General features: G+C 43.6%; 2 protein-coding genes across 3 annotated transcripts; one reads left to right on the top strand and one right to left on the bottom strand.

Moving 5' to 3' along the window:
* The first annotated feature begins 25,996 nt into the window (after positions 1-25,996).
* Positions 25,997-93,398, top strand: EMB2083 (AAA-type ATPase family protein). The gene is made up of 11 exons (XM_086525933.1): positions 25,997-27,811; positions 27,919-28,091; positions 28,191-28,292; positions 28,384-28,548; positions 28,714-28,854; positions 28,931-29,089; positions 29,190-29,275; positions 91,613-91,691; positions 91,808-91,939; positions 92,172-92,228; positions 92,703-93,398. Exons 1-11 carry the CDS (start codon positions 26,275-26,277, stop codon positions 92,907-92,909), a joined length of 2,838 nt encoding a protein of 945 aa, XP_086382059.1. The 5' UTR covers positions 25,997-26,274; the 3' UTR covers positions 92,910-93,398.
* A 19,154-nt stretch (positions 93,399-112,552) lies between these two features.
* Positions 112,553-114,052, bottom strand: LOC147446757 (uncharacterized). Of its 2 annotated transcripts, none has more exons than XM_086525931.1 (4): positions 113,839-114,052; positions 113,381-113,624; positions 113,205-113,295; positions 112,553-113,128 (listed from the first exon to the last, which is right to left on the bottom strand). In XM_086525931.1, the coding sequence occupies exons 1-4, from the start codon at positions 113,961-113,963 to the stop codon at positions 112,770-112,772; spliced, it is 819 nt and encodes a 272-aa protein (XP_086382057.1). In that variant the 5' UTR covers positions 113,964-114,052; the 3' UTR covers positions 112,553-112,769. The 2 variants fall into 2 exon arrangements, with proteins under 2 accessions (XP_086382057.1, XP_086382058.1); XM_086525932.1 differs by having other exon boundaries at positions 113,381-113,664; positions 113,839-114,042.
* Between the last annotated feature and the right edge of the window lie 30,127 nt (positions 114,053-144,179).

Genomic DNA, 144,179 nt, shown 5'->3' with positions numbered 1-144,179 from the left:
AAATGATCAAATATGGGTGCCAAAACGTAAATTGTGTTCTTACCTGTCACCTGGCCTATGTGAGTCAAATCCTGTGACGATAAAGCCGATTGAAGATCGTGGGAAAGGAGAGATCACATAACACTATACACCTGATCCGGAGCTAGTTTGGGTACCCAAACAAGAAAGGCTTGTTTTGCTCAACTCAACCATAGAGAAAACAAATGAAGCTTCTTGCTCTTCATGTAGTTCATATACGGATATAGAATCTTGGACATAACCTCCACCTACCATTGTACATATCCACACAAACAAGAAAGAGTTTGCTCCTCCCGTTGTAAGTTCACCACCTACACTAATGTTTGCAAATAAAATCATGGGAGAGTACCTTACCACCCTTGCAGCTAGATAAAATGCCTAGGGTAGTCGAAAACTATTGGTCAAAGTCTTCACCTACAACAACTTGAACTAATTGGTTTCAAAAGGTGGCGACGTCATTCCAAAAGGTATGAACTACCCAAGGAAGGGGGGAGTGTTTGTTGACATCCATCATTCACTTGCTCCCCTCTTAACCTTCCTCCCTGACCTCTCAATTTCTTAATCTTAGGGAATGTACATATATAGCCTTATACTCACAAAAACAAAAACAAAAAAGTAAAAGAGCAAGAGCCACCAAACAAAAAGCTAGAAACCTATAGGTTCTAGTACATGTCCCAAAATCATGAAAATGCATTATGCACAAGGACACGACCTTTGACACAACCCTTATAATATTTGCACTCTAACCATCATCTATATGTGTGTACAAATATGGCTAGTACGCTAGAGTCATCTGCTCCTACCTTGGGTGAGAGGTACCCTCTTTACTTTTCACAAGTGTTTCACATAGTCTACCTGGTGCTTACATGTGAATGGGATTTGGTAGACACGCTAGCGTGTGAGAGAAATTTCAAGGAGTTAGAAAGGATGATACTTCTCTTGACCATGACTGATCCATACTTAGTAGAGAGTGTCTCTCCCATTGCACAAGCCTACCCTTTTGACCAAGATGACTATAGACATCTAGTGACATTCTTAGTGAACATTTGTGCCTCTAATGATGAGGAAGAGTTACACGATTACACGGATGGTACATATGGTCTCACGGATGAAGACTTTGTTTTTCTCGACGATGACGAGGATATGGGTTTAGCCTTAGGGTTACCTCCCCATCTCTACAATATCCTGTTACCTTGACTCTCTGGGGGGGGTGCAAATAACTAGGTTAGGGTTCCTTGTGTTGTTTGATTGTTATCAATAAAGGTTGGTGCCTCTTCCCACTAATGTGCCTCCTAGAGGTATTCCTTGTGTTTTCTAGTGTGTACAAGAACGTGTTGCCATTGTTAGGATTTTGAACTTCATGGAACCTTTCTCTCGTTCACTCTTCAAACACGATCATCAATATGAACAGGTGTTTCTTGAACATTAGCATTGCCCCTTGTCTTTGTTTTTGCATCCATCTTTTTCTGCTTTAAATGTGATTGGTAGCATAATATTCAACACATTTTCTTAGATTAAATAGTAGATCCTATATAATTTTCTGTCATAATCCCTTGTATAGGTTAAAAAATCAAGCAGTCTGACTAAGCTAGTTTCACCAAGTTAGGCGCTAGAGATCTTCTCTTAATACCATGGGGAATGCCTTATTAATAATCAATGGTTACTTTAGGCTCTTGATCCAATTTAGGCAGAATTGTGTGCAATGCACTAGGGATTTCTAGTGGGCTTAGTCCCTATTGACCTTTAGCTTAAGTACTATAAAGGGAGTTTACTAGTGTGATGAGCCTGGGGAGGGTAACAATGTTATATGACCCCGCAAAGTTACAAAATTAAAATGTCAAAAACGAACAAACAAAAAATCAAAAGTGCCACAATGTAAAATCTTAAGTTGAAAGAGAAATCCAAGCTTGATTTGGTACTTCACTCACATGTACCGCCTATGGTACTAGAGCCCTAGAGGTTCCCAGTGTGGGCGCTTTTCCTTCAAAAGCAAAAAACCCGAGGCATACAAAATAAGCACACTCATCAAAATTGAATCAATGTGAAAAGATTTTGGGGGGTCAAAGAAAATGGGAATAAGGCAAGCGGTGATTTCATGAGCAATTCCTTTATCATAGCTTAAATACAAGGTCTTCTAGGTATAGCCCTCGGACATGAAATACTTGGCTCTTGCAATTAAACAGCTTAATTGACCAGAGAAAATTGAGAAGCTTGCCCATGGTATTAATAGTTGATCTTTAGTGTCTTGTGACCGTTAAAATAGCGACCCCATACTTGTTTAGTTTTTTACCTTTACAATTGTTTATGCATTTGATTATATTATAGTTTAATATTTACTGCTAACAAATTGTTTAATATTGTGTTACCAATCAATCTGTGTGCCTATAGCTGCATTTGCTTTTTAATTGTATATGAGAATGCAGTTACTGTGTCAATTTTGATTGATTTTACAATAATTGAAGAAGGCTAAGGATATTCAATCTCGGATGCTCTTCCACCTCGACGAATGGGCTTCATCTCAATAGCTTCCGAGGACGGAATCTACATCAGGACGAACACCCTATCACCTTCGACGGATGCATATTATTTATTTGATTGAGTCATGGACCAGGCTTGTCGATCCAATAGGTGTGTAGGTGATCGCAATGATAGGCGCACCACTTATCTTATTTTTACAGTAGTTTTGTAGCGATCGACCACTGTGGGCGTCCACGTGTGAATGGGTCACTCTTATAAAAGGTCCATTTGACCTAAAAATACTCATTTTTGGAGGTGTAAGCTAAGAAATGCTCTTGCTCCATCTCTGTCTCCTTCTCCTTCGTGTGCTCACAGGTGTGTGTGTGTGTGTGTAAGAGAGAGAGAGAGAGAGAGAGAGAGAGAGTGAGTGATCGTGCATTGACGGCGGCATCGACGACGGCGAGACGGTTGAGCGCGCCATCGGTGGCGGCTCCTTCTTCTTTGTAGCACAGGATCCTTCACGACAAAAGCATTGAGCGATGAGTGACACACCACTGTTCCTTTGAGCTTGGTAGGATCTTCTAGTTGTGTGTTTTGCAGCTTTTCGAGGCTCGCACACAGTGCACATGCAAGTTCCTAGCTTTCGACACGTACAACGATGCGTACAAACATTGGCTTTGCTCGTTAGTTTATCAATGCCACCCCCTGCATTCCATGGGTATCCATCGTAATTTCCAGATAATGCGTACTTTCAATTGCAACTCGACCTCATAGATAATGCATTCCTATTTTCTCGAGTGACTTGTCTCCTCCTTGGGCACATTTTCTTCATGAGAGATCTTCTTGTTTTTCTTATTCCTCTTCTTATATGCCTTGCGATGCATATTTTGTTTCTAAATAGTGCGATCTTCACATACAAAATATTGGTATCCCTCAAATAAATCCAATTGTTATCAATGATAATCTTTCGTTTGGTTTCATCTGGATCGTGCATACAATTGGCTGTTCTTTTGAGCGAGGAGCTCCTTGCTTACCCACTCTATGTGCTCCGTAAACCATAGCTCCTCACATGCCAAAGTGGGTTTCCAAGAAATCTTTGATAACAATCACAAAACAAGGAGGTTTCTCTAACTTCTCTTTAGGAAATCCACAAATAGCAATGTTCTTGGAACGTCTCTCCATTCCTTCAACTCCTCTACATCCACATTCTCAACATTCTTTGTTTGAGCCATAGCTTGCATGATAAAGGAATTAGGAACCACATTGCTACCACATACATCAACCCAAGACTTGCTTGAGCATACACTTTTTACGTCACATACATCCCGTCTCATGGTGTCAAATTTTTCCTCTTTCAATACATGGTCATGCTCTATTTTGCTCATGCGCTTCTTCAAAGCATTCAAGTCCACAAGAGAGCATTTACATTCCTTGACTTCCTCTTCAAGTTGCATCAAATGTGTTGTTTTCATCTCAAGTGTCCTCTTGAGATTCTCATTCTCAACCACCAAGACCCTTAGCATGCCATTATCCATTGCAAGTGCATGTAAGTCTTCACCTTGTTTGTTAACGGTCTCTTGCAACGATACCAAATATGCCATGATCATGGTTTTTGATGTTGTTGGTTGAGTGGTTGTGTCATTATCTCCACAATTAGGATATTTTGGATCATTTTCTACAATGGTTGTGGACCTTCTTCATGAAGAAGATCCCTTGTGATTGTCGGAAGACGTTGTATGTAAAATAAGACATGCGAGTCAACTTCTTTAAACTTGTTCACTTCAAAAATGTTGTTGCACAAAAGCCTTCCACAACTATTTTTTTAAATAAATAAATTAACATCAATATGTAGAGTGCATTGTGGCCTTCAATTGAGGCTATATATTACTCAAATTGGAGTTCGGATGAAGAGCTATGATTGAAAGTGTAGACTATTGTCTACTAGGTCAAAAATGGTTGCACTAAAAGGGGGGGCAGAGAGAGAGAGAGAGAGAGAGAGAGAGAGAGAGAGAGAAGGGGAAGATAAAGAGATACAGATAGAGAGAGAAGAGGGGAGAGATAGAAAGATAGATAGATGGATTTTATTATCATCCTCGAAGGTCAAATATGACCTATGGAACCAAAGTTACATGTGATGTAGTACGTGTGTGGTTGATGAGTCACTCTCGATGCTCCAAAATTGTGGTGATGAGAGTCGCAATGGAGAGCCCACATTATGGTTGGGAGAGGAAAGTGTGTAGGTCAAAGTCATGGCTAAAAATGTGAGGGACGCAAGTTCGATGTGACCAAAAGCTGAGCACTCTAGTAGTGTGTGGTACTCAGACTCTCGAAATTGCAATGAGCATAATGTGCACTGACTCTTCTCCATTGTCCCAACGCCCTATCTCACATCGAAGGGAGTGGGAGCTAAGCCAAATGGCTACAATAGTGTGTATCGCTGACAAAGGGATAGGCTCAAGCATGTAAGTGTGAGTACGGTTTCCCCTTTCAATGAAGAACATGGTTTTGTAGTTGGGGGCAATATGGGTGGTGTAATGTATGAAGCGTGACCCACCGGATTCCTCTCAAGCCGTAATACATCGGTGTTGTAGAAAAGCTTCATTCACTTGCTAGTCAAATGTGGCATAATGTAGCAAATGTAATGCATCCCATCTCTTAAACCACTTCTTTATGTCTTGCATCCATCCCGTACTTAAGATCTTGCTTTTATGCATGTTTTTAAATTTTTTGCTTGCTTCCCATGCAATTGTAGGAAGTCGATGTGAGGGGTTTTGATGCATCTTTATCATGTACTCCACAACCCTTTCCATGCCCATAACCACAATTGGAAGAGATCTTGACTCAAGAAGTAGGAGTATATATCGTGTTTGTATCTTAGCTTGGAGAAAGTTTGTAAGAAAACGCTTTTGGACATTATCAAACTCTTTCAAAGTCTACAAACTCTTTCCAAGTAGACTTTGAGATGCACCCACCCCACACTTCAACTCCATGAAGAGGAACCGATGTCACCAATGTGTCAAAAACCCAACACTTGATGTTTGCCGCATTACACATGTTCTCAAATGCATAGTTTGCTATCTTTTTCGCTTCCAAATGACGCATAGCACATTCATGCCACTTGTCATTGGCCGGAACCTCAAGGCCAAGGTACTTAAAACTCTCAACAACTTCAAGTGTCTTATTGTTGTACAAAATGCATGGCTTCTCCTTATGGCTCCCTCTCTCTCTATCTCTTTCTTCCTTCTCTCTCTTCCCCCTTGTCCCTCTCTGTCTCTTCCCTCTCTATCTATCTCTCTCTCACTCTCCTAGTCCCTCGGAGATCAAATATGACCTATGCGACCAAACTTACATGTGATGTAGTATGTATGGGGCTGATGAGTGATTCTTGATGTTCCAAAATTGTGGTGATGTTGATCCATGGATCAACAGTACTTCATAACTCACTTTTTGTACCAAAGTCTTATTTTTTGAGAGTTATGAAATGATGCGAATTATGGTTAAAAATATCAATTTGTAATACATTGGTATCCTTGACACCAGCAAGGAAAGTGTCCATATCATCTTCCTCATGCATAATCTTCGACTCCAACTCTTTATGCAGCAATGCAATTTTTGCCTCATTGCGGCTTGCATAAAGACCATCTAAAATATCCCAAGCTTGTTTTGTAGATTTCACTGAACAAATGTGAGGAGTAATGGTGCGCTTCACAGACAATGCAATCAACGCATGAGCCTGTGCATCCTTTACATCACAACGAGCTTGTTCTGCTGTAGGCAAAACAACTCTAACATCAGCAATCCTTGTAGCAAGACCTGCAACATCCTTAGCATCGCTTACATTGTCAGAACTATGACGTACATCAATGTCCCGCACAATATTCTAGACACTCTTTGACACAAGAACATGTTTCATCATGTAAGCCCACATAGGGTAATTGTCCCCATCCAATTTGTCCTCAGCAGCAAACATCTCGAACACATTTGTATTGTTGTCGGTCATTGCGAATGCCTACACCCGATGTGAAAATTGCCCGAAAAGAGGAGAAACAAAGCGGGAACAACGCATGCTAAATAGCACAAAGCATAGAAGACTGTAAGGAACCGGTTATGCAGAAAACAACATTGACAAAAAATTTGCACAAAATAACGAAATAGCATGTGCAGCACTGCCTGTAGTGGAAACGAAGGCCGAAAAGAGCCCGAATCAGAAATTTGAGCAAACTGAGCTCTATGAGCCTTCTCAAAATTTTACTCGACTTGCGAAGGCTCGCCAAAGCTCATTGGAATCGGAGAAAGTGAGCAAGCATGTGCTGGAGCTGCTGGCGACTAAGCCCGGGAGGATGCAACCTACTCTGATGCCAATTACTGGAATTAGGGTTGCAGGAAGCACACACAACTTGGAGAAGACGAAGGAAGCTCAAGGCACCAATAGAGAGTGTTTTACTTAGTGTGCAATGGAAAGATAAATAGCCCTAGAGTGATGGGCGTATATACAATGCACGGGGGGGAAAACCTCCTAAAGAGCGAAAAAATGCCCCGGCGGTCCTAAGTGTGTTCACACACATCACTACCACGTGTATATGGTAACACGTCAAATGCGTGTGAGAGAGAGCGTGAGCTTTATCCTGACACTACTTCCTGCTCGCTCATCGCATTGGAGATTCGACTGCACCATTGTGATAGGCTCGAAGAGAGGTACGCAACAATGCCAAACCTTCCAGCAAAACAGAGCACATACGCTAACACGTCTACGAGCTATTTGTGGTTGTAAGTTATCAAATGATGTCTGTTTCTAACATGTCTACAAGCTATTTGTGGTCGTAAGTGTATCAAATGATGTCTGTTTTCAGCGGGCAAGTAGTCGTTAGAATTGTGGCGACATAAGCTACGCATAGGTACTCATAGATTTCAGTTTTGAGCACTTCCAAAATTTTGTTGTCTTCATACGCGTTTTTCACAGATGGGTTTGGAGTAAGGATTTTGAGTGTAGAGGCTTTAGGACAGATGTATCCTAGTGAGGGAATGGTGTTCCTTAAGGTTCGTACAATTTTGGTATGATTTGGTGAGTTTCCTTACATTTGTGTGTATGCGGGTTGGGTGGTGTAGTTGAGAGCAGTGAGATTCCTGATTGTGGTTTAGTTGGTCTTCTAGAGTGTTATATGTGTGGGATGGTCTCAGCCTGACAAGCTATAGAGATTGCCTCTGTGCGCCTGTAGTGACATCTGTGTCCTCAATTGACATTATGTTGATCTAGGTAGTTACACTTTATAGGTGGTGTGATTCGCTCATGCATCAGGGATGAGAGTCACAATGGTGAACCCAAATTGTGACTGGGAGAAGAAATATCGATCTAAATCATTGCTATAAATGTGAGGGAAGCAAGTTCAGATGTGACCACAAGCTTAGCACTCTAGTAGTGTGGCTGGGAGAGGAAAGTGTGTTGGTCTAAGTCACGGGCTAAAAATGTAAGGGAAGCAAGTTTAGATGTGACTAAAATCTGAGCACTCTAGTAGTGTGTGGCACACAGACTCTCAAACTTGCAGTGGACATAATGTGCACAATTGATTTGACTCTTCTCCATTGCCCCTACGCCCTATCTTGCATTGAAGGAAGTGGAAGCTAAGTTGAATGGATGCAAAGATGCGTATGGATGATAAGGGGATAGGCTCAAGCATTTAAGACTGAGTATGGTTTCCTCAACATGGTTTTGTAGTTGGTTGCAATATGGGTCGTATATTGTCTGAAGCGAGATCGACCAATTTCCTCCCAACAAGCCGTAATACATTGGCGTAGTAGAAAAGTTTCATTCCCTTGTTGGGAGTCTATTGACTCATCATGTAGCAAGTATAATTCATCCCATCTCCCAAACCACTTCTTTATGTCTTGCATCCATCCCATGCTAGAAATCTTGATTTTTGGTGTCTTTTAAAAAAAAATTATCTCTCTCCCTTGTCCTTCTCTCTCTCTTTGTCTCACTTTGTCTCCCTCCCTTTCCCTTGGAGGTGGGGAACTGGAGCCCACCTACATGGAGAGAGAGAGAGAGAGAGAGAGAGAGAGAGAGAGAGAGAGAGAGATTAAATGATTTTATTGTTGTCCTCAAAGGTCAAATATGACCTATGGGACCAAAGCTACATGTGATGTAGTATGTGTATGGCTAATGAGTGATTCTTGATGCTCCAAAATTGTGGTGACAAGATTTGTAATGGAGAGCCCACATTGTGGCTAGGAGAGGAAAGTGTGCAGGCCTAAGTAATGGCTAATAATGTGAGGGAAGCAAGTTTGGATGTGACCAAAAGCTGAGCACTCTAGTAGTGTGTGGTACTTAGACTCTTGCACATCTAGTGAGATTTGTGCATCCTCTACTAAAGTGTGTGCTAGAAGCACTACATCATCTGCATTACATCATGATTAACACATTGCAAATAGTGACCTCTTCGATGCCTTCTTCTTACATAAAGTCAAGTACCATTTGTTCCAATTGAACCATGCATAGACCAAAAAGATTTGGTGACAATGAACTTCCTTGTTTAACCCAATAGTGCTTGCAATTTTTTTTGGAAATCCTCTTCCCATGCGCAATTGACACTTCACCTTCTCATAGATTAGAGAAACCGCAAGCATAAGCTCACTTGGCACTTGAAGTTCTTCCATCCTTCTACACAAATTGCTATGTAGAATTGCATCAAAGACTTTCTTAAGGTCCACAAAGCAACAATACAATCATTTGTCTTTAAACCAACTTTCCTCCGTGAGAACACGAAGAGCAACAAGATGATCAATGGCGCTATGGCGTTGACAAGAACCTGCTTGTCCTTTTGCACGCTTGCCATTCTCTTCAGCCCAATCACTCAATTTTACCTCCATTATGCATCCAAATAAATTTTGCCATAAGAGACCCAATCATTATAGTCTGGTAGTTATTTACATTCTTTACATACCCTCCTTTATGCAGAGGCTTAACCATATTAGTACTCCAATCATAAGGCATACCATGTTGAAGTGCAAGGTTGAACATATCACACGGCCACTCATGTGTAAAATCTCCCATCCATTTAATCATTTTTGGCTTGATACCTTGAAGATCTCCCGCTTTGCAAGTAGCCAACTTTTTGAGCCCACAACATACATCCTCAATAGTAAAAAAAATAGGGCATCCATGAGAGTGAACCATAAAATGACATTTTTTCAGCATTTGGTTGCTCATATAGTTTCCTACAATGTGTGTGATCCCATTATTTAGTTTGGCTTTTAGGTATTTATTTTACTTATTTTTCAAAGTCTTGGGTAGGGCAATTTACTAGGATTGCTATATAAGCAATCCCTTGCCTCCATTGTATACACATTCAATTATTCATTGCCAAGGTTGCTTGGTTCTCTCTCTCTCTCTCTCTCTCTCTCTCTCTCTCTCTCTCTCTCTCTCTCTCTCTCTCTCGTGCTCACTCTCCTTGGTCTCTACGCTTCCACATCGTCGACTTTGACAACTACATGGTCATGCTCTACTTTGCTCATGCGCTTCTTTAAAGCATTCAAGTCCACAAGAGAGCTCTTCGAGTTGCATCAAACATGTTGTTTGCATCAAGTGTTCTGTTAATATTCTCATTCTCAGCCACAAGAACCCTTAGCATGCCATCTTCATTGCAAGTGCTCGTAAGTGATTGCATGTTGCCCAGTTTGTTGTTGGTTAGTCAGAGGGGTCTATTGATGAGAATCTTATGCAGACAACGCTTGCTCTTCGTGATGACCATCATGATTACCGCATTACAAATAATGACCTCTTCAATGCCTTCTTCTTGCATAAAGTCAAGTGCCATTTGTTTCAATTGAGCGATGCATAGATCAATGCCTGCCATTCTCTTCAACCCAATCACTCAATTTTATCTCCAATATGCACCCAAAATACTTTGCCATATGAGACCCAATCATTATAGTCCGGTAGTTATTCACATTCTTTGCATACCCTCCTTTATGCAAAGGCTTGACCCAATTAGTACATTAATCATAAGGCATACCATGTTGAAGTGCAAGGTTGAACAGATCACAAATCCACTCATGGGTAAAATGTCCCATCCATTTAATCATTTTCGGCTTGATATCTTGAAGATCTCCCGCTTTGCAAGTAGCCAACTTTTTGAGCCCACCACATACATCCTCAATAGTAAAAAAATGGGGCATCATGAGAGTGAACCCATAAAATGGAACTTTTCTCGCATTTGGTTGCTCGTATAGTTGCCTTCAATGTGTGTACATATCCACAAGACTCAAGTTACCAAAACATGCATGTGCCTTTTCTTGGACTTGAAAATTTTGATGCTTTACTTTCTATCTTCTTCTCTTCTTTTGACTCAATGCCTTGTATACATGCAAATAACTTTGATAGTCGTCTTTGTCTATACCTCCATCAAGCTTTATCAAGGACTTTCAAGTGTCTTGACATTCTTTATCAAACCACCTTTTTCATGGTCTATCTTTGTTGATACCATGGACATGCTTTATGGCAAAGCTTTCCTCAGCACAAGAACAACTAACCTTCTTGAAAGCTTCTCATTTAGTTTCAAATGGTGCGTCATATTGAATCTTTGTCATCCCATAACTTTTGCTCAACCATGTCAATCTACATATGTGCCTGTTTGAAATCCATACATGGTGATAACTTCTCTCCCCTTTGACTTAGATTATCATGCTTAGTTGCTTTTCCATATGCGAGGTCAATACATAATGTCCGATGGTCTGATTCCGGGGCCCATTGGCCAAGCATAAAACTCTTATGCGATACATAATGGCTTCGGAGAGTAGCATATAGTCAATCACACTATCTGCATTATATTTTCTACATGTAAATCCATGGGAAATCCATGGGTTCCACTCCACAAAGACACATCATTGGCAATGAGAATACCCGTACTATTAGACATATGTAAAAGTAACTTTCCATAGTGACCTGGCTCTTTCTCATTCATTGAAGTACAATCATACAAATGAACTTCCTCCAACTCCCTTGAAATGCATGCCATCTCAAATTATTGAGTATCATCTTGCAATGTTTTTGTGCAAGCATTCATATCCCCAAAGAAAATAGCATCACATTTGCCTTTAAAATAAGCAACGTCCTCCTCTAAATCAGAAAATGGATGATCTCTATCCATGGAAGCATAAAAAACAAAATCGTGAAGATGAGTAATGTAGCAACCGGCTACAAACATGGGTGCTCTTTTTTGTGTTATAATTTTAATTCATACATAACATTTGTGCTTATCATCTTTCACAATTGATACAAAATCTTCCAATTCTTTCTTAACCATTCATGCTACCCCTCCTTGCCCTCTTAGTTGCTTGAGATTCTTTGATCACATCAATGATTGTACATTGTAATCTTCCAGCCCTTTCATTTTTTATGTATCATGCTCCCAAGTTTCAACAAGATGTACAACATCGATTTGCTTGTTAGTTCATCAATGCCAGCCCCCGCATTCCATGGATATCCATTGCAATTCCATAAGCATACTTTCTATTGTAACTCGGCCTCATAGGTCACGCATTCCTATTTGCTCGAGGGACTTGTCTCCTCCTTGGGCACATATTTTTCATGAGAGATCTCCTTGTTTTTCTTATTCCTCTCCTCATATGCCTTGTGATGCATATTTTGTTGCTAAATAGTGCAATCTTCACATACAAAATATTTTATATCCCTCAAATAGATCCAACTATTATCAAGGATAATCTTTTGTTTGGTCTCATCCAAAATTGTGTATACAATTGGTCATTCTCCTGAGCGAGGAGCTCCTTCCTTACCCACTGTGTGTGCTTCGTAAACCATAACTCCTGACATGCCAAAGTGGGTTTTAAATCTTTGATAACAATGGCAAGAAAAGGAGGTGTCTCTAACTTCTCTTTAAGAAATCCACGAATAAGAAGAATATTTGATAATAATGGCAAGAAAAGGAGGTGTCTCTAACTTCTTTTTAAGAAATCCACGAATAAGAATGTTCTTGGAACTTCTCCCGTTCCTTCAACTCATCTACATCCACATTCTCAACATTCTTTATTTAAGCCATAGTTTGCATGAGGGAGGAATTAGGAACCACATTGCTACCACATACATCATCCCAAGACTTTCATGTCACATACATCTCGACTCATGATGTCAAATTTTTATCTTTCAATATATGATCATACTCTAATTTTCTTATGCCCTCTTTCAAAGCATTCAAGTCCACAAGAGAGCATTTACATTCCTTGACTTTCTCTTCAAGTTGTATCAAACGTGTTGTTTGCATCTCGATTGTCCTCTTGAGATTCCCATTCTCAACCACAAGAACCCTTAGTGTGCCATTCTCCATTGCAAGTGCCCGCAAGTCTTCACCTTATTTGTTTATTACGGTCTCTTGTAGCAATACCAAGTATGCCATGATCATGGTCTTTGATGTCTTTGGTTGAGTGGTCGTGTCACTATCTCCACAATTATGATATTTTGGATCATTTTGGATGAGAAGAAGAACCCTTGCGAGTACCGAAAGACATTGCATGTAAAATAAGAGATGAAAGCAACTTTCTCCAACTTGTTTACTTCAAAAATGATGCTGCAAAAATCTTTCCATAACTCTGATTTTTTTAATTTTTACATCAATGCGTAGAGGGAATTGTGCTATTTGATTGAGGCTATAGATCACCCAAATCAAAGTTTGGATGAAGTAGTTATGATCAAAGAGTGAATTGTTGTCTACTAGGTCAAAAACAATTGTACTAAAGAGAGAGAGAGGGAGGAAAGGGGGAGAGAGAGAGAGAGAGAGAGAGAGTGATGTAAATTTTTTCTCTCTCTCCCCCACTTTCTCTTTGCTTCTCCCTCTCTCTCTCTCTAGTGCAATAGTTTTTGACATATGGTAGAAACCAGTTTAGTCTTTTGATCATAACTTCCTTATCCAATCTTGAATTCGGGCGATCTATAGCCTCAATTGAAGAGCATAGCGCCCTCTATGCATCAATATAGAAACCAAAAAGTTCTAAGTACGCGATTTTTTTTTTGCAATAGCATTTCTCAAGTGAATAGGTCTGGAAAAAGTTAACTATTATCTCTTTTTTTACATACAATGTCTTTAGGTACTCACAAGGGTCCTTATTCTTCAACAATGTCCTCAACCATTATAAAAAATGATCTGAAATCTCCTAAATATGAAGAAAGCAACACAACAACTCCACCAATGAGATCAAAAACCATGATTATGGAATACTTGGTATCATTGCAAAAGATCGTAAACAAGCAAGGTGAAGAATTACGAGCACTTAAAATGGAGAATGGCATGCTAAGGCTTCTTGTTGTTGAGAATGAGCATCTTAAGAGAAAACTTGAGATACAAAAAAATAAAATAAAAAATCTTGTGGACTTGAATGCTTTGAAGGAGGGCATGAACAAAGTGGAGTATGTTTATGTCGTCTTGAACGAGGAGAAATTTGACACCATGAGTCGTGATATATGCGACATGAAAAATGTATGCATAAACAAGTCTTGGGCTAATGTATGTGATAAAAATGTGGTTCCTAATTCCGTTTTTTTGTAAGCTATGTCCCAAACAAAGAATGGTGAGAATGTGGATGTAGAGTATTTGAAGGAATGGGAGCGATGTTTCAAGAACATTGTTATTCATGAAATTTCATAGAAGTTAGAGGCACCTCCTTCTATTGCCATTGTTATTGAAGATTTCATCAAAACCCACTTTGTCATGTCGAGAGTTATGGTTTACAGAGCACATAGAGTGGGTAAGCATGAAGCTCCTTGCTCACGAGAACGGCCAATTGTATGCGTTGTGCTGGATTAGACCAAATAAAAGGTTATTCTTGAGAATAATTTGATTTATTTGAGGGATACAAAATGTTTTGTATGTGTAGATCGCACTATTAAGCAACAAAATATTGGTTGCAAGGCATGTGAGAATAGGAATAAGAGAAACAAGGAGACCTCTTATGAAAAAAACATGCCCAAGGAGGAGGCAAGTCCCTCAAAAAAATAGGAAAGCGGGATCTATGAGGTCTAAGTTACAATGAAAAGTATGCTTTTGGAATTACAATAGATACCCATGGAATACAAGGGTTTGACATAAATGAGCTAATAAGCAAGGTTAATGTGTACTTCTTATTAAAACTTGGGAGCATGATACACAAGTGGCTAACGAGTTGGAGGATTACAATTTACATTAATTGACGTGGTCAAAGAATCTCAAGAAATGAAAAGGGCAAGGAGGGGTAGCATGTATGATTAAGAATTGACTAGAATATTTTGTATTAATTGTGCAAGATGACAAGCACAAAAGCTATGTATGCCTAAAAATTATGACACCGAAAAGAGTACCCTTTTTTTTAACAGGTTGCTACATTCCTCATCATGATTCCTCCTTTTATATTTTCATGGATAGAGACCAGTCATTTAATGATTTAAGGAAGGACATTGCTTATTTTAAAAGCAAAGATGATTAAATTGTCTTTGGGGATATGAATGCTAGCACAAAAACATTGCAACATGATACTCAACAATTTGATACACCATTGATTTCAAAGGAGTTGAAGGAAGTTCACTTGTATGATCGTACTTTAATGGATGAGAAAGAACTATTGGATTTACATGTAGAAAATACAATGGGGATAGTGTGATCAATATGCTACTCTCCAAAGACATCGTGTATCACATAAAGATTTTTATGCTTGGCTAGTGGAACCTTGAATCAGACCATTGGACCATGTCCTTCACATCCAAGCCACGAGCTGCAACATCTGTTGCTATCATTATAGTGCTATTTCTAGATCTAAATTCAGAAAGAACCCAATCTCGTTCAACTTGACTCTTATCATCATGGATAGATAAAGCTCCATCCATCACTTGATCTAGTAAATCTGCCAATTTTGAGTATTTCTCATTCTCATAAACAACTTTTACAATTTTTAGATTTGAATGATTGGATTCCTGATCTTGTGACCCAATGAAAACTTTGTAAGGATTCAATAGAATTTTTTTGGCTAAACCTTCCACTTCTTTAGGCCAAGTTGCACTTCAATACAAAGTATGCCTGTCAGGCCAAATCTGGGAGAATTTTTATGATTTGAGGTTCAAAACCCATGTCCAACATTCGATCCACCTCATCAAGAACAAGATATGTAGCCTTGTGAAGGTTGGTTTGTCTACCATTTGTGTATGCTCTTCGTCGTTGATGACTTGCTTGGTAGTTCATGTATATCATGGTTGAGCAAGAAGAAAAACCTACTGTGGCCACTTTAAGTTGTGAGGCTGAGTACAGGGAAGTCTTTACAGCTATGATTGAGTGTGTATGACTCAGACGCCTTATGACTGATTGGGTGTTAAATAGGACATTGGCAGTCAGAGCGCATTTGCAGTTGTGAGAAACCTAGTTTTTCATGCTCGCACAAAGCACATTGAGATGCATTACCACTATGTTAGGGAAAGGCTCTCAGCAAGAGAGATCGGCTTGGCTTATGTGTCAACACAGGACAACCTTGCAGATCTTTTCACAAAGGCATTTCTCATGAGAAGTTCGAAGCTTTTTGCAAAGCTTTGGGTTTACTCCCCTTTGTGGATTGATCGTGTCCTCAGGACATGGCACTTCCCTCTACTCATGTGCCATCTCTCGTCCACCGCATCACTCCAAGGGGGATTTGTTACCATATACATGTGGTAGTGATGTGTGTGAACACACTTAGGACCGTCGGGGCATTTTTCCCTCACTAGGAGTTTTTTTCCCCCGTGCATTGTATATACACCTATTCATTCTAGGGCTATCTATCTTTCCATTGCACACTAAGTAAAACACTCTCTATTGTGTGCTTTGAGCTTCCTTCATCTTCTCCAAGATGTATGTGTTTTCATGCAACCCTAATTCCAACTACAGTATGGTATACTCAAATGTTTGATTTGACCCAGATCTGGCCTCTAAGACATCATATGCGTATGATGTCTTTTGCTCATATTTCACTGATATTTCTACCCAAGGTACTCTTGATGCATACAACAAGAATCTATAATCGTAGCTCAGAAACGCTACTTTTTCACCTTTACCTTCTTGTATTTTGCAAAAATCTCCTCAAATTTAAAGTTATGTGTCCAAATGAGATGATATTTTGCAAACAAGCTTAATACATAATTTCCAAACCTCCTATGTGGTCAAAAGTGCAATTGGATTGTCATATCTAGACTTGAGATATCATACGCATATGATGTCCAAGTTTACAGACTTGCAGTTTTTCTGCACATGCCCTCTTATATGCTCAGCACCAATCAATTATAAAAATATGTCAACAGAAACTTGTTTATTGCATCTTTACCCTCAAAATCAACTTTTCAAAGATTGTGAATGCAAACAAGCACTTCAACAACTAAATCATTGACAAATAGCTCTAGATCAAAATCAGATCACTTACCTAAAGCTACTCCTACACATCATATGAGGTTTTGAATTTATGAGTAGAAAAACGCTTCACTGCCACCCACGGACTAGCAAACACTTTTATCACCTCACAAATCACTCGACCACCAACAACTACTCTTATCTACAACCAATACTACAAATTCTAACTAAATCTACCTAGTCATAGACCCTCAGCAAGACACACGCTTCCTGGCTATTTACTTGATCTCGAAATATCCTCTTCCGGATCCACTTAAGAAAATTTCTTTCTTCAGCCCAAACCAAATTAAGCAACCATCACACGAGTGTTATTAGGATCACCTATTCAAGTCCTTGTGTCCCTGACATTGGTGCCAATGTTGTGGGAGCGAATCACACCACCCATGAAGCGCATGCAACACTACCTATATCAACATAATGTTAATCAAGGATACATATGACATGATAAGTGCACGAAGGCAATCTCTTTAGCTTGTCAGGCTGAGACCATCCCACACATACGACACTTTGGAAGGCTAACTGAACCACAATCTGGAATCTCATTGCTCTCAACTACACCACCCAACCCGCAGACACACAAACGAAAGGAAACTCACCAAACCATACCAGTATTTATGAAACTTAAGGAACACAATCCCCTCACTAGGATACACCTGTTCGAAAGCCTCTACACTCAAAACCCTCACTCTACACCCATCTGCAGAAAACGTGTATGAAGACAAAGCCAAATTTCAAAAGTACATGAGATTGAAGTTTATGAGTACCTATGCGTAGCTTAGGTCACCACGATTCTAAAGACTACTTGCATGCAGAAAACAGACATCATTTGATATACTTACGGCCACAAATAACTCATAGATGCGTAAGCGCGTGTGCTCCGTTCCACGAGGAATGCTTGTCATTGTTGCATAGCTCTTGTCAAGCCTATCGGGATGGTGCAGTCGGATCTTCAATGTGATGAACGAGCGGGGAATCGTGTTAGGATGAAGCTCACACTCTCTCTCTTCCTCTCTCACATACAATTGACGATAGCTTAAAACTTTGATTATGATAAAGTTCTCGTACAAAATGGCCTAGGTACCTTATATACTAAGGCTACCATAGGTTAATCTTAAAATAGAGTTTAATGGGTCAAATGGCTTTGTATGTACAACCTGGAAGTGCCATTGTACCCCGGCTTTTGCAACTAAACTAACTACCCATTACAAATGATATTTATAACCATAATCCGTCGCATTTCATAACTCTCAAAAAACGAGGCTTTGTTGAGTTATGTTGTATTGTTGACCCATGGGTCAACTCTCTCTTTCTGTGTGTGTGTGTGTGTCTTGGTGGGCGCCAGATGCTTGCCTCCACCAAGGGGGGAGATATAAAGAGATGGATAGATCTAATTATCGACCACAGAGGTCAAATATGTCCCATTGAACCAAAAAAAAACATTACATCTGTTCTTTTGGGGTGGAGGCATTAGAAACATATCAGTTAGGGACTGAGGGTCCATCATGGGGGAAGGAAAAAGGATAAGAACAAGAACAAAACCTAAGGGGGGTTGGAGGGGGAGATGGCTTGGGAGTTCAAAACTCCTTAATGATGGCTCTACCACCACGTTAGACTACCCATTTACCTTGTTTACAAGCTTTGTGCATCTTCTTGAGCTCGCTTGCTTTACGTTGAGAGTTGGTTTGTAGTCAATTTCTTGGCAATCCAAAGCTTTGTCCCCTTGAGGCGGTAGGAATTCCAGAGCAGCTTGCTCGTTCTTCTTTGTTCTTGAAAGTGAGGATGCATTAACCAGGTGGAACACGCCTATGCATGTCGTTGATCCAAGAGATAGTGTGAGGCTCAATGTTGATTGGTTGAAGAATGTCATTGAGCTTGGTGATGGCTTTTTCAAGGGTGTCCTCCTCATTGCACCATGGTGGGGAGAGTCCTCCAATCCTAATCTTGAGGGCAAGCGATTCTTGTAGTTGACATTCTTGTAAGGCTCCTTGTATTTCACTATCAATCTTCTTATGTGTTGCCTCATTGGCTTCTTTTTGAATCACCTTGACAGACTGAGAGAGAGAGAGAGAGAGAGAGAGAGAGAGAGAGAGAGAGAATTATTTTCCTTTCTCTCCTTGACTTTCTCCCCTTTCTCTCTCTCTCTCTCTCTCTCTCTCCATGTAGATGGGCACTAGTCACTCTCTCTCTCTCTGGGAAGTGTGTGTGTGTGTGTGTGTGTGTGTGTGAGAGAGAGAGAGAGAGAGAGAGAGAGAGAGAGAGAGAGAGAAGGAGAAGGAGAGAGAGAAAGTGTGTGTGTGAGAGAGATTGATAGATTTTATTATCGTCCTTGGAGGTCAAATATGACCTATGGGACCAAAGATACATGTGATTGAGTATGTATGGGACGGATAAGTGATTCTTGATGCCCTAGATTTGTGATTATGAGAGGCACAATGGAGAGCTCATAGTGTGGTTGGGTGAGGTAAGTGTGTAGGTCTAAGTTGTGGCTGAAAATGTGAGGGAGGCAAGGTTGGATGTGAGCAAAAGCTAAGCACTGAAGTGAGTGTGGTACTTAGATTCTCAAACATGCACTGAGCAAAATGTGCATGATTGTTTTCACTCTTCTCCATTGCCCAGTGCCTTGTCTTGCATCAAATAGAGTGGGAGCTAAGCTGAATGGCTATGATAGTGTGTATCATCGATAAGGGGATAGGCTCAAGCATATAAGGGTGAGCACGATTTCCTCTTTCGGTAGAGACTAGGATTTTGTAGTTGGGGATAATATAAGTTGTGTGATGTATGAAGCCATACCCACCAAATTCCTCCCAAGCCATAATACATTGGCATTGTAGAAAAGCTTCATTCACTTGGGAGTCTATTGAGGCATCATGTAGCAAGTTTAATGCTTCCCATCTCACAAACCTCTTCTTTATGTCTTGCATCCATCCCATGCTCAAGATCTTGCTTATGCATCTTCTAAACTCTTTTGCTTGCTTCCCATACAAATTTAGGGAGCCAATGTGAGGTTTTTTTATCCACCTTGATCATGTACTCCACAACACTTTCCATGCCCATAACATCAACTTGAAGAGATTCCAACTAAGGAAGTAGAAGCATACATAATATTTGTTTCTAAAGTTTATAAGCAAACACATTTTGACAGTATCATAAATTTTCCAAGTAGACTTCGAGATACTTTTGTCCCACACATCAACTCCATAAAGAAGAATTAGCGGCACCAATATGTCAAAAAGGTACTTCTTAAGCACCCAACATTGACATTTCTCGTATTACACATGTTCTCAAATGCATAGTATGCTCTCTTCCCAACTTCCAAACGATGCATAACTTGTGATTGGCTGGAACCTCAAGGCCAAAGTTCTTAAAGCTCTAAAAGACTTCAAGTGTCTCATTGTTGTACACATGCATGGATTTTCCTCATGGTTGGTTTTCGCAAGCATAACCTAGAGTTTCCTTATCGCAGCTTTGGAGGATGATTTTATTTAATAATAAAGCATCCAAGAATATATTCGACATTATCTTATTGATGCATAGAGAATGTTTGTACATATTGCAACCTTGGGGGGAAGATGAGGAAAGAGAGCACTGCTAAAAAAAAAAACTTTCTTTCAAAACCTTGGTAAATTAACTAAATTTTGTAGGTTTTCTCACCTTCAAGTTTAATATTTAAAGGTAAATCTCAAAACTTGTCGGTGGGATTACTAAACCTATGTTTTTTCCGAGCATTGGAGGATGCTTCTAATTAGCCGCAATAACACGGGGGTCACATATTAGGCCTAGTTCACACATTAACTTCCATAGCAAGGCCTACCAAGCAAAATTAATTTTAGCAGCCCATCGTGAGTACTCACCTTGTTTTTCTTCCGAGCATGTAATTCTGTTGGAATTAGGGTTGCAGAGAAACACACACAGCTTGGAGAAGACGAAGGAAGCTCAAGGCACACAATAGAGAGTGTTTTACTTAGTGTGCAATGGAAAGATAGATAGCCCTAGAGTGATGGGCGTATATACAATGCACGGGGGAAAAAACCTCCTAAAGAGGGAAAAAATGCCCCGGCGGTCCTAGTGTGTTCACACACATCACTACCACATGTATATGGTAACAAATCCCCCCTAGAGTGATGCGGTGAACGAGAGCTGGCACATGAGTAAAGGGAAGTGCCATGCCCCGAGGATAGGATCAGTCCACAAAGGGGAGTAAGCCCAAAGCTTTGCGGAAAGCTTCAAGCTTCTCATGAGACAATGCCTTTGTGAAAAGATCTGCAAGGTTGTCCTGTGTTGGCACATAAGCCAAGCTGATCTCTCCTGTTGAGAGCCTCTCCCTGACATAGTGGTAATGCACCTCAATGTGCTTTGTGCGAGCATGAAAAACTGGGTTCCTTGCAACTGCCAATGCGCTCTGACTGTCAATGTAGATAGTGTTGGCAGTGTCCTATCCAACACCCAAATCAGCCATAAGGCGTCTGAGCCATACACACTCAACCGTGGCTGTGAAGACTGCCCTGTACTCAGCCTCACAACTCAAAGTGGCCACAGTAGGTTGCTTCTTGCTCAACTATGATATACATGAACTGCCAAGCATGAAACAAAAACCACTTGTGAACACTCGCGTGTCAAAACAACCAGCCCAATCTAAGTCCGAAAAAGCATGTAAGTCTGGCGGCAATGATCCCCCCTTGGGATAAAACAAGCCAAGATGTAAAGTGCCATTAAGGTAGCGGAAAATCCTCTTGACATCCTGCCAATGCTTAGACCTTGGGCTATGCATAAATCTGCTGACCTGTGAGACTGCAAACTGAATATCCGGCCTCGTGTTGCATACATAAATGAGGCAGCCAACAGCAGTTTGGTAAAGAGTGACATCAGCAGGATCACCAGCATCATGTAGACTCAACTTCAAACCTGTTTCCATGGGAGTGGCAATAGGTTTGCAATCCTAAAGTCCAAACTTACATAGCAATGTCTCTATGTAACTTTTCTGACACAAGGCAATACCACCATCACACTGCTTAAACTGTATACCCAAGTAATGATGCAACAGCCCCAAATCTTTCATCTTGAAAGTAGCATTCAAATCAGCCTTAAATTCAGCAATATGTCTCTCATTTGGTCCAGTGATCAGCAAATCATCAACATAAAGAACCACGATGAGAAATACATCACCCTCACGCTTTACATACAATGTGCTTTCTATTGGACTGTTACGAAAGCCTTGTTTGACCAAATGAGTGTCAGCTTTCTCATACCAAGCACGAGGAGATTGCTTCAACCCATACAAAGCCTTGTTACATTTGCACACTTTGTCCTCTTGTCCTTTTATGACAAAACCGCGAGGCTGCGTTACATAAACTTCCTCAAATATGTCACTATTCAAGAAAGCAGTAACAGTGTCTGATTGATGTACATCCCAACCAAAATGAGTTGCCAATGCACATAGAAAATGCACAGTAGTCATACGACAAGTGGGAGCAAAAGTTTCTTCATAATCTATGCCTTTTTGTTGTGCATAACCCTTTGCAACAAGTCGAGCCTTATGGCGATCGATCTCACCATCCGGCTTGCGTTTCAACTTGTATACCCACTTCGTACCAATGGCCTTTTTGCCAGGAGGCAAATCACATAAGGTCCATGTGTCATTTTCTATAAGTGCATCATATTCTGATTGCATGGCAGACATCCAATTTTCTGAATTTTGTGCTTCATCAAAATTCAGAGGCTCCTCAACATCATGTAAGCTAGACACAGCCAAAGCATAACAATCTGATGCATAAGATGCATGGCGAGAGCCTGAACGAGTACGACTAGACAAAGGTGCATCCAATTTACTGTCACGCAAAGTGTGCACCAGCCATTTTGGCATACCTCTAGCCTGCTCATTTTCAGCCCTTTCCTCATCAAGTACATCATGTACATCTGCATCAGTAATAGGCTGATCTAAAACATTTTCAGAAACCCCCATAGGCTGTACATTTGCCTCATTGGAACTTACATTCGTATTTCCACCACTAAAAAGAGGCAACAAAGTGTCATAAATGTCCTGTGAGCTTACATTACTGTCTCTAGTACATGACAGCAAGGGTTGAACAGAATCTTCCACAAACACTACATCCCGAGAAACCAGAATACGTTTTGTTTGCGGATGATACAACCTGTAACCTTTGCTTTCAGCACTATAACCAACAAAAATACATTTGACAGCCTTATCATCCAATTTTTTGCGCTGCACTTGTGGCACCAAAGCATATGCCAAACAGCCAAAAACACGCATGTGCTCAATAGAAGGTTTTCTATCATGCCATGCTTCATATGGAGTAATAGACTACAAAGCTTTCGTAGGACACCTGTTAAGTACATAAGTGGCACACATGATGGCCTCAAGCCAAAAAGAATGCAGCAAAGCTTGACTTTTGACCATACATCGTGCCATTTCCGTCAGTGACCTGTTTTTCCTCTCAGCAACACCATTTTGCTAAGGTGTATAAGGCACTGTACATTGGTGTTTTATCCCACGACTAGCCAGAAATGCATTAAATTCATGAGACATATATTCCCCCCCTCGATCAGAACAGAGGGTGCCCATAGTACATTTCGAGACATTTTCAGCCATAGCCAGAAAATTGTTTGAAGCACATAAAAACTTCGGACTTCGCTTTAAGCGGAAATACCCATGCATGCCTGGAGTAATCATCAATGAAAGTCACGAAGTACAGGTATATTGCCCAAGGACGGAGTTTGCATGGGCCCACAAACATCACTATGCACAAGCTGCAACCTGCATGTGGCCCGAACTGAACCATCCTTTGGAAATTTAGAACGCTGCATCTTACCCAAAATACAGCCTTCACAAACATGTTTGACAGGTGCTTCAAGAGGCGGCGAAGAAGCAACCATATCAGATTTCTGCAAATGCAACAAACTGGCAAAATTCAGATGACCAAAACATGCATGCCAAAGTTTTGCATCTGAAAAAGCCCTTGAATCTGCAACAGCATTTGCAAAATTTTGTCCACACTTGTCATACAAAGTGAGCTTATACAGCCCACGGCACAAAGCCCAGATGCAACAATTTCATCACCAAAACTGAGATCATGAACTGTACATTTGTCATCCACAAATTTGACTACAAGTCCAAGTCTAGCAAGTGCGGATACAGATAAGAGATTCTTCTTGATCCTAGGTACATAAAGTGCATCAACAAGTGTGAAAGAACTTCCATTAGCAGTAGTGAGCACAATCTTTCCAACTCCCTGAACTGGATAAGAGGCGTTGTTGGCACAAGTGACTGAATTCCCATGAGGGACAGACTCAAGAGAGGTAAACAATTCACGATGTAGGGTAATGTGCTTTGTAGCACCACTGTCGAAATACCACACATGTGAATGTATAGCAACAACTGACAAGCATGCATCATGGACAACATGATTGTAAGTGCACTCTGCACTAAAAGCCCATTCTGCATCAACATCAGCAACACAGTCTTCTTTCACAGAAGACTCAACAATGGCTGCATTTATAGTGGAACCAGCATTTGCAGTGGAACCACCCTCTTTCTTCTTAGCCTCTTTGGCCTTCAACTTAGGACACGACTTGATCAAGGGATCATTGGCTTTACAATAATGGCAACGCATCTTCTTTTTGCCCTTATCACCAGAATTGCCAGACGAAGTGTTGCCAGCAGAAACATTAGGAACAGTATTTTTGCCACTCGCAGCAGAACCATAAGAAGTGGCTGTATTGCTGTTACCACCCTTTCTTTGAGAAGCAATAAAAGCCTGTTCAACTGCACGCTATCTAGTTCTGTTTTTTCTGGACAGTGACTCTTGCAACAGCAATGTGCATAATGCATCAAACTTGACAACTTCTGGATTTCCTTGGGTCATAAGTCTCCAAGAACTAGCAAAAGTCTGGTAAGAATCTGGTAAGGCATCAAGAACAGTCTGCACAAGGGAACTGTTTGAAATGACTTCACCTGCAGAAATAAGTTGCTCATTGATATCCTTGCCACTAGCAAGGAAAGTGTCCATATCATCTTCCTCATGCATAATCTTCGACTCCAGCTCTTTACGCAGCAAAGCAATTTTAGCCTCATTGCGGCTTGCATAAAGACCTGCTAGAATATCCAAAGCCTGTTTTGCAGATTTTGCTGAACGGATGTGAGGAACAATGGTGCGCTTCACAGACAACGCAATCAATGCATGAGCCTGCGCATCCTTAACATCCCAACGAGCTTGTTTTGCTGTAGGCAAAACAACTCTAACAGCTGCAATCCTTGCAGCAAGACCTGCAACATTCTCAACATCGCCTACATCCTCAGAACCAGGACGTACATCAATGCCCTGCACAATGTTCCAGACACCCTTTGACACAAGAACATGTTACATCATATAAGCCCACATAGGGTAGTTGTCCCCATCCAACCTGTCCTCAGCAGCAAACATCTTGAACACATCTGTGTTGTTGTTGTCAGCCATGGTAAATGCTGCACCTGATGTGAAAACTACCCGAAAATAGGAGAAATGGAGCGGGAACAACCTGTGCTATATAGCACAAACCGTAGAAGACTATAAGGCACCTGTTATGCAGAAAACGGCACTGACAGAAATTCTGTACAAAATGACGAAATAGCCTGTGCAGTACTGTCTGTAGTGGAAATGGAGGCCGAAATGAGCCCAAATCAGAAATCTGAGCAGATCGAGCTCTTCGAGCTTGCCCAAAATTTTTGTCGACTTGCGAACGCTCGCCAAAGCTCACTGAAATCGGAGAATGTGAACAGGCGTGTGCTGGAGCAGCTGGCGACTAAGCCCGAGAGACGTGACCTGCTCTGATACCAATTGTTGAAATTAGGGTTGCAGAGAAACACACACAACTTGGAGAAGACGAAGGAAACTCAAGACACACAATAGAGAGTGTTTCACTTAGTGTGCAATGGAAGGATAGATAGCCCTAGAGTGATGGGCGTATATACAATGCACGGGGAAAAACCTCCTAAAGAGGGAAAAATGCCCCTGCGGTCCTAGTGTGTTCACACACATCACTACCACATGTATATGGTAACAAATTCATCTTGAGAAAGCACTCACCCACAGAGTTGAGTGGATTCTTTCAATAGATTATATCTCCACACACGTTCATTTGATGGAAACTCAGAGGTAGGCTCCATGGAGCTTGAGGGAACTTTGGAAGGGTAAACCTCCAATGGTGCAACCATTACCACCCTCCACACGTGTTCGTTTGATGGAAACTCAGACGTAAGCTCCATGGAGCTTGAGGGAACTTTGGAAGGGTAAAGTTCCAATGGTGTGACCATTACCACCCTCCATGGAACGCCAAGGTTCTATGTTTCTCAGTGCAGGTGGTACTTCCGCTTCCTTCTTTATAGCGACGCTTTGATACTATGGATTGCTCAGCCCTCAGAGCAGGTGCCACCTTTTCCTTTTGCAAAACTCTATCAAACGGAGTCGGGTTGGGGATCGCGAACAATGCCTGTGCAGGCATGCCTCTGAAGCCTGCACGGTCTGTTTTGCATATATGCAATGCGCTTCAGGAAGAAGAAGGGAAAAAACATGCCCCGGTTCTTAGCACCTCTACGGTTTTCAAAGTTGCTGGGGTCGCTGCTACCATGGCAGCTTTGATATTTACTTTGCCCTTGCCCACATCTACAAGGAAGGCAAAAGAGCAGGGGAGAGTTACAGAAGCAGAGAAGTCGAAGATTTCAGAAACGAGTAAGACGAAGAAAAAGCAGACAGAGAAAAACGTAATGCCTGTGGAAGAAAGGATTAAATGGACACAGGGTCTACCTCTGGTGCAGGAGAAGATTGCATATACCAGCATACTTGGTTTGCATGAGCAAAGGAAAATTAAACACATCATAAAGCATCCTCATCCGGCCCTTCGAAGCCGACCACAGGTAGTCTTGCTTGTGTTGGATGATAATAGAGTGGTGAGGTCTGTGCTTCCTGCATTCAACAGGGACGAACATTTTTGGAATGCATGGAAGACTTCAAAGCTAGAGTCATTTGTCATTAATGCATTCACCCCTCCAGCTCCCAAGCCGGAAGCCCCATGGAAAGATATCAATGTGCCCTTTTGGTCTGGAAGGCCACACAGAAAATCTGCGACCAAGGAGCAATCCAAGCAGCAGAAACTGAAGCAGGGACCCTCTCCAAAGGTTCAGCAATCTTCAAAGGTTAAGACATCCCCTGCAAGTGCACGTCTTGAACAATTAGAAAGAGCTCGCCAGGAGTTAGAACGTGCACGTGCAAGTCAGGAAGCTGAGGTAAGGAACCGGAAATTGCGACAAGCACAAGCTGAGAAGGAAGCAAAAATGCTGGCCTTGCAAAAGAAGCAACTGGAGGAAAGACAGAAGAAACTTGTACAAGCCAAGCAGGCTCAATCAGAAAAGCTTGTACAACAGCAGCAAGCTGTTGAGTCATGGGATAAGTTCTGGGATACAGCCTCTCGCAGTGAAGGGTTCCGTTTCATGCTGGGTATCTTGTTTTTCTGGCTTTTCTACCAGACTGTGGTGCTTGGTGTGAAAAAAAAGCGGAAGGACTATGAAGATCGCTTGAAGATTGAGAAGGCTGAAGAGGAAGAGCGGAAGAAGATGGAGGAGTGGGAGGATGAGGCTGATGCGGCAGAAGCCGTCTCAACAATTCAAGGCTGGGGTTCAGACAAGAAAAGCGAGGAAGAGAAGCAGCAGCAGGAGGAAGATGAGCAAAATCCTCAGCTCCAGATGGGTTTGCGTTTCATGCGGTCTGGTGCAAGGGTGCGTCGAGCGAAGGGTAAGAGGCCCCCAAAATATCTCGACCTCGATGCGGATGTGAGGTTTGAAGATGTGGCTGGGTTGGGTGAAATTCGACGAGAACTGGAGGAGATAGTTGATTTTTTCAAATATAAAGAGAAATACTTGAGAAGGGGTAGCAAAATTCCATGTAAGTTGTTGATGTTTCTACTCCCAAGAGAGAGAAGCATTGTGTTTTTAGGTATTAACATATCTCAAGTTCATTTTTGTGGTTAAGCTGGATGTTTAAATTGTCAGCTGGCATATTACTTTGTGGAGAGCCCGGGACGGGGAAGACCTTGTTGGCAAAGGCAGTTGCTGGAGAGGCAGGGGTTAACTTTTTCTCGATTTCAGCGTCCCAATTTGTGGAGATTTATGTAGGTGTTGGTGCTTCTCGAGTCCGTGCATTGTATCAAGAAGCCAAGGAGAATGTAAGGGCATATATCAGGAGTAACTGTAGTTAAAGGAGATTCATGTTCATTGTTTCAGATTTCATCAGCTGCTGCTTTAGTTTTTTGACTTTGTGTCAGGCACCAGCAGTAGTCTTCATTGATGAGCTTGATGCAGTTGGCCGACAAAGGGGTTTGATTGGTGGATCTGGTGGGCAGGAGAGAGATGCTACACTGAATCAGGTTTGTGTAGGGGATAGGCAAGCCAACAAGGTTGCTAGTTTGGCCATAACAGTTATTGTTTTTGAGTGCGCTGATTTTGTATTTTTTGCAGCTTCTAACTTGCCTAGATGGGTTTGAAGGAAAGGGCGACGTGATCACCGTGGCAGCAACAAACAGGGTTGATATCCTTGACTCTGCCCTTGTCAGGCCCGGAAGGTTTGACCGGAAAATTTTCATCCCGAAGCCCAGTATTAGAGGTCGTATCGAGATTTTAAAGGCAAGTCTGTCTGTTCCTGTTCTGTTTTCGGTTTTTTATTGTCGTGTTTCTTCCTCTCCCTCTTAGTATCGTGGTTGATGAATCTCATCTTTGTTTCATGTTTAGATCCCAGAATGTGTCATTATAACATTTTTATCTGGAAATTTATGCTGTGTACATGTTCAGGTCCATGCAAGAAATAAACCCATGGCTGATGATATTGATTATGATGCGATTGGAAGTGCAACAGATGGTATGGTTGGGGCACAACTGGCCAATCTACTGGATGTTGCTGCATTGAACGTTCTTAGGGAAGGTCGAACTGAGGTTTGTTTTTCCATTCATCAGCAGGCAGAGCACCTAGCAATTACTGGATTTTGCTGATAATCTGCCCTTTATACAGATAACAACAGATGATTTGTTAGATGCTGCTTCATTGGAGGAAGGTGGACATGCAGATGCTAGAACACGTAGTCAAGAGTTATGGCATAAGATGGCTTTGAATGAAGCTGCATTGGCGGTTGCAGCAGCCAATTTTCCAGACTTCAATGACGTTCAGATGGTATGTTTGTTCTAAGTCTTGTTTTAAGTCAAAACATTGGTTTGGTGCAGAATTAAAATATTGTCGGCAATGGTGGTTCATATGTCTTATTTATGACCAGATAACCATCATACCACGATCGGGAGAAGATAAAGGTTCAGTACGTTCCAAGTTGGACTCTATGAAGTTCGAAATATCAACTATCAGGTACTCCACTCTTCACACTGTTAACTCAGTGAGAAGCATTGCCATTTTTCAGTATGTGAGTGAGCTAGATGGGGCAGCTGCATGTAGCAATGGAAAGGGCAACTCTTTAGGTGGCTAAAGCTGGAAGAGCACTAAGGAGGTAGTGTCTCAGAACAAGGAACTTAGTTCAACTGGCTTCTACCCTGACATTAGGTGTAAAGACAATGCACTAAAAATGAACATTGATTAATTGAGATTCAATCGAGTTGTTCTATTGAAGATGAAAGAATATGATCATTGAGTGTGTAACACTTAATAATAACACAATAACTGAAATAATTGCTGTGTACTAAGAGAGTGATAAGAAGGCAGTGCATCTGCACAAGAGAGGAAATTCTTGCAGGTATGTCATCACTAGACGGTGGCATTCTTGGTTGCGTGTCACGGTTGTAGGCCAGATTGGACCTTGCATGTAAGGTGCAGCGGAAGTGAATGTTGAACTTTGCTCAAGATGAGTGCTCCGAACTTTGCTCAAGGTTCCTTTTACTTACGGAAGGGAGTGCCTTCCGTTCCTTTAGTGAGAGAGTGCAATGGACACAAACAAAGTGGATAAACATTGTGAATGAAGGTGCTGAGACTGAGAGAGAGAGAGAGAAGAGAATACGACACCAGGAAGTTGTCAAACCCTCCTCCAAGGGCCCCTCTCTCGCCATCGAGAGAGGTCTATGCTATTGATTGCACAATCTGATATAAGGGGCTGATGCAATGAGTCTAAATGCTGCTATGCTGAGGTCGACGATGACGAAGCTAAGGCTGAAAACTGAATGCTGTGAGTCGGTTCGTGCCGCGCCAAGTTGGGGTTGTTCCGTGAACTTGGGGCCTTGCTGAAACGCTGTCTTGCTATCTACAAAACCGCTAGCTCTGCTGGTCCAAAAACGCTGGACATGCTGGTTCCAAAAACGCTGGTTTTGCTATCCTAAAAACACTGAATCTGCTGCATTGAAAATGTTGCCTGCTGAAATGAAAACTTTGAAAAGGCTGAGTCTTCAAAGCTGAAAAACGCTGTTGTTCATGGCTGAATTTCGCTGGGTTCCCATGCCAAAAACGCTAGGGCTTCTGCGTTGGAAACGCCAGGGTTCTTGGGGTAGTCTTGCTTGAGAAGGTGCTTGTTGAGCAATGCTCCTGCTGTCTCTTCTGCCAGAACTGCTAGCACTAGGTTTTCTTATATACTAGACTTGCTAATTTGCCTTACCCAGTTTCCCACAAAAGTCACTTAATAAATAAGTGAAAAATGTCAAAAATAGGGAAAATAGGTTTAATGCACTGGAAAATGATCGTGATGGAATCTGATGGTAATGCTGGTGATCATGCTGTGTGCAACCAGAGGATATGCATCTAATCTAAGTGTCTGGACATGCATGGTCTGCGAACAGACTCACAAAAGTGCAAGATCACTTCCTATTCTAGACTGACTTGACTGAATTGAACCCTTGTCATGCTGTAGCTTGTCCACGTACACATAGGGTTGGATGTGTCACGTGACATTGCATTTCATTTTAGTCCATTCCCATTTCCAGTATATTTTTTTTGTCCAGGATTTTTTTATTGGTCAGTTGACCCTTCATGCCCCAATTTCAGATCAAGTGGGATATTTATTAGCTGGGTGCCCTTCTTGGCCCTAGAATTTGGTTCCAGTTTAGGGCACTCCTCTAGGTCACCTTTACCAATATAAAGGTCACCTGTGTCTCACTCTCATTCATCCAGTTGTATGAGTATTCTTACCAACTTACAGAGCCTAGCCGAGAGGCCTAAATTAAAGAACTTGAAGCTCAAAGTTGTACCAACTTATGGTACCCCGACCGAGGGGTCTAAAACTCTAAAGACCATAAGCTTGCACTCTAAAAGAGGGTTCTGTAAATCGCACTGACATGCAGATGTGGCAGATCGTACGGATGCTGATGTGGTAGGCTGTACAGAAATTCTGTGTTTTGTGCTGGCTATGGCACGTGGCAGGCTATATGGATTCATGCTGACAGCTTTTGGGTTTGCAGTGCTTTTGATACAATGCTTTCCCTTGTAAGAATAAAAGAGTTCATGGGGCCTCACTCCAGAGAGTATCTGAACAGAGAGTCCAAGAGCATAGGTCCCTCGGGAGTTGTACTTTGCAACGATTAATGATAAAGAAATACCGAAAGGGGTGCCAGTCTTTGGGGCCAATTCTTCTAAGCGCGGAACTCCGTCGTGCCGTGTCGACTCTCTCTCTCTCTCTCTCTCTCTCTATATATATATATATATATATATATATATATATATATATATATATATAGAGAGAGAGAGAGAGAGAGAGAGAGAGAGAGAGAGAGAGAGAGAGAGAGAGAGATCAAATTTCAGTGATTTTGAAGTTTCTGTTTGTGTGTTGCTATTGATTTCTCGCTTGGAGTGGTGTCCAAGCTTGCTACACTCCAAGTATCGACAAATCGGGTGTTGTCATGGAAGACTTGGGAGTGGAAGCCCCCTTTGAAGGTAAAACCTCGTCAAAGACAAGTACAACATCCTTTTTTTTTTAATTATAAAGTTGATAGCCTTCGGAAAGAGAGTCGTAGCCGATAAAAATCATTCTCAGCAACTTGGGGTCAAACTTCCCCTTTGCTCCTTCGGAACATGGACATAGACATCGCTCCTAAAAATCCGAAAGTGGGAGACGTGGGGCTTCTTAGCAAAATAGGCTTCAAATGGGGTTTTCTTAGGAATTGAAGAGGTTGGAGATTGGTTTATGGTATGAATTGCCGTCACAACTGCATGTAAGGTGCAGCGGAAGTGAATGTTGATCTTGCTCAAGATGAGTGCTCCGAACTGTGCTCAAGGGTTCCTTTTTACTTACGGAAGGGAGAGCCTTCCGTTCCTTTAGTGAGAGAGTGCAATGATCACAAACAAAGTGAATGCTAGAATGAAGGTGCCGAGAGAGATAGATAGATAGATAGATTGAATTATCGTCCACGGAGGTTATATATGACCTATGGGACCGAAAAACAGCGCATACAAAGATTCCTTCTAAATGAAGGGCAGATACATATCAGTTAAGGACTGAGGGTCCAGTGATGGGTGAACAAAAGAGAAAATGGGATGGGATGAACAAAACTTAAAATCTAAGGGGGGATAGGTGAGAGGGGAGCCATTTTAGGAGTTCGAAACTCCTGAATAATGGCTTTACCTCCTCGATAGACTGCCCATTTCCCTGCCGTACGCGCTGCTCGCACCTTTTGTAGTTTTGTCTTCTTCTGCTTGAGTTGGCCGGGGGTAAGATCTTCTGCGAACCAGATTTTAGTGCCCTTGAGAAGCCTTGATTGTTCAAGGAGTTTAATTCGGTCCTCTTTGGTCTTGAAAGTGAGGATCGCATGATTGGTGCGATGCTCGTGTGTGATGGAGTCGATTGTTGGTGTATTCCACTCTATCATGTGGGTTGTTGTCTGGATGCGGGCAATCGCTTCATGGAACTTGAGCTCTCCCTCCCCTTTCCAGTCACTTGGCAGCCCACCAATGCGAACATTGAGGGCGATCTCCTCTTGCCGTTGTCGCTCGCGTAGCGTGGACGCCACACGGTCGTCCACCTTATGAATGATGGCTTCTTGCACTTGATTTTTGACTGCTTGTGTAAGGGTAGTCTCCACTTCTTCTTTTGTTTTGGTGAACTTGGTTTGCATCTGTTCCGATTCCTCCATCTGGTGGTTCTCCACTGGAGTTAGCCGGGTCTCGATGGCGATGAGCTTTTGTTTCGGCTCGTCGTTCTCCTTGCGGAGTCTTTCAACTTCGCTTTGAAGATGACTGACGTTGTCCGTTTTGGGGGGTGTCGCCACAACCCCAGCAAAGGTGAGTTTGTTTCGGGTTGAGGCGCGTGTGGCCATGGTTTTACTCGAGGGGTAAAAAACTTGAGTTTACTGTGATTTAAATCGGCAGAGCTTAGAGTGGGCTTGAGGTTACTGTGATTAAGTAGGCAGAGCTTCGGCTTGAGGTTACTATGAAACAGAGCGAGTTGGCTTGATGTCAGAGCTTGAGGTCGACAGCAGAATCGGCTTGAGGTCGATAGGCTGAAACAGAGTCGGCTTGAGGTCGCAGTAGGCCGACACAGCTTGAGGCCGAAACAGAGATCGGCTTGAGCCCGAAATGGATGTCGACTTGAGGTCGGCTGGTACAGAGTCGTGGGCTTTGAGGTCGGTTGGTGCAGAGTCGTCAGAGCTGAGTTGACAGAGAGCTTCGAGCGGTGCTGGTTGAAAAGGGGAGGGGCGGGGCTATGGCTAACGCCCCCCCAAGGGCAGCCCCTCGCCCACGGGGGAGCTTGGGGGGCTAGGGAGGGCAACGGCTTCGAAGAGATGCTAGGGTTTGAGAGAGAGAGAGAGAGAGAGAGAGAGAGAGAGAGAGAAAGAAAGATTTTTAACGTCTATGTCAGGCCGAAATCGGCCTATGAGACAAATCAAATGTACATGGTGTGTATGTCATCCGTCTATCGGAAAGACAAATGAAACAAAACTGATACAAAATTGAACTGAATTTAGGTAGTGGAGTATCTGAGGAGGGATGGAGCTCTATCTCTAGGGGTATATGTATGTCTATATGCTCAATGTAGTACAATCATGAGAATGCATCAAGCTATCTAGCTCCATCCTGTACTAATGGGGGGATGTAATATGTGGTACATGGGCGGGTCTGGTGCCAAGGCTACCCGGATGAAAGCTGTCGGGTCGGCCCTCATCTGAGCCACTCGCTCCTCAGTGGCACGGCGCTCCCGGGCTCGGATCTCCTCGATCTGTCGGTGGTGGGAGCTCGCGCCCCTGTAGCCTGTGACTCGTGGTCGTCGTCTAGCTCGGTTCACCTCCGCCTGTGGGAGTGTCACTCCCCTCTGAGTGTCTGGTGAGGGAGGGGGGGAAATCCTCTGAAAGAAGTCTGTGAGCTGCGACTGTCTCCCCTCTGTCTGTGTAGCTGTGTGTGGCTGTAGTAGTGTCCCGATGGCTCTGTATCTCTAGTAAGAAACGTCCGAGCTGTCTCTGATCTCGAGATTCCATGATCTCTCGGAGAGTGGGTTGTCCTCTGAATAAGGCCTCATACCTGCCTCTGATCTCAGTGTATGCTCTGCATCTACATACAAAGTGCTCCTCACTCTCCACCTCTTCTGTGCAGGCTCTGCAGATTCGCTCCTCCCTGGGAACACCAGTATGTCTCCCGATCTCAATCTCTAACCTGTGTGAAGCCACTCTCAGCTGACCAATCGCCACCCGTGAGCTATGTGGCATATATGTGTCCATGTAGCGTGGTCTCTGTATGAACCCCCCAGACAATATGGTGAGAAACTGGTCTCTGTAATCTGACATCCTCGTCCCCAAGCCAGGTGCCTCCCAGACTCTCCTAGTGTATAGCTGCCACAGATCCTGTCTCAATACCAAGTTCCTCTCACTGCGAGAGAGGTGAACATATGGTGAGTGGGGGTCGTACTGGAATGGTGGTAGGCTCTCCATGTCAAGATCGTGTCCCTCAAACCATGCTCTGACCTGTGAGTACCATGCTCTCTCATGCCCATTCTCGGATAGCTGTATAGCTGCCTCAAATGCTCTACGGGTAAGTCTGTCAGGAGGTAGCTCTCTCATCCTCTGGATGAAGCAAACTGTCTGGAATAGTGCCTCTACAACCATAGGTGGTGTGGCGAGCTCGGCTCTAATAATGTCATGTGGCACTGTCTTCTTGCTGCGGAGCAAGCGTGAGATCATACATACCTGTGGTCTCTCCAGCTGTGTCCACTGGTCAGCTGTCAATCCTGGTGCCCATACTGCCGCCGAGTACATCAAGGCCGGGGTGACTAAGGTGTCGAAAAGCCACCCCTTCGTGCGGGGCTCCTGAAAGTGTGCCTGGTGGCATCTCCGCTCTAGCATGGCCAGAGCTGCATATCCTCGGGTGAGCCTGCCAACAGCAGCCTGCCTCATAGTGAAGGGTCGTGGTAGGCTGGTGAATGTGATGCCAAGGTAGACATAGGAGGTGACTACATCAACCTGTCCTCCTGCTGCTGTGAAGGTGGCGGCGCTCCTCACTGCACTGGATGTGTGAAAGATCATAACCTTGGTTTTGCCAAGGTTCACAGTCAACCCCCTGTGTGTGCTGAATTCGTCCAAGGCCTCAAGATGGCGTTGCAAGCCCTCGGGTGACTCTGAAATCAACACAATATCATCAGCATATAACATGATGTGGACCGGAGTACTTGCCAAGTCGCTCCCCTCTCCCCCTGTTCGCAGTATGTAGTCGGAGATCTCGTCGATGTAGAGCCCAAAGAGTGTCGGGGAGAGTGGGCATCCTTGCTTAACACCAATGGTGCTAGCAATGGTCTCTGAAAAACCGTCTGTGCAACGAACCCGACCCGTCACCCTCTCATATAGAGCATATATGGCCCAAATCATCTTTGTTGGTACCCCAATGCTGTGAAGGCGTTGGAAGAGTCTCTCGCGTGGGACTGTGTCAAAGGCCTTGCGGAAGTCCACAAAGCAGCAGTAAAGCCTCTTCTTCCGCGCCTTTGCCCCATCAATGAGGCAGCGCAGAACGAAGATGTGGTCAGTGGTGGAGAAAGCTCGTCTGAAACCTGCCTGGCCTGGAGCTCGTAAATCCTCGATCTCTGCGTAGCAGCTGAGCTGTGCCTCAAGTACTGCTCCATATAGCTTGGCCATCATGTGGCCAATCATGATAGTCCTGTAGTTACCTGGGTCCAGGGTGTCGCCAGATTTGTGGATAGGCACTATGGTGTGCTGTGTCCACTCCTCTGGGAAGCCCTCCCCTATAGCCCGGTTGAAGACATGTGCAATCAACGGGGCTATAGTGGAGGCCGCATAAATGATGTGCTCACTCTGCAATCCAGTATGGTCCGCTGATCGTCTGTGCTGCATGCGGCGTATGGCCCTCTCTACCATCGCTGCTGTAAAGAAGGAGGAGCACGTGGGGTGTGGCTCGTGTGGCTGTGGGATAGGAGGCTGCCCTGGCACCTCATAAAGTCGCTCTGCATAATCATGCCATATCTGTGGATCCTCAATAGCTGTAGTCGGACGTGGCTCGCGCAGGGTGCGCCATGCCGTCGCGCTATCCATGCTCATGAATAGGCGGTATAGCTCAAGCTCCTGTGCCTCTTCGAATGCTCGCCGCTTTTGGCGTGTCAGCGTCTTCATATGCCGTCTGGCCTCTCTCTCTGTGATCTCTCCTAAGGCTCGCCGTGCACGGAGGCGTCGGTATAGCTCTCTGCACTCATCATCATACAAGCGGTTCTGAGGCATAGTCCCGGGGGGGGAGTGCGTCCTGTGTGAGTGGTGTGTGGAAAAGAGCTAATAGCTGAAGTGTGGAGAACGGAAGAGATATGTGATGTGAGAACTGAGAGTGGTGTGGATGGGTTGAGGAGGCATAGGCCATGTTCGACCTTGGCCGAGTAAAGAGAGGCTAGCTCATGTGTGAAATAGATGGTGGTGTGTGGAGTGTGTGCTGTGGAGCTGTGTGGGATGGTATCTCCGGTGATGGAGAAAGAGAGGTATGTGTGGTCGGCTCCGATGGGTATGGGTGGAATGGTGAAGGATGTGATAAGGTGTGTAGCCTCCCTGGGTCCCAGAATATAGTCGACTGTACTCCCCCCTCCTTCTGCAACTCCATGTGGCATACAAGTCAGGCCCCCTGAGGTGGGCCACTGGACCATCCCGTTATAGATAACGAGACGGTGCTGGGAGCCAAGTCGAAGTAGATGTCGTCCGTAGGCTGTGACTGGAGCTCTGTCTGTTGTATCTCTCATAGTAGCCTCCTCATCTAGAGTGTGTAGTGCCTTTGGGTCCTCATGGTCATATGCCTCACACTGCTCACTGCGCGTACGAGCATTGAAGTCTCCCATAAGGAAGACTTCACCCAGTGTGGAGTACTCCATAATCTCCTCCGTGAGGCATGCGTACGGTGACTCCTGCTCAATAGGGGACAAATCAATGTACATCTAGTGGTAGTCCGGGTGTCCGGAAAAGAAAATACTGAAAATAAAATGCTGAAATGAAAGCTTATCTAGAACCGGGATGTGCAGTGTGGTGGTATGATGGTAATGTGTGGTGGTATGGGTATATATGGCTCTGGCACCGCAGATATTGACCATATGAATATATGGTTGTGGATGTAGCTCTGTCACAGCAGAAAATGACTACCTCGTGCTGAGTGAAAGTAAAAGTGTGAGGGCATATCCGTATCAGAGCTGGCTAGTAGTGTGTAATGGGTGATGGGTATAAAAAGTGGTACATGGGGGGGAGGGGCTGAAAAACCCGATGTAAGTGGGTGCTCCAATGTGTGGTGGAGCGGGCCCTCTCTAGCTGCTGCTCATGAAGTGTACGGATCCTCAGTGTATCCTGTTGGTATAGACGGGGCCGTCGGTATCCTGACTCTCGGGGTCGGCGTCGTGCTCGCTGTGCCTCTGCCTGCTTGAGTGTCAGCCCAGTCGTCGTCGGCGGTGTGGGATCTCCTGAAGTCATTCTCTGGAAAGACTGAGTAATTGTCTGCTGAACACCTCCAGTGTCATGTGGTCGTGGTCGTGTAGACTCCTCACGTATGTGGAGTGCTCCTGTGATGAAATGGCCCACATGAGTCTGGTCTCTCCTCCTCATGCATGTCTGGAGAGTGCCCTCAATCCCAAATCTTTGTCTAAGCTCTGAGTAAGCTGGGCATCGTAGCATGAAGTGCTCCTCCGTCTCCACCTCTGTCTGACACACTGAGCAAGTCCGGTTCTCTTGTGGTATGCCTCTGGCTCTGCCTCGCTCAATCTCAAGCTGGTGTGATGAGACTCGGAGCTAGCCGATGGCTACCCGTAGGTGATGTGGCATGTACTGCTGCATATACTGAGGGGTGTCTATGAAGCCCTGATCTGATATCTGGAGAAAATGCTCATGGTGGTGGAGCATTTTCGTCGGTAGTGGCTGCCTGGGGCTGATCCATGTCCTCTCAATGTAAATATGCGAAATCTCCTGCCTGATGATCCTATTCCTCTCCTGATGAGTGAGAATATAAGTAGGCACAGAGAGAACAAAACGACAAGGATGATGAAAGGCCTGAGAGTTCGAGAGCAGTTGAGGACCGTGGAAGAAAAGGCAAGATGAAAACAGGATTGGTTCCAGATTGTGTGGGTACCGATCCCAGCACGATGGACGAGAGTACAAATTTTTGCAGCTTGGGGCAAAGGGAAACACCAAGAAGCCATGATCTTCTTTGATGGAGGAGCCAAGGCCAACTTCATTACACCAAAATTGGCGGCGCGGCTCGAGATCACACCCGACAAGGGAAAGCCTAAGGAGAACAAGTCGTCTCAAAGTACCTCTCAGACTTCTCAGAACCCGCAAAACGGTAAGAATGGTAACTCTTCTAGCCAATCTTCCTCTAATCCTTCAGAAAAGAACTCTCAAACTGAATCTAAGGGTAAAGCTAAAGCACCTACAAAACTTAAGCTAACCTCGGATAAAAAGCCACACAAGGAATTATAGGAGGATACATAATGACTAAAGAACAAGTGATTTATGCTAAGGAAGGTAGATGTTATCAATGTCACGTCAAGGGTCACATTAAGAAGGCTTGTCCTAATACAACCCCACCTTAAGAACCCAAAGAACCCACAACTACCACAAGCATTTTAATGAATCAATCTGCGTCATCACATATTTCAGACACACATTGATGAGTCTCTCATGAAGTGTATGGTCATGTGAAGGGTCAACGTTTTGTCACATTGTTTAATCCAGGTAGTAAGCAAGATGTGATTAGTGTCTCTCTTGTACAGAGAGCCTGCCTAGAGGTTAGTCAAACATCTCCTCTCGAGATGTCTGGCTTCGCTCTTGGTATGGGCTCTCTCATCACGCAAGAGTGCCTTGATGTGTTGTTTCCAGTTCAACAAGTTGCCTTCCGTAGGAAATTTGTGGTGTCTCCTGTAGTATGCAAGATGTGATTAGTGCCTCTCTTGTAGAGAGCCCGCCTAGAGATTAGTCAGACATCTCCTCTCGAGGTGTCTAGCTTCGCTTGTCACGAGGACGTGGCAGCTGTTAACTATGTCACGAGGATGTGGCAACTGCCGACTTTAGTTGTTGGTTTCTTTCCAATGGGTTTTGTTTTATTTTTGAGACCCTCTTTTTGAAATAGCAAACGGTCGGACATTGTATGGCCAATGTGAATAGTAGTTTCACCCGCAGACGGGAAGTGGTCGGCACTGGAATTCGTATAGTAAGAGGATGTCTAGGCTCAGAGCAAGATCATATAGGTCCCCCCATCGCACTTAGCAAGTTGGTGGATACTAGGAAGTGAACTCAATAAAGGCCTAAAGTCAAGGTGTGACTACCAATAGAAAGTATCCTAGAGTTGGGCCACATTGCACTTTTGGATGCGGTCCCAATGAGGATAGATGGTCAGATGACTAGTGGGAGCCCAACGGAATCATTTCTTAAAATTCAGGGAACTACTATTTTGGGCCGTGAAATGTGTTCGTGTCATTACCTCCCGTATGACTAGGGGAACACTTTACAACTCTGCCGCGAAGTCAAATGGGCAACCAGTTGGGAGATATTTAGGCGGCAACCCCGTAACGGGCAAAAGCTTGTAAATGCGCCAAGTGTCACTTTTTTTATGCACTTGCCTCATTCAGGAAAAGTGGCCCTGAAATTTAAGTTGGGAAGAGGCCTCATTTGCTTTCTGTCTCACAGGTTAAGAGCTATGGAGTGCTTTCTTTCCCTCCCATGTACAGTGTGGTGCTAGGAGTGATGCCCTGCACACTACACTGCTCTCCCCCCTACGTGCAGTTATGTGATGCCCCACAAGAGGGCTCTTCATTTGACTGATGTACAACTGTGTGGGTTCATGCTTTTGTGCTGAGGCAAGAGCCTCCTTGAGCAGGAACAGGGGTAGCTAGCTGCTACTCCAAAGCAGGCACCGGTGAGGGTCATAACCTCACCGTACAAGTGCAAATTCAGCGCTGTGTATGCGCTGTAAATTGATTGTTTTTCAGCCATACGGACGCCAGAACTCTTGGGAATCATGCCCCACTGGTAGAGGACAACTAGGGGACTGTTTGGGGCTGAAAACAGGGCAAAAACCAGTAAATACAGCGAGCTGAATTTGCTGTTTTTGCGCAGGAATCAGAGGGTTTACACCAGTGCAAGTAAGATCCAGCAGGGGAATTGATTTCGCGCAAGTTTTGGGGCTGTTATGTTGCCGAAATTTGGCCAAATCAGGTAGTATCTAGTGTGATACAGGTAAAGGATTCCCAGGACTTTACTTTGTAATTTACCCTCTCAAAGAATAAAGAAATACCGAAAGGGGCGCCAATCTGGGGCCTACAGGTTGTCGGCAATCTGCTCGGAGCATTCTAGCTTCCGAGCCGTGTGTGTACTTAAGTGTTAATCCCCGTTGTAGGATACCTTTGCAAAGTGCTATGTGTGTGTCTAAAGTAAAGAATTTCGGGTGAAAGCCAAGGCCTACCGTCCCACAGGCTGGTTTCATGGTTCCATTGCCGGGATATCAATCACTTTTTCCTCAAGAAGTGAGTCTCGGTTGTTTTGGGTAAAGACAGAGAGTACAATAATGCGGGATTACACTATGGCCGACAAAGGGAAGGGCATTATGGAAGAGGGTTCCTCTTTCAAAGGACAGACAAGAAATCCCTATGGTTTTCGAGATTGGCGAGAGCTCACGGCCACGTCAGTCTGTACCTCTTGTCAATGTGAATGTCCCTCCAGTAGTACAGGGCTTTATGACTGGGCAACTTGAGGATGATGCGTTCAGGACTCAGTTAGTTACCGCAGTGAATGTCTTTTCGCAGAATCCAAGGTTTATGGAGTTCTTGCAAGTGCCACCAGTGCAACAATAAAATAGGCAACCTACGCCGCGTACGGAGCTTTTTGAGGCTCAAGCCCAGGTACTTCATGCGGCTCAGGAGGATAGGGAACACTCGCATGTTGCGGAGTCGGGGGCTCCAAAACAGGTTCCTCCCGTGCTTGAACAGGTGGGTAGAACGCCTATTCCACAGGTTATGCCAATTCATCCCGCCACCTTTCAGAGCCAGCATGCTGTCTTGAATGGACAGGGAACAAGATACCAGGTTATGCACCCAGTTTTTCCACCACCCACGGTACATCTTGGGTATTTCGGGGGTGGATCAGTGTTCCAAAGTATGGCTGGTTATGCGCCTGGAAGTCAACCGTACATGCCAGGAACGGTGTTTGGGGGTATGCAAGACATGATGCCAAACCCCATGTATGGTAGTATTGGCATGCAATAGGGTTTTCAGAGCAACCACAGCCAGTTTGGGGTGCCACAGGGTCATTTTGGCATGGCTGGTTTTTCTGGACAGCAGCCAGATATCGCACCTCTGACGCAAAATGTGAATGGCCAAGATGTGCCGATCATGCCTCCTATAGTGCCCATGTTGCAGACCATTCCTTATGACAACTTGGGGGCACTGGAGAAGCCAAAAGCTTACAAAGAAGGTGGTGCAGTTGTAAAGTTCAGTACCTTCAGTGGCTTCGAGGATAAGACAAAGGCTCTCACTTTCCTCCAGCAGTTTGATACAGCTTATGCAGGAGGGAATTTCACAGAGGCCTCTAAGGTCAGGAAAGCTGCCACTCTCTTAAAGGACAATGCGCTTACATGGTGGACGACATTGTTAATGCAAGGGCAGGCACCCGCCACTTGGGTTTACTTCAAGCAAATGTTTGCATCTGCTTGGCTGTCAAAAGAATTTGAAGCCAACGTCATGACAGATTGGCACCAGCTAACTTCAGCTTCATGCAAGAGCTTGTTGGAGTACAATAAGAGGGTTTGTAAAGCGTTACTCTCAGTGACCTCCTACAGATTTGTGCCATTGATAGAGCAGATAGAGAAGTACTGATGTGGGCTGCCTAAAGGGCTTCGCAATTACTGTACCAAGAACAGAGTGGCTACTCTCACTCAGCTTACGGTCTTGCCTTGTTGAAGGGAGAGGACAGTGGGTTTCCGAGCAATGACAAAGGAGGGCATCAAAAGAAAAATTCAGCGAAGAAGCCCTTTGTGAAAACGGCTCCTGATGCGTCACAGGGGTCAGAAAAGGCCACCAAGGACAAGGATTCAGCCGGGACTTCTGGAGCGCAGGCAAAGAAACAGAAAAGGAAGCCTTTTGTGCGCAAGTCGCTCGATGAAAAGAAGGTCCTAATGGTTGAAACAAATGCTTTATATGCGAGCAGCCTGGTCACTTTGCTACTAATTGTCCACAAAGGAAAAGACCAGCTGACTCAGAGGATAAAGAAGCATAGTTACCCGGAACGCGGAACGGGAACGGCGACGGGATCCCCCGCGGAACGGGGGAACGGTGAGGGGTCTGGAACGGGAACGGCGCGGAACGGGAGGCATAAAAACACCCAAATAATGCAATTTTAAGCTCTGTGTGATTGAATAATAGTGGTGTCAGAGTCCTTTGACTCTAATACTCACAAAAAACTCGATTTGAAGACCATTCAACCTTACTATGGCCAACGTGTGTAGTATAGACTTGAGAGCTTGAGGGGGGAGGGACGCGGAGAGAGAGAGAGAGAGAGAGAGCTTAAAAGTGGGAGACTCCACTCTTGAGAGAGCTTGAGAGAGAGGGGGAGAGGGAGAGAGCCTTGTCGACTCTAGCGTCTAGAGTCTAGACTAACGAGGCTAGAGCTTGAGAGTCAAGACTCGAGACTCGAGAGGGTAGAGTTTGCGCTTTGACCCTTGAAAGCTTGTGTGCACAGTGAAGGTAAGGGGTGGGGGGAAGGGCATTTAAGAAGGGGGAGCCTCACAAGATAAAGCTCAAAAATCTGAAAATCTGCCATTCCCCGCCGTTCCGAGTCGTTCTGAGCCGTTCCGAGCCGTTCCGGTACCAAATCCCCCTGCGGAACGTCTGGCCGTTCCGAGCCGTGAAAACCCTCCGGAAAGCCGTTCCAACGTTCCCAGCCCACAGTGGGGCATTCCCTGGTAACTCTGTAAAGAAGACCAGAAAGGCAAGAAGCCTAAACCCACGGCAGGTTTGGTGCCTGACATGGTGGGTGTCACGCCCAACACAGATGCCAGTGAGTTATGCAGGACATGGGGTAAAGTTAGGGATCAGACGGCACTCATCTTCTTTGATCCAGGTGCCAAAGCCAACTTTAACTCACTAGAGTTAGCTATAAAGCTGGGCATCAGAGCTGAAGAGATGGGGTACACAGCAGAGGCAGGGTTGGCATGTCCTAGCCACTCAAAGTGTGTTACTCCCATCATTGGAAAGCTGCGTCCGCATATTCAGTCGTATGTGGACACAGAAGAGTTCTACATCATGCCGTTGGAAGGTTGTGACGCCTTGTTGGGGATCCTGTGGATGTTCTGAGTGCATGGAGTCTTGGATGCCTACAACAAAAAGATCACTGTACAACATAGGGGCAAAACTCACATCTTGGATGTGAAGCTTAAAGGAGAGTCAGTCCCTATTGTATCTGCTTCTGCTATCACTTCTGTAATAAAGAATCATCTTTCTGTGTACTTAATTTTTGCAAGTGACGTCTCAGATAGTGATCATTCAAATTTATCTGTGTTAGATAAAGAAAGATCAACATTTTTGCAAAAGTTTAGTGACTGTTTTTCTGATTCTTTACCGTTGCAATTGCCGTTAGAGAGACCTGAGGACCATCGGATAGATTTGGTGCCAAGGTGTAGCCCACCAAATAGACCTCCCTACAGGGTTACCGCGGCGCAATAGAAAGAGATTATGGGCCAAGTTGAGAAGTTATTAGGGAAGGGGCTGATTCAGCGTAGTTCTTCACCCTTTTGCTCCCCAATGCTCCTAGTGCAGAAGAAGGATGGCTCATGGCGCATGTGTATTGATTATCGTGCGTTGAATAAGAATACCATCAAGAATAGGTTTCCTATTCCTAGAATTGATGATATTCTCAATCGTTTAGAGGGTCCTGCAATTTTCAGCAGGATAGACCTTAAGAGTGGGTACCATCAGATTCGTATAAGGCCAGAGGATGTGCACAAGACTGCGTTTAGAACGACATTTGGTCTTTATGAGTTTCTAATGATGCCGTTTGGGCTAACAAATGCTCCTGCCACGTTCAATAGAATGATGGACCGGATTTTCTGCTCGCATCAACAGTTTGTTGGGACGTTCTTCGATGACATGATAGTGTATTCGAAGAATGAAGAGAAGCATAGGCGTCACTTGACCATGTGTTCGAAGAGCTACGCTGTCACAGGTTACTTGTCAATCCTAAGAAAAGTGAATTCTTCCTCGAAGAGATCCACTTTCTTGGCCACATAGTCTCAAAGGAAGGTGTTAGAATGGATCCCACAAAGGTCGAAGCTATCAGGACATGACTAGACTTGAAGAGTGTGCAGGATTGTCAGAAGCTTCTTGGGATTGTGTTCCTACTATAGAAGGTTTATCAGAAATTTTGCAGAGATAGCATCGCCTCTTCACGCTTTGCAAAAGAAAGAGGTCACTTTCAGATGGACCCAAAAAGAGACTTCAAGTTTTAGTCTCTTAAAGGAAAAGTTGACTTCAGATCCAATTATTGTTTTGCCAGATCTCAGGAAGTCATTTGTGGTCCAGTGTGACGCGTGTGGCAGTAGCATTGGAGCGGTGCTAATGCAAGATGGACGGGTAGTAGCTTATGAAAGCCGAATTTTGCAAGGACCAGAGAGGACTATGCAAGTCTATGAGAAAGAGCTCTTGACCGTGATTCATGCGCTTTCTAGCTGGAAGCACTAGCTCTTAGGTGTTGATTTTGTTGTCCAAACAGATCATTAGACCTTGCGATACTTCTTGACACAGTCAAAGTTATCCGAAAAGCATATGCGATGGGCAAACATTCTTTCCATGTTCCACTTTCAGATTATGCATGTGGAAGGCAAGAAGAATGTTGTGGCTGATGCGTTATCAAGGAAGCCACAAATTTCAGTTGTGTCAATTCCTTATCATCATGAGTTAGATGACATGAAGGAACAATATACTGCTGATGAAGATTTTGCAAGGATCTTTGAACAGTTACAAGAGGGGCAACATCACGAGCACTACCTCCTTAGAGATGGTTGTATGATGATGCATGGCAGACTTTGTGTCACTAGGCCACTGCGACATAAGGTCATGGAAGAGAGTCATGTCCTACCATATGCAGGGCATCGTGGCACTGATGCAACAGTTAAAGCGGTAGAGACATTCTTCTATTGGCCTACCTTGAGGAGAGATGTAGATGCCTTTGTGCGAGCATGCACAGTTTGCCAAAAGGTCAAGTTTGACAGGCAAAAGGCACCAGGGTTGTACAACCACTGCCGATTCCGGATAAGCCATGGGAAAGCATTGCTATGGACTTTATCTTTGATCTTCCAAGAACGCCAACAGGGAATGATGGTATATGGTCCATTATCCCTGTCAGGAAGAAGATAAAATCTGATCAGATGGCACGCTTGTTCATGTACAATGTGTTTAAGTACCATGGTATGCCACAATCGATTATCAGTGATCGTGATCCTGGCATGACCAGTTTGTTCTGGAGAGGATTGTTTGAGAACATGGGCACTATGCTCAAGTTCTCGTCTTCGTTTCATCCACAAATTGATGGACAGTCAGAAGAGGCTAATTCTATTGTCTTAGATCTGTTGAAATGCTATGTGTTAGATAATAAGGGCAAGTGGGAACAGTATTTGCCTATGCTTGAGTATGCGTACAATAATACGGTGCATTCGTCAACTGGCAAAGCACCTTTCGAGATTGTTGAAGGCGGCAAAAAGGTTCCTCTCATTTTGCATACAAAGGACAAGATCTTTGAAGCAGATCGATATGTTGAGAACATGGATGAAATGTACAAGAAAATTAAAGTTGCGTTGGAGAAGACTCAGGCAAAATAGAAAAAGGATGCTGATCGTCACCGTCGTGAATTGCTGTTATCACCTGGTGATTGGGTCTATTAAGGTTTGAAAAGGCAAGGTTAAAGAAGATGCAGGGAAGGAATGGCTGTTCCTAAGCTCAACATGCGTTACTATGGGCATTTTCAAGTGCTTGACAAGATCAGCGATGTGGTTTACAGGCTGAAATTGCCTGATGCATGGAAGATTCATAACGCGTTTCACGTGAGTCTTCTAAGACCCTTCCTGGGTGATGTGCCAAAAGATATGCCAGATGAGGATCAGCCAGAAGTTGAAGAACATGATGAGATCCTGGTACCTGAGCAAGCTTTGGCACATAAGGACAGAAAACTTAAAAGGACAAGTTGTAAGACGCTATTTGGTGAAGTTCAAGAACTATCCGCCTATGGATGCAAAGTGGATGGAAAAGCATGAACTGTCAAAGTCACCAAATATATTGCAGCTTTACCTTGAAGCCTTTGGGTTACAACCTACGTATGCCCCAACCCAACGTGTGCAAAGGAGGGGTAATGATAGAGCTAGTACATCAAATGTACATATGAATTCAGTGTAATAGATGGAAATGACAAAAGTATGAAGGTCTCATTAAGTCATTTGTATCTATGTGTTACGATCTTTCTTGCGGATAAATGCGATGATAAAAGAGTGTTAATGGCACAAGATCATCAGTGGCGTGTATTTTTATGGTATGCAATCGAGGACGTTTGCGATTTCAAGAGGGGGGTATGTCACGAGGACGTGGCAATTGCTAACTTTAGTTGTTGGTTTCTTTCCAATGGGTTTTTTAATATTTTTGAGACCCTCTTTTTGAAGTAGCAAACGGTCGGACATTGTATGGTCAATGTGAACGGTAGTTTCACCCGCAGACGGGAAGTGGTCGGCACTGGAATTCGTATAGTAAGAGGATGTCTAGGCTCAGAGCAAGATCATATAGGTCCCCCCGTCACACTTAGCAAGTTGGTGGATACTAGGAAGTGAACTCAATAAAGGCCTAAAGTCAAGGTGTGACTACCAACAGAAAGTATCCTACAGTTGGGGCACTTTTGGATGCGGTCCCAATGAGGATAGATGGTCAGATGACTAGTGGGAGCCCAATGGAATCATTTCCTAAAATTTAGGGAACTGCTATTTTGGGCCGTGAAATGTGTTCGCGTCATTACCTCCAGTATGACCAGGGGAACACTTTACAACTTTGCCGCGAAGTCAACTGGGCGACCAGTTGGGAGATTTTTAGGCGGCAACCCCGAAACGGGCAAAAGCGTGTAAATGCGCCAAGTGTCACTTTTTCTATGCACTTGCCTCATTCAGGAAAAGCGGCGCTGAAATTTAAGCTGGGAAGAGGCCTCATTTGCTTTCTGTCACAGGTTAAGAGCTATGGAGTGCTTTCTTTCCCTCCCATGTACAGTGTGGTGCTAGGAGTGATGCCCTGCACACTACACACTGCTCTCTCCCCCCCCTACGTGCAATTATGTGCCCACAAGAGGGCTCTTCATTTGGCTGATGTACAACTGTGTGGGTTCATGCTTTTGTGCTGAGGCAAGAGCCTCCTTGAGTAGGAACATGGGTAGCTAGCTGCTACTCCAAAGCAGGCACCGGTGAGGGTCATAATCTCACTGTACAGGTGCAAATTCAACGTTGTGTATGCGCAGAAAATTGACTGTTTTTCAGCGATGCTAGAACTCTTGGGAATCGTGCCCCACTTGCAGAGGACAGCTAGGGGATTGTTTGGGGCTGAAAACAGGGCAAAAACCAGTAAATAGAGCGAGCTGAATTTACTGTTTTTGGGCAGGAATCAGAGGTTTACGCCAGTGCAAGTGAGATCGAGCAAAGGAATTGATTTCGCGCAAGTTTTGGGGTTGTTATGTTGCCAATATTTGGCCAAATCAGGTAGTATCTAGTGTGATACAGGTAAAGAATCACCTTACTTTGTAATTTACCCTCTCAAAGAATAAAGAAATACCGAAGGGGCGCCAATTTTGGGGCCTACAGGTTGTCGGTATCTGCTCAGAGCATTCTAACTTCCGAGCCGTGTGTGTACTTAAGTGTTAATCCCCGTTGCAGGTTACCTTTGCAAAGTGCTCTATGTGTGTGTCTAAAGTAAAGAATTTCGGGTGAAAGCCAACGCCTACCGCCCCACGGACTGGTTTCATCGCTCCTGGTATGGACTCTCTCATCACGCAAGAGTGCCTTGATGTGTTGTTTACAGTTCAACAAGCTGCTTTCTGTAGGAAATTTGTCGTGTCTCCTCTTTCAGGATGTGATATGCTTTTGGGCATTCGTTGGTTTCGTGAGCATAACTCTCATTGATTGGGAGGACAATACTCTCATATTAATGCCAAAAGTGACTCTCCCATGATCATTCGTGCAAAGGAGGGTCTGCATTCTTTGCCTCTCATTTCTCATGTGCAGGCAAAGCGTGAATTACGACGAGGAGCACAAGCGGCATTCATCTATGCCGCTTCAATTACCCAGAGCATTCAGGCTCTAGACAAGTATTTAGCTTTGCTTACCAAGTTTAAGCTTACTTGGTTGTGGGTGGTACGTCACTGTTGTGGAATTATGCTCGTTTGCAGAGGCTAGAGCCTTTTGCACACGTAAAAAGTTAAGGGACAGGTTGCAAGATGCTATGTGGTGAAGTTCAAGAACTATCCACCTATGGATGGAGTGTGGATGGAAGAGCATGAACTGGCAGAGTCACCAAATGTATTGCAGCTTTACCTTGAGGTCTTTGGGTTACAGCCTACTTATGCCCCAACCCAACGTGTGCAAAGGTGGGGTAATGATAGAGCTAGCACATCAAATGTACTCATGGATTCAGTGTAACAATAGTGTACAATTTGACAAAAGTATGTCTCATTAAGTCCTTTGTACATATGTTTTGACAGTCTTTCTTGCCGATACATGCGATGATAAAAGGGTGCTTACCACACAAGATCATCTAGGGCATGTATTTATGATATGCAATCGAGGACGTTTGCGATTTCAAGAGGGGGGTATGTCACGAGGACGTGGCAACTGCTAACCTTAGTTGTTGGTTTTTTTCCAATGATTTTTGTTTAATTTTTGAGACCCTCTGTTTGAAGTTGCAAATGGTCGGACATTGTATGGCCAATGTGAACAGTAGTTTCACCTGCAGACGGGAAGGTGGTCGGCACTGGAACTCGTAAAGTAAAAGGTTGTCTAGGCTGAGTTCAAGATCATGTAGGTCCCCACGTCGCACTTAGCAAGTTGGTGGATACTAAGAAGTGAACTCAATAAAGGCATAAAGTCAAGGTGGGATCACCAACAGAAAGTATCCGACAGTTGGGCCACATTGCACTTTTGGATGCGTCCCAATGAGGATAGATGGTCAGATGACCAGTGGGAGCCCAACGGATTCATTTCCTAAAATTTAGAGAACTGCTATTTTGGGCTGTGAAATGTGTTCGCGTCATTACCTCCGGTATGACTAGGGGAACATTTTACAACTCTGCTGCGAAGTCAACTGATACACCAGATTTTTAAGCAGAAAGCCCAATGCAGGGAAATTGCATGCATGAGTGCCAAGTGGCGCCTTTTGGTCAATTCACCAAGTCTGGGAGAACAGAACTCGTAACTGGCTTTTTGGAGCAGTTTTGGAGGCTGTTAACTATGATTTTCAGCCATTTCTCTCCATTTTTGAGCTTCCCATGACTTTATCTAGGACCAAGGAGCTCATTTTCAGCATTGGAATGCATTAGATGCGTGTTTACAGGGTTGTTTCGCTGCGTTTTCAGCGATACGCAGGTTTTGGCAGCCATGGTAATCTTCCCCTTTTGCATCTATTTGTTCATAGATGCATTACAGGTCAAGGGCAGAAGAGGGGGCGCTCGATTTATGGTGGGGGGGTGCTTCATTGAGAACTTGTCATAGGTTAAGAGCTATGGAGTGCTTTCTTTCCCTCTCATGTACATTGTGGTGCTAGGAGTGATGCCCTGCACACTACACACTGCTCTCTCTCTCCCCTATGTGCAGTTATGTGATGCCCCACAAGAGGGCTCTTCATTTGATTGATGTACAGCTGTGTGGGTTCATGCTTTTGTGCTGAGGCAAGAGCCTCCTTGAGCAGGAACAGGGGTAGCTAGCTGCTACTCCGAAGCAGGCACCAGTGAGGGTCATAACCTGACCGTACAGGTGCATTTTCAGCGCTGTGTATGCGCTGTAAATTGACTGTTTTTCAGCCATACAGACGCCAGAACCATTGGGAATAGTGCCCCATTGGCAGAGGACAGTTAGGGGACTGTTTGGGGCTGAAAATAGGGCAAAAACCAATCAATACAGCGTGCTAAATTTACTATTTTTGGGCAAGAATCAGAGGGTATGCCAGTGCAAGTGAGAATCAGCAGGGGAATTGATTTCACGCAAGTTTTGGGGATGTTATGTTGCCGAAATCTGGCCAAATCAGGTAGTATCTAGTGTGATACAGGTAAAGGATTCCTAGGACCTTACTTTGTAATTTCCCCCCTCAAAGAATAAAGAAATACCGAAAGGGGCGCCAATTTTGGGACCTACAGGTTGTGTATTCAAATGTTAATTCACGTCGCAGGTTCTCTTTGTAAAGTGCTTTGTGTGTGTGTCTAAAGTAAAGAATTTCGGGTGAAAGCCAACGCCTACCGCCCCACGGGCCGGTTTCACTGGCTCCATTATTACCCCGCTTTTGAACACGTTGAGTTGGGGCATATGTAGGTTGTAACCCAAAGGTAAAACTGCAGTAGGTTTGGTGACTTTAGCAATTCACACTCTTCCATCCACTTTGCTTCCATAGGTGGATAGTTCATGAACTTCACCAGATACCGTCGTGCAATTTTTTCCTTTTTCCTTATGTGCCAAAATCTGCTAAGGTACCAAGATCTCATCAAGTTCCTCAACTTCTAGTTGATCCTCATCTGGCATATCTTCTAGCACATCTCCCACAGAGGGTCTCAAAAGACACATGAAACGCTTTATGAATCTTCTAAGTGTCAGGCAGTTTTAGCCTATAAGCAACATCGTTGGTCTTGTCAAGTACTTGAAAAGGCCCATAATAACGCATGCTGAGCTTGGGAAATAACCTTTTCTCGCCCTTCATCTTCTTTAATCTTGCCTTTTCAAACCGTAAAAGAACCCAATCATTCTATACGCAACAATTTCAAAAGGTGCCTTGCGTGTTGGACGAATGCACCATATTGTTGTATGCATGCTCAAGCATGGGTAAATACTGGTCTCACTTGCCGTTATTATTTGACACAACATTTCAGCAGATCTAAAACAATACAATTAGCCTCTTCTGACTGTCCATCAATTTTGTGGATGCAATGAAGAGGAAAACTTGAGCGTGGTGTCCATGTTTTCAAACAAGCCTCCTCAAAACAGGCTTGTCATAGAGGATCACGATCATTGACAATAGACTGCGGCATACCATGGTACTTAAAGACATTGTACATAAACAAGTGTGCCATCTGATAAGATTTTATCTTCTTCCTGACAGGAATAAAATGGACCTGCTTGTTGAATCAACAAATAATGGTCCATATACCATCATTCAATGTTGGCGTTCTTGGAAGATCAAAGATAAAATCCATTGTAACAAACTTGGACACCCCAAGTCAAGATTCTACTGCGACACAATAGAGATTCACTTCAAAACGGTTCACAAAGATGACACGGCTCGGTGTAGTTCCGTGCCCAGAGACTCGTGTCCCTTTCGGTATTTCTTTTTATATTAATCAGTGTTCAAAGTACAAGAGAGTAGGCGCTTAGGCGCTCACTCTCAGACTCTACGTCCAGATGCTCTGAGAAGTGAGGCCTAGCCCACTTATTTATTGGTACAAGGGATGCCCAAAAGCAAAGCCCCAAAAATCTCTATTTTAAAAGCTTCTCACTCAAAAGCATTAAGCCCCAAAAGCTGCTCATAAATCAGCCAGTGTAAGTTGCGGAAATCCTTACATCGTACGGACTGCCACGTCATCAACGTGATCTGCGGCACAAATTCCGGCGATCCGTACGGCATGCCATGTGTCAGCCTGTCGGTCCATAATCTGTGACTGAGCAGGGGTGTGTGTGTCCTAGGCCTAGCCACGTCACCAGTTTGTGACATACCCCCCTCTTCAAAGAATTGTAATCACCCTCGATTACGCCTGCAAAAACAGACAGTCCATAAATTGTCTTTAGTAGACACTGATTGTTAGTACGGACGCACTAGACACAACACATCTGGCACTTGTACAAATTGACAGTCACATCACTGGACATCACAGGACATCACTTGACATCACATGACAAATCACATTCAAATTCATTTCAAAGCTCAGACCATGATTAATCGGCTACGTATTTAGTAATTGCATCTAGATCCAGCTGGAACCTCACAGACGTCCGATTAACTAATGCATATTGCAATCATGTCTATAGAGATTTATGAGACCGAAATGTTGCAGTCATTTCGTCTTTCAGTTCCTGCACTCAAACAAGTCAAGTACAAATCAATTGATATCATTTTCATTTTCGGGAATTCCAGTTCATAAAGTCATACAGTAGAATACTGTCAGCCCAACAGTATCCCTGAAACCCAAAAGGACATTAGTGACTCTATATCAAAAATCTGGGTAATCTGTTGACAAAGGAGCAGAGCAACTCCCCTCTTGTGCAAGCCCGTTGCACTAGATTCACCCATGTTGAATTCGGGGTTCTATCGTAGTAGAGTATGCTAAACCAAATGCTTCAAGGTAAAGTTCCAAAATCTAAGGAGTATCTGCTAGGTACTCCTCCTCCATCCACTTCGCATCCAATGCAGGATAGTTCTTGAATTTAACCAAGAACCACCTAATCGCTTTACGTTTATCTTTCTATCCTTGTGTACCAAAATATGTTCTGGAACAAGTATCTCCTCCCTTTCCTCCACTTCGGGTTGCTTATCAGGCTCCCCATCGTCGGGCACATCGCCTTTAAAAGGCTTCAATAGACTCACATGAAAAGCATTGTGAATCTTCCAAGTATCGGGCAACTTCAATCTAAAGGAGACATCATTTATCTTTTCTTTTATTTGGAAAGGGCCATAATACCTCATGCCAAGCTTTGGAAAAAGCTGCTCCTTTTCCTTTTTCTTTCTTAGGCATGCCTTCTGTCACAAGACGGCACCACGTGTCAATAGAAAAGAGCAGACTGAACAAACTTTTAGCACTTCAATAACAACTGAACCAAAATAGAGAGAGACGACACGCGACACGGAGTGGTGGAGTTCCATCCCAGAGAGTATTGGCCCAAAACCTTGGCGCCCCTTTCGGTATTTCTTTATATTGCATCAACACAGTATAAGCCAGTACTCCAGAGTCTGCACCTTCTCCAGGAAGCATGCCAGAGAATGAGCCCTAACCTCATATTTAAAGGCCCTTGGCCTGAAAAGCAGTTATAGTGAAAAGCCTTCTAAACTCAAAAGCTTCTGGTCCAAAAGCAAAGCCAAAAAGCTGCCAGTGCAATTTACGAAAATCCGTACAGCCTGCCATGTCATCAGCCAACGCAAAACGCGGAAATCCGTACAGCCTGCCACGCCATCATGTCAGCGCAATTTTCCAAAATCTACCACGTCATCAGTTTTTGCATGTGTGTGGGTCCTGCTTTATTTTAATCTCTTTATGTCACTGGGTCCCCATCGGACGGGGTCTCCATAACTTGTAGGACATTAGGCTTTGACACGTCAGCAATTTGTTACATCTCCCCTTCTTGAAAGAGAGTAATCGTCTGCGATTATAGCATATCTGCAAAACAACTCAAGTAAGCTCAAAAATTTCCGAGGGACATTCCGAGGGACAATCAGTTTGCTCTTAGCTTCTTTCTGCTCTTTTGATCAAGGAGTTAGCTTCTCCTTTCGGCTGTTTTGATCAAGGAGTTAGCTTCTCCTTTCTGCTCTTTTGATGAAGGAGTTAGCTTCTCCTTTCTCCTCTTATGATCGAGGAGTTAGCTTCTCCTTTCGTCCAGATTGGAACCCTTGATATTTCGGCGTGGTAAAATTAGCCATCACACCCAGACCGTACTGATCTTCCACGGGTGTCTTGGTGTACTAAAAATACATACCCAAGCAATCTCATCCAATTCCCAATTTAGTAGTTGGCACATCACAATGCAACACAAATGCTTACATATGCATGCTACAAGACATAGAAACAGAAAGCCGCCGATGAACACTCCCCCCGCAAATAACCATCCAGGTCCGGGCTGAAACCGGCTCGTGGTGGGGCGGTGGGCTTTGGCTTTCACCCGAAATTCTTTACTTTAGACACACACACAGAGCACTTTGCAAAGGTAACCTGTAGCGGGAATTAACACCTAAGTACACACACGGCTCGGAAGCTAGAATGCCCCGAGCAGACACCGACAACCTGTAGGCCCCAAAATTGGCGCCCCTTTCGGTATTTCTTTATTCTTTGAGAGGGTAAATTACAAAGTAGAGTCCAGGGAATCCTTTACCTGTATCCCTTTAGATACTACATGATTTGGCCAAATTTCGGCAGCATAACAACCCCAAAACTTGCGCGAAACCAATTCCCCTACTGGATCTCACTTGCACTGGCATAAACCCTCTGATTCCTGCCCAAAAACAGTAAATTCAGCACGCTGTATTTACTGGTTTTTGCCCTGTTTTCAGCCCCAAACAGTCCCCTAACTATCCTCTGCCAATGGGGCACTATTCCCAACGGTTTTGGCATCCGTATGGCTGAAAAACAGTCAATTTACAGCGCATACACAGCGCTGAAAACGCACCTGTACGGTGAGGTTATGACCCTCACCGGTGCCTGCTTTGGAGTAGCAGCTAGCTACCCCTGTTCCTGCTCAAGGATGCTCTTGCCTCAGCACAAAAGCATGAACCCACACAGCTGTACATCAATCAAATGAAGAGCCCTCTTGTGGGGCATCACATAACTGCACGTAGGGGGGAGAGAGAGCAGTGTGTAGTGTGCAGGTCATCACTCCTAGCACCACACTGTACATGAGAGGGAAAGAAAGCACTCCATAGCTCTTAACCTGCGACAGGTTCTCAATGAAGCATCCCCCAAGCATAAATCGAGCACCCCCTCTGTTGCCCTTGACCTGTAATGCATCTGTGAACAAATAGATGCAAAAAGGGGAAGATTTCCATGGCTGCCAAAACCTGCGTATCGCTGAAAACGCAGCAAAACAGCCCTGTAAACACGCATCTGATGCCTTCCAATGCTGAAAATGAGCTCCTTGAACCTAGGTAAAGTCATGGGAAGCTCAAAAATGGAGAGAAATGGCTGAAAATCCAAGTTAACAGCCTCCAAAACTGCTCCAGAAAGTCAGTTACGGGTTCTGTTCTCCCAGACTTGGTGAATTGACCAAAAAGTGCCACTTGGCACTCATACATGCAATTACCCCGCATTGGGCTTCCTGCTTAAAAATCTCTCAACTGGTGCATGAGTTGACTTTGCAGCAAAGTAATAAAATGTTCCCTTGGTCATACCGAAGGTAATGACGCGAACACATTTCACGGCCCAAAATAGCAGTTCCCTAATTTTTAGGAGATACTTTCGTTGGGCTCCCACTGGTCATCTGACCATCTATCCTCATTGGGACCACATCCAAAAGTGCAATGTGGTCCAACTGTCGGATACTTTCTGTTGGTGATCCCACCTTGACTTTATGCCTTTATTGAGTTCACTTCCTAGTATCCACCAACTTGCTAAGTGCGACGAGGGGACCTACATGATCCTGCTCTGAGCCTAGACATCCTCTTACCATACGAATGCCAGTGCCGACCACTATCCATCTGCGGGTGAAACTACCGTTCACATTGGCCATACAATGTCCGACCATTTGGAACTTAAAAAAGAGAGTCTCAAAAATTAAACAAAAATCATTGGAAAGAAACCAACAACTAAGGTTAGCAGTTGCCACATCCTTGTGACATACCTCCCTCTTGAAATCGCAAACGTCCTCGATTGCATACCATAAATACATGCCATAGATGATCTTGTGTGGTAAGCACCCTTTTATCATCGCATATATCCGCAAGAAAGACTGTCAAAACATATGTACAAATGACTTAATGAGACCTTCATACTTTTGTCAAACTGTACACTGCTGTTGCATTGAATCCATGAGTACATTTGATGTTCTAGCTCTATCATTATCCCTCCTTTGCAGACATTGGGTTGGGGCATAAGTAGGTTGTAACCCAAAGGCCTCAAGGTAAAGCTGCAATACATTTGGTGACTCTTACAGTTCATGCCACTTCCATCCACTTTGCATCCATAGGTGGATAGTTCTTGAACTTCACCACATAGCATCTTGCAACCTGTCCCTTAACTGGATCTGAAGTCATCTTTTCCTTTAAGAGATTAAAAGCTGAAATCTCTTTCTGTGTCCATCTAAAGGTGATTGCCTTCTTTTGAAGAGCATGTAAAGGTGAAGCAATCTCAGCGAAATTTCGGATAAACCTTCTGTAATAGGAGCATAGTCCCAAGAAGCTTCGGACATCATGCACCGTCTTCAAATCCGGCCATGACTTGATCGCTTCAACTTTTGCAGGATCCATTCTGACACCATCCTCTGAGACAATGTGTCCCAGAAAGTGGATCTCTTCCAGAAAAAATTCACTTTTCTTTGCATTGATGAGCAACCTATGACTGCGTAGCTCTTCGAATACAATGGCCAAGTGATGCCTATACTCCTCTTCATTCTTTGAGTAGACTATCATGTCATCAAAGAATGTACCAACAAACTGCTGGCGTGGACGGAAAATTCTGTCCATCATCCTATTGAACGTAGCAGGAGCATTTGTGAGACCAAAGGGCATCACTAAAAATTCGTAAAGGCCAAACGTCGTTCTAAAAGCAGTCTTGTGCACATCCTCTGATCTAATGCGGATCTGATGGTAACCACTCTTTAGATCTATCCTGCTAAACATAGTTGCTCCTTCTAATTTGTCCATAATATCATCAATTCTAGGTATAGGGAACCTATTCTTGATGGTATTCTTGTTCAGTGCACGGTAGTCGATGCACATACGCCATGAGCCATCCTTTTTCTGCACCAACAACACTGGAGAACAGAATGGAGATGAACTGGGCTGAATCAGCCCCTTTTTTAACAGCTCCTGTACTTGGCCCATTATCTCTTTCTGCTGAGCCGCACTAACCCTGTACGGAGGCTTATTTGGTGGGCTACTGCCTGGCACCAAATCTATCGCATGGTCCTCGGGTCTCTCTGGCGGTAATTGAGACGGTAATGAATCGGAAAAACAGTCACTATACTGTTGTAAAAACATTGACCTTTCTTTATCTAACACAGATAAATTTGATTCATCACAATCTAACACTTCACGTGCAAAAACCAAGTACGCAGAAAGATGCTTTTTCATTACAGAAGTAAAAGCAGAAGCTGATTCAGTAGGAATAGACTCCCCTTTAAGCTTTACATCCAAAATGTGAGTCTTTCCCCTGCTCTGTACAGTGATCTTTTTGTTGTAGGCATCCATGATTCCCTGTACACGAAATACCCAAGGAATACCTAACAACACATCACATCCGTCCAATGGCATGATGTAAAATTCTTCAGCATCTACATAGGACTGGATATGTAGACGCAACTTTCCAATGATGGGTGTCACAGCCTCTGTATGGCCAGGACATGCCAAACCTGCCTCTGCTGTATACCCCATCTCTTCAAGTCTGATTCCCAACTTTGAAGCCAATTCTGGGGAAATAAAGTTGGCTTTGGCACCTGGATCAAAGAAGATAAGCATTGTTTGATCCCTGACCTTTCCCCATGCTCTGCAAAGCTCACTTGCATCTGAATTTGGCTTGTCGCCCACCATATCTGGCACTAGACCAGCCATGGGCTTCTTTCCTTTCTTCTCTTCCTTGTCATCAAAATCAGCTGGCCTTTTCTTTGTAGGACAATTGTAAGCAATGTGGCCAGGCTGCTCACATATAAAGCATTTGTTCTCTGTCCTCAGGACCTTCTTTTGCTCTTCTGACTTGCGAGGAAAACGTCTTTTCCATTTCTTTGTTGGTCCTTTTTTTGATTTAGCCGTAGCTTTATCTTTCCCTGCATTGGCTGACTCCTGAGTCCCTTTAGGAGCCTCATTGGGAACGTGCTTCTTGGCTGAATTTTTCTTGCCTGATCCTGCCTTGACGTCAGTGTTAAATTCACAATCTTCTCCCTTGAGCAAACCATTGCCAGTGTTTGCTACCTCGATGAGCTGCGTCAAAGTAGTGACTTTTGTCTTCGTGCAATATTTTCTCAATCCTTTGGGTAGGCCACAACAGTATTTTTCAATCTGTTCTGTCAATGGCACAAACCTATAGGAAGTTACTGGAAGTAGAGCTTTCCAAAACTTCCGATTGTAATCATCCAGATTTCTGCAAGTGGCAGCATTTAGCTGGTGCCATTCTGTCATGACATCTGCTTCGAAATCATCAGATAACCATGCTGCTGCAAAAATCTGCTTCAAGTAAATCCATGTGGACGGAGCTTGCCCTTGAAGCAATAAAGTTGTCCACCATTGTCCCGCATTCCCTGTCAAGAAAGTGGCTGCCTTGCGGACCTTTGAAGCCTTTGTAAAGTTTCCCCCTGCATAGGCCTTGTCAAACTGCTGGAGGAATGAGAGAGCCTTCTTCCTGTCATCAAACCCTGTAAAGGTCGTGAATGACACACCTTTGCCACCTTCTTTGTACGGAGTTGGCCTCTCTAGCGGCGTCAAATTGTCATATGGAAGTGACTGAAACATGGGAACACTGTTAGGGTTCATTTCTGTTCCCTGACCGCAATTAAGTTGACCTGGAAACGCTATATTTGGCTGCTGATTTGTAATTCAAGCCATACCAAAATTTGTTTGTGGCATCCCAAATTGGCCTTGAGTGCTCTGAAACCCTGGTAGCATGCCCATGACACCATACATGGGGTTAGGCATCATTGTTTGAGCACCCCCGAACACTGTTCCTGGCATGTAAAACTGATTTCCAGGTGCATGACCAGCCATGCTCTGGAATACCGATCCACCTCCAAAATAGCCAGGGTGTACTGAAGGTGGTGGGAAGACTTGTTGCATAGCCTGTAGGTTGCTTCCCTGCCCATTAGAACCAGCTATAGGCTGCTGAAAGGTGGCGGGCTGAACTGGTATAGCCTGAAAGACTGGCATCTCAGCCACCTGTTCTTGCACCTTAGGCACAGGTTGTGGAGATTGCATGTTCTCCGTCAAGTGTACAGGTGTTTCCATTGACTGTGCGGTATGAATCACCTGTGCTCGAGCCTTAACAGGCTTTTGAATATGATCCAGTGACCCAACTTGCTGAGACGGAACATGAGGTTGCAGAAAGGCTAAAAACCATGGGTTCTTCATTACTTGTGTGAACATAGCCACAGCAGTAGCGAACTGGGTCCTGAATATATCATCATCCGTCTATGGTGGTCTTGAGGACTCACCCACTTCATGTGTCTGTTGACCCTGTGAAGAGGAAACCTCTTCAGTCACATCATCTGGTCTGTCAGCCATAATTGCAATTCCCTGTGTCTGGTCTATGATCCCTTGTGTCTTCAAGCCCAAAACTGACCAAGGCTCACTTCTATGGGAAAAAGTGATTTAATCCCGTCGATGGAACCATGAAACCGGCCTGTTCAATCCAAAAAGGGCGGTAGACTTTACTTTAAACCTTGATTTAGCTTTCACCCATTGGAGGGGAATAGGATACAGATGCTAGAATGCACCTGTATGAGAAGACCGACACCAGATTGGCCCCTAAGTTAGGCGCCCCTTTCGGTATTTCTTTATTGTTTAAAAGAGGGAATAAATGCTGTGGATCCCTACAAGCTGCCCCGCACAAACTTGGCTGAATTTCAACTGTTCCGGCCTGATTTCGGCAGCATAACTGTACTAGGACCCTTCACAGTCAGTATTCCCACGCATTGACTGACTTTCCCGACGTATACGGGCACTTTGCAAAACCTGGCGAGAATCTGCAGCACGCTGAATTCTCTGTTTTCAGCCCTGAAAATGCGCGAGATCGCCTGTACAGCGGTCCCCTTGCGTCCCCGAACCTCCTGGGGGTATTAGGGTCCGTTTAGGGCCAAAACCCTAAACCTGCAAAAATACACAGCAGGCTGTAATTTACTGTTTCGGGCTCCGTTTCGCGTGCTGGTCGCATCTGTAGCAAGTCCTCGAGCTCCCGCACGTGTAGGGCTACTTGCCTTTTGAATCGGACAAGATTTCTGGCGTGAAACCTCTCCGAATTCACCTGTACCTGCGAGGGATTAGCCGATTGCTAATCCAGTACCTGTGCAAGAGGCTCTTGCCTCGGCAATCGTGCATGAACCCACACAACTGTACATTGGTCAAATGAAAAGCCCACTAGTGGGGCATAACATACTGCCAAAGGGGAGAGAGAGGGCAGTGCGTAGTGCGCAGGGCATCACTCCTAGCACCGCACTGTGCATAAGAGGGAATGCAAGCACTCCATAGCTCTTAACCGGTGACAAATTCTGTAAATCAGCCTCCTCTCTCATTTTAGGCGCCCCCTCTCTGGCCAGGAGTAGCAGAATGCTCACAGAGTGCCACATGGCACATTTTTCGACTTTGGGCATTCCCGGCGAAAAATATCTCAACTGGTGCGTCGGTTGACTTTGCAGCAGAGCAAGAAAATGTTCCCTTTGTCATTCCGGAGGTAATGACGTCAACACATTTTCAGGTCCCAAAATAGCAGTTCCCTAAATTTTAGGAGATGCTGCCATTGTATCTTTGTAGGTCATCCGACCCTCTTTGTACACTGCTGCCACATCCAGAACTGAAATGTAGCCTCTGTAGCAAAGGATTCCACTTTGGCTAGTCAATGACCCCACTTGGCTAACCATATTCCTTGTCCAACCTTAGTGCTCTCTTGCCCTCAGGCCTGGACTCCCTCTGGACAGTTCCACACTAGCTATGCAATGCAGGGCAGTTAGATTTCCCAAGGGGTGTTTCCAAAAAGTGAAAGTAAATAGATAATAGGAAAGAAATCAACAAAAAGGATAGATAGTGCTGGTGATAGGATCTCACTTGCACTGGCATAAACCCTCTGATTCCTGCCCAAAAACAGTAAATTCAGCACGCTGTATTTACTGGTTTTTGCCTTGTTTTCAGCCCCAAACAGTCCCCTAACTGTCCTCTGCCAATGGGGCACTATTCCCAATGGTTCAGGAATCCATATGGCTGAAAAACAGTCAATTTACAGCGCATACACAGCGCTGAAAACGCACCTGTACGGTGAGGTTTTGACCCTCACCGGTGCCTGCTTTGGAGTAGCAGCTAGCTACCCCTGTTCCTGCTCAAGGATGCTCTTGCCTCAGCACAAAAGAATGAACCCACACAGTTGTACATCAATCAAATGAAGAGCCCTCTTGTGGGGCATCACATAACTGCACGTAGGGGGGAGAGAGAGCAGTGTGTAGTGTGCAGGTCATCACTCCTAGCACCACACTGTACATGAGAGGGAAAGAAAGCACTCCATAGCTCTTAACCTGCGACAGGTTCTCAATGAAGCATCCCCCAAGCATAAATCGAGCACCCCCTCTGTTGCCCTTGACCTGTAATGCATCTGTGAACAAATAGATGCAAAAAGGGGAAGATTTCCATGGCTGCCAAAACCTGCGTATCGCTGAAAACGCAGCAAAACAGCCCTGTAAACACGCATCTGATGCCTTCCAATGCTGAAAATGAGCTCCTTGAACCTAGGTAAAGTCATGGGAAGCTCAAAAATGGAGAGAAATGGCTGAAAATCCAAGTTAACAGCCTCCAAAACTGCTCCAGAAAGTCAGTTACGGGTTCTGTTCTCCCAGACTTGGTGAATTGACCAAAAAGTGCCACTTGGCACTCATACATGCAATTACCCCGCATTGGGCTTCCTGCTTAAAAATCTCTCAACTGGTGCATGAGTTGACTTTGCAGCAAAGTAATAAAATGTTCCCTTGGTCATACCGAAGGTAATGACGCGAACACATTTCACGGCCCAAAATAGCAGTTCCCTAATTTTTAGGAGATACTTTCGTTGGGCTCCCACTGGTCATCTGACCATCTATCCTCATTGGGACCACATCCAAAAGTGCAATGTGGTCCAACTGTCGGATACTTTCTGTTGGTGATCCCACCTTGACTTTATGCCTTTATTGAGTTCACTTCCTAGTATCCACCAACTTGCTAAGTGCGACGAGGGGACCTACATGATCCTGCTCTGAGCCTAGACATCCTCTTACCATACGAATGCCAGTGCCGACCACTATCCATCTGCGGGTGAAACTACCGTTCACATTGGCCATACAATGTCCGACCATTTGGAACTTAAAAAAGAGAGTCTCAAAAATTAAACAAAAATCATTGGAAAGAAACCAACAACTAAGGTTAGCAGTTGCCACATCCTCGTGATACGGGCCATGAGCTGTTCAATGACTCCCTCATCACTCCTCTCGCAAATAACCTAAAGAGTTCCGGGCCATGAGATATAGAGGCCTTTTACAACCAAACGCCCCCCAGACCGCAGCCTGCGTATTTTGGAGGTGTTGAGAGTAACCACTACTCAGACTTTATAATAGTCCCCCCGTAAATAACCATGCAGGTCCGGGCCATGAGTAACAACAACAATACTCCCCCTGTAAATAACCACAAGGGTCCGGGCCATGAGTAAAACAATACTTTTCAATCATTCAATACTCCCCCCACAAATAACCACAAGGGTCCGGGCCATGAGTATGAACAAGCATTCTCAAACATCATTTCTCATTACTCCACCCGAGAGTAAAATCACCAATCATTGAAACCAGTATTAAAACCAGAGTCAAACAATTCAAATCGGCACCGAGACAGGTTTAAAAAAGATAGCATCCGTTTCAAACTGTCATGTGACACATGCAACCCTATGTGTCCGTGGACAAGCTAGAGCATGATCAGGATTCATTCAGTCCAGTCAGGTCTAGATTAGAAGTAATTTGGCACTTTTGTGAGTCTATTCGTAGACTGTGCATGCCCAGTCACTTGGTATAGATGCATATCCTCTGGTTGCACACAGCATGATCCATCAGTATTCCCATCAGAATCCATCAGAATCGGGTGAAGGGAAGATCCTTCTCAAACATGGTTTGCAAGCGAAGGAAAACCTCAAGAACCTCAAGATCCTCAAGAACTCAAGAACCTCAAGAACCAAGACCCCCAAGAACCCAAGTTCCTCGTGAACTTAAGAACCCAAGACCACAAGAACCCACGACTTCAGAATGGTCATCACTCGAAGCGGAATGGATACTTCGCTTGAAGGTGATGAGCATGAGAGAGGCGAAGAAGAATTTTCCCCACCAGGAGGTTTTTCTGTCTCTTCCCCATCTGTGACAAAGATTGTACTAACTCCTATGGAGGAGTTGAAGCAGTTGTTTATGGACAGGAAGTTCGACTACGAAGAAAGAATGGCAGCCATAGATCGTGAATACGATGCAAAAATGGAAGCCATGAAGCGTCAGTACGACTTGGAAGAAAAAGAACGTGAAGCCAAATTTGATCAAGAGAACAAAGCAAGACAAGCAGAATTTGATCGCGAGAACAAAGCCCTCCAAGAAAAGAGCGACCAACACATGAAAGAGTTCTTGCGACTTTTTTCTCAAGTGTAGGCACCGATGCAAGAGATTTGGGAAAAGGAGACTCTCTCAGTCTCTTCTTCTCCAAAGCATGACACACAGGATTTGCATGATTGTGAGAAGCATGATGATTTGATTGACCATGATAAGCATGATGATTTGATTGACAATAATTTGCATGATGATTTGGATGCCAATGACAAGCATGATGATTTGCATGATCAAGATGTGATTTCTCACGAGTATGATGATTTGCATGATCAAGTGGTGATTTCTCACAAGCATGATGAGTTGCATGAAGATGATGTGATTGTTCACAAGGATGATGTGTTAGTGGATGCTTTTGCTAGCGAAGCTAACATCGTTACAGATTCGATCAATCACGAAGAATCGATCTTGGCTTTCGAGTCGAGGTCCACAGATCCCCCACAAGAAGATTCGATAGATCCCGAAGAATTGGTCTTGGCTCGCGAGCCTAGGTCCAAAGAACCCTCACAGGAAGTATTATGTGTTCGCATGATTGATACGTACGCATTGTTCGAGTGTTTCATTCGTCATCGTTTCCTGTATTCAGCTTCTTTATGTGATCCCTTTTCCTAGGCATGACATATTGTACGTTGAGCACGTTTCACTCATGAATGAGCATGGATGTATGCGGATTTTTCATGAAAAGCTGAAAAGTATGTATTCAAGGAAGTCACATTCCATGTTTCTCCCTTGGCATGACACATTTCTAAAAAGAGCACATGAAAGAATGAGCACCAAGCATGGGCATTTCTGTTGTGAATTGCCTCAGTTAATTTCTTTAGATCATAAGAGAAAGATTCGATCTCATTGTTTGCGTGTGTGTGGTGAACCGTTTGGCATTCCGTCTATTTGTTCATCTACATTGCATGCACAGTCTTTGAGGAAGACGAGATTTTTTCCATTCACTTTACATGGAATAGGTATGTTCATGGTTTTGTGTTGGAAATGGGTTCATGAATTTTCAGACATGGAGATTCTTGAAGATGGAAGAAGCATGACTCTAGACGAAGTTGAAGCATTGAAGGAGCCACAGAAGACTTTGTGTCGCTTTCGGCGCGGCCCAAAGAAGCAAGCGTTGCAGACCTTTATGAAGTTCAAGTACCACACGACCCACACATCAAAGTGGGCCGGCGAAGAGTCCCTTCCAGGATTCAGGATGCTATTGGCGATCTCCCTCAACGCCATACAGTTCGGTACCAGTACCTCACTTTGAAAAGGAGGGGATGTCACGTGACACATCCAACCCTATGTGTCCGTGGACAAGCTACATCATGATCAAGGTTCAGTCAGTCCAGTTAGGTCGAGATTATAAGTGATTTGGCACTTTTGTGAGTCTATTCATAGACCGTGCATGCCCAGTCACTTGGTATAGATGCATATCCTCTGGTTGCACACAGCATGATCATCAGTATTCCCATCAGAATCCATTAGAATCAGTTAGGGGATTTTTCCAGTGATTTTAGCCTATTTTCCCTATTTTTGACATTTTTCACTTATCATTTTTAAGTGACTTCCCAACAAAAGTAGGTAGGGCAATTTTGCTAAGAAAATATATAAGCAAACCAAAGCTAGCATTCTTTGGCAGATGAGCAAGGAGCACAACAGGCCCTCAGGCAGCAGGTACCCCTTCTCTCTTAGCAAGACCTCTCCAAGTTCCTTGGCGAGCCCAGAACCTCCCATAGCCTAGCGTTTTTGGCATCGCTGTCATCTCCCCCTAACCTTGGCGTTTTCAGCCTTGCCAACATTGCCAACAGTCCCAGCCAGCCAGCGTTTTTGCTAACGCTACACAAGGACATCAGCGTTTTCTATTTTCAGCCAATTCCGCAGCAGATAGTCAGCGTTTTCAGCCTTAAGAACAGCAGCAGATTCAGCCTAAGCACCTGCAGATACCCCCATTTTCAGCCTCCCAAAAACGCAGCAGATCAACGTTTTTCAGCAGTCCGAATCAGCCCCAGAAATCAGCAGATAGAAGACCGCAGATTTCAGCCTTTGAGTCGTCGTCGTCATCCCGGTCGTTGTCACTGACATAGTCCCAGGTTGCATCAGTCCTTTGCATCGTCATTGTACCACTTTGTGCAATCAATAGTAGACCACTCTCGCCGACGAGAGTGGGGCCTTCGGAGGAGGGTTTTACAACGTCTCTGGTGTCGTATCTCTCTTCTCTCTATCTCTCAGTCTCATACACTTGCACGCACAATGTCCATTCACTTTGTTTGCGAGATAACCAAAGTGAAAAAACAACATCCACTAAACCAACACAAGTGGGAATGGCTGCTACAACACCACTTTTAGCCACAGAAGACATGCTCAAAAGGATGAATGACATGATGAATAACATGCAAAAAGCACCTTTGAGGGGACCAGGGCAAGGGATACCTCAACAGGGACAACCAACTAGACAGCAAAAATGGTGTGAAATCGAGGGTAAACGGACCAACCATGAGACCAATGAGTGCTATTACCGACCAAAGTATGATAGGAATGTTCAGTACGTGCCCATGAGGCCACAAGGACAACCCATGTACATATACCAGCCCAACATGGCACCAGATCAAAGACCACCGATGGGTATGGAAAGACCTCAACTCGTGTTGGGTCAACAACCTCCGTATCCAAAACATAATGCAGTGCCAGTAAAGTACATGCATTCAGAAGGAGTCATAGATAAACAGGCACTAGTGCCTGTTTATCTATGACTAAGATAAACAGGAAGGCTCTACCTTCCATTCTTTTGTTCTTATGGAAGGTAGAGCCTTCCTGTTTATCTTAGTCACTAAGAATGGAAGGCTCTCACTAAGAATGGAAGGCTCTACCTTCCATAAGAACAAAAGGAACCTTGAGCACAGTTCGGAGCACGCAAAGCCCAAACATTCATTCCGCTGCACCTAACACAAACAAATTCCAAACAGGATCATCAAACAAGTTGTCAAACTAGATTTGAAACTTATAAAGCGATCTCGACATTTGTCGAACTCGAAAAGTCGATTGACTTTCCATCTTGAAACCTGCACCAAAAATTAGGGTTAGGTTCCTTCCATGAGGTTGTAGCCGAGCATAGCATGGTCCATCAGCTCTTTGACAGACAGTGTTTCTTTGGCGGCGATGGTAGTCCCAAGAGATAGCTATCACACCGAACCTCCAAGGTCATCTGCTCGTGAAGAGACATCTAGTGAGAGATGTCGAGAAATTTCAAGTTATAATTTGCTAGGGTTTCCATGGCAAGCATTTCAGGATATCCTACTCTGCCAGAAGTTGCAGTTCGAAGGAAGATGTCAGAAACCATATAACTTTGGGCAAAATTTTTCTTGAAAGCTTGCCAAGTACTTGGAGTATGCTACTTGGTAGCTATAGACATCAACATCTGCATGGCACTGCTTCTGAGAAAAAAAACAGTGACTTGAAACAAATCTGGATCCTTCTCTTGCAAGTGATCTTAATTGGCTTATGCCTTGTAAGACATGAGCGGTGAAGACGGGAGCGCGCCCGATGCGCGTTGAAGTAAGGGTGGGAGTCGCTAATAAGTCCGGGGTGGAGGACGTAAAAATTCCAATAGCTCTGTGTGCTCTTTTGTAGGAGCGGTATGCTTTCAGAAAAGCACACGCCTGATGCTCTGATACCACTGTCACAAGACGGCACCATGTGCCAATAGAAAAGAGCAGACTAAACAAACTTTTAGCACTTCAATAACAACTGAACCGAAATAGAGAGAGATGACACGCGACACGGAGTGGTGGAGTTCCACCCCAGAGAGTATTGGCCCCAAACCTTGGCGCCCCTTTCGGTATTTCTTTATATTGCATCAACACAGTACAAGCCAGTGCTCCAGACTCTGCACCTTCTCCAGGAAGCATGCCAGAGAATGAGCCCTAACCTCATATTTAAAGGCCCTTGGCCTGAAAAGCAGTTACAGTGAAAAGCCTTCAAAACTCAAAAGCTTCTGGTCCAAAAGCAAAGCCAAAAAGCTGCTAGCGCAATGTACGGAAATCCGTACTGCCTGCTATGTCATCATGTCAGCGTAATTTTCAAAAATTTGCCACGTCATCAATTTTTTTGCGTGTGTGCGGGCCCTGCTTTATTTTAATCCCTTTATGTCACTGGGGCCCCATCAGACGGGGTCTCCATAAGTTGGTACGACTTCTTCTTCTTCTGCTACTCATTCTTCTTAGGGTTTAGGCCCCTCGGCCCACATCTGTAAGTTGGCTCCATTCTTGCAACCAATGGATGCTAAGTGAATGGAAGAAGGTGAACTTGCAGAGTCACCAACTGTGTTATCACTTTACCTGGAAGCCTTCGATTTGCAACCTACCTTGACCCCTTGAGTTTCACAGCTACATGGATTGTCAGTGTGACAATGGCTTCTGAAACAAATGATGTACATGGTATTTAAAGTGAGCTCAAATCAAATACCTGTTACATGAATGTTAGAGCTGTACAGATTGTCAGTTTGGCAATTGCTCTTATGGAATGTCCAAAAATTTGGTTAGTGCTATAGAAGTGAGTATTTCTTGTCAGTTTGTCAAGGATACAGTGATTGCTTCTATTGAAGAGTACATGTGTAACTACATTCTTAAACTGTCGGTTTGGGTATGCTCGAAAGTGTTACGGGATCCAACGTGTACTATAAGACAGTGGCAAAATGTGCAGCTACCATTTTGTCATTAGAAAGTTAGTGACTCAAAGCAATGGCAGAGTGCGAAGCTACCACTATGTCATTGGGACAGGGTTCACACGCAGGCAATACATGAGTCGACGAGGTGTTGAATACACCAGGGTTGACAATGAGCATGTATGTGTCGTATATGTGTCGACAGGTGTTGAATACATCAGTGTTGACAGTAAGCATGTACGACATAGATGCAAACGAGGACGTTTGAGATTTCAAGAGGGGGGTATGTCACCAGCGTGTGACTACTATCTATCCTTTTTGTTGATTTCTTTCTTATTATCTATTTACTTTCACTTTTTGGAAACACCCCTCGGGAAATCTAACTGCCCTGCATTGCATAGCTAGTGTGGAACTGTCCAGAGGGAGTCCGGGCCTAAGGGCAACAGAGCACTAAGGTTGGACAAGGACTATGGTTAGCCAAGTGGGGTCATTGACTAGCCAAAGTGGAATCCTTTGCTACAGAGGCTACATTTCAGTTCTGGATGTGGCCGCAGTGTACAAAGAGGGTCGGATGACCTAGAAAGATACAATGGCAGCATCTCCTAAAATTTAGGGAACTGCTATTTTGGGACCTGAAAATGTGTTGACGTCATTACCTCCGGAATGACAAAGGGAACATTTTCTTTCTCTGCCGTGAAGTCAACTGGGCAGCCGGTTGGGAGATTTTTAGGCGGCAACCCCGAAACGGGAAAATGCTTATAAATGTACCAAGTGGCACCTTCTGGTGCACTTGCCTCATGCAACAAGATGTGGCGCTGAATTTAGGAGGGGGAGAGCCTCATTTTCAGATTTGTCACAGGTTAAGAGCTATGGAGTGCTTGCTTTCCCTCTTATGCACAGTGCGATGCCAGGAGTGATGCCCTGCACGCTACGCACTGCCCTCTCTCTCCCCTTTGGCAGTATGTTATGCCCCTCTAGTGGGCTCTTCATTTGACCAATGTACAGTTGTGTGGGTTCATGCGCGATTGCCGAGGCAAGAGCCTCTTGCACAGGTACTGGATTAGCTAGCGGCTAATCCCCCACAGGTACAGGTGAATTCGGAGAGGTTTCACGCCAGAAATCTCGTCCGATTCAAAGGGCAAGTAGCCCTACAGGTGGGGGAGCTCGAGGACTTGCTACGGATGCGACCGGCACGCGAAACGGAGCCCGAAACAGTAAATTACAGCCTGCTGTGTATTTTTGCAGGTTTAGGGTTTTGGCCCTAAACGGACCCTAATACCCCCAGGAGGTTCGGGGACGCAAGGGGACCGCTGTACAGGCGATCTGGCGCATTTTCAGGGCTGAAAACAGAGAATTCAGCGTGCTGCAGATTTTTGCCAGGTTTTGCAAAGTGCCCGTATGCGTCGGGAAAGTCAGTCAATGCGTGGGAATACTGACTGTGAAGGGTCCTAGTACAGTTATGCTGTCGAAATCAGGCCGGAACAGTTGAAATTCAGCCAAGTTTGTGCGGGGCAGCTTGTAGGGATCCACAGCATTTATTCCCTCTTTTAAAGAATAAAGAAATACCGAAAAGGGCGCCTAAGTTAGGGGCCAATCTGGTGTCGGTCTTCTCATACAGGTGCATTCTAGCATCTGTATCCCATTCCCCTCTCTTGTGTCACTATAGCGCAGGTAAAATATACGAGTAATAATGGGTGAAAGCTAAATCAAGGTTTGAAGTAAAGTCTACCTCCCTTTTTGGATTGAGCAGGCCGGTTTTATGGTTCCATCGACGGGATTAAATCACTTTTTCCCATAGAAGTGAGGCTTGGTCAGTTTTTGGCTTGAAGACACAGGGGATCATAGACCAGACACAGGGAATTGCAATTATGGCTGACAGACCAGATGATGTGACTGAAGAGGTTTCCTCTTCACAGGGTCAACAGACACATGAAGTGGGTGAGTCCTCAAGGCCACCACAGACAGATGACGATATATTCAGAACCTAGTTGGCTACTCTGTGGCTATGTTCACACAAGTAATGCAGAACCCGAGGTTTTTAGCCTTTCTGCAACCTCCTGTTCCGTCTCAGCAAGTTGGGTCACTTGATCATATTCAAAAGCCTGTTAAGGCTCGAGCACAGGTGATTCATACGGCACAGTCAATGGAAACACCTGTACACTTGACGGAGAACATGCAGTCTCCACAACCTATGCCTAAGGTGCAAGAACAGGTGGCTGAGATGCCAGTGTTTCAAGCTGTACCAGTTCAGCCCGCCACCTTTAAGCAGCCTATAGCTGGTTCTAATGGGCAGGGAAGCAACCTACAGGCTATGCAACAGGTCTTCCCACCACCTTCAGTACACCCTGGCTATTTTGGAGGTGGATCGGTATTCCAGAGCATGGCTGGTCATGCACCTGGAAATCAGTTTTACACGCCAGGAACAGTGTTCGGGGGTGCTCAAACGATGATGCCTAACCCCATGTACAGTGTCATGGGTATGCAACCAGGGTCTCAGAGCACTCAGGGCCAATTTGGGATGCCACAGGCAAATTTTGGTATGGCTGGAATTACAAATCAGCAGCCAAATATGGCATTTCTAGGTCAAGTTAATAGCGGCCAAGGAACACAGATGAACCCTAATAGTGTTCCCATGTTTCAGTCACTTCCATATGACAATTTAACGCCGCTGGAGAGGCCAACTCCGTACAAAGAAGGTGGCAAAGGTGTGTCATTCACGACCTTTACAGGGTTTGATGACAGGAAGAAGGCTCTCTCATTCCTCCAGCAGTTTGACAAGGCCTATGCAGGGGGAAACTTTACAAAGGCTTCAAAGGTCCGCAAGGCAGCCACTTTCTTGACAGGGAATGCGGGACAATGGTGGACAACTTTATTGCTTCAAGGGCAAGCTCCGTCCACATGGATTTACTTGAAGCAGATTTTTGCAGCAGCATGGTTATCTGATGATTTCGAAGCAGATGTCATGACAGAATGGCACCAGCTAAATGCTGCCACTTGCAGAAATCTGGATGATTACAATCGGAAGTTTTGGAAAGCTCTACTTCCAGTAACTTCCTATAGGTTTGTGCCATTGACAGAACAGATTGAAAAATACTGTTGTGGCCTACCCAAAGGATTGAGAAAATATTGCACGAAGACAAAAGTCACTACTTTGACGCAGCTCATCGAGGTAGCAAACACTGGCAATGGTTTGCTCAAGGGAGAAGATTGTGAATTTAACACTGACGTCAAGGCAGGATCAGGCAAGAAAAATTCAGCCAAGAAGCACGTTCCCAATGAGGCTCCTAAAGGGACTCAGGAGTCAGCCAATGCAGGGAAAGATAAAGCTACGGCTAAATCAAAAAAAGGACCAACAAAGAAATGGAAAAGACGTTTTCCTCGCAAGTCAGAAGAGCAAAAGAAGGTCCTGAGGACAGAGAACAAATGCTTTATATGTGAGCAGCCTGGCCACATTGCTTACAATTGTCCTACAAAGAAAAGGCCAGCTGATTTTGATGACAAGGAAGAGAAGAAAGGAAAGAAGCCCATGGCTGGTCTAGTGCCAGATATGGTGGGCGACAAGCCAAATTCAGATGCAAGTGAGCTTTGCAGAGCATGGGGAAAGGTCAGGGATCAAACAATGCTTATCTTCTTTGATCCAGGTGCCAAAGCCAACTTTATTTCCCCAGAATTGGCTTCAAAGTTGGGAATCAGACTTGAAGAGATGGGGTATACAGCAGAGGCAGGTTTGGCATGTCCTGGCCATACAGAGGCTGTGACACCCATCATTGGAAAGTTGCGTCTACATATCCAGTCCTATGTAGATGCTGAAGAATTTTACATCATGCCATTGGACGGATGTGATGTGTTGTTAGGTATTCCTTGGGTATTTCGTGTACAGGGAATCATGGATGCCTACAACAAAAAGATCACTGTACAGAGCAGGGGAAAGACTCACATTTTGGATGTAAAGCTTAAAGGGGAGTCTATTCCTACTGAATCAGCTTCTGCTTTTACTTCTGTAATGAAAAAGCATCTTTCTGCGTACTTGGTTTTTGCACGTGAAGTGTTAGATTGTGATGAATCAAATTTATCTGTGTTAGATAAAGAAAGGTCAATGTTTTTACAACAGTATAGTGACTGTTTTTCCGATTCATTACCGTCTCAATTACCGCCAGAGAGACCCGAGGACCATGCGATAGATTTGGTGCCAGGCAGTAGCCCACCAAATAAGCCTCCGTACAGGGTTAGTGCGGCTCAGCAGAAAGAGATAATGGGCCAAGTACAGGAGCTGTTAAAAAAGGGGCTGATTCAGCCCAGTTCATCTCCATTCTGTTCTCCAGTGTTGTTGGTGCAGAAAAAGGATGGCTCATGGCGTATGTGCATCGACTACCGTGCACTGAACAAGAATACCATCAAGAATAGGTTCCCTATACCTAGAATTGATGATATTATGGACAAATTAGAAGGAGCAGCTATGTTTAGCAGGATAGATCTAAAGAGTGGGTACCATCAGATCCGCATTAGATCAGAGGATGTGCACAAGACTGCTTTTAGAACGACGTTTGGCCTTTACGAATTTTTAGTGATGCCCTTTGGTCTCACAAATGCTCCTGCTACGTTCAATAGGATGATGGACAGAATTTTCCGTCCACACCAGCAGTTTGTTGGTATATTCTTTGATGTCATGATAGTCTACTCAAAGAATGAAGAGGAGCATAGGCATCACTTGGCCATTGTGTTCAAAGAGCTACGCAGTCATAGGTTGCTCATCAATGCAAAGAAAAGTGAGTTTTTTCTGGAAGAGATTCACTTTCTGGGACACATTGTCTCAAAGGATGGTGTCAGAATGGATCCTGCAAAAGTTGAAGCGATCAAGTCATGGCCAAATTTGAAGACGGTGCACGATGTCCGAAGTTTCTTGGGACTATGCTCCTATTACAGAAGGTTTATCCGAAATTTCGCTGAGATTGCTTCACCTTTACATGCTCTTCAAAAGAAGGCAGTCACCTTTAGATGGAGACAAAAAGAGATTTCAGCTTTTAATCTCTTAAAGCAAAAGATGACTTCAGATCCAGTCATTGTGTTGCCAGATCTTAGGAAGTCATTTGTGGTCCAGTGCGACGCCTGTGGTAGTAGCATTGGTGCAGTGCTAATGCAAGATGGCAGGGTAGTAGCCTATGAGAGCAGAATTTTGCAAGGGCCAGAGATGACCATGCAGGTCTAAGAGAAAGAGTTACTGGCTGTGATTCATGCGCTCTTAAGTTGGAAACACTACCTGCTAGGTGCAGATTTTGTTGTCCAAACGGATCATCAGACCTTGCGATACTTCTTGACACAAACAAAGTTATCTGAGAAGCATATGCGATGGGCAAATATCTTGTCCATGTTCCATTTTCAGATTGTGCATGTGGAAGGCAAGAAGAATGTTGTGGCTGATGCCTTGTCAAGGAAGCCACAAATTTCAGCTGTGTCGATTCCTTATCAGCATGAACTTGATGATATGAGAGAACAGTATGCAAATGATGAAGATTTTGCAAGGGTCTTCGAGCAGCTAATGGATGGACAACGTCATGAACACTAGCTTCTCAAAGATGGGTTCATGATGATGCATGGCAGATTGTGTGTTACAAAGCCATTGCGACGCAAAGTTATGGAAGAGAGTCATGTCCCACCGTATGCAGGGCATCGTGGTATCGATGCTACAGTTAAAGCGGTTGAGACATTCTTCTATTGGCCTACATTGAGAAGGGATGTGGATGCCTTTGTGCGAGAATGCCTAATATGCCAAAAGGTCAAGTTTGACAGGCAAAAGGCACCAGGGTTATTGCAACCACTACCTATTCCAGATAAACCATGGGAAAGTATTGCTATGGATTTTATCTTTGATCTTCCGAGAACGCAGACAGGAAACGATGGTATTTGGACCATTATTTGCAGATTCAGCAAACAGTCTCATTTTATTCCTGTAAGGAAGAAGATAAAGCCAGATCACATGGCACGCTTGTTTATGAGCAATATTTTCAAGTATCATGGCATGCCACAGTCGATTGTTAGCGACCGTGATCCACGCATGACAAGTTTGTTCTGGAGAGGTTTGTTTGAGAATATGGGTACCACGCTCAAATTCTCTTCGTCATTTCATCCTCAAACAGATGGGCAGTCAGAAGAGGCAAATTCTACTGTCCTAGATCTGCTGAAGTGTTATGTGTCAGAGCATAAAGGAAAGTGGGAGCAGTATTTGCCATTGGTGGAGTATGCATACAATAATACAATGCATTCATCAATTGGCAAGGCACCCTTTGAGATAGTTGAAGGTGGCAAGAAAGTTCCTCCCATACTGCATACAAGGAACAAGCTATTTGAAGCAGATAAGTATGTTCAGGACATGGATGAAATGTACAAGAAGGTCAAAGTGGCCTTAGAAAGGACTCAGGCAAAGCAAAAGAAAGCAACTGATCGTCACCGTCGTGAAGTGGTATATTCACTTGGTGATTGGGTGCTTTTACGCTTTGAAAAGGCAAGGTTAAAGAAGATGAAGGGCAAGGAAAGACTGTTTCCAAAGCTCAACATGCGTTACTATGGGCCTTTTCAAGTGTGCGACATAATCAGTGATGTTGCATATAGGCTGAAATTGCCTGACAGTTGGAAGATTCACAATGCATTTCATGTGAGTCTTCTCAGACCCTATGTGGGTGATGTGCCAGAAGATATGCCAGTTGAAGATGAGCCGGAAGTCGAGGAACTTGACGAGATCTTGGTCCCGAAACAGACTTTGGCACACAAAGAAAGGAAAGTGAAAGGCAAGGTTGGTAGGCGTTACTTGGTAAAGTTCAGAAACTATCCACCAATGGATGCTAAGTGGATGGAAGAAGGTGAACTTGCAGAGTCACCAACTGTGTTATCACTTTACGTGGAAGCCTTCGATTTGCAACCTACCTTGACCCCTTGAGTTTCATAGCTACATGGATTGTCAGTGTGACAATGGCTTCTGAAACAAATGATGTACATGGTATTTAAAGTGAGCTCAAATCAAATACCTGTTACATGAATGTTAGAGCTGTACAGATTGTCAGTTTGGCAATTGCTCTTATGGAATGTCCAAAAATTTGGTTAGTGCTATAGAAGTGAGTATTTCTTGTCAGTTTGTCAAGGATACAGTGATTGCTTCTATTGAAGAGTACATGTGTAACTACATTCTTAAACTGTCGGTTTGGGTATGCTCGAAAGTGTTACGGGATCCAACGTGTACTATAAGACAGTGGCAAAATGTGCAGCTACCATTTTGTCATTAGAAAGTTAGTGACTCAAAGCAATGGCAGAGTGCGAAGCTACCACTATGTCATTGGGACAGGGTTCACACGCAGGCAATACATGAGTCGACGAGGTGTTGAATACACCAGGGTTGACAATGAGCATGTATGTGTCGTATATGTGTCGACAGGTGTTGAATACATCAGGGTTGATAGTAAGCATGTACGACATAGATGCAAACGAGGACGTTTGAGATTTCAAGAGGGGGGTATGTCACCAGCGTGTGACTACTATCTATCCTTTTTGTTGATTTCTTTCTTATTATCTATTTACTTTCACTTTTTGGAAACACCCCTCGGGAAATCTAACTGCCCTGCATTGCATAGCTAGTGTGGAACTGTCCAGAGGGAGTCCGGGCCTGAGGGCAAGAGAGCACTAAGGTTGGACAAGGACTATGGTTAGCCAAGTGGGGTCATTGACTAGCCAAAGTGGAATCCTTTGCTACAGAGGCTACATTTCAGTTCTGGAAATGTGTTGACGTCATTACCTCCGGAATGACAAAGGGAACATTTTCTTACTCTGTCGTGAAGTCAACTGGGCAGCCGGTTGGGAGATTTTTAGGTGGCAACCCCGAAACGGGAAAATGCTTATAAATGTGCCAAGTGGCACCTTCTGGTGCACTTGCCTCATGCAACAAGAAGTGGCGCTGAATTTAGGAGGGGGAGAGCCTCATTTTCAGATTTGTCACAGGTTAAGAGCTATGGAGTGCTTGCTTTCCCTCTTATGCACAGTGCGGTGCCAGGAGTGATGCCCTGCACGCTACGCACTGCCCTCTCTCTCCCCTTTGGCAGTATGTTATGCCCCTCTAGTGGGCTCTTCATTTGACTAATGTACAGTTGTGTGGGTTCATGCGCGATTGCCGAGGCAAGAGCCTCTTGCACAGGTACTGGATTAGCTAGCGGCTAATCCCCCGCAGGTACAGGTGAATTCGGAGAGGTTTCACGCTAGAAATCTCGTCCGATTCAAAGGGCAAGTAGCCCTACAGGTGGGGGAGCTCGAGGACTTGCTACGGATGCGACCGGCATGCGAAACGGAGCCCGAAACAGTAAATTACAGCCTGCTGTGTATTTTTGCAGGTTTAGGGTTTTGGCCCTAAACGGACCCTAATACCCCCAGGAGGTTCGGGGACGCAAGGGGACCGCTGTACAGGCGATCTGGCGCATTTTCAGGGCTGAAAACAGAGAATTCAGCGTGCTGCAGATTTTTGCCAGGTTTTGCAAAGTGCCCGTATGCGTCGGGAAAGTCAGTCAATGCGTGGGAATACTGACTGTGAAGGGTCCTAGTACAGTTATGTTGCCAAAATCAGGCCGGAACAGTTGAAATTCAGCCAAGTTTGTGCGGGGCAGCTTGTAGGGATCCACAGCATTTATTCCCTCTTTTAAAGAATAAAGAAATACCGAAAGGGGCGCCTAAGTTAGGGGCCAATCTGGTGTCAGTCTTCTCATACAGGTGCATTCTAGCATCTGTATCCCATTCCCCTCTCTTGTGTCACTATAGTGCATGTAAAATAGACGAGTAATAATGGGTGAAAGCTAAATCAAGGTTTGAAGTAAAGTCTACTGCCCTTTTTGGATTGAACAGGCCGGTTTTAGAGACTATTGTCTCAGGCATGCCATGTAATCTGAAAATCTGAGAAATGAACAGTCGCGCTAAATAATCCGGCTTGACTGTCTTTTGCACTGGAACATAGTGAGCGGTGAACTTGCTTGCTAAATCTGTCGATGAGAGTCCAAATGCCATCATGCCCACTGTGTGTCTTCGGGAGATAAAAAATGAAATCCATTGCAATACTTTCCCAGGGGCGGGTGGGAATGGGTAAAGGCTATAACAATCCCTGTGCTTTATGCCTGTCAAACTTGACCTTCTGGCATACCAAGCAATTGCGTACAAAGTCGTCCACATCCTTCTTGAGTCTCGGCCAAAAGAATTAACGCTCCACACCTTTCAAGGTGGTGTCAATGCTGCGGTGTTCCGTAAATGGTGGGCAATGGCATTTAGTTAGAACCTTTTCCCTCAACGGCTGTGTAACGCATAACATCGGTTTCTTCATCAAGTAGCCATCCCCTATGGAATATCCCGCTACTACCTTCCCATTCTGTATTCGAGTGAATACATCAAAAAAATCTGGATCTGTGGCGTACGGATCGACCATGTCCTCGAAACTTCTATGATGAATCGCGGAAATAGCCAAGACTAACGGCTTCCGAGACAAAGCATCTGCCACTAAGTTCTTCTATCCCTGTACATGGACAATCAAGAAGTGAATTTGTGACAAGATGTAAGCCCACCGCATGTGCTTGTCCGAAAGCTGCTTCAGAAGTAGCGTAAACTCTGATGATCAGTGAAGACCGTAAAATTGGCTCCGAGTAGGTAATGTCGCCACTGAGTAACAGCATGGATAACCGCCAAAAGCTCTTTCTCATAAATCTGTGCTGTCAAGTCTAACCTTGAAAACAATCGGCTCTCATAGGCAATGACATGGCCTTCTTGCATTAAGACCGCACCCAGACTACGACCACAAGCATCACAATATACTTCGAATGACATTTGCAAATCCGGCAAAGTCAAAACTGGTCTCGTAGTCAATTTCTCTTTCAAAGTCTGAAAGGCAGTCATCTCTGTGGGTCCCCACAAGAAAGGGACTCCTTTCTGTGTCAGAATGTGCAAAGGGGAAGCGACTTTGCAAACTTTCGAATGAACTGCCGGTAGTAAGAACATAAGCCCAAGAAGCTTCTAACTTCATGAACATTCTTCAAATCGGGCCAATCACGTATAGTCTCAATCTTAGTCGGGTCCATCTGTACTCCTGCTACTGAGACAAGGTGTCCCAAAAAGTGTATCTCCGGTAAGAAAAATTCTCTCTTCTTGGCATTGATTACTAACTTGTGATCTTGCAATGCCTGAAAGACTTGTAGCAGATGGTGTCTATGTTCTGCCTCATTCTTGGAGAAGACTATAATGTCATCAAAGAAAGTGCAAACGAAAGATCTGTACTCTCTGAAAATCCTATCCATCATTCGGTTGAAAGTCGCTGGAGCATTGGTAAGGCCAAAAGGCATTACAAAAAATTCATATAAACTGAAGCTCATCTGAAAAGCTGTTTTGTAGACATCTTCCTACGGGATTTAGATATGATATCCGCTTTTCAAATTGATCCTGCTGAAACAAGAGGATCTTTGTAATCGGTCAAGAATATCATCGATCCTCGGAATCGAAAATCTGTTCTTGATGGCGATTTTATTGAGAGCTCTATAATCAATGCAGATTCTCCAAGTTCCGTCTTTCTTTAAAACCAACAGCACCGGAGAGTAGTAGGGTGAATTACTCGGCTGGATAAGACCCTTTTAGTGCTTCTTTTAGTGCTAGGCTCCATTATGGCTGACTCTGCCCTTGATCTCCGGAGTCATGACAGAAACTTAGTACGCTGAACTTTGTGTTGATGTATGCTCATATGTGTGTGCATGTGGTGTGTGTTGTGTTGGGGAGCATATGTTAGTACCTAGTTCTACACCCGCTATTGGGCACCGACGACGTTAGTGGGGATGTCGTCGTATTTAGTCAATACTATGCATGATGTAGCTGATGGTTATATTGTCTTGTGGGTGACTACCATGGGTCTATACCTTGCACTTTCCTTCAAGGGTGAATCTTGGCTTATCTTGGATTCATCTAGGTATATATATAAGACCCTTTTTCAAAAGGTCTTTCACTTGGTTCATAATCTCTTCATTCTAGGCTCGGCTCACACGGTAAGGTATTCGGTTCGGTGGTGTGCTTCCAGGTATCAGATCAATAGTATGATCCTCAGGATGAGATGGTGGCAACTCGCTTGGCAGGCCCTCAAAAAATCAATCGGCATGAGTGTGGAGAAAATCTTGGCGTCCTTTAGCAAGTTCAGACATATTCGTTCTGTGTTCATCATTTAACTCTTTCAAATAGTTCGAGTAAACAAACAGATTAGATTTCATTAATTTGGAAACGGCCGAAGCCGATACAATAGGGACAGACTCGCCCTTCGGTGTTATATCAAGTACAAATTTTGGCCCTTTTTATTTGTCAAAGTCGCTTTCTTTGCCCGATAATCGACCACGGCGTTGTTCTTATGGTACTAAGGGACTCCAAGGAGGACATCACAACCATCCAAGGGCATTAGGTAAAAAGTCCTCGTGCCTCAAATACCCTTGACAATGCAATCGAAGTTTGCCAATGACAGGTGTAATGGCTATGTCCCGTTCGGGTGTCGCTAGAACTGCCTTTGCTGGTGGTCCCATTCGATTGGGTATAATCTCGAGCCGTGCTGCCAACTTGGTGAAATGAAGCTGGCCTTAGCTCCTCCATCAAAGAAAATCAGGGCTTCTTGATCTTTCAGTTTGCCCCAAGCTCGACAAAGTTCTGTACTTTCATCGATCATGCTTGGGTTAGTACCCATCCTATCTAGAACCAGTCCTGCTTTCATCTTGCCTTTTCTGCCACGTTCCTCAGCTGCTCTCGAACTCTCTAGCCTGTCTTCATGTTGTTCTTGCTGCGCCTTTTTGGCGCACTTCGTGGAGACGTGTCCATTTCCCTGCATCCAAAACACTTCCCTTCTTTGATGTAACTGGCCCTCTCTCGAAGAGTGAGCCGGGGTCGTGTATCCTTGTCTTTCTTTTCTTGGGAAGTCTTTCTCTTTCTACTTTCATTGTTAGAAGTCTGTTGGGTTCTCTGAGTCAAGATCTCATTAGTGGGGTAAGTCAAATTTTCCGAATGTATCGCTATCGCAAAACCTCGTTTTGCATGACCCATCAATTCTTGAAGAGAATTAGACTTTTGTTTCAGTCAGTAGTCGCGGATCTTTGTAGGGAGACCGCAGCAAAACCGCTCAATTTGTTCCTTAAACGAGACCTTCTTAAATGAAGAGGTTGGCAGAAAAGAGTTCCAAACTCTCGCAATAAGCATCCAAAGAATCTCCCTTGGTCATCCGAAGATGATTCCAAGCGGTTCGTATATCTCATTCGTACTCCCGAATCAGCCAAGAAGAGATAAAGAGCCTTTGAATTTCAACCATTTAACTGGGGCTTCCTGCCTCAGAAGAAGAGTGGACCACTTGTTTGAGCATTTCCCTTGAAGAAAGATGTAGCTCTCCTAATCTTGGAGTGCTCTGAGTAATGCCCTCCAAAGAAAGCTATGTCAAACTGTTGAATGAAGGCCAAAGCCCTGGACCATCTCAGAACCCAGAAATGAGTCAAACTTAATTGACTGTCCACCTTCTTTGAATTCGTTTACTTTCTTGCTTTTATCTTGGAGGAAATCATATTGGTTGGCTCTATAAAAATGCTTCTTCTTTGCATAAAACATGTGATTGTCGGAGTCCGAACTGTCTTAGGACGACTCCTCTGTAGAACTACCAGAAACTGGGTGAAATCTAGGTTTCTTTGCCCAGCCACAGCGATTTGTGCACAGCAGATCAGCCTAGCCTAGATCTGCATTAGTCACATGCATCCACTTTGTACCAGTTTGTGCAATCAACAGTAGACCACTCTCGCCAACGAGAGTGGGGCCTTCGGAGGAGGGTTTTACAACGTCTCTGGTGTTGTATTCTCTTCTCTCTCTATCTCTCAGTCTCATACACTTTCTCGCATAGTGTCCATTCACTTGTTTGTGTCACAAATGGGAGCGCATAACAATATAAAATATACTCGGATAAATAGAATTTATCACTTAATATTGAAGCCAAAGGATATAGAGAGAAATAGAGAGTGAGAGAGAGAGAGAGTGAGAAGATCGACACAATACTGGGGACCAGAAGATGGGCTGGTCCCCCCCCTTAAAGAGAATCCTTTATTAGGGAGAATCTTTTTACAAGCACAAGAATCGGAGAAAACCCCTCCGTTCTAAATCTTTGACTCGATGGTCGTTCCTTCCCGTAAGGGAAATCCGAGAGACGAGCTCTCAATTCTTTTTCCGTCTGTACTCGGAGTCGAGACTCCACAGACAATTTCCGAATTCCGTTCTTGGAATTCCCAAGCGTAGGCCGAAGCCTTCTTGCTTCTCCTTCGCGATGAAGTACCTGCAAACACACACGCAAACACGCGACAACAATTCGTATGGCGAATCCACAATAGATACCTGTCGCTCTTGCGCGGGAAAAGCGACTTCCGTGCTTCGTAGTCTCGCGCGATCTCTTGTGTTATCTGGCGGCAGAGTCTTCTCTTGCTGGCGTTGGTAACTCCCTTTCAGTGAGGGCATGTGGTCCTTTTATAGCTCCTTGGCCACGGCACGAATAGCTGCTCGCTTAGAGATCGCGGCCTTTAAAAAAAAAAAAATAATAAAATAAATTTTTTAACGTTGCTCTACCCGAAATAGGGAGAGAGAATTCGTTGGCTGGTTTTGTTGCTTTATTTTCTAAGTGACTGCCCACTTATTAAGTGGGCGGCCGGCATATTTGAAAATTGGTCTGAACTTGCCCAAAAACTCAATAAAACCTTATAAGTTCAAGACAATGCTTTTCACAACACTTCCCAGGCGTCCCTGGATGCAACCACTTGCACAAATGCAATGCAGACATAGATTCCTCGCGGGAAAGTGTTTGTTCTTCTCGGAAAACTCCTTAAACTATTCCGCTTTTTAAGAAACGCTTCTCAGAACCCATCTTTATTCTTCTGCTTGCGTCTTTACGCGTATTCCTCTTTCCAGTTCGGATTTCCTCTCGAGTATGGATATCTCCTTTCCAATGCACCCGTCACCCACCTCGTGACGCATGAGGAATACCCATCACCTAGTCCTTTCCTACCGAACTTACGGTACAATCTCCTTCACGATGCTCTATGTCACCCATCCTATGACGCATCACAGATGTCGGTTCGTGGATGGTCGGATACTTCTGCCATATGCTCCCTGTCACCCATCCGATGTGACGCATCAGAAGTACCCGTTTCTGGTGGCCTTACAGATATTCCCGTTCATAGTGCTCCCGTCATTACTTTGAATGACGCACTAGCAATACTCTGTACTTGGATGTCTCTAGTGAGAAAAACCCTCACTTAAAATTCCAATAATTCATTTAGAATTATTTTTCATGTTGTTCCAAGCGAGAAAACCCTCTCAGTTAAAATTCCAATAATTCATTTAGAATTATTTTTCATGTTGTTCCAAGTGAGAAAACCCTCTCACTTATGAATCCAATAATTCATTTAGAATTATTTTTCTATTAGATAAAGCCAATTTAGCAACATCCCTCTCACTTATAAACAGTTGTCCTCAACTGTAGAGGTCCAACTGAACTGCCGGGGAGAAACCGGAAAGATTCCAAATCTTGCTCAATGGTGAGTTGAGCTAGTCCTTTCTCAAAAGAGAACTTAAAAATTAAATTAAACAAAAATTCAATAATTCAATACTTATCTTACCGGTTCATGTCGTTCCTCTAGTACCTCGAGGATATCCTTCACCAATCATAAATTTACGAGCCACGTAAGAACTTATCATTCGTGTCTTTCCAACGAACCGGAAGTTTCCTCATTCGAGAATCTGTTAACTCAATTCCACCTTCTCAATCCCGAAAAGAATAATCCTCCTAGAAATCAATCTAGGTCTTTGCTCTTACGCATAACCTTGCGCTATTAGTCCTGAGGATATTAAACCTCTTGTGTCCTCGCACATAGGGAATGCCCAAGTCATAGAGCATTAAGCTCGATGTCTTTCTTTCACAAACAAAGTTTGCGATCACCTTAAAGAAGGTTCTTGTTTCGGGCCGTCGCTCAATGTAGGCGGACGGTTCTAATCCGAAGATTCCTCGTACACGGTGGCACTTCTTTCCAATCTTTTCCTCTTCCGAGTTATTACCACCAACAGTGTTTTTCCACTACTTGCTTTGACTCGCTCGTGTTCCTTTGGGCAAAATGATCCCAATCTTCTTAGATGCCTTCCTCAAAGCGCAGAGAAAAAAAAAATTTGTCTGAAATTTCAGCCTTGAATGGAATCCAAGTCTTGTTGTAAGTTCCTTGCAGAGATTTGGTATACCACCAATTACTTGCAATCCCCTTGAGGTGTTTCGTCACATGCCTCACCTTCGACGCTTCTCAAAAATTGCCGTTTGCAAAGGCAACTTCATACTGTGGAATGAAACCAGTCGCTTTCAGGACATCTTCCCTTTCGTCAAAAGTATCAAACTTGACTGGAGTGTTCCTAGGTCTAGAGACCTTCTTCATATCCTTCCCGAGATGACGGGATTTCTTGGCTATGGTTCTGGATTGAGGTTCATGGATATCTTCTAGGTTCTAAACGATCTTGAGAATTCCGCTCCTTGGATTCTCTAGGTTCTTGAGCATCAAGCTCTTGTCACCTTCTCAAAGAATCCCAAGTCTTGTGTCGACTTCTTGCAGAGAGAAAAAAAAAGTTCCAACTTTGCGAGCTTTTCCTGCAGGACTTAGATTTCCGCCTGTTCACTTCTCTCTCGGCTTGTCATGGCTTCTTCCCGTATCTTCCCAGAGTCGTCCTCCTTTACAGAGAAAGAGAGGAGACCAGACTCTGATACCACTGTCACAAACGGGAGCGCATAACAATATAAAATATACTCGGATAAATAGAATTTATCACTTAATACTGAAGCCAAAGGATATAGAGAGAAATAGATAGATAGATAGATAGATAGAGAGAGAGAGAGAGAGAGAGAGAGAGAGAGAGAGAGAAGATTGAGACAGTACTGGGGACCAGAAGATGGGCTGCCCCTCCCCCCCCCCCCCCTCCCCTTAAAGAGAATCCTTTATTAGGGAGAATCTTTTTACAAGCACAAGAACCGAAGAAAACCCCTCCATTCTAAATCTCTGACTGGATGGTCGTTCCTTCCCGTAAGGGAAATCCGAGAGACGAGATCTCAATCCTTTTTCCGTCTGTACTCGGAGTCGAGACATCCTTGGATGCAATCACTTGCACAAATGCAATGCAGACATAGATTCCTCGCGGGAAAGCCCAGAAAACTCGTTAAAATATTCCGCTTTTTAAGAAAAGCTTCTCAGAACCCATCTTTATTCTTGTGCTTGCGCTTTTACGTGTATTCCTCTTTCCAGTTCGGATTTCCTCTCGACTATGGATATCCCCTTTCCGATGCACCCGTCACCCACCTTGTGACGCATCAGGAATACCCATCACCTAGTCCTTTCCTACCGAACTTACGATACAATCTCCTTCACGATGCTCTATGTCACCCATCCTATGACGCATCAGAGATGTCGGTTCCTGGATGGTCGGATACTTCTTCCCGATGCTCCCTGTCACCCATCCGATGTGACGCATTAGAAGTATCCGTTCTTGGTGGCCTTACAGATATTCCCTTTCACAGTGCTCCCGTCATTACTTTGAATGACGCACTAGGAATACTCTGTACTCGGATGTCTCCAGTGAGAAAACCCCTCACTTAAAATTCCAATAATTCATTTAGAATTATTTTTCATGTTGTTCCAAGCGAGAAAACCCTCTTAAGTTAAAATTCCAATAATTCATTTAGAATTATTTTTCATGTTATTCCAAGCGAGAAAACCCTCTCACTTATGAATCCAATAATTCATTTAGAATTATTTTTCTATTAGATAAAGCCAATTTAGCAAGAGTTTGTGATCATTGCACTCTCTCATTAAGAATGGAAGGCTCTCCCTTCCATAAGAACAAAAAAGGAACCTTGAGCAAAGTTCGGAGCACTCATCTTGAGCAAAGTTCAAACATTCATTCCGCTGCACCTTACGTTGGTATCAGAGCTTTGGCAGTGTTTTGTATCACTCAAGGAAAGAACCACAAGAACCACATAGTTTTTTTTGCTTGTTGAGGTCGCACGAACCCAAGTTCGCTTGGGCGTGTCGATTCCTAATCGTGTTTTTGAAGAGTGAGAGGAATCCCAGGAAAGAAGGGCTTGTCTAGCCTCCCCGTGTGCCTCTTTTCACTCATTGAGAGCGGACCGTGCACTTAGCGGCCGGCCAATCAACGTGAGGTGGGAAAAAGCAACCTTGGTGTGAGCGCAAGGCCGCGAAGGGGTGCGCCCGCGGAAAGGAGCAGAACTTGGGTGCAGAGAAGATCCTTCTCTAACACAGATTGCAAGCGAAAGAAGAACCCAAGAACCTAAAGAACCTCAAGACCCGCAAGAACCTCAAGACCCCCAAGAACCAAGACCCCCAAGAACCCAAGTTCCTCGTGAACTTAAGAACCCAAGACCACAAGAACCCACAAGAACCCACGACTTCAGTGGATGGTCATCACTCGAAGCGGAATGGATACTTCGCTTAGAGGTGATGAGCATGAGAGAGGCGAAGAATTTTTCCCACCAGGTTTTTCCGACCCTCCTCCTTTCCCATCTACGCCAAGGATTGCACTAACTCCTATGGAGGAGTTGGAACAGATGTTTATGGAAAGACGGTTAGAACGCGAAGAAAGAGAAGCAGAAAGAAAGGCCTACGAAGAACGAAGGGCAGCCATAGATCGTGAATACAAAGAAAGAACGGCAGCCGTAAGGCGTGAAGCACGATTGGAAGCCAAAGAAAGACATGCAGAATTTTATCGCGAGAACAAAGCAAGACAAGAGAAGGGCGACCAACACATGAAAGAGTTGTGGCGATTTTTTTCTATTGTGTAGGCGCAGTTTGCATAAGATCAGGAAAAGGCGACTCTCTTAGTCTCGTCTTCTCCAAAGCATGACACACAGGATTTGCATGATGATAAGCATGATGATTTGAATGACACTGATAAGCATGATGATTTGGACGATAATAATGAGCATGATGATTTGCATGATCTAGATGTGATTTCTCACAAGCACGATGATTTGCATGATCAAGATGTGATTTCTCACAAGCATGACGATTTGCATGAAGATGATGTGATTGTTTACAAGGATGATGTGTTAGTTGCTGCTTTTTCTAGCGAAGCTAACCTCGTTGCAGATTCGATCAATCACGAAGAACCGAGCTTGGCTCTCGAGCCTAGGTCCCTAGAGCCCCCTCAGGAAGAACCGGTCTTGGTTCTCGAGCCTAGGTCCAAAGAACCCTTACAAGAAGTACTATGTGTTCGAATGATTCGTCAGCATGCATTGTTCGAATGGTTCATTCGTGGTCGTTTCCTGTATTTTCGTCAGCGCCTTTATGTGATCCCTTTTCCTAGGCATGACATATTGTACGTTGAGCATGTTTCACTCATGAATGAGCACGAATGTATGCAGATTGTTCATGAAAAGCTGAAAAGTATGCATTCAAGGAAGTCACATTCCATGTCTCTTCCTTGGCACGACATAGTTGTAGAAAGAGCACATGACAGCATGAGCACCAAGCATGCGCATTTCCGTTGTGAATTGCCACAACTGATTGCTTTAGATCATAAGAGAAAGATTCGATCTCATTGTTTGCGTGTGTGGTGAACGGTTTGGCACTCCGTCTCCTTGTTCATCTACATTGCATGCACAGTCTTTTTTTAGGGAGACAAGATTTTTTCCAGTCACTTTACATGGAATAGGTATGTTCATGTTTTTGTGTTGGAAGTGGTTTCAAGAATTTTCAGCCATGGAGATTCTTGAAGAAGAAAGAAGCATGACTCTAGACGAAGTTGAAGCATTGAAGGAGCCACAGAAGACTTTGTGTCGTCTTCGGCGCGGCCCAAAGAAGCAAGCGTTGCAGACCTTTATGAAGTTCAAGTACCGCACGACCCACACATCAGAGTGGGCCGGCGAAGAGTCCCTTCCAGGATTCCGGATGCTATTGGCGATCTCCCTCGACGCCATACAGTTCGGTACCAGTACCTCACTTTGAAAAGGAGGGGATGTCATGTGACACATCCAACCCTATGTGTCCGTGGACAAGCTACAGCATAATCAAGGTTCAGTTCAATCAAGTCAGTCTAGAATAGGAAGTGATCTAGCACTTTTGTGAGTTTGTTTGCAGACCGTGCATGTCCAGACACTTAGATTAGATGCATATCCTCAGGTTGCACACAACATGACCATCAAATTCCAGTCAGATCTCATTAGTAGCATTTTTATGGTGCATAGGCCTATTTTTCCTATTTTTGACATTTTTTACTTATTATTTTTAAGAGACTTTTGTTGGAAACTAGGTAGGGCAATTTTGCTAAGTTTGTATATAAGCAAACCTAGCGTTAGCACTTTCTGACAGAAGAGGAAGCAGGAGCACTCGCTCAACAGACAACTTCTCAGCAAAATCCAAGAGGCCTAGCGTTTTCTGCATAAGTAGGACAACCCTAGCGCTTCTCATCTACAAGACCAGCCACGGCGATTTGTCTACAGCAGATCAGCCGGCGTCAACACAACACAGCAGATCAGCCTAGTGTTTTGCATTTGCAGGACATCCGGCGACAGCAGAAGACAATTGCAGCCCTAGCGTTTTTGGTTTGCATCACAACCTCAGTGTTTTTGCATATCATCGCGACGGAACATCAAGAACCACCAACGTTTTCAGTTTTCAGCCAATTGCGTTTTTGGACAGCAGATAGAAAGCATCAAATTTCAGCCACAACATCGGTCTCGTCATCCCCGTCGTCGACGTCGACCTAGCCTAGGTTTGCATTAGTCACATGCATCCACTTTGTACCAGTTTGTGCAATCAATAGTTGACCACTCTCGCCAACGAGAGTGGGGCCTTCGGAGGAGGGTTTTACAACGTCTCTGGTGTTGTATTCTCTTTTCTCTCTATCTCTCAGTCTCATACACTTTCTCGCACAGTGTCCATTCACTTGTTTGTGATCATTGCACTCTCTCAGTAAGAACGGAAGGCTCTCCCTTCCATAAGAACAAAAAAGGAACCTTGAGCACAGTTCGGAGCACTCATCTTGAGCAAAGTTCAAACATTCATTCCGTTGCACCTTACATTCATTCAGCAGAGAGTTCTTTTTATTGGCCTTTGCGCTTTGTAGTCCGTTTGTTTTGATCTGAAGATCCTTTGTGCGCTACGACACCTCTTTCCGCGTTTTCCTCGTGGGTTGTTACCACCGACAAGATTTTTTTGACGCCCATCGGTATCTGTTCCTTGCTGCTCTTTGATTCAGTCCAAAATTTTCTGGATAGCCAGCATCGTGAGAAGCTGCTGCAATTTTGCGAGTTGAACTCGTATTTGCTGAAGTTCTTCTTCAACGCTTCTTCCTTGTCTCGTCATGGCTCTTTCCGTTCCTTCCCGGAATCATCCATCTTTGCAGAGAAAGAGATGCTACCGAGCTCTGATACCACTGTCACAAATGGGAGCGTACGAATAATCAATAAGCTGAAATTAATCAGAATAGAGACAAGGGAGGAGATCGACACAATATTGGGGACCAAAAGATGGCTAGTCCTCCCCCCTTAAAGAGAATCTTTATTCAAGGAGAATCTTTTGACAAGCACAAGAACTAGAGAAGCCCTACCATTCTAGATCTTAGACTCGATGGTTGTTTCCTTCTCGTTAGGGAAATCCGAGAGACTAGCTCCCAATTCAGATACCTTTCTTGTATGTACTCAGAGCGTGAAGCTCTGCAGACTGTTGTGGATTCCATTTATGGAATCCCCGAGCGTAGGTCGAAGCCTCCTTGCTCCTTCTCCAAGATGGAGTACCTGCAAATACACAAACATGAAAGCAACGAACCGTAGAGTGTATGCACAAACATGACTTGTCGCTCCTAGTAGGGAAAAGCATTTTCTATGCTCCTGCTTCTCGCGATCACTTGGGACTCCTACACGGTAGAGTTTCCTTGTGCTAGTGTTGGCAAGATTGGTAGGAGAGAGGGTGCTAGTGTTGCTTTTATAGGCTCTGGAGGGCGGCAAGAATAGTCGGTGAAACTACTACAACAATAGCAGATGTAGATAGTGCTAGAATAGCTGGCGGCCGGTCACTCAATAAAAAAAAAAAGTGAACTTGTTTAAAAACTCAAACAAAAACTTTGTGAGCTGAAAACTGATGCTACACAATACTCCCCGGACGTCCCTGGATGCAACTTCATGTATAGATGCAATGTAGACATAGATTTCCTCGCACGAAAGCATTTGCTTTCCGGAGAGCACTTAATATTCCCTTTCCGATGCTCCCATCACCTATCCTGTGATGCATCGGGAATATGCATTCCCGGGTCTCTCCCTCCGAACTTACAGAACAACTCCTTCACGTTGTTTAATGTCACCCATCATGTGACACATCAGAGTTGTCCGTTCGTGATGGCTTTTATCAGTTTGAGTAGATCTACAGTTCCTAACTTTAACAGCTTTAGGTGTACACATTTAAATTTCCTAATTTCATTAAATAGAAATTACTCAAAAAATAAGAAAATAGTCCATTTAGCAACACATTCTTAGTAGCATGAGAGATACTTGAAAAGAATTTCGGGGGTATGAGAAAGAGGAGTAAAGAAAGCCTTAAAAAGGAACTATACAAACTAAAAATGGATTTTGGGAAAGGCATAGCAAATCTTGTCAACCACTTCAAGAGCATGATCACACAATTTACACATATAGAGTGTAGTGTGCTTGAAGAGGACAAGATTGCTGTTCTATTAGGTGCTTTACCTACTAGTTTTGACCATATTGTCACTATCATTGAAGAAAGAAACCCAACTCTTGACATTTAAGATATCATTAATTACCTACAATCTGAAGAGGAAGCAAAGGAGATTATCCATCAAGGGGAGGAGCATTAGTAGTTGCATCTAATAATAGTACAAAAGCATGCAGAGTAGGACATTTGGTCAAGGATTGTTTTATGGTAGCAACAATCATGTTTCTGGTAGCTATGAAAGCGACGACATTCTTTTTTGCCTTTACCTATGCAATGGATTCATGAGTGTTGATCTTGTATACATTGTTCGAGGGGAGGTGTTTTCAGTTTGTCTCTTGGATTAGAGACGTGTTGCTAGTTGGATTGGGGATGTTACTTTGTTTTGCTCTTGGGCTGGAGTGTGTTTTCATTGTATCACTGTTCATAGTCCAAACCCCAAGGGGAGGATTTTTAGGTTATGTTTGTTTTGGCCTCTGGTCTTGGTGTGTATCCCAGCTTGTCCCTAGTTGTTAGGGAGTCATGCGACTATCATGTGCTTAGTCCTAGCTATGCATATAAGAGGATAGGTGACTTGTATTTGGAGCAATATACAGCCCCCACACTTTGAGGGTCGACCCATGATTGTAGGGGTTGATTTGGAGGTGAGTTTGGACTGAGTTTGGACTCACATGCTCTATTACTACCTACTTTAACGCTATTTAAAGGTGCAATCATGTACTCACTTTGTTAGTTCATTAATCGAGTTTTCTTTGTGTCTACCTCTTTTTTGGTGCATGCTTTGATCAAGTGTGTGATTAGATGCTTATCTCCATTATGTTTAAGTGAGAATGCCTCTTTGCTCTAACCACCATAGCCTTCATGATTAAGATCCTCTAAGCTTTCCTAGACTTGCGGTGGCTCTGAAATAGCAGTGGCACATGCAACTTCTTGGTAGAACTTCAAGAGAGAAATTGTAATGGGAGAAGGCATATGTGGGCACTTTATACTGTTTCAAAGTCATAAAAAAAACTTCTTAGCCCTTGCATTGCAGGTTTATGTCAGGATGTGCTACATGAGTCGAAGATATTGTTGACTTGATGCGTGGTAGCACTTTAAAAGATAAATTGTAACATGAGGGCTTATTGTGGGCACTGTATACTGTTTCAAAGTCATCAATAAAAAATTCGTAGCCCTTGCATTGCAGTTTTAAGCTAGGATGTGCCACATGAGTCAAAGATATTGTTGACTTGATGTATGCTACACTCTAAAAAGTAATATGCACAGTAAGCATCTGCCATCTGCTATGATAATGAATTTTCAACACCTAGTTGCTTGAAAATTTGATCATGTGGTGTTCATGTTGTGAGACACTTGGAAGGCTTTTATAGTGTTCGACTTTTGAAGTTGCTATGAGTGCCTCTTTGGATTTAATATCTGTTTTCATGGCAGTCGGCAAGGGATGATGGATTATATGACGTTGCAACTGGCAACACGTGCTGCGGATGAGCTAGTTTTTGGTCGTGATCAGGTAAGGGAGTTTTTTTTTTTTTCCAGGTTATTGTATGCTGTTCTTATTTGCTATTTTAAATTTGAAGCGTGCTAGAAGACTGTCTTGAGCAGTGGTGTGCTATTCGCTTTTTGCAGATGTGTACAATATGGTCAGATCATTACAACAATGCTAGGAGGGTGGCCCGTTACTATGTTTTTTGTGGATTATCTGAACGTTCGGAAGTGTATGGCATGTTTCATTGCTGGTCAGAGCTGGAGCGCTATTATGTAAGTTGTTCAAGCGGTGTTTTGAAGCACTTTGCAAGTGCAAGCACCTTGACGAAAGCATTTGCGCGGTTGGTCTGAAATCAAGAGTGCAAGGCAATAATTGTTTTGTTGCTAGTCCCCTTCCACATTATGCAAAGAAAAAGGGGTTGTTCTTAAGGTTGCAAAGGCTTGGTTCTGCAAACCTTTACACATTTTTGCACTGAAATTTGACTATCATCATCTGGGTCTGCAGGAGGTTGACAGAGAGGCCAAAAGAATACTGGAGGCATGTTACAGTCGAGCACAAAAGGTCTCTCTCTCTCTCTCTCTCTCTCTCTCTCTCTCTCTCTCTCTCTCTCTCTCTCTCTATCGTCTGTGTGTGCATACGTGGGTGCCCGTCAGGCCATGTGGATTCCTCTGTGCCTGAGAGAAGAAAAGAAGAAGAGATTATTGGCTATAAGACAAATCTTTATACTAGGCTTCAATGTGTGTGTCCATCTTGGATACAAGGAAAATGCACAAATGACAGGTAATTGCACGTGCGTCTACTATGATATAAACTTGTGTGCGTGTCTCCATCTTGGATACAGGGAAAATGCACAAATGATAGGTAATGTGCATGTGCAGTCTGTACGATATAAACTTGTTGCTTAACGAAAGCCGTGGGCGCATGCATTCATGTTGGGGAAATCAGATACGAATGCATGTTGGAAGTCCATGCACTTGCCAGAGGAGCAGCTTTTTAGACAAGAAACTGATGCTTTTAATATCTATTTTGTAACAGATTGTGGAAAAGAATGAAGTGCTGATAAAGGAGTTGGCGGATCTCTTGATGGATGCCAAAGTTGTGAAGAAAGAGGATTTCTGGATACTGGCGGAGCAACACGGCAACTTTCTAGAGCTTCCCCCTCTACTTGTGGATATTCGCCGAAAGAAGCTAGAAGAGTTTAGAGAGCAAATGATTACGGAGAAAAGGGCAGTTTTGCCGTAACGATAAGACAAAAGAATCTAGGTACACAATTTTTGTAGCAGGAACGTAAACCCCACTTTGGATCGGGCGGAGCAACAGGCAGCTGAGAGTCGGTGTCGATAACTAGCATGTTTTTCTGAAGAGGGCAGTTGGGTGGCCCTTATTTCAGAAGATGGATGCAGACATGAGCAGGGTGCATATGTACTGTAGCCTGCTGATACAAGGGAACTTCTCATGGAAAACAGCTCAAATCATTGCCCCAATTAAGAGGGCTACTAGCTTTGGGGTGCTTGGAAGTGGTAGTTTGGAATAAGTTGTTTAGGTCTACAGAGTTCGTCCATTTATCCCAAACAGGGATGCAGATTGTAAACAAATGATGGTAATAGTCATGATTATGTTCATACAAGGTGTCTTCTAGCTGGCAAAAAGAAATTGAGTTCAGACCTTACATTTTTTGCCAAGAAGTCGCATCATTGTTTGACTAATGTAAACGGGGCGGTCATTTTTCAACTTCTATGGTCAAACCCCTTGCGGCCCCCGTGCGCGTGACACACCCTTGTGTGCTCCTTGTGTGTGTGTGTGTGTGTGTGTGAGAGAGAGAGAGAGAGAGAGAGAGAGAGAGAGAGAGATTTGGCAATATCTCCCTCTACCAGATGCCTAAAGAGCTCTGTACAAAAGCTTGTTTGGCAATATAACATGCTGAAATTTAGCTACACATGTCATGCACGAGTCCTCTCCTTTTTTAAACTACATGCCTTCTTCCCACTATCACCAAAATCTAATTCTCATGTCTTAGGATTATTCTAGCCATTTATATCAGCAATTTGCAATTTAAACATAGCTAAAATGGGACATTGAACACTACCAAATAGATGACTTTGCAAATAATAAACAACATCAAACATGTGACGATTAAGTGCAAGACTGAACATCTAGATTACCATCTCTTGGTTCATCATGTGTGTCCACAAGAAGATTTAGAAAGTTTCTCATGTAGGAAAACGGAGTTTGTTACAATGTTTTTCATACAATGCACAACATCATGAGCTTTTGCTCGAGAGGCACCACATACCTAGCTAGGTATGATTGGGGGCAGGGGACCGCCGGGCCCCCCTTTGGGCTGGGGATCCCTTGCCCCCAATCGTACCTAGCTGGGTATGCAGTGCCTCCCCTCATCGAAGCTCATGATGTTGAGGTAAGTTACAATGTGGGAATTTTTGTGAGAATTTGTCCAAAACTTCTTGTGACATGGAAAACATTCTCATGCACTTGAAATATTTGTTTTTAGCACCCGATTAAGGTTGGGTATGAGGTAAATAAATAATCTCTCATACTCATGTATCTATACTACAAGTGGCTTCCCTTGATGGCACCAAGCCAAAATCTCTCATACTTGTCTATGCTACAACATAGTTACCATGTTGATGCCACCAAGCCAAAAGTAAGATTGTTCACACGACATACATGCATGATACAACAAGGGCTCAAGATTTCCCATGTACTAAACACCCGTTCTTCATTTTGGAACACATTTTGCAAATTCTACGTTAGAAGGAGAGGTATCTACAATGGCCATAGTAGACTCTGCCCTTTCGCAAAACCAATTTTGGATAATCTCAATTACTTGATCATGGTTCTTGCATTATTTATATAAAACCGTTTCTTGTGAATACTTATCTATGTGAACAACACTTCTAAAATTGTGCTTGGCCATAGAAAATAAGGCTTAATTTGCAAAACACACAATGTTTTTGTTATGGAAAGATAAATCTTCTTGAAATAAGCAGATATTATTTTGTAGATACTATTTTGTTTCGCCAACTCTTGAAGATTCCTTTGACAAAACGATAAGTCACCCCCCCCCCCCCCCCCCCCCCCCCCCCCCCCAAAAAAAAAAAATAAAATCTATATGATCTCTTTGTAACTACTTGTGAAGGTAAGCAATTGAAGTCTCTTTTTCGACAATGTACACATTATCAAGGAAATACCATCACCCTTTGATCACCAAATTTGTGGATGATAGTACGCTTAGAAAGTAATGCAATCAAAGCATGGCCGTACCAATCTCTACCACTCCAAAGAATAACGTAGGACGATGTGGTGACGCATGCATTGGTTATTAGTATGCCAAAATTGGCATATTTATATGTAAGAAAAATAACTAGTGTGCATGTATGACCACACAAGAGACACAAATATTTCAAAAAGTAAATGGTTGCTTATTGACTATTTCCTTAGAAGAAGTACTAAAGTCTAGCATTGAACGTACAAAAACCTGTAGTTTCCACATCAATAGATAGGCTACGACATGAAATCAAGCAATGTATTCAAATTCAATCATCACATAATGAATACTAGTTCTACCCAATATCCTCATTAACATGCAAAAGCACATCATTGTTGCTTGTCATGTCTAGTAACTGCATCTTAAGTGAAAATTGCCTCCATTGACACAAAATACTTGTGCTCTAAAGCCCAGCACAAGCAAATTTAGAGGTGAATATCTTGCAAATTTAAGACCTAACATTTTGTCCTAGAAGGACAAACTCCATCTTCAACGCTATGTTTAGTGATATTGTGAGCTCAAGTGAAAAGCCTAATCACACCAAGAGACATAAGCTTTACTAAACACTAAATCTTATACTTAGTGGAGAACAAAAATTGAAGGGTGTTGGCAATCTTGTTTGAGAAGTCATGATGAAATCTGTAACAAAGAAAAGACACAAAAAGCATGCACCACTATCACAACATATTTCAAACTTCTGTAGCTTACAAAATTAGTATGCACTACAATGACGTCATACATACAATATATTGCCAACAAGAATACTTTATAGGGCCCCCCCATAGGCACTCTAAAGGTGCATTTAGAGGGATCTTTAAGTGTAGAAGGATAGATCCATACATTGTTAAAGGTGTAACGAAAAAGGGTGAATTGAGTGATGAATGTCTGAAACCGTGAGAAAACCTCCTCTTCGGAACAGGCAGCCAATAGATCTTGGATCTTTCGCGATAGATCTCGTTGTACTCAAGATTCTGGCGCGTATTGCCCATCAAATGGGCACAGTAACACATCGCAAGCAATGCCACACCGAGAGGGTGTGCACATGGCAAGGGAGGGGAAGTGCTAGCAAGGGAGAGAGAGATCGCAGGTGGAAAAGCCAAAGAGAGAGAGGGATCGTTGGCGGATAGAAAATGCTAGAGAGAGGGTCAAGTTGCATACAAAGAAAATGCTAGAGAGAGAGAGAGAGAGAGAGAGAGAGAGAGAGAGAGAGAGAGAGAGTGAGTGCCCAAATGCTGAAGCTTTGCAATGATTACAACACATGCCAAAAGTACAAGGAGGTGGGTTGCATACATAGGCAATTCCCAAAATTGCCCTACCTACTGCAAAACCCCACGATCCAGATAAATGACTAAAAATGCTATTAAATATGTAACTCACTAAAAGTGACTTGACACACATATTTAGTAGCAGAATTGTAGAGCACTTGATACTCTGGCCCCGGGAAACCCTAGGAACGAGGATCCGACCTCATGCCAATCTACTGGGTGACCAACAACGTGGAGATACTGGAGCTACCGCCGGACACGAATCTGAACTCTAATACCCCCTCTCAGCTCCTGGATAGAAAACAAGTCCAAGGGGCTAGCATGAGAGGATAATTTCGCATGTGGAAGAGGTTTGGTAAAGATGTCAGCAAGGTTATCCGAAGTAGGGATGTACTCTAGTCGAATAGAGCAATCCTTAATCTCCTCACGAATAAAATGGTATTGTATCTCTATATGCTTGGTTCGGGCATGGAACACCGGGTTCCTCGCAATGTCAGAGTACATGATGGTCGTCTCATGGGAAAATCCCATCTCCAAAAGTAGCCTCCAAATCGACACTACCTCACATGTAGCACTACAAAGAGCTCATCACTCTGCCTCTATGGAAGATAAGGCAACAATAGGATGTTTCTTGCTGCTCCATGAAAGTGCTCCTGATCCAAAAGAAAAGGTGTAACCTATAGTCGACTTTCTTGCACCTTGATCTCCACCCCAATCTCAGTTCATGATCTGAGTTTTGGGTTGCATCTGGCCTTTTGTGCCGTGGGCTCTATAAGCTCACTTTGTATGACAAGTTTTGAACAAAATTTTGCAAATGCAGTTGCAGATTCGTGTGCTGTTTCAGATGCAAAACTTTGGCATGCACGTTTTGGGCATCTGAATTTTGCCAGTTTGCTGCATTTGCAAAAATCTGATATGGCTGCTTCTTTGCCGCCTCTTGAAGCACTTGTCAAACATGTTTGTGAAGGCTATATTTTGGGTAAAATGCAGCGTTCTAAGTTTCCAAAGGATGGTTCAGTTAGGGCCACATGTAGGTTGCACCTTGTGCATAGTGATGTTTGTGGGCCCATGCAAACTCCGTCCTTGGGCAATTACCTGTACTTCACTCCGTGACATTCATTGATGATTACTCCAGGCATGCATGGGTATTTCCGCATAAAGCAAAGTCCGAAGTTTTTATGCGCTTCAAAAAATTTCTGGCTATGGCTGAAAATGTCTTGGAATGTACTATGGGCACCCTCCATTCTGATCGAGGGGGGGAGTATATGTCTCACGAATTTAATGCATTTCTGGCTAGTTGTGGGATAGAACACCAATATACAGTGCCTTATACCCCTCAGCAAAATGGTATTGCTGAGAGGAAAAACAGGTTACTTACGAAAATGGCACGATGTATGGTCAAAAGTCAAGCTTTGCCGCATTCTGTTTGGCTTGAGCCATCATGTGTGCCACTTATATACTTAATAGGTGTCCTACAAAAGCTTTGCAGTCTATTACTCCATATGAAGCATGGCATGATAGAAAGCCTTCTGTTGAGCACATGCGTGTTTTTGGCTATTTGGCAAAAGCTTTGGTGCCACAAACACAATGCAGATAATGCTGTCAAATGTATTTTTATTGGTTATAGTGCTGAAAGCAAAGGTTACAGGTTGTATCATCCGCAAAAAAAGCGTATTCTGGTTTCACAGGATGTAGTGTTTGTGGAAAATTTTGTTCAGCCCTTGTTGTCATGTACCAGAGATAGTGGTCTTGATTGCTTTTTGGATATTCTTGGCAAAGATATCCCATGGCTTGGGGCTTATCACATCCACATCCTTATGTAGCGGCCATGCATCTTATGCATCAGATTGTTATGCTTTGGCTGTGTCTAGCTTACATGATGTTGAGGAACCTCTCTCTTTTGATGAAGCACAAAATTCAAAAAAAATTTGGATGACTGCGATGCAATCAGAATATGATGTACTTATAGAAAATGACACATGGACTTTACGTGATTTGCCTTATGACAAAAAGGCCATTGGTATGAAGTGGGTTTACAAGTTGAAACGCAAGCCGGATGTGAGATCGATCGCCATAAGGCTCGACTTGTTGCAAAGGGTTATGCACAACAAAAAGGCATAGATTATGAAGAGACTTTTGCTCCCACTTGTCGTATGACTACCGTGCATTTTCTATGTGCATTGGAAGCTCATTTTGGTTGGGATGTACATCAATTAGACATTGTTACTGCTTTCTTGAATGGTGACATATTTGAGGAAGTTTATGTAACGCAACCTCGCGGTTTTGTCAAGAAAGAACAAGAGGACAAAGTGTGAAGATATAAGAAAGCTTTGTATGGGTTGAAGCAATCTCCTCCATACTTGGTATGAGAAAGCTGACACTCATTTGGTCAAACAAGGCTTTTGTAACAGTCCAACAGAAAGCACATTGTATGTAAAGCGTGAGGGTAATGTACTTTCCATTGTGGTTCTTTATGCAGATGATTTGCTGATCACTGGACCAAATGAGAGACATATTGCTGAATTTAAGGCTGCTGATTTGAATGCTACTTTCAAGATGAAAGATTTGGGGTTGTTGCATCATTACGTGGGTATACAGTTTAAGCAATGTGATGGTTGTGTCAGAAAAGTTACATAGAGACATTACTATGTAAGTTTGGACTTGAGGATTGCAAACCTATTGCCACTCCATGGAAACATGTTTGCAATTAAGTTTTCATGATGCTGGTGATCCTGTAGATGCCACTCTTTACCAAACTGCTATTGGATGCCTCATTTATGTATGCAACAAGAGGCAGGATATTCAGTTTGCAATCTCACAGGTCAACAGATTTATGCATAGCCTAGGGTCTAAGCATTGGTAGGCTGTCAAGAGGATTTTTCACTACCTTAGTGGCACTTTACATCTTGGCTTGTTTTATCTCAAGGGGGGATCATTACCGCTAGAATTACATGCTTTTTTGGACTTAGATTGGGCTGGTTGTTTTGACACGCGAGTGTCCACAAGTGGTTTTTGTTTCATGCTTGGCATTTCATGTATATCATGGTTGAGCAAGAAGCAACCTACTATGGCCACTTCTAGTTATGAGGCTGAGTACAGGGCAGTCTTCACAGCTACGTTCGAGTGTGTATGGCTCAGACGCCTTACGGGCTGATTTGGGTGTTGGACAGGACACTGCCAACACTATCTACACTGACAGTCAGAGCGCATTGGCGGTTACGAGGAACCCAATTTTTCATGCTCGCACAAAGCACATTGAGGTGCATTACCACTATGTCAGGGAGAGGCAATCTTGCAGATCTTTTCACAAAGGCATTGTCTCGTGAAAAGCTCGAAGTTTTCCGCAAAGCTTTGGGCTTACTCCCCTTTGTGGATTGATCATGTCCTCAGCGCATGGCACTTCCCTTTACTGTGTGCTAGATCTCGATCACCGCATCACTCTAGGGGGGATTTGTTACAATATACATATGGTAGTGATGTGTGTGAACACACTAGGACCGCCAGGGCATTTTTCCCCTCTTTAGGAGGTTTTTCCCCTCGTGCATTGTACATACGCCCATCACTCTAGGGCTATCTATCTTTCCATTGCACACTAAGTAATATACTCTCAATTGTGTACCTTGAGCTTCCTTTGTCTTCTCCAAGCTGTGTGCGTTTCTCTGCAACCCTAATTTCCAACACTCCATATACACCCCCTCCTCTAAGTCACCATTGAGAAATGCCGAAACAACATCCATCTAAAAAACTGGCCACTTGAAAAAGGTAGCAAGGACAACAACTATCCGAATGGTCCTCATCCTTGCAGTCGCTGCATAAGTCTCTTCATAGTCCACACCAGGTTTCTGAGAGAAACCCTCGACAACTAGTGTTGTCTTGTGCTTGTACAAAAAACCATTAGATTTGTACTTGGTCTTGTAGACCCATTTGACACCAATCATTATCCGCTTGGTAGGTCGCAAAACCAACTCCCAAGTGTTGTTTCTTGATGGAAACAAGTTCTTTCTGCATGGCCAACTTCTACTTTGATTGTGAAAGCGCTTCCTCAAATGTTAGAGAATCTCTATCCTTGATCACTGTCGACATCAAAGCATAGTTCACCTTTAACAAAGTCCCATATGCCTCAACAAGTCTAAGTGCTGAGATCGTCATGTAGTCGCTAGGCTTCACGACAATCGCATGGAAAATTTGAATTTGCTCACAAAGTCTACTTCGGAAACTTGTCTAGCTTGCTCCCCGGGGAAAGAGCGACTGGTATATTTGGATTCAACTCCGCACTTTCATGAGAACCACTATCATTTGCATCATTTGAAATGGGTGCATTCTTCTCCGAAGCTTGAGGATCAAGGGTAGGAGAAGAGGGTTCATTAAGAGGCAAAACAAAATCTGGGTCTCCAAGTATCGGCAAATCAGGGGTAGTCGTGGAAGACTTGGGAGCGGAAACCCCCTCTGAAGGTAAAAACTCGTCGAAGAAAACATCACGATTGAGTACAACATTCTCCTTCTTGGGATCATAAAGTCGATATCCCTCGGAAAGAGAGTTGTAGCTGACACAAATCATTCTCCTGGACTTGGGTCAAACTTCCCACTTTGCTCCTTCGGTACATGGAGACATGTATTGCTCCCAAATATCCAAAAGTGGGAGACGTTGGGCTTCTTACCAAAGGCAGTTGCAATGACGATTCATACCATAAACCAATCTCCTACCGCTTCAGTTCCTGGGAAGACCCCGTTCGAAGCTGATAAAAATCATTCTCCGAGACTTGGGTCAACCTTCCCCCTTTGCTCCTTCGGAACATGGACATAGGCATCACTCCTAAAAATCCAAAGTGGGAGACGTCGGGCTTCTTACCAAAATAGACTTCAAATGGGGTTTTCTTAGGAACTGAAGAGGTTGGAGATCGCTTTATGGTATGAACTGCCGTCGCAACTGCCTCTGCCCATAAAGACTTTGGCAAGTCTCGATGCTCAAGCATCATCCGTGCCATTTCTACCACTGTTCTATTCTTCCACTGTTCTATTCTTCCACTCCACAACTCCATTCTCTGAAGGTGATCCGGTATTTGCAATCTCTCGCTTGATATTGAATGAATGCATTAGAGGCGAACTCCCCACCTTTGTCCAATTGAATAGTCTTCAACACTTCATTGCTTTCCTTCTTCACAAGAGAAGGCCGATTCTTGAAGAGGCCAAATGCCTCGTACTTGTGCTGTAGAAATTATACCCAGGTAAAGCGGATGAAATCATCCACCAGCAGCATGAAATAAAGAGCCTTGCCGAGGGAAGGGGTTTGCATAGGTCCACAAAGGTTGGTGTGAATCAACTCCAAAACGACAATGGCTCAGCATGTAGCAAGCCTCTGAATAGATTCTTGATGTTACTTCCTATGGATGCAAGTAATGCATTTCCCATGCTTACTCCCAACATCTGGTAAACCAATAAGCATCTGTCAACAGAAAGCAAGCAGAAGAGCATCAATGTTCAAATGACCAAATCTGCAATGCAAAAGATCACCTATAGGTATCTGTGCTGCTGAAGAAAGAGTATAGAGCCTGTAGAGTCCGTTCTCCTATTGAGCCCCCTCTGACCTCCTTGCTGGATTCACGATCCCGAATAGAGACGGCATCCTCTGTAAAAATCACCTCCATGCCAAGCTTGCACACCTCGTGCACAGACATAAGATGAAATCCCAGCTTCGGAGGATAAAGTACCTTAGAGGTATGCATACCCCCTAGGAATTTAACTCCATAGATGTCTCGTTGTGAATAGGAATTTCAGATTTATTCCCAATAAAGATGGTACCACAATGTCATCGCATGCTGGACAAAAGATCCTTCTAAGGTGTCATGTGCCATGAGACACCACTATCCAGAATCCAATCACGATCATCTCGACCCGCAAGAGTCGACGTAACCTCCGATGTCCCTAGAGAGTCCTTTGAGGGGAGAATTTCCAAATGAACAAAGGCTGGTGATTGCACCATTTCCGCTGAAGAAGTTGAAGCATCTCCAACTTGCTTTGGACACTTTTTCCAAAAATGTCCCTTCTCACCACAATTGTTGCAATGCCGTTCCGTCTTCAAGGATTCCCGTTCGACATCACTGTTCTTATCTTTGGTGTTGTTGCCTATCTTATTACCCTTTTGCTTCTTGTTGTTGTTGGAAGAACTAATCAAAGCTTCGGAGCCTGATTTCTTCTCTCTCTTACGGCTCGTCCTAGTCCAATATCGTTGGGACAATCTCGACCCAAGAGATAATATTCAGCCAGCCACTCGTAATCAATAAAGAATAGAAATTGGTGTACCAAGGAGGCAATTGGGCTAAAAGCTGGATGGCCATATCCTCTGAACTGATAAGCGTTCACATATGAAGTATCTCTTGTTGAAGCTCCTGCATCTTGTTGATGTGATCCTCAAGGAGTACGAGAGGAAGTGTGACGCGAGAGAGAGTGCGAGAAGAAGAGCACGACGATATGGTGAACTCGCTCTACTGTAATGTGTAGAGCATAGTGAGTTCTTATTAGGTTTTTACAAAAGAATATCTGTACATACCTAGCGGTCCGCCCACTTACGTGGGCGACCACATTGGGCTTTATACCCCAACAACCTCCCACTTAAAGTTCAATGTGGTACTTTAAGTGTGAGAGAAGCTACTATACAAGCTAATATACAAGAGATGTAGAAAAGTGATGTACTACCCTACACCTAACTGCTTGCGAAAATGCGCAAAGCTCTATGAGGGAAGTCCTTTTGTAAGTAGATCAGCAGGATTTCTGTGGTGTGAACTTTGACAAGCTGAATTTGCTTATCCTCGAGCATTTCCTTGATGAAATGATACTTCACATCCACATGCTTTGTCTTTGAGTGATAAACTGGATTGCGAGCCAGTTGTATAGCACTCTGACTATCACAATATAACACAGGCATCTCTTCTTTGATTCCCAAATATGTTACTAGTCGATTAAGCCAAATTGATTCTTTGCCTGCCTCTGATGCTGCAACATATTCAGCCTCTGTAGTAGACTGAGTAACACAATCTTGTAATCTAGAACGCCATGATACTGCTCCACCAGCCAATGTAAAGACATACCCTGACGTAGACCTTCGGTTGTCTAAGTCACCTTCATAATCTGAGTCTGTAAAACCCTTTACACTTAGCTCCTGACTCCCATAGCATATACGCATACTCTTTGTAGCTTTCACGTATCTCAATATTCCTTTCACTGCCTCCCAATGTTTCTTGCCTGGGTTTGACATGTATCGACTTACTACTCCCACTGCAAATGCAATGTCTGGGCGAGTAGCAATCATTTGCATACATCAAACTACCCACTGCAGAAGCATATGGAATCTTATCTATTTCAGCCTGTTCTTCCTCAGACACAGGACAATCTTGTTTGCTAAGTTTCACATATGGTGGCAATGGAACACTCAATGCCTTTCCCTTCTCCATATTGAAACGTTGCAAAACCTTGTCAATATACTCTGTTTGAGATAACCAAATCAACTTCTTTGATCTATCTCTCTCAATGCGCATACCAAGTATATGACTTGCCTCACCCATGTCTTTCATGTCAAACGATTTTGCCATCTTTGACTTCAAAGCTGAAATTTCTTCCAAGTGCTTGCCAGCAATCAACATGTCATCCACATACAAAATAAGGATCAGCCAACTACCATCCTTAGCCTTCTTTGTATATAGACAGTGATCAAACTCACTACGTTTGTAGCCTTGAGAAAGCATAAACTTGTGGAATTTATGGTACCATGCCCTCGGTGATTGTTTTAAGCCATAAAGACTCTTTAACAACTGGCATACCAAATCTTCCTTGCCTTTCTCAACAAACCCTTCTGGCTGCTGCATGGAAATTTCCACATCTTAATCACCATGCAAGAATGCTGTCTTGACATCCATTTGGTGCAACACCAAATCTAATATGGCAACCAATGCAAGAAAGCATCTCAATGTAGTCATCTTGACCACCAGAGAGAAGACTTCATCAAAGTAAATGCCTTGTTCTTGCTTAAAGCCCTTGGCAACAAGCCTTGCTTTGTACTTTGGCTGACTATCATGAGCAGTGATCTTATACCTGTAAACCCATTTACAAGGTAGATCCTTTTTGCCCTGTGGTAATTTAACTAGCTTCCATGTCTGGTTTTTATGCAGAGCTGTCATCTCTGACTGCATGGCCAATTGCCAATTCCCGGAGTCCTTCATTTACACTACTTCCTTGTAACATGAAGGCTCATTGCAATCAGTCAACATGACATAATTCATAGATGGAACAAACCGATCAGGAGGTCGCGTGATACGTCCAGATCTACGCAAAATAGATGGCTCAGGCTCAGCCACAACATGTGGTTCCAATCTATCCTGTCCTTGCTCCTCTTGAGCCCTGACATTTTGTCTTGCACGTGCAGGTCCATCTTCTTGGAAGACAACTCTTCTAATCTCCTCAACCCTCTCTGGTTTAGAATGATATTTGGATTCATTAAAGTGAACATCATTGCTTCGGATAACCTTTCTGGATTCGGGATCCCAAAGTCTGTACCCCATCTCACTAGATTCACCATAGCCTAGAAAGATGCACTTTCTACTCTTTGGCTCAAGTTTGTTCCTAAATTCCTTTGGAACGTGAGTATATGCCTCACAGCCAAAGACATTGAGATGCTTGTATGAGGGCATTTTGCCTGACCATACCATCTCTGGCACTGAATCCTTTTGCAAATCCTTGCTATGAGATCTATTTATAAGATGAACAGCTGTTGATACAGCTTCAACCCAAAACCCATTTGGCAGCTGTGCATTAGACAATATACTTCTGACCTTCTCTTGTATGGTCCTATTCATCCTCTCAGCAACACCATTTTAAGGAGGATTGTAAGGAGTAGTAAGTTCACGTTTTATACCTTTTGACTCACAAAAGTCCTGAAAGGCCTTTGAAACATACTCTCCACCATTGTCAGTGCGTAAGCATTTAAGCTTCTTGCCACTCTGATTCTCCACAAGTGTCACAAACGTTTTGAAAACACTAAACGCTTCATCCTTGTGCTTGAGAAAGTAAACCCATACTTTCCTTGAGTAATCATCTATAAATGTCATAAAGTAAGAAGCTCCCCCTAGAGATAGGTTAGGCATAGGTTCACACAAATCACTATGAACAAGTGCCAACTGTGTATCTCTTCTACTACTTCTATGCTTATGTGGCTGCTGTGTTTGCTTACCATACAGACAATGTTCACAGAATTCAAAATCATTAAATGAAAAGCCAGGCAAATAACCAGAACGAGACAAGATTTCCATTCTCTTCTTGGACATATGTCCTAACCGGCCATTCCACAAAGAAATGTTCGACTGCTCGGTTACATTGATTACATTTTTAGAGACATTTGATACATAAATCATGTAAAGTCCTCCAGACTTTATTCCATGTGCTACTGTCATCGAACCCTTGGATATCTTCCACATGTTTTGTCCAAAAGTGGTGACGTAGGCAGCATCATCAAGTAAACCTGTGCTGATCAAGCTCTTTGTAATTGCGGGAACATGTCTCACATTATTCAGCGTGAAAGAAGACCCATTCTAAAACTTCAATTGAACATCTCCAACACCTAAGATCTCACATGTCTGCCCATTGCCTAGCTGAACATGATCTTTAGTGGTCTAAACCACTCCTTGTTTGGAGACACATGAAGTGATGCCCCTGAATCTATTATCCAGTCACTCAGTGCATTTCCATCAGATGCTGTAAGAAGAGCTGAGTCCATTGTATTCTTCAAGAAGTAGATGTCTCCTGACACTAGACTGTCATCCTCTGCAACAATGTTTGTCACATTTATTTCTTGAATATTCACTGAGGACTTGTTCTTCTCACCATGGTCTTCAGATTTCTCTTTGCCTTTTTCTGCTTTCCATTCTCTGCAGTCTCTTTTCATGTGACCCTTCTTGCCACAATGGTAGCATTCTATGTCACTCTTGCCTTTAGCACTGCGGGACTTGCTACGAGACTGATTCCTCTTTCCACCTTTGTACTTTTCTTTGGTCCTTCCCCTGATAACTAAGGCTATTCCTTTGCCTTCGTCCGTTATCTTTCTATTGGTTTCTTCAGTAAGCAGACTTCCTTCTACACCTGCTATGTTCAAACCATCTGGAGGTGCAGAATTACTCAAAGCTGTGCAAAAAGTGTCCCAACTTTTCGGCAATGTGATCAACAGGAACATAGCTCTAACAGGTTCATCAAACTTGACACCTTGAGCGGACAATTGACTGTAGATGGTGTTGAATTCATTCAGATGATTGGACATAGGTGTCCCTTCTTTCATCTTCAAGTCAACAAGCTTCTTAAGCCAGTATACGTGTGAAGCTGCACTCTGCTTCTCATAAAGATCACTCAGCTTTGTCCATGCTTCATAAGCCGACATCTCGTCTACTACATTGAAGTAAACGCTTTCTGCCAAAGTCAGCATAATGGTAGAAAGTGCCAATTCATCCATTTCGCTCCATTCATCTTCGTCCATATCTTGTGGTTTTATCCCCTTGAGATTTATAGGTTTTATCTGCTTCTTTTGTACCAACACGTGCCAAATCTGCTTCTTCCACAATGGGAATTGTTTCCATCCAGCTTCTTGATATTGTAAAGAGCAGTGTCCTGTGATCCAGCCATAGCTACACTTCACAGTAGTTTACTTTCCTGGGAAAAATTCGACAGAGTTTCCCCTTTAAAATGACCTCTGAACCAATATCAACCTGTCAAATGAACCAAGAAAGCTTCAGATTCTGCAGAAATTTCGGCAGAGTCTCCTTTGTAAAATGGCTATGGTGTACTCAAAAACAGATCAAAAACAGCTCAAAAAACACTGTCTCTCTGACACTGTAAGCTGCGAGTAAACCTATCCTGCACCTGTATTGTCTCTGACTGTCCTGTCACTGTCCTGTAAGCATAGACTGTGACAATGCCTCAACGGCGGTAAAGCAAAGATGCAATCCCAACTGTCTAACTCACAGTCAATACATCCTAGCTGCCTATCTAAGGGTGCTCGAGGGATCGCTCCAAGACCTGTATCACCGAAAGGATCTCAACATTCGAGAATCCCCCAGCTCAATAAAACCTCACTCGACCCTCAACAAAGGCTGCAGTAAATTTGACAATACATAGACTTTCCACAAAATCATACATCCACAAATTTCCCACTATATGCTGTAACCGCTGCGACGGTTGTTTGCTGCGTGACTCACAACCAACAAACCCTCAACAGACATACATCATCTCTGACAATACATCCCATGTGGAAGTACCTGCAATGTCAGGATGAAATCTGGAATATCAAGTAGCAAACACAAGCTACCTGATGAACTAGTGGATGTCGCCTACAGTCTGTGTGTAGATGCGCCCGTGTCGTATGTGACACGCCTCCAAGAACTGTGAGCCGTACTCGATGTGTAGACAGCCACAAATCAACACTCTGGGAGTGCCGATATCCTCAGCACCTGCAGTCGTAGGCTGTAACCCCAAATTTGCAGAGTCGGATCTGTACCTGCTGAGACCACGTAGTCGAAAATGGCATGCGCAGAACTTTGTTGAAGCCGAACGGTGGCCGAGATGACCTCAGAATAAAATTCTGAGAACTCCAAGTCCTTCGGTCTTGCCCACAAGATTTGGGGCCGTGTCTTCGTCTGTCGAATCTCACTCCAATCTGAGCAGGTGACTCTGGCTACCTGCAAATGCTGCCCCGAGCCTCGATCTGAGCTCTGATACCAGTTGAAGGAGTACGAGCGGAAGTGTGACGCGAGAGAGAGTGCGAGAAGAAGAGCACGACGATATGGTGAACTCGCTCTACTGTAATGTGTAGAGCATAGTGAGTTCTTATTAGGTTTTTACAAAAGAATATGTGTACATACCTGGCGGTCCGCCCACTTACCTGGGCGACCACATTGGGCTTTATACCCCAACAGATCCAACATGGAAGAGAGCTTCGCATCCAGGGTTCTCAACTGCACCTCGAGGGCTATCCGCTTCATTGAAGAAATTCGATCATAAAGTGAAGAAAGTTGATTCCAAATCAACTTTACATCTTTCATGAATCGTATGTGGCTAATAACTGATGGTGTACTATTGAAGATAATGAAAGACCGGATTCAAGCATTGACACACTTCCATAACTTCGCTCCCACAAGGTCCTTTTGGCTTTTGAAAACAAAACCTCCAAGCTCGTAAGAGTCAAAAACCGCCATCATGGTAGCTTTCCAAATGGCATACTTGTCTCTATCAATTGTGCAGATCCGAGGGAAAGGTAGGGAGAGTAGGTATCCTAATTGGTTGATCACCTACGCCAGAGTAGAACTGGGACCAATCTCTCCACTCTTCGTTGATGACCGCCACTAGCATCCCCATGATGTACGTCTTCATCACGGACTGAGTTCATGTCAGAATCATCACTCCTCTCCATGGTGTTGGAGAACTTGGGCATGTGACGAGACTAGGTTGAGACATAAGAGAGAGTATCTACAAATATTTCCACTACAGTCGAAATCAGCCCTAAATGAGTGAAAAACGCAGAAAAAACAACAAACCGTCTCTTTTCGTCACACAAAAATTCAACACCAAAAACTCTCATTGATCATCGATCTGATTCAAGAGCACACCGTGGCTCTGATACCATGTCAAACATGTAACAAAAGGCGGGAATCGGGTGATGAGCTTGTCTGCAATCACGAGCAAACCTCCTCTCCAAAATAGGCAGCCAATAGGATCTATCGTGATGGATCTCCTTGTACTCAAGCTCCTAGCGCATACCACCTACCAAACGGGCACGAGAACTCACCACAAGCAATGCCACACCGAGAGGGTGTGCACATGCAAGGGCGGAAGAGTGCTAGCAAAAAAGAGAGATATCGCAGGTGGGAACAAGAGAGAGAGAGAGAGAGAGAGAGAGAGAGAGAGAGAGAGAGAGAGAGAGAGAGAGAAGCGGCACACACAGAAAACGCTAGCAGTAGAAAACGCTAGAGAGAGAGTGTCCGAACACTGAAGCTCTGCAATGATCACAACACATGCCAAAAGTACAAGGGGGTGGGTTGCCTATATAGGCAATTTCCAGAATTGCCCTACCTATTGCAAAATCCCACGATCCTGATAAATGGCTAAAAATGCTAATAAATATGTAAACTCACTAAAAGTGACCATACACACATATTTAGTTGCAAAACTGTAGAACGCTCGAGATTCTGACCAAGGAAACCCTAGGAACAAGGGTCCCATCTCATGCTAGCCTACTAGGTAAGCAACATCGTGGAGTACCGAGAATAGGTATGTCCACCTTAGATACGATCGGGCACAACCACAAAAGAACCCACTCCCTAATGTACTCCTAGGAGATACTAGAGCTACCACCATACATGAATCTGAACTCTTAACACCACCATCTAGCACTTCATTAGATGCATTGCATGGTCCTATGCACCCTCCAATGTAGGGGGTACTTCATTCACCCTCTACATGCCAAAAAGCCCTCTATTACCTGCTGTTGTAGGTCACTTCCTCTTTTAACCCACTATGAAAGGTTTGCAACATGTCTATATCAATAATTTGAACATTAAGCCCATTTGAATGTTTGTAATACCAAATCTGTGGGGCTACACTTAATTCTCACGAGGCATTTCCTTAGTTTTGTTGAAGGCTCTCCAACATGAAGGGTCTATGGGGCAGTCCTCTTATCCCATAAGGCCACTACTTTTTTACGGTATTGCGATTGTTATTGAAATTGTGAGCCATGCCCATGTGATAGGAGAAGGAGAAGATTGTTGGTCTTATGCAAGGAGTTGGGGGTAGAGAGAGAGAGAGAGAGCCAAGGATGAGCTTAGTAGGGTAGACCAAGAACGACAACTATATACCAATAGAGTAAAATTCACAGGTCATCTCCTAATTGCTAGCCTGCTATAGAGCATAAGTTATATTTAGGTCCTTTCACCAGTCCTCTCCATTGAGTGATGCTATTAACCTCATATTAAGAAAAATTGTATGGAGAAAATTTGTATAAAGACAGGATAGATAATAATTCAAACCATGGATAGACATGTAATGGATTACAAGCCCCTAGAACCAATTCAAATATGCTTAGAGTATGACTACGTAAGCATTACTTGCTACTTGTCTCCAAGTCTTGAGCTTGGAGAGAGCCTAGAGGCATTAAGGGAAGGACATGCCACATGGTAGCTAGGACGCATAGTAGCCACTTCTCTCAACAATTGAAGGAATTTTACAAAATTTAAATACGACCGTAGGAATAGGCTTGACACACTTTGTGTCCTACACAATATATATATATATATATCTCAAACCTCTATATTTTTTTCTCCCAACCACAGCTTGTAGATCTAATCCTGATATTGCTTGTATATGATTGCATGCTACAATCTTCATGTTCAATCCCCATTTTGTGCCTTAAACAACCTTACCTTTACCTAGTAAATGTGCAACACCTACAAAGCAAACTCTCTCTATAATGGCATACTAAAGATCTGCGTATGCACCTCTATCTTTCTAAGCAATACTCGTATATGTACAATGTGCACTTATGTCATCTCCACTATCAAGCAGCTTAAAGGCTTCATACGCTTGGCATAGTAGCTGGCGTTGTGGGCTTAAAGCTTTAGGAACCCTCAAGTTTGTTCTCATTCCTTCTAACACTCGCTGTCTTCTCATGTCAACCTTCACAAAAACTTATCATGTTGTAACCTTGAGAAAACTTTCAGCTTCCCTTTGTAGCTATATCCTTTTCCCTATGCACAAAAGCTACAAACTCTCCAAGATACAGTAGGATAGTATGGTGGAGCACTTTTTGGGCAAGATCCAACATTTGGACTATATATGGACTGAACCCTGGCCTTTGCCTCAGAGAGCATGACACTCAATCAAGAAGTCTGCAGCGAAGCTATTAGTAATTTTGAGCTAGAATCACATAATTAGAGTTAAATATAACTCGAACTCAATACTCAAAATAATAAAATAATGCAGCAAATTTGAAGCTATTTTCATAATCATAAGAGTTTCTTCAAATTTCCTACCAAATCTTGGTCGTGCATTCTTTCTCCAGCACAATTCTATAAACATTTCCAATTCCAATGCTCTTTTGGCTCTCTTCCTCATGCCCCATGTTCTTCATGCCCTTGGCTGTATCATCTCCTTTTCTTGTGTCTCCCGCTACACTAGATGGCCACCTCCAGAAAGCCGCGCACAACCACTTCAAATGTCATACTATTCAATAGCCATATTACATACGATGGGACATCCTACAACTACTATCAGGAACTGTGCAAGTACTTTTACAGAAATGAAAGAGGAAGAATTGGGTACTTTTACCAGTGCAAGACGCGAATAGCATATTGCAGGTTCTATGCGAGGAGTTCAGGCTTATGTTAAGTAGAAAAGAACAGTATAACCCCCCAATTTCTAAGACATTGTAATTAGCACTACAGAGCAACAAAGGATCCAACAACAGAAGCATCCGAAGGAGTGCAACAGTGTAGTCTAGATAATGGTTAATAGCAGATGAAGGCTCAGTGCACACGACGTGCAAGGAATAGACCCTCCAAATGAACTGTGGAGTCGTGCTACACATTGGGTACATGATCTGCCGACAACGGCACAGACAGCATCGCCAGTGAGCCATAGATAGCAAGTAGATGAGACACCCTCGTTCTTTCTTATCCTCAAGCTCCCCCTCTTACACAAAGGAGGACCTACATCTGAAACTACCAATGAGTACTTCATGTAGCATTTAATATATGAAACCCCAGAACCTCTCCCAATGAGATGGGCATCAAAATGAGCCACCGGCGATGCCTCCATGACATGACTGAAAAACTAAGGATGCAAATGGATCAAGCCTGTGTGCACTGCCAACATCCACTTGATACACAACCCTCCGGATGATATACATGCAACCAAATTGACAAATAAATTATAGAGCAATTCCACTTGTGCCCACCCCAGAGGCAACTGAGCTGACAATCTGCCGAGGGATCAAAATGCATCCCTGAATCCGTATTATGTATGCAAAGAGCAAGATTCAGAATCTGCAACCACCAACGGCAAAACCACCTGACAGTGGCTTGCCCTTCCACGTGGGCCACCTCCACACTTTGATCTGACTATCAATAACTTGAGGATCGCAACACCGGTTTTGGGTCCTCACCTCCGCAGTTGCACTCCAGACTACAGCTCAGAGCTAAACACAACAACCAACTAAACCAGTTTCGAGACTAAACTCAAAAGAGCCCCACAATGACTGTACATTTTTGTTTGAGAAAAGCAGAAGTACCATATGACAATGATGCCAGATGGGAAAAAAAGCTGCTGTATACAGGAGATAAGAAAGAATGAGGGTATCTATACAGCACAAATCAACCTCAAAACCCTCCTTGTTGAAAACTCCAAAATGGCCATATGGACAATGAAGCGACCCTATATAATTTTCCGTATAGAATCTGTACAAGTGAACCACCAGCTGCCCACTTTGCAACAAGGTTACACATTTCAACTACATGGCATGTAGGCTCCTTAACTTCCCTTCATATAATTTGAGATAGAGATTGACTTGAATGCTAGGCTTGAACCACCGGCACTAACAGCCTCCATCATTGAATCATTGTACAATGCATGTGGCAAACAGAATGCCTTCTCTGACCTCTTGCCAATAACAAAGAACACTAAGACAGCAACAAGTAAGATACACGACTTTGTTGTCTCATCAAGGTTGTCGACCACACTCCTTTCAATAATATGTGTTCCCAATAAGGACACTACAGCATCTATGGCTTCTACAAGCTTCTCTTTAAGTAGCATGTATACCTTTCTTCCAAAGGAAAAATCACTTGCAGACATCAAATTCCGGCCTTCCAATCTGTCATCAACATCATCTAGGAACATAAACCCCAAAATTAGTATCTACACATGGACATTTTTCTTAAACAATCCAAATAAACAGAAAGAGACCTGAGTGTTCGATCACCATCTCCTGAAATGCCTTATTGCTCATAATGGCATCACAAACATTGGGATCCGAAAGCAAAGACACCAAAGATTCCTATTTGCCACGAAAAGGTGTAAACAAACACATATAGAGAGATAGATCGACGCTGCATACCACAAGCAATGAGAAAACAATTTACCTTGGACATATTGCGGAGCCGCATAATGACCTTGAAAATGTCAAAGCCCTCCAACTGATAGTCATGTGGCTTTGTAAACACAAGCTGCGGCTCTATCCACTCCAAGACCGAATGATGCAGAGCATCAAGTGCAGAAAAACATTCCTTTGCCATCACTCTTGCACTAAGGTTGTGACGGAGGATCGGGGATGATGCGGTAGATGAAGAATTTTCTGGAACTTGTGCTGTGTTTAAATGCAAATTTCTGTCGAAACAATTTCTGTTGTGGTGAGGGTAAATCGAAACTACATGCAAACAACAAATCATTTGCATTCATCTACAGCATATTAGGAACAGCCATCAAGGAACAACTCTTTGAACATCAAGAATTGATCCTATTTTGAGTAAACCTCTCGCACCCACTTTAGGTGACAACATAAAGAGCAGCAAAGTAGATAACCTAAGAAAGAAGCACTTACGACAACGCGGGAGTCGCCGTGCCTCTGCCAAAAAACATGGTATAGCGGTCATCATCTTCAGAGCGAGGAGTACCCGGGAAAAAGTCAGGCGGGCTGTGCACCCATTCCCACTCCTCGTCTGCCATCTATCGGAAGAATGCGTTTTGACTTTGTACAAGAGAGCAGAGATCTATCCACCTCTAAACGAGTCTTGCTTTGCTGGAGAACATCTATAGAACATAATATGGCATAAGCATGTACTAGAAAAGAAGTGTGTATCTATTTGATATATAGATATGATGATCTAGACTCAATATGTACTAGTGAGAAAACATGTAGTAATACTAAACTTAAGGAAGCATTGACAAACTCAAAAATACAAAAGGCACCAACATATTATAAAAATTAAATTACATTATCGATCTGATAATCGTGTACGGGTGTCGTCTAATTGTCCAAGCCAAAGGATAATGTTTGTGTCGAGCTACATAAAACCAATGTGAATAGTTAAACATTTTTTCTTGCAATGAAGGGCCACAGTTTGAAAATGCTAAGTATATAGTGCAGGTCATGCAGAACTGCCATACAAAAATATGGTGGAGACTTGGCACTGTGGTCTCTTCAGAAATAATAAGAAACGAAAGTCGTGTCTTGTCTCGTAGCATTTATGTTGTTATGGAATTGATATCTTATTATTTATTGCAGCTGTGACAGGTGGAAAAGGCTTGATCGAGCTAAGCTATTGTAAAAGGATATCATATTTTATGTACATTTTATTATTCAAGTGCTCTTTATGAGCTTTGGCCATTTATGACCTGCCGGCCAGTTTGTACTCACTTTGACCATTCAAGAATCTATAAATTAAATACGTGCAAGAGGAAAATGGTCACTCCTGCACGGGGGGAGATTGCACCCAGTGCCTGTGTACTTCTTCTCTCCTCTCCCCTCTTCTCTCTCGCCATGCCAGGCGTAGCACTCCGCTCTCGGAGGTGCGCCTGGGCATGTTCTTTCTCTCTCTCCCGCTCTCTATCTCTCTCTGTTCGCATATAGCGTCAATTATGTGCTCGTGGATTCGCCAGGTATGGAGATTTGTCCGTTTTATGGCTTGCAGTATATTGTTTTCGGTATTTTGCATGGCTCTCTACGCTCCCGACTGTAGCAGTGGTATCAGAGCTCTGAGAACGTTCCTTCAGATACAAGTAAAGCTATGGAGAGCTTTGAGTGCAAGAGCTAAGTCAATTTCTGCTTATGCATTAATTTATTTCAAAAAAATAAATAAAAATCGCATGGTGTATTGTTTCTTCAAAGACATACTTAAGAGATTATTATTTATTACCAATATAAATTTGCTTTATTTCTTTTTTCTTTTCCATTACAGAAATATAAAAAGAAATTAATATTGAAAATCGCCTATTTTTCATAACCCACTCGGGCAGTGGAGCATCGAAGGGGTTGCATGTAGAATCTTCTTTACAACCCATTGCAATGACCCACACATTAACATAAGTTGTGATAGCTACATATGTACAGAAATTCTACAAGAGAACCTTGCCCCAAGACGACGAAGGTTTTTTTTGTGCAGTCCTGCTTCCAATGAGATAGCCATAGAAAAGCCGAGAAACTTACATTTGAATATTTTTCAGTTCAGAAGAGAAAGCATTAGGAAACCAATAAGGATAACCATATGTATACAACGAAAGAATCTTGAGGAGAAGTAGAAGCGGTCAAAGCATAATTTTATGGACCTTGAAGCAGTTGAATAATACGAATTCTAGGACACCTTCAGTGTGTGGCTGATATAAGGGAGAGAGAAGCGGGACAACAGAGAAGCAGTTGTGATGATAGGCAGCAATGACACTCACACCACGTTGAGAGCCTCACTCTAGCGTCGTTGCCGAAACCTGCAAGCATTGCATGAGTAGCAACAACTCTCAGCTAAGCTGGCAACAACATCATCGGCGTCAACAACAGCTAGCAAACAACAGTCCCATGCAGCGCTAGCAATTCAACAAAATCACGACAGACCCTCCACCATCCACAGGCCATGCAAAAAGCCGTGATGATCAGTTTTCTATCTCTCTCTCTCTCTCTCTCTCTCTCTCTCCAATTGACATCGCACTCCATTTCTCTCTCTATTGCTGCAGTTCCATCAGGCTGGCCAAGGCCCATCACTGAATTTTCTTTTTCCTCTTTTTATTTTTATTCTTTTTCTCTGTCTGGTCAACTATCGACCACACTCTCTTGGGGTTCTCTTGGGGTGGCCCTGTTCTGACGGTTGCAACCATGCAAATTGCCCACTTCATGGTCCGGCATGCACCTCCCCCACTTCACACTACCTAGACCCAGTTGCCATGCGGCCTATGCCGATTGTCATCGTGAATCTAACTACAGTACCAGCTAAACGTAGCATGTAGTGCTCAACCATAGCTACCGTGCACCCTTCTCTCTCTTTTTCACTGTGCATGAGCGTTTTGCTCTTGCTCTGGTCAACCAACGACCATAGTCCCCATACTCAAATGCAGCCCCTATCTCTCTCTGAGCTTCCACCCGCCACCAACTCATGTTCACTTACCCTCCTCTCTCTCTATCACTTTCCCCACCATGTAATCAGTATCGTTCACTTCAGAGCCGCTTTGAGCCACTCGACTCCTTCAAACAACCACTTGACTGCAGCACCCAGAAGCTTTGCACGGCTATCAACTGTGACCATTCGAACTAACCACCCCACTCGCATGCAGCTACTGGTGTCTCTCTCTTTTGACGACAACCGTCCATAGTTTTGTCGTGAGTTAACCACCCCTGAACCCCTTCTCACTCCCTCACTCACCAACCATGTGGCCAGCTACTGTGTACGACACCTCTTCTATCGCATGCAGCCAGTGCTCTACAATGGTATACATCTGCATTGTTTGCAAAACATCTTTATCGAGCAACCCCATCAATACGGGCAGCTCTCTCTCTTACATCTGCTGTCTCCATGCCGTTTCTGATTGCATACCACCCACCGACCCAACCCCCTCATCTCCGCCTGCTCGACACACCCTAGAATAATTTTAGTCAGTCTTTCTATCAAACCACCTAACTTCACCATTTTCCATCAAATTCTCAAATGCTTGACGATGTTGCTGTGGGAGAGATGCCACCTACACTCATACAGAGCTAGTTGACGATGGTGCTGGCCACTGATTCAAGACTCGGGTCTTCCTCCGCTTCCCAAAGCTGGTACGTGCTCCCCTCTCTGCATATCGTGAAGACCACAGCCTCCCCCAAATTTCTCTCTCTCCCGCTGTGGCTAACCGCCAACAGATTCTCCCTCCTGTCCTTCGCTACGACTACGGACATTGACGAAGCCTTGCATTGACTGCTCATTAACGATGCTGCTGATGAGGTTTTTTTTATAAAAAAATTTCTACTCTACTTCATTTTAATTTGTACACAGACATAGGCTTAGATTCACACGACTCGCATCATTTTGATCTTATAGGTCTCCTAGGATAGTTTCCTACGACGTTAAAATACTTTTCTTCGTGCGAGTACAACTCCCTACAGAAGAGGACATTGCGAAGTTCTTCCATGAAGTTTTATACTCTTCAGACATTGGATTCGTCGATCCACAAGGAGTGTATCAGCCTGGAGCTTGGTTCTCACAACTCTCCTCATAGTAACCAGTTTTATCGACATCATCGATCGCTTTTCCATCGGGTCAACTCGGAACTTCTCTCTCCAAGGCTCCTCACATTTACACCATCATCTATGGCTTTGTCTTTGCCCAACGACACAACTGATGTCCTTGACACCCTCCGCTCCTTGCAGGATGAGCTCACACAACTTCGACGAGACTATGACCGCCTGGAAAACCTCTTCCGAAGGCTTTGTCTTCGCCTTTTGGACGTGCAGGCCTCCGTCCAGGCCTTAAACTCTACTTTAATGGGCCTCACCGAACACCTCCTCGGACGAACCTCCTCCACTGACACCAAGAAACCTCGGCGCGACCCTCCTAGCACTACTTTCCCCGCCCCTACACAATAAACATGTGTTTTTTTGTTTTCTTAATTTTTATTTTGTAATAAGCCTATCCAAGCTCCCCTTGGCTCTCCTAGTTTCATAGATCTCTATGTAGCCTACTTTATTTTTTACGGATATCGCAATAGCTCTGTCGGCTCCCATATGCCGGGATTCATAATAGTCTTTTTGTTTGTTTTAAGTTGTCAACACTTCTCGTAGCACACGTAATCTAGCATGGTTATTTTTTTTAAATTTTGTCATACGAACACCACATTATTTCTCGCATTTTTTGTATGCATTGTACTACATAATTTTGATTAGCACAAGTTAGTATAAAATTTGATCTGCTCATATCTACAAATATCCACCCTAAACCTCTCCGTTGTAACCACTTTCTGCAAAGTGTATCATGATACTACGCCGCCTTTTGTGATTCGTTCATGTTATCACAAGTCATGAACTCATTTGTAGAGATTCAAATTTGATGTACTTGCAGCTTTATGAAAAAAAAAAAACAAAAAATCTTGCTAAATGACTCGCATATTTTTCTACTTCTTAGTAAAAATTGCTCAACATGCCTATCTTTATTACATTCACCACACATTTAGGGAAATATGACTATGTGTCCCGCCAACATGCACCCACATGAGATTATTTTCACTACTTATCTCATGTCCAATCATTCAGATAGAGCCATGCAGACCAGAATGGACACTATTTTCTTTTTTGTTTATTATAATCATATCATTAACTACAAATCGGTGCTTATTCGACTGCATATACTAACCCTTTGATACCAGATAGGGCTACCCCATCTTCTTACATAATCTAAGCAGAATAATCCCTTTGATACCAGATAGGGCTACCCCATCTTCTTACATAATCTAAGCAGAATAATCCCACATTCTCATCAATCAAAGACAAATCATGGTAGGCCTCGGTAAGTAGTCAACATACTTTTATCCTTCATATCAAGTTGTAATGATTCCACCACAATTTTATTCTTACTTCTCTTATTTTGGTCCATTGAAACAAATTAAACTAGTTTGGGTCTTGCATTATTTTTTATGTTTGTTTGTGGCATTAGTGGATCTATGCGAGAACTGCAAAGCATTTCTTCTCCCTAAGTTGTCTCACATTTCAATTTCAGCAAGGTTATGGATAACTTTCTATTTTAATCTTGTTTACTTTCTTTTCAAATTCCGATTATCAAGTCATGGTGCCAGCACTGTACATCTTAAAAAGTATAATCACACACTAATATTAAATTGAATTCTAGATAGACTGGATATTCTTTTCTTCTATTGCAAATTACTAACACAAAATTACCAGTTGCAGTACTCGTACCTCTCCCCATATCCCACTAATGGTATAAATACAGGATACCCTCATGGAAATTTTATAGAGATGCATTGTCAATAAGCTATGTAGCTACTCCGGTGAGCTAAGGTGCTTTGGGATAATGCACAAACAATTTGTAAGTGCTTTGATATACTGCATTGTGATGTCAACAACATAGTAAATATTTTTTCCTTTATGTCTTGCCTAGTCCATTGGTCACGCACACACAGATTCGCCGATCTAGGCAATGTGTAGATACTCATCTTGGTGCAGATCCGTCGATTTAGGCAGCACATTGAACATTACAGATTCATGAATTTTAAACAATACCAAATGCAGATTCGTCGATTTAGGCAGCATTAGTGCAGATCCGCCGATTTAGGCAGCACGTCTTATTGGTGTAGATTCGCCGATTTAGGCAACACCAATCACAGAATCATGCTGCAGTGGCTGGCCACCATTGCAACTGGTATGATTTTGTTACCCGAGTACATAATGACAGTGATTTGGTATCTGGTGATTATTATGGCAGTGTTTATGTGATGAGACTTGAGATTACAAGATTAATGATGAGTGTGACCAATGATATCCTGATTCATCAAGGGTATGACATATACTGCTTATTCTAGTGGTATGGGACACTAGAATAGGTAGTCTGTGGATGACGGCAGGCATAAGCTAATGTTGTTTAGTTTCATAAATTTTTCTTTCATTATGTGATGTTTTTGACACAACATACTAATCACTGTTTTTGACAAGTATTGTTTGCAGATTTTTATCTTCGTAACTGAGGACAGTTGCTTTCCAACGGAGAGGTATGTTATGGAATTGATATCTTATTATTTATTGCAGCTGTGACAGGTGGAAAAGGCTTGACCGAGCTAAGCTATTGCAAAAGGATATCATATTTTATGTACATTTTATTATTCAAGTGCTCTTTATGACCTTTGGCCATTTATGACCGGCCGGCCAGTTTGTACTCACTTTGACCATTCAAGAATCTATAAATTAAATACGTGCAAGAGGGAAATGGTCACTCTTGCACGGGGGGAGATTGCACCCAGTGCCTGTGTACTTCTTCTCTCCTCTCCCCTCTTCTCTCTCGCCATGCCAGGCGTAGCACTCCGCTCTCGGAGGTGCGCCTGGGCATGTTCTTTCTCTCTCTCCCGCTCTCTATCTCTCTCTGTTCGCATATAGCGTCGATTATGTGCTCGTGGATTCGCCAGGTATGGAGATTTGTCCGTTTTATGGCTTGCAGTATATTGTTTTCGATATTTTGCAGGCCTCTCTACGCTCCCGACTGTAGCATATGTATTGCACTTAACAAACATATAAGCATAGGGAATTGGATGTAAATAATGGGTCTTGCAATGTTATCGAGCTGGAGTCGTGCTTGTGCAATCGAAACATCGAAAGCAAGGTCTATAAATGGTGGATGTCTCTCAAGGAGAAGGGGCATCCTACCACAGACTTGGGCAGCCTTTAAAACTGTATTTAGAAAAGAATTTCTGTCCACAAATGAAGCGGACATAAATTGGCCTGCTTGGAATAAGTGTTCTATGTGACAACATAAAACACTATTGGAATATATCTCGCACTATCGAGATGTCATTCTCAAGCTGGAAGAGTTAGATACCTTTCAGCAGGTGCCTGGGTTTATCCACGATCTGACACTAGAGCTTAAGAAGCATGTTAGGAGTTAGGATCCCAAGACGCTTGAGGAGGCAATAGTGCAAGCTCATATTCACAATAATCCTGACGAGAGACCACTGCATAATACTCATGTGTGTGCATCTGTCTCACGTGTCAAAGGAAGAGACTTGTCGTACACTGTGTGCGAGCCACAAATGGCTGCAAGCACACAACGAGATTAATCTAGCAAGCTCAAGAGAGAAAAGGTGTGTCACTTACAGCCCTACGCTCGTCCTCGTGGAGGATTCCTCGCCTCGAAGAAGAGGGAGCTACCGCCGTGCCGCGCTCAACCGCCTCGCCACCATTGTGCCGTCGCAATGCTCGATCACACACACACACACACACACACACACTCTCTCTCTCTCTCTCTCTCTCTCTCATGCATACACACACACACACAATGAGATGAAGAAGAAGATGGAGATGGAGCAAGAGCACTCTTCAATTGCACAAATGAGAGAGTGAGTGATTTTTAGGTTTATGTGACTTTTATATGAGCTCACCCATTCACACTTGGGCGCCCATGCTTAGCCAACTAACCCTTGAACGTTCCAATTAGAGTGCGCCTCTCATCGGCGATCACTCTTACCCTTTTCCTATTGTATCGACAATCCCGGTCCTTGACTCTACCAAATAAATAATACGACATCTGTTGTAGGTGATAGGGTGTCCGTGAGGATTAACATGCCCCCGAGGCTTCCTAATGTAGATTCCGTCCTCGGAAGCTACTGAGTTGAAGTCGTTCATCGAGGTGGAAGAGCATTTGAGATGAATGTCCTTAGTCTTCTTCAGTCACTGTAACGTCATACAAAATTGGCACAATAATTGCATTCTCATATACAATTAAAAAGCATATGCAGTTGTAGGCAAACAAGCTGATTGATAACAAGATTTTAAACAATTTGTCGGCAATAACATTAAATTGTAATATAATCAAATGCATAAACAGTTGTAAAGGTAAAAAACTAAACATGTCTGGGGTCGCTAATTTGACGATCGAAAGGCACTAGAGGTCAACTATTAATACCATGGGCAAGCTCTCAATTTTCTCTGGTCAATCAAGTTGAGGAATTGCTCATGAAATCATCGCTTGACTTATTTTCTTTTCTTTGACCCCCCCAAAGTCTTTTTAGACTGATTCGATTTTGATGTGTGTGCTTATTTGTATGCCTTGGGTTTTTTGCTTTTCAAGGAAAAACGCCCACACTGGGAATCTCTAGGGCTCTAGTACCATAGACGATACATGTGAGTGAAGTACCAAATCAAGCTGAGATTTCTCTTTCAGCGTAAGATTTTACATTGTGGCACTTTGATTTTTTTGTTTGTTCGTTTTCAGCATTTTAATTTTGTAACTTTGGGGGTAATATAACACTGTTACCCTCCTAAGGCTCATCACACTAATAAACTCCCTCTATAATACTTAAGCTAAAGGTCAATAGGGACTAAGCCCACTAGAAAGCCCTAGTACATTGCACACAATGCTGCCTAAATCAGATTAAGAACCGAAAGTAACCATTGATTATTAGGAAGGCATTTCCCATGGTATTAAGAGAAGATCTCTAATGCCTAACTTGGTCAAACTAGCGTAGTCAGACTACTTGATTTTTAAATGTAGACAAGTGATTATGACAAAAAAATACATTGAATTTAATGTTTGATACTAAGCAAATGCGATGAATATTATGCTACCAATCACAATTAAAGTAGACAAACATGGATGCAAAAAAGACAAGAGGCAATGCTAATGAACAAGAAACACCTGTTTGTGTTGATGATCGTGCTTGATTTGAAGAGTGAACGAGAGAAAGATTCCATGAAGTTCCAAATCCTAATAACAACAACACGTTCCTGTACACACTAGGAAACACAAAGAATACCTCTAGGAGGCACATCAATGGGAAGAGGTACCAACCCTTATTGAACACAATTAAACAACATAAGGAACCCTAACCTAATTATTTGCACTCCCCCTAGAGAGTCAAGGGAATAGGATATTGTAGAGATTGGGGGGGAACCCTAAGGCTGAACCTCTATCCTCGTCGTTGAGAAAAACAAATTCATCATGTGTGAGACCATATGTGTCATCCGTGTGATCATGTAAATTGTATTCATCATTAGAGGCACCGATGCTTACTAAGAAAGTCACTAGACACTGTGAAATTACCCTGCAAGGTACCATTCATATGGAGACTCTTGATGGAGTTGAAACCATTGGATTCCTCAATGGGAGTAAATTCAAAAGGTACTATGATCCTCTAAGCTAGGAAGAGTTACAAGCCATCCATCAAAAGAAAGCAGCTAAAGAATAGGCAGAGCTTAAAAAGATCCAAGCAAGAGTTGAGACTTGTCAGAACAATGGCAAGGCTGGACTAGACAAGGGCAAGGCCGGGCTAGGCAGTGTGGAAAGGGAGTCCAATTAGGGCAAAGGGCTAGGAGCCATGCTATATAGTGGGTGGTTGGGAGGTGGACTCCTAGGTTGTAGTTCCCCTTGTCTAACATTGGTATCAAGAGCAAGGTTACTATTTCTGTGAAGGCACAGCCGTGGTGTGGAGAGCCACACAAATTCTTGCATGCTTTTGCATGTCGGGGTCACTGATGCCGTGGAGCTCACCCCCTGTGAGGAGGACGACAGAGAGGACGGCGTGGGCAACACTGCTTGCGAGGGGAAGAGGTCGACAAGCGACTTGCACTAAATCGTGCCCTCTCGGGCTTGACGGCATCGCATGGGCGCATTGAGTGTTTCACGACCCTGTAGCAGGCGCTCTCGACCACCATGGAAGGTGGGGTGAGCAAAAGCTTCCCCCTCGCACTGTCTGCGGGCTGCCATAGCCAGTGAACAGTTTTTTATTTCACACCCGGTGGGCGCCCAACCGATTTGGGGTTAGTGGCCACAAGTTTTTTCACCAACAAAGGGACGGTACCCACAGCGGGGTACCCCCCCCTCCCTCTTGTGAATCTTCGGGCGAAGCTAGGCAAATCGACAGAGCCAAGCACGGGCAAGGCCGGGAAATACAAAGGCAAGGTGCTATTTCTGCTGCGTATCTTGCATATTATTGTTTCGTACCTTCATTCAAGTCATCAGCAAGTTATCCAAAATACACAAACCAAGTGCAGTACGGGTGCTCAAGGAAAACATACCTACACTATTGAATTGTTTTCTTGGAACCCGGAGCAAGATTACATCCTCAGCGGCAATTGGAGCACGAACGAAAATTAGCAAGGCTAATTACCGGTATCAACGGGATTCTTTATCGATATTTACCAGTTGCGGTACATCAGGTATTTTTCTTGCTATTCCTTGCATTGCACTGTGTCGCCATGGATTCAGATATCAATATGACTTTTGATTTCGAGAAAAATACGCCTGATCCTGCCCATGATGGCTCACGGCTGGATGCTCTCATGGAGAGTGCCCGCGATGCTACGGCAGGTGATGGCACCTATGAATTGCTCGACATTCAAGAATTTCGTGCACTTTAGACACGCATATCATTCATGGAAGGAAATTTTAAATCTTTAAATAAAAACGTCACTAAATTATCCACGTTAATGATCCAATTAATGCACAGCAGTCCAAGGGTCCTGCTGACATGCACATGCATGAACACGTTGCTACACAGGGGCAAGGCCCTTCTAATCCGGGACAAAGTCCAACTGCTAATACTTTGCACACTCTCACTGCAAAAGAGGTGGATGAGTTGTTGAAAAACACCAAACCACCGACTTTTAAGGGAGAAGACCACGATCGCAATAAGGAGGTAGTGAATATGTTTCTTAGCAAGTGGGATGGAATTCACGCCTTACGGTGTACTCCGGATGCAGTCAGAGCATTGTAAACGAGCTTAACTCTGGAAGGCAAGGCCTACAAATGGTGGATGTCTCTCAAGGAGAATAATATCATACCACATAGTTGGGAAGCTTTTGAAGCTATGTTTCGCAAAGAATGTTTTCCTACAAATGAGGTAGATCGAAATTGGACGGTTTGGGCCACGTGTTCCATGCGCCAATACCCATCATTACTTGAATATATATCTCAGTATCGGGATGTTATCCTCAAGTTGGAAGACTTAGATAACTTTCAGCAAGTACGGGATTTATACGTGGCCTGACACCAGAGCTTAAGAAGCACGTCGAGACCCAAGACCCTAAAACACTTGAGGAAGCCATAGTGAAATCACATATTCATGATGATCCAGATGAAAAAAAATCACATAATACTCACATGCGTGCTAATACACATGGTAATACACGCACACAGTATGGGCACAATAAAAGGAAATTTATAGTAGCCAATTCAAAAGCATCTGAAAAACCCAAGGGATCGAGAGGTCCTCTCTCTCTCCTGAGGACTTTGATAAGCTAAGAAAGAGAAATTATGTTTTCAACGTTTAGGAAGTCATGGCAGAAAGGATTGTCCCAAGGGGAAATCTGCTGCTCATGGCAGGGAGAAAGCAATGCACACGGTGCAATTGTTGCCTCTTGAGTCTTCCTCACGATTCTCTACCTTGGAAGTAACACACACCAAGGTGGTGCATGAATGCTGTCTCACAAATTCCGTGTGGCAACAAACCTTCGGACCACATGAGTTAGTACGTATGCATGGATCTCTGCAAGGGCACAAGGTGCGCATCTTGGTAGATGACGGTACTACTCACAATTTTATCAATTATGGATTGGTGAAAAAACTCAAATTGCCTCAAACTCCGAGTACCCACCACTACGAGGTAGCAATGATGAATGGACATGATACTAAAATCGAGGATACTCAAGTCCGAGCTGTTCCGTTGGAAGTACAAGGTTACTCCACATCCTTGGATTTTCAGGCTATGAACATGGAGAGGGCAGACGTGGTCCTTGGTAGGGAATGGTTGCATAGCCTAGGACCATCACTGAAGCGTAGCTATGAGCACAACAGCTTGATGTTCGAATCCCATGGCGCACATGTGTTGTTGTTAGGAGAGAAGGATGTACCTTCTTCACCATTGATATGTACAGCTGAGCTTATGCAACTCGTTTCTGACAATGAAATAGATCAAGTTTTCTTGTGTTACTCATTGTCTCATTTTCTCTCTAACATTGAATCCGTTGAACATTCCTCAACGCCGCATGCTTCTCTCATCTCTTCCACCAATGTCTACTTCCAAACAAGCAAACGGTACTAGTGAGTTACAAAAATTATTAAAGGAATTTCAAGATGTTTTTCCTAATGATTTACCACCAGGATTACCACCGACATGATCGGTGCAACATAGCATTGATGTGGTGGCAGGCAGTAAACCTGTCAGTAAACCGCCCTACCGGATGAGTTACTCTGAAGTTGCTGAGGTGGAACGTCAGCTTGCTGACTACCTTAGCACAGGGTTTATCCAACCTAGTTCTTCACCATGGGCTTCTCCTATCCTATTAGTGAAGAAAAAAGATGACAGTATGCGCATGTGCGTAGACTACAGTGGCTTAAATGCGGTTACGGTTAAGAACAAGTACCCATTGCCACGAGTGGATGAGTTGTTCGACAAACTCACTCATGCTCGCTTTTTTATGAAAATAGACTTACGCTCAGGTTATCACCAAGTCTGTATTTGACTTGCAGATATACCCAAAACTGCATTCCGAACAAGGTTTGGACACTACGAGTTTCTGGTAATGCCCTTCGGGTTAACCAATGCGGCCGCAACATTCATGACACTTATGGATAGTGTCTTGAAGCCGTACTTGGGCAAATTTGTCATTGTTTTTATCGATGACATTCTAGTCTACAGTGCTTCTGAAGAAGAACACGTACAACATCTAAGGCAAGTGTTCGAATTGTTACGAACAAATAAATTATATGCCAAGGAATCTAAGTGTGATTTTCTGAAAGAAGAAATTCACTATCCGAGGCATGTTATTTCAGCTAATGGGCTATATATGGATCAATCCAAAGTGGATACAATCCGGTAGTGACCTTCTCCTAAAAATCTGGAAGAGTTACATATTTTTTTAGGATTTGCAGGTTTTTACCGAAGGTTCGTTAAAGACTATGCTAATATTGATGTTCCCATGACGGATCAACTGAAAGGCAAAGGCAAAGCTTTTCAATGGAGACCCACTCAACAGCACAGTTTCGATATACTCAAGGATGCATTAGCTACAGCTCCCATACTAGCTATTGTAGATCCTTTGAAACCATTCGTTTTGGAAACGGATGCCAGTGAACGTGCTATTGGAGCAGTCCTGTTACAAGACGGACGACCAATTGCATTTGAAAGCAAGAAGCTTGATGCAGCTTAGCAGAACTACTCTGATTATGAGCGCGAACTCTATGCAATAGTGTCTGCCTTAAAAACATGGCGGCATTATTTGTATGGTGCTCAGTTTGAGATTGTGTTTTACCATGAAAGCATCAAATGGTTTACACAACAAACGGATTTGAAGGGTCGCAAAGCCAGATGGCCCGAAATTCTTTAGGAATATGATGCCAAGCTCCGGTATCATAAAGGACGATACAATGTGGTGGCTGACGCTCTAAGTCGTATGCCGGAGATCAATTCTCTCTTGTTCACGGAACTTCGTAGTGAATTTTTGGATTCTCTCAAGGAAAATATGAGCATGATGAAGCATATTCCAAAGTGTGGAGCCATGTAAAAATGAGGGATCCTTCTCACTCCAATGATGGTAGTGTAACGTTAACCTCCACACCTAGTTCTCCTCTATTGAGTGATGAACTACAATGATGGAAGAATTTCACCATCGACAATGTGTACCTACTCCATAAGGGAAGAGTTTGTGTACCGACGGACACAGAAATTCGGTGCCAAATTCTTTATGAATGTCATGATAGTCCAAGTGCAGGGCACCCGAGTATTAGAAATACTTATGCTCCCGTACGATGACAGTTTTACTGGCCAGGTTTACATGGCTTTGTTCAAGCTTATGTCTTGCATTGCCAAAAATGTCAAGTTAACAAAGCAAAGTGCCTGAAAGCAGGAGGACTCTTACATCCTTTGGAGATTCCCAATGGAAAATGAGAAAGTATCTCTATGGACTTTATCGTGGGTTTACCAACCACTGTACGAGGTCATGACTTGGTATGGGTGGTCGTAGACCGGTTGAATAAACTATGTAAGTTTATTCCAACCAAAACAACGGTTAAGACTCCAGAACTAGCCAAGTTATTTCTGGACAATCTATACAAGTTGTATGGTTTGCCAAGTAACATTGTCAGTGATCGTGATCCCAAGTTTAATAGTCATTTTTGGAGGGTTGTGTTCAAACGATTGTGTACACAACTAAACCTCACTACAACCGATCATCCAGAAACAGATGGTCACACTGAACGAGTTAAACAAGTGCTAGAGGATATGCTAAGAGCATATGTCAGCAAAAAATAGTCAGACTGGGAAGAATACTTACCTATTCTCGAGTTTTCCTGCAATAGTGCTAAGTATGTCACAACTGGATTTAGTCCTTTCATGCTCATGTATGGGTTTCAACCTAGGTCACCTGTTACGGTGGGGTTGGCAACCGAAAAGCTCCAACAGGTTAAGGATTTTCTCCAAGACCACATGGATATGTTGAAACTCGCTCGTCAGAATGTCCGACAAGCGCAGGATCAGTATAAGAAGTACGCTGATGAGAAACGTTGGCAACTTACCTTCGAGGAAGGGGAGGAAGTATTTTTACGTGTGCCAGAACATTCAAAAAGTCTGAAAACTGGGCCAACACCTAAATTATCTCCCCGATATTGTGGGCCTTTCAAAATACTCAAGCGAGTAGGTGATTGTGCCTACAAATCATTGCTACCTACACATTCTCGTATTCATCCGGTGTTTCATGTAAGCCGTTTAAGTGAGCGGTTACATGGGGACAACAATGTCATTGACCAACAAATTTTGGTTGATTTCGTTGAACCTCCTATCTTACCGCATGAACCTGAACGTATTCTCGACTATCATGAGTTACGTATGTACCATCATGTACGTCAACAAGCCTTAATCAAGTGGAAAGATCGACATGAGGAAGGTGCTACTTGGGAAAACATTAGTGTTCTTAAGAAGAAGTTCCCCACTTTTGTTTTCGAGGACGAAAACTCTTCTTTAAGGGGAGAGTAATGTCAGGACAAGGGCAAGGCCGGACTAGACAAGGGCAAGGCCGGGCTAGGCAGTGTGGAAAGGGAGTCCAACTAGGACGAAGGGCTAGGAGCCATGCTATATAGTGGGTGGTTGGGAGGTGGACTCCTATGTTCTAGTTCCCCTTGTCTAACAAGACTCGAGAAAGACAACAACGTCTTAGACGCCAACGAGAGGCTAATCTGGGAATCACGAAAGCGTTTTTTGAAGACACTAATGATGATTCATTGGAATTTGAGCCACCTATATGATATCCAATTGAACTAAATAGCTCTATGGGAGAGTACTATATAACGCATTATTGGATACAGGAGCTCAACATAATTTGTTATCCTATGGAGTTTGATGTCAGCTAGGAAAACCACCCCTATCCACAAGCACCATCCAATTCAAGGGTGTCAATAAGAAGAAGACCACTGTTTTTGGAATCCTACACACTCCAGTTATTTATGACAATGGAACCATGGTTCAAAGATTTTTGATCATGCCTGTTGGTACTATGGAGGGTAATATGAATCTAGGATGCACATGGATGATAGCCACCAAATGCACTCTTGATTGGGGGACTGGGGGTGTCACAATGCAGAAACCAACTCTTAGCCTTGCCACTCAAGCCGTAGTCCCTGAGATATTGCCTCTTAAGTTAATAAAACCCAAAACATTGCATGTCCAAGAGGTTGAACCATATGTTCGCATAGCCCAACTCTCTAGAGCTTCAACTGTCGTAGTTGAAATAAAGCTTGAGACACACAAGACCCATCCTAATATAAGAAAGAAAACATACAAGTGGGTCCCTAAAGCTTATTTAGCGACTATAGCTAGTGCTAAAAGACAAGAGCTTGGTAAGAGACGCTCCACTTTCCGCAAGAAATGTAAAGAAATGTTGCGTTCCATTCCTAAAAAACTATTGGAAGCCCAAGGCTACTATGAAAGAAATGATCAAATCTGGGTGCCAAAACGTAAATTGTGCTCTTACTTGTCACCTGGCCCATGTGATCCCAATCTTGTAGCTCCAAAACAAATTGAAGATTGTGGAAACGAAAAAATCACGGAATGCCACACACCCACTCCAGAGCTAGTTTGGATACCGAAGAAAGAACGATTTGTTCCACCTAGCTCAGGAACAGAGAAGTCAAATGAAGCTTCTTGCTCTTCATGTAGTTTCTATACGGAAATAGAAGCTTCGACACAACCTCCACCTACCATTGTACATATCCATACAAACAAAGAAGAGTTTGCACCTCCCGTTGTAAGTTCACCGCCTACAACAACGTTGCAGATAAAATCATGGGAGAGTTCCTAACCACCCTTGTAACTAGATGAAACGCATAGGGCGGTCGAAAACTATTGGTTAAAGCCTTCACCCATGACAACTTGGAACAATTGGTTTCAAAAGATGACGACATCATTCCAAAAGGTATGATCTACCCAAGGAAGGTGGGAGTGTTTGCTGACACCCATCATTCACTTGCTTCCCTCTCAACCTTCCTCCTTGACCTCTCAATCTCCCAATCTTAGTGAATGTATATATAAAGCCTGATACTCACCAAAAAACAAAAATAAGAAAGTAAAAGAGCAAGAGCCACCAAACAAAAATCTGGAAACCTACGAGTTCTATACATAACACAAATCATAAAAACACTTTATGCACAAGAACACAACCTTTTGACACACACCTTGTAATATTTGCACTCTAACCATTATCTATCTGTGTGTACAGATATGGCTAGTATGCTAGAGTCATCCACTCTTGCCTTGGGTGAGAGGTACCCTCTTTACATTGCACAAGTGTTTCACATAATCTACCCGGTGCTTGCGTGTGAATGGGATTTGGTAGGTACACTAGCATGTGAGAGGAATTTCGAGGAATTATGTTGGGATTCACGTCAACTGGCTGGACATCCCACTTACTACTAACCCATCTACTAACTTAACCTATATACACTTATTCTTTAATATACACAGAAGAATAAGGAGCTGCAAACAGGATAACGTTACTGTGCGCTCCACCCAAAGCAGGTCTCTCTCTCTTTTTCTCTCTCCTCTCTCTCTCTCTCTCTCTCTCTCTGTGCGTGTATGTCGCACATGTCAATGCAAGGAACTTGCCGATACACTGTGTGCGAGCCACAAATGGCTCCAAGCACACAACAAGCCTAAACTAGTAAGCTCAAAGATGGCGATGGTGTGTCACTCACCGCTCTATGCTTGCTGTCGTGGAGGATTCCTCGCCGCGAAGAAGAGGGAGACGCCGCTACGCTGCTACGCCGCGCTCAACCGCCTCGCCACCGTCGTGCCGCCGCAATGCTCAATCGCACACACTCTCTCTCTCTCTCTCATGCATACACACACACACAAGGAGATGGAGAAGAAGAAGATGGAGATGGAGCAAGAGCACTCTTCAATTGCACAACTGAGAGAATGAGTGATTTTTAGGTTTAGTTGACTTTTATATGAGCTCGCTCCATTCACACTTGGACGCCCATGCTTAGCCAACTAATCCCTTGAATGTTCCAGTTAGAGTGCGCCTCTCATCGGCGATCACTCTTACCCTTTTCCTATTGGACCGACAAGCCCGGTACCTGACTCTACCAAATAAATAATACAATGTCCATCGTAGGTGATAGGAATGTGAGTGAGGGTTAACATTCCCCCCTTCTTGATGTAGATTCCGTCCTCGGAAGCTATTGAGTTGAAGTTGTTTGTCGAGGTGGAAGAGCTTTTGAGATGAATGTCCTTAGCCTCCTTCAGTCACTGCAAAATTAAACAACATTGGCACAGTAATTGCATTCTCATAAGCAATTAAAAAGCATATGTAGTTGTAGGCAGACAATTTGATTGGTAACAGAATTTTAAACCATTTGTCAGCAATAAACATTAAATTGCAATATAATCAAACACATAAACAATTGTAAAGATAAAAAATTAAACAAGTTCGGGGTCGCTAATTTAACGATCGAAAGGCACTAAAGATCGAATATTAATACCATGGGCAAGCTTCTTAATTTTCTCTGGTCAATTAAGTTGTTTAATCGCGAGAGCCAAGTATTTCATGTTCGAGGGCTGACTAGAGGCTATACCTAGAAGACCTTGTAGTTAAGCTACGATAAAAGGAATTGGTCATGAAATCATTGCCTGATTTATTTTCTTTTCTTTGACCCCCCAAAGTCTTGTCATAGTGATTCAATTTTGATGTGTGCGCTTATTTTGTATGCCTTGGGTTTTTTTATTTTCAAGGAAAAGCGCTCACACTGGGAACCTCTAGGGCTCTAGTACCATAGGCGATACATGTGAGTGAAGTAGCAAATCAAGCTGAGATTTCTCTTTCATCTTAAGATTTTACATTGTGGCACTTTGATTTGTTCTTGTTTGTTCATTTTCAGCATTTTAATTTTGTAACTTTTGGGGGGTCATATAACACTATTACACCTCCCCAAGCTTATCACACTAGTAAACTCCCTTTATAATACTTAAGCTAAAGGTCAATAGGGACTAAGCCCACTAGAAAGCCCTAGTACATTTCACACAATGCTTCCTAAATTGTATTAAGAACCTAAGTAACCATTGATAATTAGGAAGGCATTCCCCATGGTATTAAGAGAAGATCTCTAACACCTAGCTTGGTCAAACTAGCTTAGTCGGACTGCTTGATTTTTAAACCTAGACAAGTGATTATGACAAAAAATTACATTGAATTTAATGTTTGGTACTAAACAAAGGCACTAAATATTATGCTACCAATCACAATCAAAGCAGACAAACATGGATGCAAAAAAGATAAGGGACAATGCTAATGGACAAGAAACACCTGTTTGTGTTGATGGTCACACTTGATTTGAAAAGTGGATGAGAGAAAAATTCCACGAAGGTCCAAATCCTAACCACAGCAACACGTTCTTGTACACACGAGCAAACACAAAGAATACCTCTAGGAGGCACATCAGTGGGAAAAAAGAACTTTGCTAATCACTGAACTCTAAAACAGAACTCCTATCGTACTAATCTTACCTACCCTCCATCACTTGAGTGATGAGGAACAAAGGTGTTTTATGACATAGGTTTCTGTTTCAGTGTACTGGATGTGAATGTGTAGGTCTGGGTCAATGTTTTGACTTTTATTATGCATACTCGTTTGCTAATTGCTCTTGCTCTTTATTATTTTTGTTTTTTGTGAGTATAAGGCTTTATATATACATTCCCTAAGATTGGGAGATTGAGAGGTCAGGGAGGAAGGTTGAGAGGGAAGTAAGTGAATGATGGATGTCAACAGACACTCCCCCCTTCCTTGGATAGATCATACAGTTTGAAATGTGCTCATCACCCTTTGAAACCAATTGTTCCAGTTGGTAATAGGTGAGGATTTTTGCCAGTAGTTTTCTATTACCTTAGGTGCCTCATCAAGTTGCAAGGGTGGTAAGGTACTCTCCCAGGATCGAACTTGAAGTGGTTCATCAGGTGATTCTTGAACACTGGGAGGTGTGGATTCCTTTGTAGCCTTATGGAGGTCCACTATTGTAGGTGGAGGCTGTGGAGAAGCTTTTAACTCTATGGATGCATTACATGAGGAGCTAGAATCTTCATGGGCCTCCCCCCTTCCTGAACTAGGTGGAACAAATCGTTCTTTCTTCGGTACCCAAACTACCTCTGGAGCGGGTGTGTTCATTCTGAGATTTTTTTCTTTCCACGATCATCAATTAGTTCTGGAGCTACATGATTGGGCTCACATGGGCCCAGCGATAAGTAAGAGCACAATTTACGTTTTGGCACCCAGATCTGATCATTTCATTTATAGTAGCCTTGGGCTTCCAATAGTTTTTTAGGAATTCGACACCACGTTTTCTTATATTTCTTGGAGCGAGTGTGACGTTTCTTAGTGGGCTTTTGTTTTTTAGCATCATCCATGGTCGCTAAAGAAGCTTTAGGGACCCACTTGTATGTTTTCTTTGTTATATGAGGATGAGTCTTGTCAGAAGCTATATGCATTGCTTGTAGCATATTTAAGGGTACAAGTGGTGGCATTTCATCCCCCTCAGGTGTTACCCAGGTCATCCCTCTGTTTCCCCAAGTGTCTATGGTTGCTGCTAGGTGGACCCAATCCACATTGTCCTACTCCATCCCAGGTAGTACATCCATATAAGGAGAATCTTCCCCAACATCAGTGTCCGCTTTACACGTGTAACAATACTGCAATGGGGCCGACTGAACTGTGGTGTCAGATCTATGATCAATTATAAACCTGTTTCCTAGAGGATGTGCTGGACCAGTCACAAGATCCACTCTAATGACAGAATCTTGGAACTGCAAGTAGACATGGTTTTTAGACCAGTCATGCACCATTTTTGCTTCCCTCATGAAAGGACGTCCTAAGATCATCTCCGATGCCATAGTGTGTTTGGAGAAAGCCATAACAATAAAGGTAATACTTATTTTATGTCCAAAGACCTTGATCTTGAGATCTTCTAGCATCCCAATAGGTTTAACAATAGACCCATTGGCCATCTTTACTACTATGGTTGTGGTCGCAAGGTGAGGTCTTCCCATAGTTTCCCATCAATTTTTAGTCACAATTCTAACCCGAACGCCACCATCAAGGATTCCCCTCACAGTTAATCCCTTAGTAGTGATTGGTATGGTCGCATTGGATTCATCACCCTCAAAGTATTGTCCCAACTTGTTAACATGTATTTCTATAACAAGGTTCTCATCTAGGTTGGGTTGTGGATCTAAGTGTTCCTCCTCTATTGGCATCTCCCCAGCACCATCCATCTGTGCAAATTGTGGTAGCCCAAACTCTAGTTCTCCATTGAGGAAGGTTCGAAGAGCTAAGACTAGCTCAGGGTCTTTATATAGTTTGGACATGATGGTGGTTCTAACTTCTGAAGACATGAAATCCATCAATTTGGCAACGTTTAACGGAACCTTTTGGACTTCCGTCCCTTGACGTGGGGAAGATGGGATCTCCATTTCTTCGATAGGATCAAGTAGTCCCTCTGTAAACATTCTTTCCATCAAGAAGTGAGTACGCCCACTTTCCCATGACTTTAAGTCACTTCCTTCTTGGATGACAATAGGTATGGCTAAGGGTCTATGGACTTGGTGAGGTTTTTGTTGCATAGGGAACACGGTGTCTGTAATCTGGATTTGCCTAGGTGTTGGTTCTAGACCCCTTTGGGTATCTTCTACCAAACTCCTTAATTGCTTGACTCGCTCAATCTCCTCTGTAGGGTTTGGATAAGTTCCTATCTTCTTCTTGGATCCTGGCCATTGTGGCTCATGAAGATCTTCCTTGTTGGTTTCTATCTTAGTGGTCGTTTTGGTCTCCATGGTTTCACATGAATCAGAATCCTCTTCAACGTTGTCACTAGTCCCTATGTTGGTCTTTGAACTGGGGTCTGACTTCGCTGCTTTTTGCGATCTCTTCCTTCGTGTTTTCTTCTTTTTCTGAGATTGGGGAATTGATGCCGTGTCTCTTTCCTCAAGAATATAATTTTGTTTTTGGAGCATCGATCGTGTGAGTACGTTTACTGGTACCACAAGTGTACTTTGTGATGGCTCCTGGGTAACTTCAATCAAGTTTAATGGCGTGATCTTTGGTGCATTTGGATTATTTGGACATTGGGCAATCAAATGATCTATGCCACATCGATTACACATGAGTATTGGCATTGTAGACGTGCTCGCTTGATTGGTTTGCATTAGTGTGGCATTATTTTGTAGCCTAATAGGACACTCGGCTACACGATGTGGACCTCCACACTCATAGCATTGAAGAGGTGGTCTCTTAGCAGTGTAATTGATATTTTGGCCTCTTGTCGCAAGAGCAGCTACTTGATTACAGTTTGACTTGTCCCCAATAGTCCTCCATGTAGTATTGTGGACTTTCTTCAAGCACATCCAACCTATAGGCAATATTAGGATCTATGTCTTCCTCACAGCCTTCCAAACAAGCAATAGATGACTCACAACCCACTTGATTCACTGAAGTGATTCTTGGATGTGATGGTTGCGGTCCTAGCACTGGAGGTGGTAAAGGTGTTGTTTGAACAACATTTTGGGCCCTAGGAACCATGTGTTGTGCTAAGAGGTGGGGCCGACATCAATGCAGACACTCGAGGTGTGTCTGTCCATGCCAAGGTTGGTTTATTGGCCATTGCGCGCTTAAATACTATGCAATCCTTAGCTTGATGACCATACCTTCCACATGCATTGAAATTCCCATTGAATTTTACTCTAAAAGTAGGGCATTCATTGGTACTATGCGGTCCATAGCATACTGAGCACCATTGCTGCTCCCTTCTTGGATACATATGATTTTTTTGCAGAGCAAGATTGTCTCTAAGACTCTCTTGAATAGCCTTGGTGAGATCTGCTAAAGTCATCTCAGATATCTCTCGCTCCTTAGCAATAGGCTTTAGGGTCATTGGCTGATGCCCCGATGCTTGCAAGCTAGTAGATTTAGGCTCAACAGACACTCTTTCTCCTTGAATCATTAAATTATCCTCCAATTGGATTGCATTGGTTGTGACTGCTTCTCAAGTGGTGATACCTCTAATGACTATGCCATTGTAGATATCCTCATGTCGTAATCCCCTAATGAATCTATCAAGCAATTGATTATTATTGAAGCGCTCATTTGGATTACAATGAGAATTCAAATGCTTCAAGCGACTAATAAAGTCTCTCACCGACTCTGCTTCCTCTCGTTGGGCTTTCTGGAGCTGAGAGGCTACACCCCAAAGTACTCCCTCTCGTATGTATTCTTTCAAGAACAGTCTCTTAAGAGCAGGGTAAATCGTTTTTTCTTCCACCCTTAGGGTTCTATACCAATCCTCAGCCTTTCCACTTAAGGTTAGGCTTAAAGCATTACTCTTATGCAGGTCATTGCGTTCTCCTAGAGAATCGCATATTTGTTCAAACACTTCGATATGCTTTCTCACATCCTTGTCTCCACTAAATTTTTGTGTGAGCTTGGCTATTTGTACTGCCTTACTTCTAGGCTCTCTATCAGGCATGTTACGCATATTCTCAGCAATAGATCGACCAATAGCTTGAGCAAATGTTGCCAAGTCACCTAAGTGAGCAGGCACCGTGGGTGAAGGCGCTCGAGAGACTACATGTGGAGTAGGTATTGGCATTGGGCTTGGCGCATAGGAAGCCCTTGGATTCCACATTTGGTACGGTGTTGTGCCATATGGCGGCCCAAAGTTCATATGTGTGGCCCTAGGCATAGCAGACGTCGGATGTGATATGCTAATGCTAGCCAGTATAAACCCATGGAAATAAGAACTTGGGTGTTGTGGTTGTGGAGCATAGGTAGTTGAAACATTGGGAGGGGTAGGAACTACATGAGTATGAGGACCCATGGGTGTATACGATTGGTACACACTTGTAGGTACTGTTGCAAGCATTGAGCTACCATGTAGTGGTGCTTTACTAACAAATGAGGTCCATCGCGTGTTTCTTGGCATGCCCATCATTGGGGTAGGCATGGTAGCCGTGGTGTCATCAAGGGAAAGATGAGCTAGACTTGAAAAGGTGAAGCTATCACTTGTGGGCTCAGATTGCACTGAGACTCCTGGAGAAACAACATATGGAGGATCCATCGGACTTACCGAGGGAGTCTCCATTTGCGATAAGGTCGGTTGTTTAGCCTTCCATGTATCCAAGAATCTCATGAGACCCGTTGAAGGCATGTTGATCCCCTTGTTCTGTCTCTCTAACTCAATGACCCTATGGATGACCTCACAAACTCTTTGTTGTTGATCCTCCACACTAGTAGCGCCCATTGTGGATTGTAGGACATCTAACCAATCCAAGTGATAGGTGTGACCTGTGTATAGGTCGGTCAGAGTTTCTGTTTGTAGTTCGTACTCCCAGTTCTCATTTAAGAACGCTCCATCTAGGATTGAGGTGCTAGGGGTGTCCTTTGAGCTAGATGCAATGTTGCTTTCTAGGGGTTGGCCCTTAGCCGTTGCTAAGTCAGAAGCACTTGATTGCTCTCTTAGCAAGGATATTGACATAGGGGTTTTCGCTTTTAACTATCTTCGTTGCTCCACCTTGCGTAAGCTCTCGACTTCATTTTCCCTAGCCGCAATGATATATCGCTCAACCTCTTGCACTTCGGCAAGGCTTCTACCATCGGGTAATATGACCTCGGAGGGGAATAACTCTGAAAAGTCAGGAGGTGCAGTGAATGAAGTATTCACGTGCACATTCTCTAAGGGCATAGGTTTTACATTGGTCATGAATGGAGAATTTACTGTTAAGTATGGAGCCTGATTTACCCATGTAATTTTCTGTGGTAAAAGCGCACATTTGTAAGGCCCCCATTATGAGGAGAAGCTATCGTGCGTGAAGGAAAATCACTCGCCGGAAACCAAAATATTCAGGGCCAAAAATCAGGGGCAACTTTAGAGGAATATTCCTTTTCGCCGAAATATTATGGCCGGCCGGCAGTCGGAAAATGGTCGGAAAACAACCGATCGGTTGGCTGGTGGCCGGTAGTCAATGGCCGGTGGTCGGAAGTCAATGGCAAGTGGTCGGTGGCCGAATTCAATGGCCGGTGGCCGAATTCAAAAGCGGACTTGTCTTCTCAAGGGTGGCCACACATGGGCGGATTGAAGGGTCCGATTTGGACTTATCTACACAAGGGCGGCTACACATGGCTGCCTCTCATGAGAGAGGGCAGCCCTTTTGGCATATAAAAGGAGGCCATTTCTACACACATTTCATAGTGTGAAGTTGATGCAACAAGGTGAGTGTGAGGTGGTGAGAGTGAAGCAAGGTGGGAGCTCCATTAAGGGTATAATCCCTTTGTAAACTACTTTTTGTTTTGAAGTACTAAAGCCATTGAGTGGCTGCTTTCCCGTGGACGTAGCCCACATTGGGTGAACCACATATATCGTGTGTACTGTCTCTCTCTCTCTCTCTCTACTCTATAATCTCTTGTGTGTGAAATTTATCTCTCTCCATTAAGTAATCTACTCAAATATCTATTTAGCTACGTCATATTTCCTAACATTTACTTCCCCACCCCCCTCATTTACATCATTAGCTCCATGTTCGGAGCGAGTGGCTCTACTAAAGGTTTCCTTCAGGCGGCTAAGCCTGCTCGGCCCGGACCGCAAGCCCATGGCATGCATGTCTTGGCTTGAGCTATCGGGATTAGGCATTGGGAAACCCTCTATGACGTCGTAGTCAGAGGAAGAGTCACTAGCCGCTATGTTTGGGTCTTGGTTTGTACTACCTTGGGTCCCCGCCGAGGGCCCGGAACCTAAAGTAGGTGGATATTGAGAACTCGCGTAAGTCAAAATTCTTTCTAGTTGCTCCGTCTCTAGCACACGACCAGAGCGCAGATGCATGTGCCTTTGGCACCTTACAAGCATCGGCGAATAACCTTGAAGGTTAACCGCTTACTTTTGTAAGCGTCCGTTTTCACTTGTGGTTTTTACGTTTTTAATGCTTTTTTAATGTTTTTTAATGATCGATTTTTTTGATTAAAGTGTGTGATAGCTCAAAACGAGCGTATCACTCAGAGGGTCGCGGTGTGCTTTACAACACAACGTTCGGTCATCTGAAGCTCCGTTGGTCCTCAAAAAAGTCGATTTTTAGCTATGTGTGAAGCTAAAATTCGTAATTTTAAAGGGCGATAGATGCCTAAGCGTGAGTGTGAGCTTCGTCTTGGGTCTGGGCTTGGGATAATGTCGCAACGGCCTGCGTGTGAGCACACACACACTCTACCTACCTACTTACAACTAATACACCTACTGTTACACACTAACACACTTCATTAGCTCTCACAGATCTACTTCCTACTTATTGTACTTTATATTACACAGAACTAACAACCTTAATACTAACACCTTACATAGAGAAAAAAAACACAGTACCTTTGAAAACTCCATTAACAAAAAAATACACAGTAGTAACACAAAATCCTTTTTCTCAACACACACACCCTCCTTCCTTACCTTTCCTACAATTGAAATTGCACCACAAAAGAAGCACAGAGTGCCATTCAAACTTAGTGTATGGCATTCCCCAGCAATGGCGCCAAAAATGTGCGTGTATGTCCCACGTGTCTATGCAAGGAACTTGTCGATACACTGAGCGCGAGCCACAAATGGCTCCAAGCACACAACAAGCCTAAACTAGTAAGCTCAAAGATGGCAATGGTGTGTCACTCACCGCTCTACACTTGCTGCCGTGGAGGATTCCTCGCCGCGAAGAAGAGGGAGACGCCGCTACGCCGCGCTCAACCGCCTTGCCACCGTCGTGCTGCCGCAATGCTCGATCGCACACACTCTCTCTCTCTCTCTCACGCATACACATACACACACACACACACACACACACACACACACACACACACACACACACACACACAGGAAATGATGAAGAAGAAGATGGAGATGGAGCAAGAGCACTCTTCAATTGCACAAATGAGAGAATGAGTGATTTTTAGGTTTAGTTGACTTTTATATGAGCTCGCCCTATTCACACTTGGACGCCCATTCTTAGCCAACTAATCACTTGAATGTTCCAGTTAGAGTGCGCCTCTCATCAGCAATCACTCTTACCCTTTTCCTATTGGACCGACAATCCCGATACTTGACTCTACCAAATAAATAATACAATGTCCGTCGTAGGTGATAGGAATGTGCGTGAGGGTTAACACACACACACACTCTCTCTCTCTCTCTCTCTCTCTCTCTCTCTGTGCTGTCGCACTTGCACTCGCACACGCTTCCCACGGCACCTTCAATTGGTATCAGAGCAAGGTTTTTGCTTGCCGTTTTTGCGTCCGCGTGTGCGCGCAATTTCAAAAGTACAAACATGTTTTCGATTTTGGCATCAACAAATTCAGCGTTCCGAGAGCGTTTCCATCAGGTGTCCTTGGGTTTAACCTCCCTTTCGAAGCTGTTCGTGTAGTCGATAGCTTCATCCGAGCTACGCTTCAGGAGTTGTATTTTTCAACTCCACTTTTGCTAGAGGTACAGATACTGGCACAGGACACAGGTGCAGGTTGTTCAGAGACTATTTTGGGATGGTATATCTAGCCATTTTATGGCTATTATGTGTTATGGAGATGGTGTTTATGGGCTGCTTATGAGCACTTTTTGGCATCAACATTGTCTCGGGTTTTTTAGGCATCCATCTCCTCATAGCTTCTTGCATACATACAGGACATCCAGGTTTCTTACAAGTTGCAGTGTTAGCATCAGCACAGATTTCAATGGGAGTACTTGATGCATATATGCATTGTTTTGGCACTTTTGATAGTGTTTGAGCTCTTTTGAGAGCGGTTTTACTCCCCGCAGGGATTTGTTTACTACTTGCACATTTCGTTTGGTGCCTGTTTGAGCGCGTATACTGCACCTTGCAATATTGTTGATAGTGGATTGAGATTCTGTTAGTTTTTCTAGGGAAACTTTGTCGAATTTTTCCCAGAATTACCAGTGTTTATCGCCATATTATCTTTAGCTTGCAACCATGTCATCTAGCGGTGAAAAGGATATTCACAATATCCGAAAATTTGATGGGGCAAATTTTTGTATCTGGAAAGAGCAGATTCAAGATGTTCTCATACAAAAAGGCCAGTTGGATCTTATCATGGAGCGCCCAGAGGGCGAGTATACAGATTTTGAGTGGGAGAGACTTGATGCTAAGGCCAAATCTACGCTCTGTTTGCATTTGATCGAATCTATGTACTTTACTATAGTTAGAGAAAGGACTGCTAGAGATGTATGGGATAAGTTGTGTTCCAGTTATGATAACAAAAGTGCCACTAATAAGGTTTTGTTGATGAAGAAGTTGTTTGAACTTTGTATGAAGGAAGAGGGCACTATTTCTAATCACATTAATGAGTTCAATATCATTTTCACTCAATTGACCACTCAGGGTTTGGTCTTCGATGAGGAAATCAAATGCATATTCTTGCTATGCAGTTTACCCTGGTCTTGGGATACGTTTTGTAGTGCGATTAGCAACTCAGCACCACCTGGTACCGGTCTAGTGTACAGTGACGTCCTTGGGAGTCTGTTTACCGAGGAGATTCACAAGAAATCTCTCGAAGGCAAGAAGGATGGTGATGCGTATGTTGCTAGTGATAGACAGAGAGGTCGCACTCAAAGTGGTGCCAAAGCAAGGAATGTGGGGGCTCATGCAGTAAGTCTCGGGGTTCTATGCGTAATGTCCAGTGTTATCACTGCCATAAAAAAGGGCACGTGAAGAAGGATTGCAAGAAATGGCAGCAAAGCAAGAAAGATAAACAATCTGGTGACACTTCTAAGTCTGATGATTCAAACAAGGGCAAAGCAAAGTTAGAGGATATCAACGTGCTAGAGTCTTCAAATGCTCCTATTGTAGAGACTATTCCAGCGGTTGTTATGCCACTTACCTCTAACGTATTGGTCTTCACAGCAGATCTACCTGTCGAGGCTCTTGTTACAGAAGATGCGCAATATGCACATAATTGGATAGTATATTCTATTGCGAGTTTCCATGTGACACCACATAGAGAGTGGTTCTCTACTTATTCTCACTCTTGTGGAAAAGTGAGACTTGGTGATGCTTATGAACTAGACATTGAGGGTGTCACAAACGTCAAATTGCATCTAAGGACTGGCAAGCACTTTACTTTATGTAATGTCAGACATGTGCCCAAGTTGACTAAGAGCTTGATTTTTGTTGGTCAGCTTGATGATTTGGGCTACAACACCACATTTGGCAATGGTTTGTGGATAGTACGCAAAGGTAATCTTGTTGTACTTAGAGGTCAGAAGCATGGTACCTTGTATTCCATGCATGTGTCAGATGTTGGTCATGATTACATATCTATAGCCGAGCTGTCGTCTACTGAGTTGTGGCATTGCTGGCTAGGTCATATTGCCAAAAAGGAATGAGAACTCTGACTCGTTTTGGCTACTTACTTGTCTTGTCTTATGTCGACTTTCATGTTTGTGAGCACTGTATCTATGGCAAACAGACTAGGTCGGTGCACTTACCATCGGGTCAAAAGTGCGTTGAACCTCTAGATATTAGTACATAGTGATGTTTGTGGTCCTTTATCAACCAAATCTCTAAGGGGGCCAGTGACATTCATAGACGACTCTACTCGAAAGGTGTGGGCATATCCTTTGAAACATAAGGATCAAGTTCTTCCTGTGTTCCATAAATTCTTAGCACTCGTTGAGAATCAGTCTGGCAAGAAACTCAAGAGGTTGCGGACTGACAACGGTGGAGAGTATGTCTCCAAGGAGTTTGAAAATTTCTGTTCTAAAAGGGGGATTAAAAGGCAGTTTACTGCACCATACACACCAGCTCAGAATGGAGTTGCTGAGCGCATGAATCGTATGATCCAAGAAAGAGTCACAACCATGCTTTCTAGGGCAAATCTCACACAAGGCTTTTGGGTAGAAGTCGTCTTGACCGCAGTACACATTATAAATTGTTCGCATAGTACACCATTGAATTATGAGATTCCAGAAGAGTTATGGTCTAAATGTAAGCCCCACTATGACCATCTATGTGTTTTTGGTTGTGAAGCACGTGCCTAAACAACTTCGATAGAAGTTAGAGCCAAAGTCACACAAAGGTATTTTCATTGGATATGGTGTAGATGGAGGGATGGGATATCGTCTCTGGCACCCGGAATCTCATCGAGTCATCCGTAGTTCAGATGTGATCTTCAATGAGTCAAAGATGCATAAACAACCTATCAATGAAATAGAGATTCAAAGAGTGACTTTTGAGGATGTTGCCTCAGAGAAAGTGAAATCAACTCAGCAGGCTAGTGATGTACCTTCCACTAGCAATGCTCCAGAGGGAGCGGATAGCAATGGTCAAGGAGTGAGACAGTCTACTAGAGTCTCTCGTCCACCTGCGCGTTTCAAGCCAAGTCTTGATTACACCATGTTGACCGATTGCGGTGAGCCAAGCTCCTACCAAGAAGTCATGATGACGGATGATGCAGTGAAGTGGGAGCAGGCTATGGAATCTGAGTATAACTCGATTTTGGCTAATGACACTTGGGACTTGGTAGGACTGCCAAATGATGCAAAAGATTTACCTTGCAAATGGGTTTACAAGAAGAAATTTACCTCAGGTGATCCAAATCCAAAGTACAAGGCTAGACTTGTAGCCAAAGGGTTCAAACAGCAAAAGGGAGTCGATTTTGATGAAATCTTCTCGCATGTGGTCAAGATGACAACGCTTAGA

This window comes from Adiantum capillus-veneris, chromosome 12 (genome assembly GCF_014529385.1).
Source record: "Adiantum capillus-veneris isolate H3 chromosome 12, ASM1452938v2, whole genome shotgun sequence".
Taxonomy (NCBI): domain Eukaryota; kingdom Viridiplantae; phylum Streptophyta; class Polypodiopsida; order Polypodiales; family Pteridaceae; genus Adiantum; species Adiantum capillus-veneris.
Note: the sequence above shows the minus strand (reverse complement) of the source record. Positions and strands in the feature narration are given on the sequence as shown.

Bases quoted from the DNA above. Each gene is read 5' to 3' on its own strand.
- LOC147446757 (XM_086525931.1), bottom strand. From the start codon at position 113,963: ATGGCAGACGAGGAGTGGGAATGGGTGCACAGCCCGCCTGACTTTTTC. The intron at 113,625-113,838 runs GTAAGTGCTTCT...TTGTTTCGACAG, and splicing joins ACGGCGACTCCCGCGTTGTC to AAATTTGCATTTAAACACAG. The intron at 113,296-113,380 runs GTAAATTGTTTT...CGTGGCAAATAG, and splicing joins GGCTCCGCAATATGTCCAAG to GAATCTTTGGTGTCTTTGCT.
- EMB2083 (XM_086525933.1), top strand. From the start codon at position 26,275: ATGGATTGCTCAGCCCTCAGAGCAGGTGCCACCTTTTCCTTTTGCAAA. The intron at 27,812-27,918 runs GTAAGTTGTTGA...TTAAATTGTCAG, and splicing joins AAGGGGTAGCAAAATTCCAT to CTGGCATATTACTTTGTGGA. The intron at 28,549-28,713 runs GCAAGTCTGTCT...GTACATGTTCAG, and splicing joins GTCGTATCGAGATTTTAAAG to GTCCATGCAAGAAATAAACC.